Source organism: Callithrix jacchus, chromosome 7, assembly GCF_049354715.1.
Source record: "Callithrix jacchus isolate 240 chromosome 7, calJac240_pri, whole genome shotgun sequence".
In the NCBI taxonomy this organism is placed as follows: Eukaryota; Metazoa; Chordata; class Mammalia; order Primates; family Cebidae; genus Callithrix; species Callithrix jacchus.
In genome coordinates this window covers 65,336,597-65,479,129 of record NC_133508.1, presented here as the reverse complement: position 1 = coordinate 65,479,129, position 142,533 = coordinate 65,336,597, and the positions used below count along the sequence as shown (strand labels likewise).

Below are 142,533 nucleotides of genomic sequence, written 5' to 3'. Positions count from 1 at the left end.
CCTTTCCAGAACGTCCTCTCTACCAAGCATTACTCCTCTCAGGCACTGTGATAAGCACTTTATCCATGCACCAACACTTTGGCGTAGCTTCTAACATTGTCCCCATGTTACAGATGAAAATTAAGCCATATAGTAATCATTTCTATCAGAACTGGTCTCCCTCCTTAAAGGGAACAGGCCTGATTGATCCCAGCATCCAGGAGAGGGCTGGGGTCATAGCAGGTGCTCAAGAAATACTTTTTGGATAATAAAGATCCCAGAGGGAATTGGAGTGGAGGAACATGAGGTGTTCTGAGCTCTAGGCTCTGAGGCAATGCTCTTGGCTCTGTGTGTGGCTGGGCAAGAACCCCTCCCTCATCTCACCCTCTAACTGCAGTCATCCATCTATGCGCAAGGCTCCTACCCTTTCCCACAAAAAACAAAGCCAGAATTCCCAAGCTCACCCTCTTTGACATTTTCTCCACCCACTTAGTGGCTGTCCAGGTGCCTCTACCAACTACAGCAAGGCCACCCCAGGACTTTCCCACTCAACCACCAAAGGACTTATCAGAAAGATTTTTGCTGTGGTCACCTGCTGCCAAAACTCTCTCCCCTGTCCCAAACGGTCTGGTCCTCAGAGACTTTTCTAGTGCCAGCAGAGAGAAATTGGGACAGGAAGGAGGAGGGCTGCTTTATTGGAATTCTGGTCCTCTCCCTAACCCTCCAAGCCAAGTTTTTTCCTACCTTGGGACATTTGAACATTCTATTCCTTCCACTCGGAAGGATGGACTACTTCCTTAACCTAAGTGGTTTTTTAAATTTTTAAATTTTTATTTATTTATTTATTTTTGAGATGGACTCTCACGCTGTCGCCCAGTCTGGAGTGCAGTGGCAGGATCTTGGCTCACTGCAACATCCACCTTCCTGATTTAAGCAATTCTCTGTCTCGGCCTCCCAAGTAGCTTGGATTACAAGCACCCGCCACCATGCCTGGCTAATTTTTGTATTTTTAGTAGAGATGGGGTTTCACCATCTTGGCCAGGCTAGTCTCGAGCTCCTGACCTCATGATCCACATGCCTCGGCCTCCCAAAGTGCTGGGATTACAGGCATGAGCCATTGCACCTGGCCCTAAGCATTATTTATCCCTCAAGTTTCAGCTTAAATATCACTTGCTTTGTGAAACCTTCACTGATTCCCCACCCCACCTCCAACTAGCCCGGCTCTCTTTATCATCTGGTAGCATCATGTACCTCTTCTTTACATATTAACAGTTTCCCACGTATGTATTTGTATCATTGGATTTTTTGTGCATCACCTTCACATACAAAAGTCTTGTGTAAAACTAACCACTAAGTACTGCCCTCAATAACTGAGTTGACAAGATCATTAATACCCCAAACCACAGCATCACACAACATACCCAGGTAGCAAACCTGCACATGAACCCCTAGATCTACATAACAAATTGAAAAAGACTGGGCATGGTGGCGCACACCTGTAATCCCAACACTTTGGGAGGCTGAGGCAGGCAGATCACTTGAGCCTATGAATTTGAAACCAGCCTGGGCAACATGGCAAAACCCTGTCTCTACAAAAAAAATAAAATAAAATACAGAAATTAGCCGGGCATAGTGGTGTGTGCCCTAGTCCCAACTACTTGGGAGACTGAGGTGGGAGGATCATTTGAACCTCAAAAGTAGAGGCTGCAGTGAGCCAAGATCATGCCCCTGCACTACAGCCTGGGTGACAGCAAGACCCTGTCTCAAAAAAAAAAGTTGACAAAAAGAAAAATTTTTAAAAAGTTGAAAAAAACATTAAAAGATCTTGTGCATTTCTGTGCCCTCCTTAGTGCAGGCCCTGACACACAGGTGCTCACTTGATGAGTGGCTGAATAAAAAAGCTCAGTTCCAATTTTGGTTATTTTGCAATTTTTTTTTTCTTAAAGAAGTTCACAATCACGAAGTTGTGACGGAGGACTGGGAATGGTGGCTCACGCCTGTAATCCCAACACATTGGGAGGCCAAGGCAGGTGGATCACCTGATGTCAGGAGTTCAAGACCAGCCTGACCAACATGGTGAAACCCCATCTCTACCAAAAATACAAAAAAAAAAAAAAAAAAAAAAAAAGCTGGGCATGGTGGTGTATGCCTGTAATCCCAGCTACTTGGGAGGCTGAGGCAGGAGAATGGCTTGAACCTGGGAGGCGGAGGTTGCAGTGAGCCAAGATCACTCCACTGCACTCCAGCCTGGGCAACAAGATCGAAACTGCATTAAAAAAAAAAAAGAAGTTGTGAAAGATATGTAAATGACCAAGTACCTGAGTGAAATGATTGCTAAGAAAACATACATGCCAAGTGCAAGTGAATTGCCCCATTCAGGACATTGGAAGAACAAATGGAAATTCAAAGGCTTCTAAAGAGATTTCCACAATGACCTCTAAAATGAAGTGAAAACTTGGAAATGATCAATTCTTACATGGGTGTAAACATTCTAGTTTATGCAGCCTCTACCTTCCAGGATCAAATGATCCTCCCACCTAAGCCTCCCCAGCTGTTAGGACCACAGGCATGCACCACCACACCCAGCTAATTAAAAAAAAAAAAAAAATTTTTTTGTGATGGTTTCTTGCTCTGTCGCCCAGGTTGGAGTGCAGTGGGGTGCTCTTGGCTCACTGCAACCTCCGCCTCAGCCTCCAGAGTAGCTGGGATTACAGGCACCCAACACTACACCCAGCTAATTTTTTTGTATTGTTAGTAGAGACAGGGTTTCATTATCTTGGCAAGGCTGACCTTGAACTCCTGACCTTGTGATCCCCCCACCTCAGCCTCCCAAAATGCTGGGATTACAGGCATAAGCCACTGCACCCGGCCTTTAATTTCTTTTTTTGTAGAGATGGTGTCTCACTACATTGCCCAGGCTGGTCTCGAACTCCGGGGCTCAAGCCTCCCAAAGTGCTGGAATTATAGGTATGAGCCACTGCACCTGGCCTTCTAGTCTACTTACCTTTAAAAGGCAGTCTCATTTCTGTGGTCACAAATTCATTTAACAACCCCGTTGGCTACCATTTATGAAGAGCATGTTCTGTGGCAGACACTGAGCCAAATGCTTTGTGGATTATCTCATTTAATCCCCAAGCAGCCCTCACAGCATATAGGATTATTATTATTCTGTTTTGCAGAGGTCAGCTTACCTGCCCAAGCCAGAACCAAGATGCCAAGCCAGGTCTGCATGACTCCAAACCCCAGTCTTCTGACTACTAGACTGTGCTGCCTCCCAGCACAAAGACTAAGTCACCAGAAGAACATACTCCATCCGCCCCTGTTCAGCAGAGATTCCCCCAGGTGGAGGGCAATGATTTACTTGGAGCTTGGGAGATTCTTGAATTCATCCCCACTCTTGTGGGGGATCAGGGTAGACACAGTCCTCCATACCTGGGTTACAGAAGAGTTTGAGCTGTTTTTGGAGCTTGTCCATATCCTGACCTCAAGGTGGGAGAAATGAAGAGAAAAACGGATGGGAAATCCTGGGCCAACTCAGGGCATCAGAAGGCGTCAGCAGGAGAGAAACAGAAATCACTGAAGGAGTCAGAGCAGAAAGGAACTCCCTGGGGAAGCTATTAACAATTTAGTATGTGGGAATGTGGCTCCCACCTGCCAAAGAGACAGAGCTGCCTGATAGAAAATACAGCGGCTGCCTCCCAGTGAGCAGGCAGCTCCCCTGGGTTGCCTCTCAGTCTGGCTCCGTCAGAGGCTCCAGGAGAGGGGAGGATGGCAAGATAACCATAAAATAATGCAAAGGGCTTTTGACTTTCCGAAGGACTTCCAGGCCAGACACAGTAGCTCACGCCTGTAATCCCAGCCCTTTGGGAGGCTAAGACTGGCAGATCACTTGAGGTCAGTTTGAGACCAGCCTGGTCAACATGGTGAAACCCCGTCTCTACTAAAAATACAAAAAGTAGCCAGGCGTGGTAGTGGGTACCTATAATCCCAGCTACTCCAGAGGCTGAGGCAGGGTTATCACTAGAACCCAGGAGGCAGAGGTTGCAGTGAGCCAAGATAGCACCACTGCACTCCAGCCTGGGCAACAGAGCAAGACTCCATCTCAAAACAAAAATAAATAAATAAAGATTGATGACTTCATCTTGACATCAGCCTGATATATGGGGAGGTTAGGTTTCATTATCTTCATTTGATAGCCAGGAAGACAGACTTCTAGAGAGCCTGGTGGGATCCCCAAGGATACACAGCAAATTGGCAAAAGAAATAGGATTGGCACCATCCATCTAGTTGCTCAAGCTAGAAACCTGAGAATCATTCTTGATTCCTCTCTCTCTCTTTCCACCACTTCTAAGCAATCACCAGGTCCTGTCCATTCTTCCTTTATAATCTCTGAATCCTGACATTGTTCTTTATTCTTATTACCCATTTCCTCCTAGTCTGACACACCACCATTTTTTTTTTCTTGAGACAGAGTCTCACTCTGTTGCCTATCTCAGCTCACTGCAACCTCCGCCTCCCAAGTTCAAGTGATTCTCCTGCCTCAGCCTGCTGAGTAGCTGGGACTACAGGCGCATGCCACCCTGCTAATTTTTATATATTTGGTAGACACAGGGTTTCACTATGTTGGCCAGACTGGTCTCGATCCTGACCTCAGGATCCTGACCTCAGGTGATCCACCTGCCTTGGCCTCCCAAAATCTGGGATTATAGGCACAATTTCTCACTGAAACTACTAAAATAGCCTCTGAAAAGATCTCCCTACGCCCAGGCTTGCTGCCTTCGAGCAGTAACTTGGTTCCAGGGTGCTTCGCACCTCTCTCTACTTCACCGGCCCCTTGCACCACCTTACAGCGTTACATGCTGGGTTCCAACCAAAATAAACTCCTTGAGGTTCTCCAAACAACTTGTTTCTCTCACCTCCAGTTTCATCTAAATGGTTAAGATAAAGGCTTCGGCATTGGACTGCTTAGATTTGGAATCCCAGCTCACCCACTAAATTAGCTGCATGGCTTTGGGTGACTTATGTAACTTCTGTAGGTTTCCTAAACTGGGGACAACGAAAGTACCTACTTTATGGCACCTGGTGTATAGGCAGTGTTTAACAGGTGTTAGCTATTACTGTGATGATGGCAGCTATTGCTGTGATGATGGCTGCTCTGTTTGGAATTCTCTGCTGCATCCTCCCTGGCCCTTTGTCATCTAACCCACTCCAACACCTCCATCACTTCTCATCTGAGATGCCACTTCCTCCCCTGCTCCCCCAGATGAGTTTCCATCGCACAGAGTCTGTTCCCCTGGGGCGCACCTGTCTCCTGGAAGTACAGTCAAGTCCTGAGTCCCTTGAGGACCATCCCATCCAGGCATTTCTGGGGAGGCCTAGGTCAGGAGGACTAAGGAGAGGAGTTGAAGAGAGAGTGAAATAGTTTGGCTGTGTCCCCACCCAAACCTCATCTTGACTTGTAACTCCCATAATTTTCACATGTTGTGGGAGGGACCCAGTGGGAGATAATTGAATTATTGGGGTGGTTTCCCCCATACTGTTCTTGTGGTAGAGAATTAGTCTCATGAGATCAGTGGTTTGATAAGGGGAGAGCCCTTTCTTGCCTGCTGCCATGTAAGACCTGCCTTTCCCTTTCCACCATGATTGTGAGCCCTCCCCAGCCATGTGGAACTGTAAGTCCATTAAACCTCTTTTTCTTTATAATTTACCCAGTCTCAGGTATGTCTTTATCAGCAATGTGAAAATGGACCAATACAGGGAGGTGGTCCCAGGCAGGACAGAGAACTGGATTCTATGAGAAGGGGAGAATGGAGGAGTGGTGGGTTCTTTGAGTGAAGACTTTGGTGGGTGGTAAGAGTCTGGGAGAAGTCCTGCAACAAGTTGAAGGTCAAGGGAACATAGGCTGTCTCCCCTCTTTTGAATGGACACTGAGGCTTGAACAAAAGCCCTTCAGAGATTATTCTGATGGAACAAATGACACAGGCCTCTGCCCCATGTTTCCTGGACTGTGAAAACCTCAAGAGAGCAGAAAAACTGGCTCCTCCTCCCCAGTGACTGAGGATGGATTTTCCCACAACCCTGGTGGATGGGGTAGAGACAGAGTTTATTTGATTTTTTTAAAATTTGTTTTTGCATCTGAGTGTCATGGAGGAAATGGCTACACCTGTTAGAGGAATCATCATGAGTCCTATAATAGGCATCAACAAAAGACAGATGAAAATTATGCTTTTCAGAAGAAGGTTGGTGACTTGGAGGAACTGAAGATGCAAAATCTCCCTTCATTTCCATGTGCCTGGGATTGATGTCCTGTCCAGACACTTTCAGCTGTCTGCCCAACAGCAGTGTTTCCTCCTCATTCCCTGCAGCTGTACCCCACCCCCTCCACCCTATCAGGGGATAAGGGTTTTCCCTTGATTTGGGGAAAGGAAGCACCTTTTCTGCCTCAAGGAATGAACTGATCTAAATACATCATGGTAACCTGTGGTAAATTGCAAAGGGGTCACAATTCTTCATTCCTCTCTATGCCCATTGCAATGTGACTTTGCAGCCCCTCCCATACAAGTGGTTGAGACTATTTTCCCACCCCTTGGTCCTGAGCAAGTCTGTGAGTTGCTTTGTCCAAAGAATGAGACAGAAATGAGAGTTCCAGTTCAGAGCCTGCACCCCAAAAGGCCTTGTATTCTTCCACCCAGTCTCAGAACCCTATTGCTGCCATAGGAATAAGCCTGGGCCAGCCTGCTGGAGGATGAATACACTCAACCTAGCACCCCAATTAGAGCCAGCCAATACCAGACACTTTAGTAAGTAATGCCATCCTAGACCAGCCAACCCCCAGCCAACCCAACAGCTGGCCACAGACACAGGAGCAAGCCCAGCCAAGATCAGCCAGGACTACCCAGCTATCCATAGACTTGTAGCAACAATAAATGGGGGTTGTTTCCAACCACTAGATTTTGGAGTGATATGTTAAAGCAGGAGCCATCATAATACATACTTTCTACAGCACTGGCCGATCTAGGAGTAGATACATGACCAATGAGGCATAAAGAGAAATCTGCTGACAAACTTTTATTCCAGGACAAAAATCAAAGCTCCATTAGGAGAAAACTGTTTGCCCCTGCTCCTTGGGAGGCTGCTAAATGCCCGGAGCTGTAGCAGCTACCCTGCAAACATGAAGCAGTACGCATTAGGATGAAAAGCCAATAAGAATGGAGAGACGGAATGAGCCTGGCTCTTTGGCGATGGTGTTGAAGTCCAGGTACACCACCTCTGGACTGCCTGCTTCAAGACCTTTTCTTTAAGCCACTCCTAGTCATGTTTTTTGTCCCTTGCAGCTAAATGCATTCCTAAAGGATGTACCAGTGTGCATTCTTCTTGCACTAACATCCCAAGAAGAATTTCACAGGAATAAGTGGGCCTGGTATATTGGCATGAATATGTCCTTGTTTGGAGACTGGGAGGTGGAATTCTGCGATAGAACATACAGACTCTGGGTTTAAATACTGGGTGGGCCACAGGCAAGTGATGTGACATTGGATAATTATTTCCATTTTTCCAACCCTCCGTTTCATTACCTGTTAAGAGGCAATAATAATATCACTCACACCTGTAATCCCTGCACTTTGGGAAGCTGAGGCAGAAGAATTGCTTGAAGCCAAGAGTTTGAGACCAGCCTTGGTAACATATCAAGACCTCCATCTCTACAAAAAAAGAAAAATAGCCAGGCATGGTGGTGTGTACCTGAAGTCCCACTTACATGGAGACTGAGGTGGGAGGATAGCTTGAGGCCATGAGTCTGAGGTTGCAGTGAGCTACGATAGCACTGCATCAGCCTGGGCATCATCATCACATATGATGTATAGGGTTATGAAACAGCATGATGGTGGAAGTAAACATTCTTTGAAAAACTCGGCCTGGCTCCTGGTTTTTCTATCAAGCTGTTATCTTTCTCAGGCAAAAATCAGTTCTTCCCTTCCCTTTCTCTGCTTTTTCTTCTCTGCTTACCCTGGTTAGCTTCCTGCCCTATCCTAACCCTTTCCCACCAGACTGGAGTTCCCATTCCTTCCACTGGAATTCTAATACCCTCTCTCCTCCTCCTCTATCCTCAGCAATTACTGTCTGGAGCATCAAATCGGCCCATGCCTCCTCTACCCTCCGCAATTACTTCCCATTCCTTCCACTGTAATTCTAATACCCACTTGGTCCCTTCTCTCCTCCTCCTCTACCCTCAGCAATTACTGTGAGGAGCATCAAATCACCCCATGCCTCATTTGCATACTCTGATGCTGAAGGTATTGACAATTGTTTTCAGTTAACCTTGTCAGATCCAAGGTATTCTTCACTCTCCCCGCTTCTGGTCTCACCAAGCCTCTCTCCACAAAGCGTGGGCAGGGCCCTGAACCAGAGGCAGTAATCAGGGAGCCAGACTGAGTGCCAGTACTCTAGCGCTCAGTCATCTCTATCTCCCCTGCAAGGGCCTTAGGGCTCAGGGCACTGGCCTCCTGGTTGGACCCCCAAGCCAATCTGGCAGTGAGTCAGGGTGATGTGGTGGAAAAAACACAGCTTTAGGAGCTCTGGGATAAGTCTTTTATCACTAGAAACGTAGACTTGTGGAACTGGAAAGAAAATTAGGCATTTGGCAAGGTTCGGTGGCTCCTGCCTGTAATCTCAGCACTTTGGGAGGCTGAGACAAGTGGATCACTTGAGGTCAGGATTTCGAGACCAGCCTGGCCAACATGGTGAAACCCATCTCTACTAAAAATACAAAAAAGGCCAGGCGCGGTAGCTCACACCTATAATCCCAGCACTTTGGGAGGCTGTGTCGGGTAGATCACTAGGTCAAGAGACTGAGACCATCCTGGCCAACATAGCGAAACCCCGTCTCTACTAAAAATAAAAAAATTAGCTGGGTGTGGTGGCACATGCCTGTAATCTCAGCTACTCAGGAGGCTAGGCAGAAGAATCGCTTGAACCCGGGAGGCAGAAGTTGCAGTGAGCCGAGATCGTGCCACAGCACTCGAGCCTGGTGACAGAGCAAGACTCTGTCTCAAAAAAAAAAAAAAAATTAAATTAGCCAGGCATGGTGGCACACACCTATAGTCCCAGCTACTTGGGAGGCTGAGGCAGGAAAATCGCTTGAACCCAGGAGATGGAGGTTGCAGTGAGCCAAGACTGTGCCACTGCACTTCAGCCTGGGTGACAGAGCAAGATTCCACCTCAATAAATAAATAAATAAATAAATAAATAAATAAAAATTAGGCATCATCTAGTGCCACTCTTATTCAGTTTACAGAAAAAGATGCTGAAATTCAGAGTGGTGAAGGGACTCACAAAAGCCACTCAGCAAGTGAGCACCAGAGTCAACATTAGAACCCACATCTCCTGAGTCCTGTAATAGCTTCCCCCACATTGGACATGACCTTGAACAGCTGCATCTCCTTCCATGCCAGGCACTTTGTGAAGCACTGTATGTATATGATTTCACTTCATCCTTCAAACGCCACTTTCAGGGGGCAGGTATTAGGATCCTCAGTTTACAGAAGGGGGATTCCAAAGCTGAGAGCAGTTCAGGCTGCCCAATGTCACACCACACATGGAGGGGCTGGGACTCCAGATACCCTCCTGGCCAAGGCACAAAACCTCTTTTTGAAATGCACCCAGGACCTCAGTTTCCCCACCTGTGAAATGGAAGCATCGGAATCCATGGCCCTAAGGTCCATCCGTGAGGCGTTGAAAGGAATTTCAAGGAGAGGCTGGCTGTTTGCTAGTTGCCCGTATCAGTGGGAGAATTCTTCTGTTTTCCCTGTTTGCTTCAAAACAGTCGCCCCCAGGCTTATACTGAGAGGAGCCCAGGGAAGGTTCCATGGCAACCGCAGCCGCTGCAGAGAACCACATTCGCCTGACTTGGCCAGAATGGCAAACCAGCTGACCTGATGTCTGCCCTCCCTGAGGGGTCAGGACAGAGCTAGGAAGAGGCCTGAGACCCCAGGGCATCCAGAGAGGGGAGGAGGAGCCTACACTCTTCCCCTGTGATCAGGGAGACTGAAGGTTTGCAGCCCGAAGATAAGGCTCCGTGGTCAGTTCTGTGATATGTAAGGGTGAGACTCTGCAAATCCTTTACCCTCTCTGATCCTCCAGGATTGTTTTTCCTCACCTAGCACATAAAGTATGAACAAAATAAATAGGAGCAGTTCATCATTATTATTTTTCTCGCTTCGTTACCCAGGCTAGAATGCAGTGGTGTGATCATGGCTCACTGTAGCCTCAAACTCCTGAGCTCAAGTGATCCTATCACCTTAACCTCCTGAGTAGCTGGGACTACTGGTGTGCACCACCACACCTGTCTAATATTTATTTATTTATTTTTTAGTCGGAATTTTGCTCTTGTTACCCAGGCTGGAGTGCAATGGCGCCATCTTGGCTCACTGCAACCTCCGCCTCCTGGGTTCAAGCAATTCTCCTGCCTCAGCCTCCTGAGTAACTGGGATTACAGGCATGTACCAACACGTCTGGCTAATTTTTTTTTTTTTTTCCGTAGAGACAGGATTTCTCCATGTTGGTCAGGCTGGTCTTGAACGCCTGACCTCAAGTGATCCACCCACCTTGGCCTCTCAAAGTGCTGGGATTACAGGCCTGAGTCACCACGCCCAACTACCTGTCTAATTTTAAATTTCTTTGTAGGGATAGAGCCTCACTATGTTGCCCAGGCTTGTCTTGAACTACTGGCCTCAAGAAATCCTCCCACCTCAGCCTCCCATGTAGCTAGTACTACAGGCATGAGCCACTGTACCCAGGTGAGATTAACATTTAAATCAGTGCACTTTGAGTAATGCAGATTGCCTCCCATAATGTGGGTGGGCCTCATCCAATCAGTTGAAGGCCTGAATAGTATAAAAGATTGATTTCCCCTGAGCCAGAAGGAATTCTGCCTTCAGTCCTGAACTAACACACTGGCTCTTCCCTGGGCCTCCAGCCCTACAGATTTCGGACTTGCCAGCCTTCATAATCATATAAGCCACTTGCTTAAAATAAACCTTTACATATGTACACATCTTTTGGGTTCTGTTTCTCTGGAGAATCCTGACTCATAGGGCCTACTGTGTGCTTAATTCTGAAGACAGAACAGTACACACAACAGACAGGTCTATGGCCTTGCCAAGTTCACATTTCAGTACAGGGAGGGAGCAATAAATAAACACATCGTGAAACAGACTCTTAGGGATGTTTGTGAGTGTGCTGAAGGCACGACTTGGACTGACCTCAAGGCTGGTCGGGTAAAGGGTTAGGCAGGGCAGCTTTTAGGCAAAGACCAAGACTTTGGGGTCAGTTTCCTCTTTTGTAAAATAGAGCAAAGAATATCATTTCATTTGTCATAGAGAATATGCAGAATTAGCCCATTTATGTTTTTAAAAAAGTAGATGGCCGGGCAAGGTGGCTCACACCTGTAGTCCCAGCACTTTGGGAGGCCAATCATGAGGTCAAGAGATCGAGACCATCTTGGCCAATACGGTAAAACCCCGTCTCTACTAAAATTACAAAAAGATAAAAATGAGCCGGGCATGGTGGTGCGCACCTGTAATCCCAGCTATTCAGGAGGCTGAGGCAGGAGAAGCACTTGAACCCAGGAGCTAGAAGTTGCAGTGAGCTGAGATCGTGCCACTGCATTCCAGCCTGGTGACAGAGTGCTACTTTGTCTCAAAAAAAATTAATGTGTCTGACAGGTTGGGAAGAATTGTTCTCTTAACAGATGGCAGCAGCTTCCTCAGGGAGGAAACTGTCTCTCTTTAAGATAACACTTTGATAAACCATGGAGGTGGGAAGTACAAACCCAAACCCAAGGGCATTAGCTCTCAGAAACAGGTGGGTGAAAGAGATCACATTAGAAACAACAGAATCTAGGGTGGGGGATGGAAGGAAGGGAGAAAAGGAAGGAGGGCGGGGCTCCAGGCACCCAGACAGGGGACCTTCCTGGACACTGATGTCAACATTCAATTTTAGGCCGGGTGCGGTGGCTCATGCCTGTCAGCCCAGCACTTTGGGAGGCCAAGGCAGGTGGATCACCTGAGGTCAGGAGTTTGAGACCAGCCTGGTCAACATGATGAAACCCCATCTCTACTAAAAATACAAAAAATTAGCCAGGCGTGGTGGTGTGTAGCTGTAATCCCAGCTACTCAGGACGCTGAGGAAGGAGAATCGTTGAACCCGGGAGGTGGAGGCTGCAGTGAGCCAAGATTGCGCCACTGCACTCCAGCCTAGGCAACAGAGCAAGATTCTATGTCTCAAAAAAAAAAAAAATCAATTTTAGATCATTAGTCATTAGTACTCCTGCGATAGAAACCCACCTGTCAACCCTCTATATGTTAGGAATGTGTGTAAGATACACATAGCTTCTTATGAATGCAGATTTTTCTGGAAATGGAGGTAAGTTCCTAAATTCTAGGTCAAAGTTAACACCAGGCTGCGCTACCCTGGGTTACATATCCCAACTGTCAAAAGGATGCAGAGCAGAGACTACAATTTCAGCAGAGTTGAGAAGCAGGGGTCAGAGATAACCGGGCCCACGAAGGCCTCCTGGAAATATAAGTAAGAATTGAGGAGGGAATTGAAATTTCCACTGGGCACAGAAAGAAGGGTTCAAACCCATCTCTCTGGATCTTAAAACCTCCAGCTGACTTCTGGGTGACCAGAACACTAATGCATGAGAAAACAAAGTAGAGAAAGCTTGACACCAAAACGCCATCGGGGCTGTTTCTGGATGAGGGAACAACACGTGACTTTGTTTACTTTTAAAAATATCTTAGTGCATCTGTCTAAATCTTTTACAATAAACAGAAAAAAAAACAGCAAAGTTATTTTCATTTTGCAACATACATAAATAAATCCTTGCCGTCAATCCTGCGGAAGTGGCCAGGATGGCAGGCCATGCCTCACTAAGAGGGGATGAGAGAGAGCAGGAGAGAAGCAGGTTTGCTCCTCCATGGCATTTGGAAACGTGACTCATTTCACACTTCAAGCTGCCACGAAAATGAAGAGAGTGCCAAAGGAGATTTGCAAGTTGCCCATCTCTCTCTCTCTCCTACCCTCTCTCTCCCCCACACCCTTCTCTCTTTCCGTAGCAAGAGTAAGGGGAGCCCAGTGTGTCCCGTGCTTCTCTCCAGAGAGCTCACTCCAGGCCATGTGACTGCCAGACCCAGAGCTGCATCCCGTCCCGTCCCAGGTGCTCTCCAGTCCAGGAAAGCTAACAGGGCAGTGTCCACTCCCACCTTTCTCCCTCCAACACCATACCAAGCCTTAATCAGGATTCAGGTGGCTACAAGGCTCTCAGTCACCTTGCCCAGAGAGGGGGCTGCTATTCTTCACCTCATTCCCCAAGGCAATGCGAGCCACAGGCCAGCTCCAGGAGTGCCAGCTAATAAGCCTTGCTGACACCGTAGGTGAATCACAAAGAAAGTGTAGTGCACTCAAATTTAAAATCAGTGTCCTACAGGAAAACTCAAATGTTGACATCCAAAAGCCCCTCCGCGGAGCCCCTGCTGTCCCCGCAGCCTCCCAGCCTCGTGTCAGTGCAGGGCTCCCTGCTCACATCAAGCTCTTCTGTTCCTGCCCTTTCTTTCCTGAGCCCAAACTGCCCACCGCATTTCCTGGATCTTCCAGAGAGAGAAAACCAGAACAACATCTGCAACCAAAGACCAACAAACAACAACAAAAACAAATAACCGAACAGCCTTTCCTCCGGGAAACTCGCCTTTACCTCATGCTGCAAAGCAATTTCGCTCTTTTGCCCTCAGCTTCTCCCACCACATTCATTCTGGGACTTACATTGCATAACCAGAAGGTCAAGTAGGTATGTTGTCTAAAAATAGGCAGTTTTCCATCAGGATGGAATCTGGCTGAGTATAGAAAATGCAATGCTGCCAGGTTGCTTTTTTTTTTTTTTCAGTTGACTATACATAACAAAATCTACCATTTCAGGCAGCTTTTTAAAACAGGATTTTTGCCAGACGCAGTGGCTCACGCTTGTAATCCCAGCACTTTGGGAGGCTGAGCCAGGCAGATCACTGGCGGTCAGGAGTTCGAGACCAGCCGGGCCAACATGGTAAAAACCCATCTCTATAAAAATACAAAAATTAGCTGGGAGTGGTGGTGGGCACCTGTAATCCCAGCTACTGGGGAGGCTAAGGCAGGAGAATTGCTTGAATCTGGGAGGTGGAGGTTGCAGTGAGCCAAGATCGCACCAGTGTACTCTAGCCTGGGCGACAGAGACTTCGTCTGAAAATAAATAAATAAATAGAATAGGATTTTTCCCCATCCCTGCTACATTATGAATAAAAAAGGGAAATGGAGTCTAAGGAGAATATGAATGGCAGGGGGTGGTGTTGGGAAATCATTTTGCCAGGCAGGGGGCTCCAACTGCCCAGGAGGTGGCATGCACTTCTTGGTGCCCCCAAGTTACGGGTTCTGCCTGCCCGATGACAGCCCAGTTGGGTGTGACTAGCTGTGAGACTGTGAAATTGGGTTGAGGCCCTACTGGAAAGGCCTGAAATGCTACTTAATTGACTGTTTGCATCTTTCTTTCTTTTTTTTTTTTTTTGAGACGAGTGTCACTCTGCCTCCTAGGCTGGAGTGCAATAGCGCGATCTCAGCTCACTGCAACTTCCGCCTCCTGGGTTCAAGTGATTCTCCTGTCTCAGCCTCCCAAGTAGCTGGGATTACAGGTACCCACTAACACCCCCAGCTAATTTTTAGTACAGACGGGGTTTCACCATATTGGCCAGGCTGGTCTTGAAATCCTGACCTCCAGTGATCTGCCTGTCTCAGCCTCCCAAAGTGCTGGGATTACAGGCGTGAGCCACTGCACTTGGCAACTATGTGCATCTTTCTAATAATCCATGGGGACCCACTCAGGGTTCTTGAGCATAATCAGAGCTGCACTTTACTGAGATTCATCTGACATGAGGGTGAGAAGAGCAAGGGAAGAGTCCCAGCATGGGGAGATGCATTAGGAGAATGGCAAGGAACCAGCCAGGGTCCAGGTTCCAGCCATACAGGGTAGGGAGATAGAATGGAAACTCTCATATAAATACTACACCCTAGTCTGGGAGCGGTGGCTCACACCTGTAATCCCAGCACTTCGGGAAGTGGAGGCGGGTGGCTTGTTTGAGGCAGAGGTTGCAGTGAGCCGAGATCGTGCCACTGCACTCCAGACTGAGCAACAGAGGGAGACTCCATCTCAAAAAAAAAAAAAGAAGAAAATCTCGTTCTCTTACTCACAAACCTCCAGTGGGTCCTAACTGCCACGGGTTTGAGTACAAACTCATCCCGGAAGCACGCTCTGCACAATGTAGCCTAAACCTGCATCCCTGGCTGTCTCTCCCCCGGCTCCTTTGCACAAATTGTGAACCCCAACTCTACCCTCACCATTCTTTCTTACCTTTCTGCCTTCGCTCACCCAGTAATTCCCTCCTGAAACCTCCTTTATCTGCTGGTCAAATTACTTTCCATCATCAAGGTCCATGCAATCTCTTCCTTTAAGGAAGATTTTTTTAATGTCTTGAGGCCAGGCACGGTGGCTCACATCTGTTAATCCCAGCACTTTGGGAGGCCAAGGCAGAAAGATCACTGGAGGTCAGGAGTTCAAAACCAGCCTGCCCAACATGGTGAAACCCTGTCTCTACTAAAAATACAAACATTAGCCAGGCATTATGGTGCATGCCTGTAGTCCCAGCTATCCAAGAGGTTGAGGCATAAGAATCATTTGAACCTGGGAGGCAGAGTTTGCGGTGAGCCAAGATCGTGCCTCTGCACTCCAGCCTCAGTGGCAGAGTGAAACTGTGTCTCAAAAAAACAAAAAACAAAAACTCTGCCTTGATCATTTCCAAACTTACCCATAAGATAGTTAAGCTGCAGAACAAAGACACTATAAAATACATGGGCTTACACAGTCTTCTTTGATTCCTACCTGTTTTCTGACCCTAGCTCTCCAGGTTTCCCTTTGACTCAGCGAGCTGTTTGATAAACTCCCAATCTATTCCTTCGCTCCTTAACAGAATTGGTTTCTGTTGCTTGCAATCAATAACTGGAACTGATACCCCTGCCTCCCTCCTGGATTGCTATCATGTGAGTGCTGTCTACACAGGTGTTTTGTGAACAGTAAAACGCATCAGAAATGCGATTTGTCATTCCACTCTGTATTCCCCCCATTCCATCGCGTCCCGTCATCCAGCCACCTCCAACAGAAGAGAACCAGCAAAAACAACTTGCAATCACATTAGCCAAAGGGAATGAAGAGCCAGAAGAGCTAGCAGAGAGGCTCAAAATAGAACACTCATGTTACACTTGATAATTACCTCCCCAACTATGACTTTTGCAATTATATAAGCCCAAAGTTGTTTTTTTTTTTTGCATTGTAAATAGATAGCGAATAATCTCCAAAACCACTTACTGATGATTCCTGACTCCATTAACAGAAGTTTAAGTGCTTTGTTTAGATCCTCTGTTACTGAGCCACCAAGGGAGAGAAAGTGGTCATTTACCCCACTGCAGTTTCTTCTCTGGCCACACAGCCTTTTCTTTTCTTTTGTTTTTTATACAAAGTCTGACTGTCACAGGCTGGAGTGCAGTCGTGCCCTTATCACTCCCTGAAGCCTCCAACAACTCCCAGGTCCCTCCCAAGTAGCTGGGACCACAGGCATTCGTCACCACTCCCAGCTAATTTTTTATTTTTTGTAGAGATGGAGTCTCACTGTGTTGCCCAGGCTGGTCTTGAACTCCTGGGCTCAAGCAATCCTCCCACCCCAGCCTCTTAAAGTGTTGAGATTACAGGCATAAGCCACCATGCCTAGCCTCAAAAACTTGTTTGTTTGTTTTTTTGAGACGGAGTTTTGCTCCTGCTGCCCAGGCTGGAGTGCAATGTCATGATCTCGGCTCACTGCAACCTCCACCTCCTGGGTTCAAGCGATTCTCCTGCCTCAGCCTTCCAAGTACCTAGGATTACAGGCATGCGCCACCACACCCAGTTAATTTTTATATTTTTAATAGAGACGGGGTTTCACCATGTTGGCCAGGACGGAGATCTCTTGACCTCATGATCCGCGCACCTCGGCCTCCCAGAGTGCTGGGATTATAGGTGTGAGCCACCGCACCCGGCTTAAACACTTGTTGAATCAAAGAAGCTGGAAGCAAAAGAGTACATATGATATCACTCCATGTTTGTGAAGTTCTAGCAATTGGCAAAACAATCTATGGCGATAGAGGTCAGAAGAGTGGTTTTTTCCGGGATATTGACTAGGAGGAGGCATGAAGGAACTTTCCGGGGTGTTGGAAATGTCTTTATCTTGATTTGGGTAGTGGCACCTGGACGTGTGCAAAATGTGTAAAAATTCATCCAATGCTACACTTAAGATTTGTGTACTTTACTGTATGTAAATTATTTGGGAGGCCAAAACAGGAGGATTGATTGAGTCCAGGAGTTCATGACCAGCCTGGGCAACATAGAGAGATCCCATCTCTACAAAAAAATTAAAACTTACCCAGGCGTGATGGCATGCACCTGTAGTCCCAGCTACTCAGGAGGCTGAGATGGGAGGATTACTTGAGCCTGGGAGGTTGAGGCTACAGTGAGCTATGATCATGCCACTGTACTCCAGCCTGAGCAATAGAGCAAGATCCTGTCTCAAACAAAAAACAAATTTTTGAGTCTGAGTCCCAAGTCCTTGGCTTTTTTTTTTTTTGGTGGGGGGAGGAAGGCAGGAAGGGCGGGAAGAAGGACGGTAGGGAGGAAGGAAGGGATGAAGGAAGGAAGGAAGGGAGGAAGTGGGGAGGGAGGGAGGGAGGAAGGGAAGGGAAGGAAGGAAATCAAGCAATTAGAGAGACATTGCCGACCTGGATCTAGAGGTTTACAAGTTGATTTCTTTTTTTTTTGAGATAAGGAAAGAAAAAAAAAAATAAGTAAAGGAGAGGAAGAAAGAGGAAGAGAAAGAGGGAGAGTAAATGGAAATATTGCTTTATTTTGAAAAAAATTGGGTATTAATAATGGCCAATCAATGTTTCATTTAAACTTATGGGTAGGTGTGATGTGGTATTGACAAGAATGTATATTTTGTGTATTTGAAGTGGAGAGCTCTATAAATATTTATTAAGTTTACTTGTTCCGGATCTGAGTTCAAGTCCTTGATATCCTTATTAATTTTCTGTCTCATTGAATCTAAGTCTCGTATCTGGGTGTTAGGATTGTTAGCTCTTGTTGTTGCATTGATCCTTTTACCATTATATCTTTGTTGCTTTAAAATCTATTTTATCCGATACGAGAATTGCAACTCCTGCTTTTTATTTATTTATTATTTATTTTTGCTCTCCATTTGGTTGGTAAATCTTTCTCCATCCCTTTGTTTTGAGTCTTTGTGTATCCTTGCATTTGAAACAGGTCTGAATGTAACATGCCATTGGGTTTTGGCTGTGTCTTTTGATTGGGGGATTTAGTCAATTTAAATTTAGGGTTACTGCCATTTGATGTTGACTGGCTGTTTTATCCATTCGTTGGTGTAAATTCTTCTTTATGTTGGTGCTCTTTACTTTTTGGTGTATTTTTAGAAAGGCTAATACAGGTTGTTTCTTTCTGTGTGTAATGCTTCTTTCAGAAACTCTTATAAAGCAGGCCTGGTGGTAATAAAATCTCTGAGTTCTTGCTTGTTCATAAAAGATTTTATTTTTCCTTCAGTTGTGAAGCTTAGTTTGGCTGGATATAAAATTCTGGGCTGAAGGTTCTGTTCTTTGAGGATGTTGAATATTGGCCCCCACTCTCTTCTGGCTTGTAGAGTTTCTGCTGAGAGATCTGCTGTAAGTCTGTTAGGCTTGCCTTTGTGGGTAACCTTACCTCTCTCTCTGGCTGCCCTTAGTATTTTCTCCTTCATTTCAACCCTGGTGAATCTAACAATTATGTGCCTTGGGGTTGCTCTTCTTGAGGAATATCTTTGTGGTGTTCTCTGTATTACCTGGGGTTGAATATTGACCTGCTTTGCTAGTTTAGGAAAATTTTCCTGAATAATATCCTGAAGGGTATTTTCCAGCTTGGATTCATTCTCTCTGTCGCATTCAGGTACACCTATCAAACGTAAATTTGGTCTTTTCACATAGTCCCACATTTCTTGGAGACTTTGCTCATTCCTTTTTATCCTTTTTTCTCTAATCTTTTCTTCACGTTTTATTTCATTAAGTTGGACTTTGACCTCTGATATCCCTTATTCTGCTTGAACAATTCAAGTGTTTAAACCTGTGCATACTTCTCGGAGTTCCTGTATTATATTCTTCAGTTCCATTATTTCACTCATACTCTTCTCTAAGTTGTCTATTCTCAATAGGATTTCATCAAACTTTTTTTCAAAGTTCCTAATTTCTTTATGTTGGGCTACAACATGTTCTTTTAACTCACCAAAGTTTGTTATTATCCATTCCTTGAAGAGTGATTCTATCATTGGGATGCGCTCGTTCTCCATCAAGCCTTGTTCCATTGTTGATGTGGAGCTGTGATCATCTTTAGAGGGAGAGGCGTTCTGCCTTTGAGTATTCTCAGCTTTTTTATGCTGGTTTCTTCCCGTCATTGTAAATTTATCCTCCTGTCATCTTTGAAATTACCAACTTTCAGATTAGGCCTCTTGAGTGGACGTCCAGGTTGTTAGTTCCCAGGGCCAGAGCAGTGGCGTTAAAACTGATGGTGCTTTTCTGCCCAGGATTCTCCTGTCTGGCTTCCTTCTTGTGTCCGTAGTAGGTGACTCTGCTTTCCCGGGACTCCAAACCTCGGTCAGAAGGGGAACCAGTCCCGTTTACTCTGCGCCGAGCGCTGCCGCGCCGAGGTGCCGTCACGGCCGCTGCGCTGGGCTCTGGTGTCCTGCTGGGGACCCGTGCGGGTCCTCCGAACCTGTTTACTATGCTCCGAGAGCTGCCGTGCGGAGGTGCCAGTGGAACCGCTGCGCCAGCCACGAGTCGCGCTGGCCACCCGTGTGTTTCCTCCACTGGGGGATCTTCTGCTCCGTGAGCGACCAGAATTTGTCTGAAAGTGTGGCGTCCTCTAGTTCTCCGCGCCTTCCCTGAGAGCTGCAATCCTGGGATGTTAGCGATTGGCCATCTTGGATTGTTCCTCTTTTTTTTTTTTTTTTTTTTTGAGACAGAGTCTCACTCTGTAGCCCAGGCTGGAGTACAGTGGCATAATCTCAGCTAACTGTAGCCTCTGCCTCCTGAGTTCAAGCGATTCTCCTCGCTCAGCCTCCCGAGTAGCTGGGATTACAGGGCCTGCCACCATGCCCGGTTAATTTTTGTGTTTTTGTAGAGATGGGATTTCACCATGTTGGCCAGTATGGTCTCAAACTCCTGACCTTAGGTGATCTGCCTGCCTCAGCCTCCCAAAGCGCTGGGATAAACAGTTGTGAGCCATTGAGCCCAGCCATGGCTTTTTTAAAGAAAGGAAATCTTTCTCAGGCCCTTTATGCTTTGCATGTGAAATCTTCCTTGCTTATGTATGTGCCTTCTGTACTAGACTTGGAAGCTGAGATCCCATTGGATGGCAGCCTTTGCAGGATCCTCCACAAATTGGATGCTTGATAAACAGTTCCTTTATGAATTCACCAAAGAAGATCAGAACCACTGACCAGTTTTCTGTCTCCCTTTCAGTCCTTGGCATGATGCTGAGCACATCTTTTGAGGACTTATCACATGCCAGGCTCACAATAAGGCATCCTCATGAGCCCTGCACACACATGAGCTTCACAGGGAGTTCACAATGGCCCTGGGGTGCAGGTACAACTTTGTCCTCATTTCCCATATGAGGAAGCTGAGACTTCCCTCCGGTTGGCTGGCTAAGAAGTGACAGATTCAGGATGGGCACGATGGCTCACACCGGTAATCCCAGCACGTTGGGAGCCAAGGCGGGCAGATCACCTGAGGTCAGGAGTTTGAGACCAGCCTGGCCAACATGGTGAAACCCCATCTCTACAAAAATACAAAAATTAGCCTCCTGTGTGGTGGCACATGCCTGTAATCCCAGTTACTTAGGAGGCTGAGGCAGGAGAATCGCTTGAACCCAGGAGGCAGAGGTTGCAGTGAGCCGAGATTGCAACACCACACTCCAGCCAGGGCAACTAGGCAAGACCCTGTCTCAAAAAAAAAAAAAAAGTGACAGATTCAGACACTGATCCGTCTAAGGCAGAACCCAGACTGCTAGCCACTAACCAGCACCACCTCATGGTGAGGAAAGAAGCAAACCACGAGTGGTCCCAGTGTGCTTTGCAACAGCTCAGGAACTCCTCCCTGGGGCCCACATGTTATCACGCCCGCCTCCACAGGCAGGAAGGCTGAGGGTCAGAAACACTGAATGCCCTGTGCACACAACTAGCAAGTGCAAGACTGGAAACCAGAATCCCTCCCCACTGAAAGCCCATGTTCTTTGTGTCACACCCTCGGGGCACCTTCCCACAGGACAGTTTAACGGCATGGAAGGGCTAGAGCAGCCAATCTCTGTGCAAGCTGGGTGTTTACATTCCCCAGTCAGGAAGATGTCAGGGCTCAGGTGGCCTCCTTTAAAGCACAGTGCAGGGCAGGGCATGGTAACTCACAACTGTAATCCCAGCACTTTGGGAGGCCGAGGCCAGAGGATCACCTGAGGTCAGGAGTTCAAGACCAGCCTGGCCAGTGGTAAAACCCCATCTCTACTAAAAATACAAAAATTAGCCAGGTGTGATGGTGGATGCCTGTAATCCCAGCTACTTGGGAGACTAAGGCAGGAGAAATGCTTGAACCCGGGAGACGGAGGTTGCGGTGAACCAAGATTATGCCATTGCAATTCAACCTGGGAAACAAGAGTGAAGCTCTGTCTCAAAAATAAATAAATAAAAGAAATTCGAGATCGATCCAAGATGGCCGACCACTAACAGCTCAGGACTGTAGCTCCCAGTGAAAGCCCAGAGAACGAGACGACGCCACACTTTTAGAAAAATTTTTGTCACTCACCGATCAGCCGATTCCCAGTGGAGGAGCCCCATGGGTCGCCAGTGCGACTCTTGTGGCCGCCGCAGCGGTTTTGCCGTCTAGGCGCAGCAGCTCTTCATGCAGAGCCAACGGGACTGCTTCCCCTATTGACCGGAGTTTGGAGCTCCAGGAAGTCAGAGCCGCTTGTTGCGGACTCAAAAGGGAAGCCAGACCAGAGATTTCCGGGCAGAAGAGCACCATCAGTCTTATCGCTGCTATTTAGGCCGCCACAGTGGGTTGCTCGGATCCCAGCACTGGGAATCAATAAGTCGGACGTCGACTCAGAAAACTAATTAGAAAGGCGGTTCATCTACAATGAAGGGAAAAAAACAGCCTAAGAAGGCCGAGCATACCCAAAATCAGAACCCATCAGCAACGGAACAAGCCGTGATGGAAAAGGACTCATCAGCAACCGAACAAGCCCTGATGGAAAAGGACTCATCAGTAACGGAACAAGCCCCGATGGAAAAGGACTGTGTTCCATTATCTGAAGTAGGCTTTAAAAGGTGGATGATAAGAAACTTCTGGGAGTTAAAGGAACTTGTTCTAACCCAATGTAAAGAAACTAAGAACTTGGATAAAAGGTTCGATGAAATGTTGAAAAGAATAGACAATATAGAGAGGAATACAAATGAACTTATGGAGTTGAAAAATACAACACGAGAACTTAGTGAAATTTGTACAAGCTTAAACAGCCGAATGGATCAAGCAGAAGAAAGGGTATCAGAGGTCGAAGATCAACTTAATGAAACAAAACAACAAGACAAGAATAGAGAAAAAAGGATAAAAAGGAATGAGCAAAGTCTCCAAGAAATATGGGACTATGTGAAAAGACCTAATATACGCTTGATTGGTGTACCTGAATGTGACGGAGAGAATGAATTCAAGCTGGAAAATACTCTCCAGGACATTATCCAGGAAAATTTTCCTAATTTAGCAAAGCAGGACACTATTCAACCCCAGGCAATACAGAGAACACCACAAAGATATTCCTCAAGTAGACCAACCCCAAGGCACATAATCGTTAGATTCACCAAGATCGAAACGAAGGAGAAAATATTAAGGGCAGCCAGAGAGAAAGATCAAGTTACCCATAAAGGTAAGCCTATTAGGCTTACAGCAGATCTCTCAACGGAAACCCTACAAGCTAGAAGAGAGTGGGGGCCAATATTCAATATACTTAATCAACAGAACTTTCAGCCCAGAATATCATATCCTGCCAATTTAAGCTTTACATTTGAAGGAAAAATAAAATCTTTCAGGAACAAGCAAGTACTCAGAGATTTTATTACCACCAGGCCTGCTCTACAAGAACTTCTAAAAGAAGCATTATACACAGAAAGGAACAACCAGTATGACCCTTTCTAAAAATACACCAAAAAGTAAAGAGCATTAACATAAAGAAGAATTTTTATAAACGAAAGGACAAAATAGCCAGTTAATATCAAACGGCAGCAACCCTAAATTTAAATCGACCAAATCTCCCAATTAAAAGATACAGACAAAATCTAACGGTATATCCAAAGATATACATAGACTCAAAATAAAGGGTTGGAAAAAAAAAATGTACCAACCAAATGGAGAGCAAAAATAAATAAATAAAAAGCAGGAGTTGCAATTTTCACATTTGACAAAATAGATTTCAAAGCTACAAGGATACAAGGGTAAAAGGATTAATGTAATAATAAGAGATCTTAACACCCAGATACATAAGACCCATAATGAGATTTAGATTCAACGAGACAGAAAATTGATAACGATATCCGGGACTGGAACTAAGATCTAGAACAAATAAACTCAATAGAGCTCTCCATTTTAAACACACAAAATATATATTATCCACAAAATCTAACGATATATCTAAAGATATACAAAGACTCAAAGCAAGGGGATGGAAAAAAAACTCACCAACCAAATGAAGAGCAAAAATAAATAAATAAAAAGCAGGAGTTGCAATTCTCACACTTAATAAAATAGATTTCAAAGTTACAAGGATGTAAGGGTAAAAGGATTAATGCAACAATAAGAGATCTTAACACCCAGATACATAAGACACATAAAGAGATTTAGATTCAACGAGACAACAAATTGATAACGATATCCAGGACTTGAACTCAGAGCCAGAACAAATAAACACAATAGAGGTCTCCATTTTAAACACATAAAATATGCATTAACCACTTTAAACACTCAAAATATTGATCGGCCATTATTGAAACCCATTTTAGGAATGAAGTAATATTCCTTTTTCCCTCTTTTTCTTTTTTTTCCCTTCTTTAAAAATAAATAAATAAATAAATAAAAAATAAAGAAATTCAAACTAACTGAATGAGAGTGGAGATAAAACAGCATGAGACAGAGCCTGAGAAGTGTCATGTGCTGGCCAGATCACACAGTCATGGTTAAAGGGCTTGGATTTTATGTAAGAGAAATAAGAGGTAACTGAAGAATTTTGAGGCATGGTATGATCCTATCTGCATTTTTAAAGAGTCACTTTAGCTACTGAGGAGAGAATGGCCTACAGAGCAGGTAGCTGGGGATGAGGGAAGGGGGTGGGCATGGAGTGTCTTAGAGAGATTCAAAAGACAGTGAGGAGATGCGATGCTCAGGACTCGAGTCAAGAGTGACTTGCACAGGCCTCTGGCTTAAGCAGCGAGCTGGACAATGCAGCCATCCACCATGACAGGGGCCCTGGCCAGGGAAACAGTTTCTCTAGGGAAGATGAGAGTTTTCATATACTCGAGATGAAGATGCCATAAGAAACATCCAAGTTAAAAAAAGTCATGAATGTTGGATGCATGGACTGGAGCCCAGAGAGAAGGCTATGGAGAGAGCCCTGAGGACTGTTGACACCTAAATGGTAATTGCAACCACAAGGAAGAAGAATGAGACCACTCAGGAAGAGAGGTTAGAGTGAGAGGAGGCCAGGGCCCAGAACTGGACCTCTAATGGCTACAGAACGAAGGAACAGGACCTGGCAAATGAAACTGAGAAGAGAAGAGAGGCAGGTGACCAATTGAAGAGTACTGGCTTAGACAAGGAAGAAGGAGAATGTTTCAAGAAAGAAGCACCCTGGCCAGGGGCAGTGCTCATGCCTGTAATCCCAGAACTTTGGGAGGCTGAGGGGGGCAGATCACGAGGTCGGGAGTTCAAGACCAGTCTGGCCAACATAGTTAAACCCCATCTCTACTAAAAATACAAAAAATTAGCCAGGCATGGTGGTGTGCACCTGTAATCCCAGCTACTCGGGAGGCTGAGGCAGGAGAATCATGTGAACCCAGGGGGTGGAGGTTGCAGTGAGCTGAGGTCACACCATTGCACTCCCGCCTGGGCAACAGTACAAGATTCCATCTAAAAAAAAAAAAAAAAGGGAAAAAAGAAAGAAAGAAGCACCCTCTTAATTAAGTAAAAATGAGGATTGAAATGTTTCCAGTGGACTTAACATGGAAGCAATGGATGACATCAGTTGCTATAAAAATATAAGCAGGGCCAGGCACGGTGGATCACACCTGTAATCCCAGAACTTTCAGAGGCCGAGGAGATCTGAGGTAGGGAGCTCAAGACCAGCCTGGCCAACATGGTAAAATCTCGTCTCTACCAAAAATACAGAAATTAGCCAGGTGTGGTGATGCATGTCTGTAATCCCAGCTACTTAAGAGGCTGAGGCAGGAGAATCGCTTGAACCTGGGAGGCAGACCTTACGGTGAGCCAATATCGCGCCATGGTACTCCATCCAGGCTGGGCAACAAAGCGAGACTCCATCTCAAAATAAATAAATAACATAACATAACATAATACAAGCAATTTTTTTTTAAATCATCAGATCTCAACAGTTTTTTTTTTTTTTAATGGAGTCTTGCTCTGTTACGCAGGCCGGGGTGCAGTGGTGTGATCTTGGCTCACTGCAACCTCTGCCTCCTGAGTTTAAGTGATTCTACTGCCTTGGCCTCTCGAGTAGCTGGGATTACAACTCTTGCTTCAGCCCCTTCTGTATGGATTGCATTAGTTCATTTCATAAGAATGTTGTCCCTTCAATGGCCAGGCATGGTGATTCAAACCTGTAATCATAGTATTTTGGGAAGCCAAGGCAGGAGGATCACTTTGAGCTCACAATTCCCGACCAGCCTGGCAACATGATGAAACCCCATCTCTACAAAAAATACAAAAAATAGCCAGATGTGGTGGTGGGCGCCTGTAGTCTACTACTCAGGAGACTGAGGTGGGAGGATTGCTTGAGCCTGGGAGGCAGAGGTGGCAGTGAGCTGAGATCACGCCATTGCACTTTAACCTGGGTGATAGAGCCAAACCTTTTCTCAAAAAAAAAAAAAAAAAAAAAGACTGTTGTCCTTTCATGAAAAATGTGAGGTCAGGATCAGTGGCTCACGTCTATAATCCCAGTGCTTTGGGAGGCTGAGGCAGGTGAATTACTTGAGTTCAAAAGTTTGAGACCAGCCTAGCCAACATGGTGAAACCCCATCTCTACTAAAAATACAAAAATTAGTTGGGAATGGTGGCGTGTGCCTGTAATCCCAGCTACTCAGGAGGCTGAGGCTCAAGAATCACTTGAACCTGGGAGGCGGAGGTTGCAATGAGCCAAGATTGCACCACTGCACTCCAGCCTGGATGACAGAGAAACACTCCATCTCAATAAAAAGAAAAAAAAGAAGTGAGGTCTCTGCAGAACTTTTTATTTAATCTCCTACCAAACTCAGGATAACCCAGCCATCCTTGGCAATTCATCATTCCCCCAATTTCCCATGAGTCTGTTACCTCTACCCAGAATGTCCTCCAACTGGATAATTTATCTTTATTTTTAGGTCCAGTTCAAATGTCATCTCCTCTGTGAACTTTCCCCAAATGCCTCAAACTTAATCCTCCTTTCTCAGGGCTAAGGGCCAGATTAGCGCTTGACTTCCTATACAGCATTGATGACTCTGAGGGGCTGCAGTCTCCCTGGCCCAGCTGTGCCTCTTCTTACAAGCCCTTAATAAATTTATCAAAAATCACCTATCTCCACTCCCTCCCCAATTCAAAGTGGGACTCTGCCCAGACTGCGAGGCTCAGGCTGAGCAGCCATCTCAGAAAATACTTCTGTACTGACATCTCCTGGCAAGATGGGGTATGACAGCTCCTGATTCTGGCTCTTCTCAATTCTGGCGTCCTCAACTCTGTATTCCTTCATTCATTCGTTCTTTTGTTTCTTCTGTGCCAAACTCTGGTTATCTGGTGAGCCAGACAGACCCAGTTCCTGACCTCAGGGAATTTAGAATCTAGAGCAGAAGGCAGTCTTGGAACTGGAGTGTTATGGGAGCTATGATCCTGAATGTTTTGAGGTCACAGGAAATGGGGTGGCTTTGCCTATATCTAAAGCTGCCACCCCAGAGGCCATAACAGAGGTAGAGTCTGAGCAGGACATTGCCCTATTTTGGCAACCGGGGCTGTCACTTGGGAAGCGCATCTGTGACTTCCTCCATATCCACCCTCTACACATTCCCCTGTGATGTTTTTTGGGGGACCTTGTTGCCCGGCTGGGTGTGGTGGCGAGATTGTGTCACTGTAATCATGAGGTCAAGAGATCGAGACCATCCTGGTCAACATGGTGAAACCCCGTCTCTACTAAAAATACAAAAAATTAACTGGGCATGGTGGCGCGTGCCTGTAGCCCCAGCTACTAAGGAGGCTGAGGCAGGAGAATTGCCTGAACCCAGGAGGCGGAGGTTGTGGTGAGCAGAGATCGCGCCATTGCGCTCCAGTAACAAAAGTGAAACTCCGTCTCAAAAAAAAAAAAAGATGCACAATGAAAAGCCCCCACTCTTCTCTCAGCCACCTAGTGCCCCCCACCATAGGGCAAGCAATGGTATCAGTCTTCCCTGTACCCATCCAGATAGAACACATACATATACAGGCAAATGTACTCTCTCCCCATTCTTATTATACAGTGGTGGTATTTTATACACTCTGTGCTGTACTTTGGGTTTTTCCACTTAGCAATATATCTTAGAAAGCATTTTATATCAACACCTGGATTCCTATATTTTGTCCAGTTGTATAGTATCCATTGTATGAGTATTACATGATTTAAAATAATGTTACAGGGCCAGGGGTGGTGGCTCCTGACTATGACCCCAGCACTTTGGGAAGTCAAAGCAGGAAGATTACCTGAGGTCAGGAGTTTGATACCAACCTAGCCAACATGGTGAAACTCTCTCTCTATTAAAAATACCAAAATTAGCCTGGTGTGGTGGCACATGCCTATAATCCCAGCTACTCGGGTGGCTGAGGCAGGACAATCACTTGAACCCAGAAGGCAGAGGCTGCAGTGAGCCAAGACTGTGCCACTGAACTTCAGCCTGGGCAACAAACACAAAACTCTGTCTCAAATAATAATAATAATACAGCCCAGCAGGGTGGTTCACACCTGTAATCCCAGCATTTTGGGAGGCCAAGGTGGGCAGATCACTTGAGGTCAGGAGTTCAAGACCAACCTGGCCAACATGATGAAACCCTGTCTCTACTAAAAATACAAAGATTAGCCAGAGATGGCTAATCTTAAGCCTAGCTACTTGGGAGGCAGAGGCAGGAGAATTACTTGAACCCAGGAGACAAAGGTTGCAGTGATCCAAGATCACACCACTGCACTCCAGTCTGGGTGACAGAGTGAGACCTTGTCTCAAATTAAAAAAACGTTACATTGTGGGACTTGGATCAGTAGTAAAAGGAAAAATAAATAAATAAATAATGTTGGGCAAATGTGGTGGCTCACGCCTGTAATCCCAGCACTTTGGGAGGCTGAGGGGGGTGGATCATGAAGTCAGGAGTTCAAGACCAGCCTGGCCAAGATGGTGAAACCTCATCTCTACTAAAAATACAAAAATTACCTGGGCATGGTGGGGGGTGCCTGTAATCCCAGCTACTTGGGAGGCTGAGGCAGAGAATTGCTTGAACCCAGGAGGCGGAGGTTGCAATGAGCCAAGATCACCCCACTGCACTCCAGCCTGGGTGACAGAGTGAGACTCTGTCTCAAAAAAAAAATAGAAATAAAAATAAATAAATAACGTTACACTGATGAGGCAAACAGAAAATAAGTAGGGAACTGAATTTTAAACTAATAGGAAATCAGAGTCTGAAACTGAAGCAAAAAAAAATTGGGAAAATAATAATAATAAAATGGGTGAGGCACAATGGCTCATGCCTGTAATCCCAGCACTTTGGGAGGCTGAGGTGGGCGGATCACGAAATTAGGAGATCAAGACCATCTTGGCCAGCATGGTGAAACTCTTGTCTCTACTAAAAATACAAAAATTACCTCGGCGTGGTGGCGTGTGCCTGTAATCCCAGCTACTCAGGAGAATCACTTGAACGTAGGAGGCAGAGGTGGCAGTGAGCCCAGATCACGCCACTGCACTCGAGCCTGGCGACAGAGTGAAACTCTTGTCTCAAAAAAGGAAAGGTCAGGCACAGTGGCTCACGCCTGTCATCCCTGCACTTTGGAAGGCCAAGGTGGGCAAATCACGAGGTCAGGAGTTCGAGACCACCCTGATTCTACTAAAAATACAAAAAATTAGCAAGGCGTGATGGCACACGCCTGTAACCCCAGCTACTGGGGAGGCTGACTCGGGAGAATCACTTGAACGCGGGAGGCAGAAGTTGCAGTGAGCCGAAATCGTGCCACTGCCCTCCAGTCTGGACAACAGAGTGAGACTCCCCCTCAAAAAAAAAAAAAAACTAAAAACTAAACAAAAAATAAGAAGAAGAAGCTAACAGGGGAGATCTGGCTGTAGATAAGGTGATAAGGCGATCAGGAAAGGAAGCTCACAGTCAGGAAATTATATTGAAGCTGAGTCCCAAAAAAGGAAATCTACCAGGGGAAAATGAGGAGGAAGAACGTCCAAGCAAAACAAGGTTTGCCAAGGCAGAAATAAGTGTGGCATCCTGAGGGGGCTGAACTGTGGCTGGAGCTGGTGTTCACGAAGGAAGTACAGAGCTGGGTGACAAGAAGCATTGCTGTCCAGGCTAAAGACCAAAGGCATGATTCTAAGCGTAACAGGAAGCCCCTGGAAGATTCAAGAGAGAAATGGACATGCTCTGGTGTATATTTGTGAAAAAAAAAAAATTCACTTAGGCAGTTACGTGGAGTGCAGAGGAAAGGCCAAGAGTGCAGGGTGGCAGGCCAGGTGTAGTGGCTCACACCTCTAATCCCAGCACTTTGGGAGGCCGAGACAGGCGGATAACTTGAGGTCAGGAGTTCCAGACCAGCCTGACCAACATGGTGAAGCCCCATCTCTACTAAAAATACAAAAACTTAGCTGGGCATGGTGGCGGGTGCCTGTAATCTCAGCTACTCAGGAGGCTGAGGCAAGAGAATTACTTGCACCCAGGAGGCGGAGGTTGCAGTGAGCTGACATTGTGCCACTGCACACCAGCCTGGGGGATAGAGGAGACTCCATCTAAAAAAAAAAAAAGACTGAAAGGAGGCAGATGAGGAGGGAGGCTGATCTCACAGCATGGGTAGGGTGACAGCAATGGGGATGAAGAAACACTGGCAATGTGGGGACTTATTTTGGAAGTGGAGCTCACAGCCCAGGTCCCTCACTTCCCGAACAGGCCAAGCCTAATGACTTGCTTGCCACAGGTCACAGAGCACTGTAGTGGTGGATCCAGGCCTAGAACCAGTGTTTCTGACTCCCACATCAGTGTTCTCTCACTCTAGTGAAATCGAAGGAGTTGGAATTTGAGTGGAAACTGTAATCTTGAAATTCTGTTAATCAATAATTACTGATATATTGCATCTTTTTAACTCATTGGGCAGCTTTCTGTCGGCTTTCTTGACTCCCCACCTCAGGGTAGAAAGAGACAGATCTGGGGCTGGGCGTGGTGGCTCACATCTGTAATCCCAGCACTTTGGGAGGCAGAGCGGCCAAATCACCTGAGGTCAGAAGTTCAAGACCAGCCTGGCCAACATGGTGAAACCCACCTCTACTAAAATACAAAAAATTAGCTGGGCACAGTGGTAGACACCTGTAATCCCAGCTACTCAGGAGGCTGAAGCAGGAGAATCGCTTGAACCGGGAGGCAGTGGTCTCTGTGACCTGAGATCATGCCACTGTACTGCAGCCTGGGTGACACAGTAAGACTATAGCTCAAATAAAAGAAAAATGTTAGGCTCGGGTTTTTGGGCTTGAGATGTTGGCAATATCCAATGAGAGCCTAGGTTGACAGTTGAATATACGAGTTCAGGAGACAGCTCTGGGCTGTCTATATTTTGGAGTGGTTGTCACAGGGGTGATACTGAAGCCCCAGGACTGGATGAAATCTAGAGAGTGTAGACAGAGGGTCAAGGACTAAGCCCTGACATCGAGGATAAAAAACTGAGGAGGAACCAGGCCAAGGAGACTCAACAGGAACAACCAATGAAATAGGAGGAAAATCAACAGGCATGCTGTGCTAGAGTCCAAGGGAAGAAAGAAGAAACGCATTAACAGGGCCAGGCGGGGTGACTCAGGCCTGCCATCCCAGCACTTTGGGAGGTGGAGGTGGGCAGATCACCTGAGGTCAGGAGTTTGAGAGCAGCCTGACCAACATGGAGAAACCTGTCTCTACTAAAAATACAAAATTAGCCAGGTGTGGTGGTGCATGCCTGTCATCCCACCTACTGGGGAGGCTGAGGCAGAAGAATCACTTGAACCGGTGAGGAGGAGGATGCAGTAAGCCAAGATCATGCCACTCCACTCCAGCCTGGGAAACAAGAGTGAAACGCCATCTCAAAAAAAACAAAAAGAAAGAAAGAAAGAAAAAGAAAAGAAAAGCATCAACAATGTCACAGGTTGCTTACAGAGTAGAGATGAAGACCGAGTATTGGCATGTGGAAGAGTGGCCTTGCCAGGAGCAGCTCTGCTGGATTGAAGAAGATAGCCTGATTTGGAGTGGGTAAGAGAAAATGGAAGAACAGAAACAGAGCCAGTGAGTAACAGCTTCCTCTCTGGGGTTTTGCTGCAAAGAGGAAGAGAGAAATGGGCAGTAATAACTGGTGGAAGAAACAGGAGAAACAGGCAAGCATGGTGGTTCATGTCTCAACACTTGGGGAAGTGGAGGTGGGATTATTAGAGCCCAGGAGTTCGAGAGCAGCCTGATCTTGAATATACAGAGATCCTGTCTGTACAAAAAAAAATAAGCCTGGTGTGGTGGTACATGCCTGTGGTCCCAGCTACTCAGGAGGCTGAGGTGTGAGGATTGCCTGAGTCCAGGAAGTGGAGGCTACAGTGAGTCATGATTGTACCACTGCACTCCAGTCTGGGCAACAGAGCAAGACTGTCTCAAAAAAGAAAAAAAAAAAAATAGAAAGGAGAAACAACAGCATGTTTGTATGTTGATGGAAATGATCCATTAGAGGTAAAATTATAATGTGGGAGAGAGGGAGATTTGATGAAGCCATCTTTTATAGTTTTGTTGAGACAGGGTCTTACTCTGTCTCCCAGGCTGGAGTGCAGTAGCACGAACATGGTTCACTGTAGCCTTGACCTCCCAGGCTAAAGCAATCCTTCTGCCTCAGCTTCTAGAGTAGCTGGGACTACAGGCATGTACCATCACACCGGGCTTATTTTTTTAATTTTTTGTAGGGATAAGGTCTCATTATGTTGCCCAGACTGGTCTTGAACTCCTAGGCTGAAGTGATCTTTCCACCTCGGCCTCCCAAAATGCTGGGATTGCAGGTGTGCACCACGAAACTCGACCAAACCATCTTCTTGAGTTGCTGAGAGACTGAGCTTTGATGCACAAATGGAGCGATTTGTTCTGGACAGAAACATGCATAGTCCAAGGACATTGGTTCTCAAAGTCTAGGGAGAACTTCTTAAAGCACAGATGCAGGATTTCTGATTCAGGAGTTGGGGGCCTGTAACTTGCATTTCTGACAAGTTCTCCAACAGTGCTGACGCTGCTGGCCAAGACCAGGCTTGACGAAATACTGATCCGTAACAGGTGGGAAGGCGGTATCTGTGAGGGGCGTAGATGTAATGGAGGCGATGATGTTTTGTTATGATTACTTCAATTTTCCTGTCTAGTTGAACTGAAAGTAAAGATGGGAGAGGAGGTGTTGGAGATCTGAGGAAAGGGAGAAAGTATGAAATGGTTCTCTTGAGAGTTGAATGAATCAATGGGGGAAAGCTGATTTTCCTCCTGAGGCTTATGAATTAAAAATGAGACACCGGTTGAATGATTTTCTGCAGCCACTCTAAACCACACAGGTGTAGGTGGGTGGAGAATTGGCTGTAAATGGGGTTGTGGTTGTCAATTAAATTTGACGAAGCAAGAGAAAGGGGCCAGGCAGTTGATGGTGAATACCAAGTAGGAAAGGGGATTATGGTGAACCATGGAATTGAAGCTAGGTAAAGAGAGATACACGAGGGATGGTGAGGGAGAGCAAAATGCACTTTTCTTCAAAGTGAGTGCTATCTTCTCAAAGCCTTACGCAACATGCTTCCATCTCTCACCTCTGCACTTGTGTTAGCTGGCTCTTCCCTCCAGCCTCATACCCATGTTTCTTTATAGCACTCATCACCATCTGACAAATGTTTATTTCTCCACCAGAATTAAAGTTCATTGAAAGCAGGAAGTTTTTGTTACCTGCTGTGGCCTCGGTGCTCTCCTCCACACTGTCCGCCTTATCCAATCCTGGTCAGCTTACTTTTCATGTATCCAGAACACATCCCGTAGGTCCGCATCAAAATGCTTTGATCTGGAATAACATCCATCTAAAAACTGTGTGCCTGGCCGGGCGCGGTTGCTCACGCCTGTAATCCCAGCACTTTGGGAGGCTAAGGTGGGTGGATCACAAGGTCAAGAGATCGAGACCATTCTGATCAACATGGTGAAACCCCGTCTCTACTGAAAATACAAAAAATTAGCTGGGCATGGTGGCGCATGCCTGTAATCCCAGCTACTCAGGAGGCTGAGGCAGGAGAATTGCCTCAACCCAGGAGGCAGAGGTTGTGGTGAGCCGAGATCGCGCCATTGCACTCCAGCCTGGGTAACAAGAGTGAAACTGTCTCAAAAAAAAAAAAACAAAAAAAAAAAAAACTGTGTGCCTAATTTGTCAAGCTGAGCGGCTTCAAGAAAGCAGAAATCTGGAAAACTTTGGGTTCCAATGCTAAAGAGCAAGATAAAAAGGATGGGCTTCTGCCAAGCTGCAATTGATGTCTGAGACCCAGGTCCTTGGGGCACCCCTCACCTCAGGATCCCAGAAGGCTGGCCATTTGAGGTTGTCATAGAGGCTCTGGGTCCTTCTTTAGCAGACCAGAAAACTTATGGAATCATGACTTGAGAAGGGTAGGGGAAACCCTGAAGATGGTTTGGTTTTATTTCTTTTCTTTTCTTTTTTGAGATGAAGTCTCACTCTGCTGCCAAGGCTGGAGTGCAGTGGTGCAATTTCGGCTCACTGCAATTTCTACCTCCTGGGTTCAGGCGATTCTCCTGCCTCAGCCCCCAAAGTAGCTGGGGTTACAGGCACCCACCACCACGCCCAGCTAATTTTTTTATTTTTAGTAGAGACGGGGTTTCACCATGTTGGCCAGGCTGGTCTCAAACTTCTGTCCTTCTGATGTGCCTGCCTCGGCCTCCCAGAGTGCTGGGACTACAGGCATGAGCCACTGCACCCAGCCAGTATTATTTCATTTTTTAAAAATTGTGTAGACATGTGTATATCTAGAAACACAAACATTTTACATATACTAATTTTACTTTTTGAGATAGGGTCTTACTCTGTCACCCAGGCTGGAGTGCAGTGGCCAGGCTGGTCTTGAACTCCTAACCTCAAGTAATCCGCCAGCCTTGGCCTCCCAAAGTGCTGGGATTACAAGTGTGAGCCACTGTGCTCAGCCCATATACTGATTTTATATGTCATAAAGCAAGTGGTTTTTAAAAAGGTTTATAAGGATAGATAATGAACTGTTATACCAAGGTGGACACAATTTTTATTCTGCATGTGTAACTGTCTGAACTGTGTTTTTGGTTTCTTTTAAATTAGAAAAGCACTATTGGGGCCAGGCACAGTGGCTCACACCTATAATCCTAGCATTTTGGGAGGCAGAAGGGGCCAGATCACCTAAGGTCAGGAGTTTGAGACCAGACTGACCCACATGGTGAAACACTTGTCTCTACTAAAATTACAAAAATTGGCCAGGCATGGTGGTGGGCTCCTGTAATCCCAGCTGCTTGGGAGGCTGAGGCAGAATTGCTTGAACCCTAGGAGGCAGAAGTCACAGTGGGCCAAGATCATGCCACTGCCCTCCAGCCTGGGCGACAGAGTGAGACTCTGTCTCAAAAGAAAAAAAAAAAAAAAAGCACTACTAACATCAATTTAAATCCCTGTAAAACTCATACCATTAAGTGGCTTCAGAGGCAATTTCCTTTTTCGGATGAGAAAATTCGTGCACAGAGCAATTAACTGACATGACCAATATCACACAGCTCGTGAAGAATGTCGCAGACAGTCTATGAGAGAGAGCCCGGCTGTGGAGGAGGATGAAGAGGCCAAGGGCTCATGAGGTTTCTGTTAAGATAAAGAAAAGCTAGGAAGAAAACGACAATATAGAGGGCCAGTTTTCTGGGTAGCTCTGCTCTTACAGAGCTCACCAAACTGTAAGATGGCCTATTTATTAAACAGGATTCTGAGAAAACAAGAATCTTCATTTATTTCTCTTTTCCCCAGTGCTCAACAATAGCAGCGACAGGAGCTCACAAAATACAGGTTGACTAACACATGGAAACAACGGATGAGTACACTCACATGGACAGAGCAACAAAACTGGAAGTTTCCTCAGGGAGCTGTCCTTCAGAGGCACCTCAACTTATTTGAGTACATGAACGGCCTCCACAGCCCGCAGCTGGGCTAACAACTTTCCAACCTTTACCCAGCCTCATGTTTGAGCATTATTGAAGAGGCTGAGGAAAGCAATAAGCCACACATGACACAAATGTCATCTTTGCCCGGTTAGCAGGGTGGTGTGAACCCTGTGTATGTGAGGGCACACCTGCGCAGGTGAGACCGGGCGCCTCCGCGCAGGCGCAAAGGCAATGGCGGACGCCATGTTGAGCCGCGGCTCTTCCAGGTGGCACAGCGGCTGTCAGAAGGAAAGCGTTCAAAAACCAGGCTGCAACGGGGTGGGGAAGCATGGAGGGATTCTGATGATAGCTGGGTAGAGGCCGGCCTTCCTCCGTCCTCGCGCGGAGCGGCGCCGTCCAGCCGCCAAGCCCGGCCCCCGCAGGAGGAGCTCCAGAGCCTGTTCCGGAAACCCAGAGCTAAGGGCCCTAAAGGGCGTGGGACCTTCTGCAATTCCCTCCACCCGCTAAAGACGGCTGGCTTACACCACAGCATGTCAGCTGTAATTTGTCACGTGCAAACCCAGCAGCTGTAATTAAACATCATAGTTCCAAAGGCTTCTCAGCAGTAAGGAGGTGCACCAGCTGCCCAGAAACCACTGGCGATGAGCAATGCTCATGACAAAGTGGCATTGCTTCCCAAGGCAGAAAAAATTGATTGCAAGTGGACTTATCAGATCTGAATCCTAAGGACACCTTTAATTCCACTCATTTTCAGAATATTCATGACAGGTAGGCCACAAAACAAGTCACCTTACAAATAGAGGCCAAAATTTTTGTTCTTCATTATGCTATAACGTTACCACTTGGTAACATTCAAGGGCTACGTTAGCTCCATAATGAAGAACAAAATATTTATTTATGACACGGAATTTCATTCTTGTCGTCCAGGCTGGCGTGCAATGGCGCGATCTTGGCTCACTGCAACCTCCGCCTCCTGGATTCAAGCAGTTCTCCTGCTTCAGCCTCCCGAGCAGCTAGGATTACAGACGTGCGCTACTGAGCCCAGCTAATTTTTGTATTATTAGTAGAGCCGGCGTTTGACCATGTCGGCCAGGCTGGTCTGGAATTCTCGACCTCAGGTGATCCACCCACCTCAGCCTCTCAAAGTGCTGGGATTACAGGTGTGAGCCACTGCGCCCAGCGGAAAACTTTATTACAAGACTCTTTACTTTCTCACAGAGAAAGCTCCGAATGTCTAAAATAGCTTGGGAGGTGGAACCAGGACTTCAAACATTCTAGATAGGACTTCTAACATTTTGGGTCTCTACTTACAAGGCTAAACATAGACATTGTGGAAGGATGCAAACCAGTGAGCACTGAGCCTAGGCGAAGTATTGTCAAGTGGAAGCCCTCTTTGGAATTCCAGAGGATTCATTCACATGTAGCATTTTGAAAGGTGAGGAAAAAAATGAAGTGGTTAAGTGTTTTGTTTTGTTTTGTTTTTGAGACGGAGTTTCGCTCGTTACGCAGGCTGGAGTGCAATGGCGCGATCTCGGTTCACCGCAACCTCCGCCTCCTGGGTTCAGGCAATTCTCCTGCCTCAGCCTCCTGAGTAGCTGGGATTACAGGCACGCGCCACCGTGCTCAGCTAATTTTTTTTGTATTTTTAGTAGAGACGGGGTTTCACCAGGTTGACCAAGATGGTCTCAATCTTTTGATCTCGTGATCCACCCGCCTAGGCCTCCCAAAGTGCTGGGATTACAGGCTTGAGCCACCGCGCCCGGCCGGTTAAGTGTTTTGATTAGTCTAAATAATTCTGCATTTACACTGGCAATAAATCCCAGTTTAATAATCCATTGTAATTTCAAGAATTGCCTTTAAAAAGAAACTCGATAGTACTCTGGTTTCTCTTCAGATCGCATAAATCTTTCACCTTTTACTAAAGATTTCCGTGGAGAGGAACAATTCTGAGTCTTTATCCCATTTTTTGAGACCTTGTTTCGGCAAGGCCACAAAAAAATATATATAAATAAAAATACCCGATAATTTTAAAACATTCTCCAATTAAAAAGAACCAGAATTCCTTGGAAAAAAATGGAACTGGGGCAGGGAAAATACAAGATTCCCCTGGAACATCATACAACACCAGAAAGACAGACACTGGAAAATTTTTCTTTTTTGAGACAGGGCCTTGCTGTTACTCAGGCTGGAGTGCAGTTACGTGATCACAGCTCACTGGTCTTGACCTCCCCTGATCAAAGCATCCTCCCACCTCAGCCTCCCCAGTAGATGGGACTATAGGTACATATCACCCCACCCGGCTATTTTTTTTAAGAGATCAGGTCTCAAGTATGTTGCACAGGCTGGTCTCAAATTCCTGGGTTCAAGGGATCCTCCCACCTCAGCTTCCTAAAATGCTGGGGTTACAGGTGTGAACCACAAAGCCAGACCACCAAAAATACTGACATATCAAGAAAACACAGGAGCCAATTTTAAGGAGCTCCTAATGACCAAAGCTGCGACAATTTGAGCAAAAAAGTAAATCCATACTGATATAACTAAATAAATACAGAGAAGGGACACCTTCTTACAAAGAGTTCTAATTAATACAGTATAGAAGGAATAATCATGAAGTAACATCTGGCAAATGCCACAGGAATACTTGTTGCAGGCAATAACAATCCATAGCTGCCCAAAGTTAGTGAGTCAATGAATGATGGTTTCAGCTAGGCACCTTTGGCTCACACCTGTTAATCCTAGCTCTTTGGGAGGCTGAGGCAGGACAGTTTGAGACCAGCCTGAAAAACATAGCAAGACCTCATTCTTATTTAAAAATAAAATAAGCCAAGCATGGAGGCACATGTCTGCAGTCCCAGATACCGGGGAGGATTGCTTGAGGCTGGGAGGTTGAGGCTGCAGTGAGTGATGATGATGCCACTGCACTCCAGACTGGGCAACAGAGCAAGATCGTCTCAAAAAAAAAAAAAAAAAAAGTTTTCAAGTATATCCAATTCCGTAAGTTACACATTAAGTACAAAGGAGGAAATTAACAAGTCTACAGTGGAGAAATCTGGCAGCACTGTAACCAAGTGACCAACGTTAACATGACCAGTATAAAGTCATGTCACAATTATATATTCTGATAAAATTCACTAAAAAGTCACGGTGCTTTTGTGGCATTCTTGTCAAAGAATAACCTCAATCTAATAGTGAGGAATGATCACATAAATCCAACTGGAAGGGCCTTTTACAAAATAACTGGCCAGTAGCTAGGCGCAGTGACTCATGCTTGTAATCCCAGCACTTTAGGAGGCCAAGGAGGGTGGATCACCTGAGGTTGGGAGTTCGAAACCAGCCTGAACACGGAGAGACACCCCCCCCCCATCGCTACTAAAATAATACAAAATTAGTTGGATGTGGTGGCACATGCCTGTAATCCCAACTACTTGGGAGACTGAGGCAGGAGAACTGCTTGAACTTGGGAAGTGGAGGTTGCGGTGAGCCAAGATCACGCCATTGCAATCCAGCCTGGACAATATCAAAACTGTCAAAAAAGTAACTGGCCAGTACTCCAATAGTGTCAAAAAACGAAGATTGAAAAACTGTCACAGGCTAGAGGAGACTAAAGACAATTAAATGCAATGTAGGGGGCACAGTGGCTCATGCCTATAATCCTAGCACTTTGGGAGGCCGAGGTGGGCGGATCACCTGAGGTCCGGAGTTCAAGACCAGCCTGACCAACATAGAGAAACCCCCATTATCTACTAAAAATACAAAATGAGGTGGCGTATGCCTGTGATTCCAGTTGCTCGGGAGGCTGAGGCAAGAGAACTGCTTGAACCTGGGAGGCGGAGGTTGTGGTGAGCCAAATCATGCCATTGTACTCCAGCCTGGGCAACAAGAGCAAAAAACTCCATCTAAAAAAAAAACCAAAAAACGTAATATAGGATCCTGGATTGGATGTCAAACCTGAAGAAAAGATACAGTGTAAAAACTGGCATAGCTCAAGGTCTGTAGATTAGTTAATAGTAGTGCTAGTCTTGATAATTTTACCATGGTTATACAAGATGTTGACATTTGGAAAAAGCTGAGTTAAGGGTATGAGAACTCCATACTGTGTTTGCTAAGTCCAAAATTTCAGGAAGTTTAAAATAATGGAACACACTAAGAAAAGATAACCAAATCAAATACAGCTAAAATTAAATTGAGGGAAAGTGAAATTTATTCAGGACAGTCTTACTGTGTTACCATCTCAGCTCATTGTGATCTCTGCCTCCCGGCAATTCTCCTGCCTCAGCCTCCTTGGCAAATTCCTTGACAAATTTGCCAAGGATTTTGAGTAGCTGGGATTACAGGTGTGCACTATCACACCCGGCTAATTTTTGTATATTTAGTAAAGATGGGGGTTCACCAGGTTGGCCAAGTTGGTCTCTGGTGTAAATTACAGGTGTAAGCCACTGCGCCCAGCCTGAAATTTATGTTTTTATACTGAAGGCCAGAGCTGGGCACAGTGGCTCATGCTTGTAATCCCAGCACTTTGGGAGGCCAAGGCAGGCAGATCACTTGAGGTCAGGAGTCCAGACCAGCTTGGCCAACATGGTGAAACCCTGTCTGTATTAAAAATACAGGCAAAGTTGTCTTTAATAAAAGAAAACTAGTTCAGCTGCATTTTGGGGTCCTTAGTAAAGAACAGTCTAATTTTTTATGCTACAGGAAAAGCCAATGTGGTTTTTCTAAAATATGCAAATCCAAAATCCTGAACCCCTCAGGGAAGGCTAAGTGTGCAATCTTATTAGGGGCTCCAAATTCCTTTCAGTCAGTAGACTGAAACAGCACTTTCTATGTGTACTATGAAACACTGGAAACTAATATGGTGCTAACATTTCAAATTGCAAAAAGTCATCTCGAATAATCTCATATCCAACTTGAAATACAACGCAGAAAAATCTAGTTTAAAAAAAAAATTGTTTCTGAACTTGCTTTCCTCTGGATATATTCCCTTTTCTTTTTTTTTTGAGATGGAGTTTTGCTGTTACCCAGACTGGAGTACAATGGCACAATCTCGGCTCACCACAACCTCCACCTGCTGGGTTCAAGCAATTCTCCTGCCTCAGCCTCCTGAGTAGCTGGGACTACAGGCACGCACCACCATGCCCTGCTAGTTTTTTTTTTTTTTTTGTATTTTTAGTAGCGACAGGGTTTCACCTTGTTGACCAGGATGGTCTCGATCTCTTGACCTCATGATCCACCCGCCTCGGCCTCCCAAAGTGCTGGGATTATAGGCGCGAGCCACTGCACCCGGCCTTATATTTTCACCTTTTCAAGGTGAAATAATAAACAAGCCCTGGAGAGTCCTCTAGAAGTCACAGAAGTTTGGGCTAAAAGTGGAAACGAGTGCCATACATATTACTAGGAAATCCAGCACCTTCCTACTGAAAACAACAAAAGGAACTCCCCAAAATTTGGTGTAAATGTGCTTCAAAAAGAATGGCAGCCAGAAATATTTAGGAATATTGAACTGTGCCTCTAATAGGCCAAGAAAAGCTTTTGATTGTGAATATCTGTAATGGTGCTATTGACTGGGCACAGCGGCTCACAGCTGTGATCCCAGCACTTTAGGAGGCCAAGGTGGGCAGATCACCCGAGGTTGGGAGTTTGAGACCAGCCCGGCCAACATGGTGAAACCCGTCTCTACTAAAAACACAAAAATGATCCAGGCATGGTGGCATGTGCCTGTAATCCCAGCTAATCAGGAGGCTGAAGCAAGAGAATCACTTGAACCCAGGAGGTGAAGGTTGCAGTTAAGCCGAGATCACCCCACTGCCCTCCAGCCAGGGAGACAGAACGAGACTCGATCTCAAAAAAAAAAAAGTGTTATTCAGAAACCAGCATTTAATCATTTTATTGGCACTCTTGACTTTACTATACTGGGCTGTGTAGAACTAAGTAATTCTGAGGGCACATCTCTGTCCAACAGTATTAAAACCATTTCCATAACCCTTAGTATAAACATTAGATGTTTTTACATATGCAACTCTCTAAAATGGGAACTTTTTTTTTGAGACAGGGTCTTGCTCTGTCACCAGGCTGGAGTGTTGTGGTGTGATCTCAGCTCACTGCAACCTCCACCACCCAGGTTTAAGCGATTCTCCTGCCTCAGCTTCCCAAGTAGCTAGGATCACAGGCGCCCACCACTATGCCTGGCTAATTTTTGTGAAGACAGGGTTTCATCATATTGGCCAGGTTGGCCTCGAACTCCTGACCTCAGGTAATCTGCTTGCCTCAGTCTCACAAAGTGCTGGCACTATAGGTCTGAGCCACTGTGCCCAGTCTAAAATGGGAACATCTTAAGAGCTAAAAATCTTTAAAGATAGAGAAGCCTTTAAAACTGCTGAAAAGAAGAAATGCTATTACGGTTAAGGTTCCCAAAGAGACCCAAGCCCAAAGAAATTTTATTGTAAAACGTAATTTTTTTTATTCCTGCATCCATGTGGAATACTGTCTAAAACCTTATTTCAGCCAGGCACAGTGGCACGTGCCTATAGTCCCAGCTATTCGGGAGGCTGAGGCTGGAGGATCTCTTGAGGCCAGGAGTTCTGGGCTGTAGTGCACTATGCCAAAGAGTGTCCGCACTAAGTTTGGCATCAATATGGTGACCTCCCGGGAGCAGGGGATCACCAGATTGCCTAAGGAGGGGTAAACCGGCCCAGGTCAGAAACGGAGCAGGTCAAAACTCCCGTACTGATCAGTAGTGGGATCGTGCCTGTGAACAGCCACTGCAATCCAGCCTGGGCGACATAGCGAGACCCCCATCTCTGTATTTTTTAAATAAATAAATAAAAAAAAATAAAACCTTATTTCAGATTAAACACTTATTCCTGGGCTCTACTTCCTCTGCATCTAAGATAGCTGGCCACATTCCATGTAGTTAAGCATAGTGCCTAATAGTCTTAATATTTGTTGAACAAATGATTTAGCAATGACTCTACATTCTCTGTGAAGTATCCAGAAATAAAGCATTATGAATATTGGCCCACCTTCTTTTGCAGAGGTCATGGTTAACTAGCCCTGGGTACAAAGCAAGCCTGAAGTGTTTAATCTTAGCACAAACTCTCTGAAATCAGAGTTCTAAGAGTCTCACCTCTTGTAACTCCTTATACTCCACATATTTCACAAAATACAACAGACTCAAATAATACTAAATGGTCCTAGAAGTGATGCTCAACAGGATCTCACGTTTATTGAGAAGTGATTAATGGTAAAAAGAAAGGCAATGCCCTTTCCTCATTGGCTGAACAAGAAACTTAAGAAACATTCACTACACGTTTTACAATATTTTTCTCTTCCAAAATGCATTTCTGTAAACAAGTTTTTTACCACTGTTCTTAGCTTTGAAATCAAATTAATCCTGACTTAATCAGTATAATGTACAAGAACAGAACATTTCTTAGGACTCCTAGTACTTTGAGTAACAAAGGGTCAGAGAAAATGAACCACCCTTAAAGACACAACCTTGGGTAACACTGTTAAATTCTCCTAGACAAAAATTCTTCATAAAAATGTTCTTCCAGTTCGGAAGGGTAAAATCAAACTCCCACTTTCTGGGGTGGATGCCCAAAACCTTCACAACTCAAGTGTTCTCCAAGTGCAAATGTCAAAATGGGAGGAGGAAAGGGTTTAAAAATTAGAGAAAACTGTATGCACTTACGGACTTAAAAATCCGAAAAACATAGTAAAAAGACAAAAAAACAAAGCATTATGCTCTGAAATCACAACCAAAGCCAAAATAAAAGGGACATTTTTCACCTAAACTACCTAGAGGGATTTTTTGTTTAGTTTTTTCTTTTTCTTTTTTTTTTCATTTTCCAGTTAAGTCCTATGTCTTTTGTGAAATTCCAATACTTAAACTGCAAGTCTGCAATCGTCTCTGAAGTCAGTGAAATTAAGAAAAAAGTCCTAATTCTCATGAAGGTCATTTTTTCCTCTTAGGATATGCAGATGCAACCGTTGCTGCAGTCTGTGTAGAACTGCCTTTTATTTCCCACGACCTTGACGTTCCTACAGAGGTAAGAAGAAAGTTGAAATGGGTTAGTCAAAAATTAACATGATTGCTTATGAATTTTAAAACTTCGCAGAATAACTCAAGAGAAATTTAATTATTTAGAATTACCAGAAAATTATTTGAAGTAGAACATTCGCCACAAAGAAAAACTGACTTTTACTTTCTTCTGAACCAAAATAGTAACATTCAAACATCCTAATGCAAAATTACTTTTGACTTGAAAATTAATTGCTTGCTTTCCTATTACACTGTTTAAATTAATACTTTGTCGTCAGTCCCCCCAAAAATATGGGCCTAATGGAAGTAACCCAAGCACACATGACTGGTCGGATAAAGGGAAGCAACATACATACATAGAACACTAGAAGACTATTAAGAGTCAGACTGACCTAAATTCAAATCCCAAACTAGTTCCAAGGACTTGGACATACTCATAAGCCTTCAACTTCCTTTTCTGTAAAGTGAAGATAAATATCTCACAAGGTTAAGGAAAATTAATGAGCTGACATATAGAAAGCCCTTAGTCCACATATGGGAAGAAAAAAAAACACCCCACATATCTGGCCTCTTTCCCTAGGGAGACGAATTTCAAAATCTGACAATACTTATGTTTTCCCTGAAATAAATCCCAATGCTTTTTTGTTTTCTTTTCTGAGAAAGAGTTTCACTCTTGTTGCCCAGGCTGGAGTGCAATGGCAAGATCTTGGCTCACTGCAAACTCCACCTCCAGGGTTCAAGCAATTCTCCTGCCTCAGCCTCCTGAGTAGCTGGGATTAAAGGTGACTGCCACCATGCCTGGCTAATTTTTGTCTTTTTAGTAGAGATGGGGTTTCACCATGTTGGCCAGGTTGGTCTCGAACTCCTGACCTCAAGCAATCCACCCACCTCGGCCTCCTAAATTGCTAGGATTACAGACGTGAGCCACACTCATTTTCTTAAGAATCACTATTTGAGTCTTTCAGAAATTTATCCTAAATTCTTCCATTTCACACATACCTGTACAGAATTCTTTAATTCTACACTTTCTTTTTTTTTTTTTGAGACGGAGTTTCACTTGTTACCCAGGCTGGAGTGCAATGGCACGATCTCAGCTCACCGCAACCTCCGCCTCCTGGGTTCAGGCAATTCTCCTGCCTCAGCCTCCTGAGTAGCTGGGATTATAGGCACGCGCCACCATGCCCAGCTAATTTTTTGTATATTTAGTAGAGACGGGGTTTCACCATGTTGACCAGGATGGTCTCGATCTCTTGACCTCGTGATCCACCCGCCTTGGCCTCTCGAAATGGCTTTATTATTCTTTAAGCCAGAAATTTTTGTCTCCTCTCCTTCTGTCCTTCAAGGTACAGTTCAAAATCCCTTCCTTCTTTGAAACATCCATAACCGCTACCACTTTTAATGTCTTTCCCTTAACTCTACATCCACACTCAAACTAAATTCAATCTTGTTTCATGTAATAGTAGTCCCAACTAGATCAAAAAGCAGAAATCAAAGAACAGGTCTTCAACCAACTTTACTCAAAAACTGCTTACAAGTTTAGCAGTAGATAACAGGCTAAGATTGACTTCTACATAAAATTCTGCATATTATCTCTTAATGTAACCCCAGAAATGCAAACAATAAATTATTTGTCCCGAATTGTAACACGGAATTAGAAATGATCTGCTCTAACGGATGTGCTTTTTCCTAAGGAACATGTTTATTATATTTAAGTTAGTCGATGTGCTTACTAGCATTTAGAAGTCAAGAGTATTATTCAGCCCACGCACAAAATTTAAAAAGTAAAATTCAGAACAGCATCATGTAATTATACTTACTACAGCACTGTTTAAATACCAAATCTGTTCCTCTTTATAATGTGCAATTTTAAGTCTCACGAATACCTACGTTCAATATTGCTTCAAAAGTCAAACTTTCTGAATTTTAACTATAAAGCAATACCAAGACAGTCAGGAGTGTTGGCTCACACCTGTGATCCCAACACTTTCGGAGGCCATGGCAGATAGACTGCTTGAATCCAGGAGTTCAAGACCAGCCTGGCCAACATATGGAGACCCTGTCTCTACCAAAAAAAAAAAAAAAAAATTTTTTTTTATTAGCCAAGCATGGTGGTGGCATGTGTCTGTGGTCCCAGCTACTTGAGAGGCTGAGGTGAAAGGATGGCTTAAGCCTAGGAGTTCAAGGCTGTAGTGAGTGCTGATCACACCACTGTACTCCAGCCTGGGTGACAAAGTGAGACCCTCATCTTTAAAAAAAAACAAAAAAAAAGGTGGGTACCTGTGGCTCACGCCTGTAATCCCAGCACTTTGGAAGTCCAAAGTGGGCAGATCACAAGGTCAGGAAGGAGATCAAGACCATCCTGGCCAACATGGTGAAACCCCATCTCTACTAAAGTACAAAAACTTAGCTGGGCGTGGAGGTGTGCACCTATAGTCCCAGTTACTCAGAAAGCTGAGGGAGGGGAACTGCTTGAACCCGGGAGACAGAGATTGAAATGAGCTGAGATTGTGCCACTGCACTTCAGCCTGGTGACAGAGCGAGACTCGGTCTCAAAAAAAAAAAGAGAGAGAGAGAGAGAGAGAGAGAGAGAGAAAGAAAAGTATAGATTAGAGTGGGACTCTGGGGCACAGTAGAATCCTTCTTGAAGGGCCTTCCTCCCATTGGCCATATCTGTGACTTGAGTATTAAATAATATTAATGATAAGTATGCAACTTCATCAGAGAACACAAACCAAAAAGAAAACAAAAATTAATGATAAGTAAACACCTATTACAGTATACTTGAATCAAGCAAGAATTATCAATCAATGCTAGAATTAAAGGGAGAAAGTTTGGTGAGAAACAAGTTATTTACATAGTGTCAAATTATTTTCCCACATATTAAAAAAAAAAAACATTAAAGTGGAGAACCTGGTGGACAACACCTTACACAAAGTGACCAAAGTTAACACTATCAGTAATGTACCTCCTAGTATGATGCACTAAGGATACAACCTCACTTGAAACCAGTGAAGCCTGACTTAACAGGGCTGGGCACAGTAGCTCACTTCCTGAAATCCCAGCATTTTGGGAAGCAGAAGCTGGCGGACAGCTTGAGCACAGGAGTTCAGGAGTTCAGGACCAGCCTGGGCAACATGGCAAAACCCGTGTCTTACAAATACAAAAAACTTTAAAAACTCAGCTGGGTGTGGTGGCATGCACCTGTAGTCCCAGCAACCTGGGAAATGACTTGAGCCTGAGACAGGAGAGGCAGCAGTGAGCTGTGATCATGTCACTGCACTATGGCCTAGGCAACAGAATGAGACCCTGTCTCAAAACAACAAAACACTTAGGAGACGTAAACCATGGTCTCCAAATGTTCATGGACTAGAACCCAGACCACAAAAAGAAACGCTATCAAGGACATTAAGACAACTGATAAAGTCTGAATAAGATCTGTGTGTAAAAATATTGTGTCAATTATATTTCCTGATTTTGATAAATGCACTGTGGTTATGTAACTGCATGTCTTTGTTCTGGGAACTACACAGCAGAATACCTAAGAGAAAAGACATGATGTCTAGACCTTAACTCTCAATGGCTCAGGAAAACACTGTATATACACATTTTCAAAAACATTCAAATGATAAAGCAAATGTGACAAAATGTGGAAGAGTAAATCTGAAATTATTCCAAGGTCTGGCATGGTAGCTCACATCTGCTGCTCACACTTTGGGAAGCTGAGGCAGGGAAGTGCTTGAGGCCAGGAGTTCAAGACCAGCCTTCAGCAACATAGTGAGATCCCGTCTCTACAAAAAAAAAAATTTTAACTTAGCTGGGTGTGGTGGTGCATGCCTGAAATCCTAGCTACTTGGGAGGCTGAGGTGGGAGAAAAGCTTGAACCCAGGAATTGGAGGTTACAGTGAGCTATATGATGCCACCACTATATCCCAGCCTGGCAACCGGGGTAACAGAGAACCTGTCTCTCAAAAAAAATTTCTTTAATGTATTTCAAAACATAAAATAGAGGGGAAGGGAAGAAATGTATTTATTATTCCTTCCACAAAAAAATTGGGTGCACTAAGTTATGTTTAACATTTAATAAAATTTTAATAGGTCAGGTGCAGTGGCTCATGCCTGTATCTCAGCACTTTATGAAGCCGAGGCAGACAGATCACTTGAGGCCAGCATTCAAAACCTGTCTGGGCAACATGGCAAAACCCAATCTCTACAAAGAAATATAAAAATCAGCCGGTGTGCTGGCACACACCTATAGTCCCAGCTACCGGGGAGGCTGAGTCAGGAAGTTGTAGTGAGCCGAGATTGCACCACTGCACTCCAACCTACATGACAGATGAAGATAAATTTAAATCAGGCACAGAGGGCTTGTACCTTGTTCAGTCCCAGCTACTCAGGATGCTGAACCAAAAGGATCATCGGAGTCCAGGAATTTGAGTCTGTAATGAGCTATGATCACAGCTGTGAATAGCCACTGCACTTCAGCTTGAAAACCTCATCTTAAAAAAAAAAAACAAAAACAGAAGGCCAGGCAAAGTGCTGGGATTACAGGCATGAGCCACCATGCCTGGTCTCTATAAAATATTTCCATACAATGTTTCATGTTCTTGAGATCTGCTGCACAACACTGTTTACAGTTAATACTGTAGGCCCAGTGCAGTGGTTCAGCACTTTGCAGGGCTGAGGCAGACAGATCATGAGGTCAAGAGATTGAGATCATCCTAGCCAACATGGTGAAACCCCATCTCTACTAAGAATACAAAAATTAACCAGGCGTGGTGGCGCATGCCTATCATCCTAGCTATTCAGGAGGCTTAAGGCAGAATGGCTTGAACCTGGGAGGTGGAAGTTGCAGTGAGCCGAGATGGTACCACTGCATTCCAGCCTGTCCTCTTTCCCTAGGGAGATAGATTTCGAAATCTGACAATACTTACGTTTTCCCTAAAATAAACCCCAATGTGTTTTTGTTTTCTTTTCTGAGACGGAGTTTCACTCTTGTTGCCCAGGCTGGAGTGCAATGGCAAGATCTCGGCTCACTGCAACCTCCACCTTCCGGGTTCAAGCAATTCTCACCTCAGTCTCCCAAGTAGCTGGGAATATAGTCACCTGCCAGCAGACCCAGATAATTTTTTGTTTTTAGTAGAGATGGGGTCACCTTGTTGGCCAAGGTGGTCTCAAACCCCTGACCTGAGGTGATCGACCCGCCTCGGCCTCCCAGAGTGCTGGGATTACAGGCGTGAGGCACTGCCCCCAGCCTTTTTTTGTTTTTTGAGACAGAGTCTCACTCTGCCACCTTAGCCCCTCCTCACTTTAAATCTATGATTATAAAATAGAAAACCTGGCCGGGTGCCGTGGCTCATGCCTGTAATCCCAGCACTTTGGGAGGCCGAGGCAGGCGTATCACGAGGTCAAGAGATCGAGACAATCCTGGCCAACATGGTGAAACCCCATCTCTACTAAAAATACAAAAAAAATTAGCTGGGCATAGTGACATCCACCTGCAGTCCCAGCTTCCCCAGGAGGCTGAGGCAGAATTGCTTGAACCAGGGAGGCAGAGGATGCGTTGCAGTGAGCCAAGATGGAGCCACCGCACTCCAGCTTGGCACCTGGTGACAGAGTAAGGCTCTGTCTTAAAAAAAAAAAAAAAAAAAAGAAAAAGAAAACTTGGCCAGGTGCAGTGGCTCATGCCTGTAATTCCAGCACTTTGGGAGGCCGAGGCGGGTGAATCACTTGAGGTCAGTAGTTCAAAACAGGCCTGGCCAATACTGTGAAATCCCATCTCTACTAAAAATGTGAAAATTAGCTAAGTGTGGTGGTGCACGTTTTTAGTCCCAGCTATTTGGGAGGCTGAGGCAGAAGAATAGCTTAAACCAGGGAGAAGGCTGCAGTGAGCTGGGATCGCGCCACTGCATTCCAGCCTGGTCAATAGAGCTAAACTCTAGTCTCAAAAATAAAATAGAAAAGTCGGTCTCTGGAGGAAACAAACGAAAAGCCATAAGGTAGCAATGTTAAGTCTGTACATATACAATCTCTTCATATAATACATATAATAAATCTATTTGGCTTTCCTCTACTTAAGCTTAATATCCTTTTCTACTTACTACTGCACTCTTCTACCACCATCCCTCCCACTTCCCTCCACTTTTCTCTCATCCCTCTCCCTTCACTTTTAAGTGGGCCATAAAACACTGCTGAGGCACATTCATATTTACTTAGATATAATTTTATTAACATTAAAATCTGTTCATGCCTCCCACAAAATTAAATCTATATAGGTCTGAACTAGTTTTTCCTATGCCCCCATGAACCCTGAAAGAAACCCAAAACCTATATTATCAGTAACCCAACTGGTAATATAGAATGCTTAGAGGACTTGCCTCCAAAGATGCTCATTCAGTAGGCAAGGGAGGACAAGAATCGCAATGTAAAGACTTTCAGAGGGTACTTTTTGTACTAACTGAAAAACTTCTCTTCAATCTTTTGTTTTTTTTTTTTTTTGAGACGAAGTCTCACTCTGTCACCAGGCTGGAATGCAGTGGCGTGATCTCGGCTCAAGATCTCCGCCTCCCCTGTTGAAGCAATTCTCCTGCCTCAGCCTCCAAGGTAGTTGAGACTACAGGTGCACACCACCACCATCTCCAGCTAATTTTTGTATTTTTAGTAGAGACAGGATTTCACCATGTTGACCAGGATGGTCTCCATCTCTTGACCTCGTTATCCACCGGCCTCAGCCTCCCAAAGTGCTGGGATTACAGGCATGGGCCACCACACCCAGCCTAATCATTTCTAATCCTATAAGAATACCTACTGAGTGGTTAGGATTGGCCACACAAAAAAAAGAAAAAGAAAAAGAAAATAAATAAAAGAAATAAGCTTACCTATTATTAAGTCTTATTAATAATATTATTAGGGCTTACTAAGTCTGTAAGTAGAAGGTAGGTTATCAATATATTTTTTAAACTTTCCAGGTGACTCACGTTGTTTTCAATCAGTTGCCATTTTTCTGAATCTATACATTGAAATTCTCATGTCCAGGTCCACCACATTCCTCTCCTCACCACTGTGCAGGCCCACCAACCCTAGCTAAATTAACTTTTGCCATAACTATGAATTAGCCATGAAATTGTCTGGGCTCTAATTCTAGCTCTGCCACTAAAGTGAGGTAACCCTGCAGTTCATGTATAAAATGACAGTGGGGTAGACTTAAAAAGGTCCCACTTATAACCTGTCGGTATGCATTATCCAGAACCGTTTGCACTCTTCCTTATTCCTGCTGCCTGTAATTAGCAGCAACTTTTACAAGCTTCACTGAACAGTCATGGAGATCATGTAGAGTAGTTCCAATTCACTCCATTTTGAAACTTGTGATGGGAAAATTAAAACTGACTGCTTAAAATATTTATGTCTCAACTAATTATGTTCTCTTCATACGTCCACAAAGGTGACTGGCTACAGGCATTAGCAGATACTGAAATACAGTTGGCAAATTATATATATATATACACATATATATATATATATATATATATACACACATATATATACACACACACATATATATACACACACACACATATATATACACACATATATATATATATATATTTTAGAGACAGGGTCTCTGTTGCCCACACTAGGGTGCAGTGGTACAATCCTAGTTCACTACAGCCTCAACTTCCTGGGCTCAGGCCATCCTTCCACCTCAGCCTCCCAAATTGCTGGGACCACAAGTGCATGCCACCACACCCAGCTAATTTCTTTTTATTATTTTTTGCCCATTTTAGTCTCCAACTCCTAGGCTCAAGTGACCCTAAGTGGTTGATAGGTATAAACTACCACGTCCAGCCAGTTAGCAATTTTAAGTAATACATATGAAGATATAGCAAGGCCTAAAAACAGAAAGAGCCTTGTAGCAAAACAAATTCCAATTCTACTTCCTAGGTAGTGGTCTAGTTTTTCCTTATTGAATCTCAGGTCTCTACAAGATGAAGATAATCTTCACTATTTTACAGGATTATTACAAGAGAGTGAGGATATATGACAAGTGCCTAATACATACATATCCAGCAAATGCCTAAATGCAGGTAATTATTATCTTTTAAAATGGCTTCGTGTAGTACACAAAGTGATACAGGCAAAATTTGAATTCTGACATACACAGTAGGCAGACTACTGAACATCTCATAAGAACCACCAGCAATTGGCCGGGTGTGGTGGCTCACGTCTGTAATCCCAGCACTTTGGGAGGCCTAGGCGGGTGGATCATGAGGTCAAGAGATCGAGACCATCCTAGCCAACATCGTGAAACCCCCATCTCTACTAATAAATACAAAAATTAGCTGGGCATGGTGGCGCACGCCTGTAGTCCCAGCTACTCGGGAGGCTGAGACAGGAGAATTGCTTGAACCCAAGAGGCGGAGGTCGCAATGAGCCAAGATCACGACACTGCACTCCAGCCTGGCAAAAGATTAAAAAAAAAAAAAAAAAACCACCACCAGAAATTGCAGTATCAACTGCAAATGAGTTGGAAAGTAAAACAACTGCTGCACCTGTCCCTTCTCGCTCTATATCCGACAATTCACATAGGGGATTGGCCATTTTCTTCATCTTTCTGTCCTTTCCTACCCATGCTTTCAGATCCAATTCAAATTAACTCTTCCATAAAAATGTCCTGTTTAACTAGCTCTGTCTTACTATTCTACACTTGCTCTCACACTGTCAGTACTTTAATATACGCTAACCCTAGAATGTTTCATTTGATATATCATAATTCCTTGATCTCTTTCCCAATGGCTAACTGGAGTTAAATCAGTTCAACAAGGGGCTATTTGTTTATTCAGCAATGGATGAAAAGCATTAGGGCACTATTTATTGGGCGCGTTGGAACTAGAATTTGGTCCAGGAGGTGGCAGCAGCATGCAAATCTAAACTGTAACCTGCTTTGTGTATGAGAAAGAAGTGATGATCTGAGCTGCCACTTTTTCCTCGCTTATGTGAAGACTTACAGGATTTCAATGATGAATATAGAAAAGCAGGAAGAGAACATCTTTGTTTGCCCTAATTCAAGGTCTTCTCCTCTACATAAAACTCCTAAGGAACTACACAAACAGTCCTTCATCATGCTGTCCCTTAAAGAAAGGCAGGCAATGGCTGAGTATGATAGCTCATGCCTGTAATCCCAACACTTTAAGAGGCTAAGGCAGGAGGATCACAAGGTCAAGAGATGGAGACCATCCTGGCCAACACGGTTGAAACCCTGTCTCTACTAAAAATACAAAAGTTGGCCGGGCATGGTGGCTCATGCCTGTAATCCCAGTACTTCAGGAGGCCAAGGTGGGCAAATCATGAGGTCAGGAGTTCGGGACCAGCCTGGCCAGCACAGTGAAACCCCAACTCTACTAAAAAAAAAAAAAAAAATTAGCTGTGTGTGTTGGCGTGTGCCTGTAGTCCCAACTACTCGGGAGGCTGAGGCAAAAGAATCACTTGAACCCGGGAGGCAGAGGCTGCAGTGAGTCGAGATGTTGCCACTACACTCCAGCCTGATGACAACAGAGCAAAAACAAAAAAAGGGAGCAGGCAAACCCAATGCTGTAACCCTTCCCTATCTCCCTCTTGGGTAAGTCTTCCTCATCCCGCCACACCTGAGCCCAGACTAAATAACCCAAAACCTTTAGAAGAGTTGCTGAATCCTCATACTTCTCCCATCTCAAAACAGATCTCTCTACCTCATCTTTCATGCATCATTCCCATTTTTAAAAACTCTTTGTCATCTACAGTGTTTCAAATTATGCTTCGTAGGGGAGATGCTTGCTTCCGGGATCTTCTGGGAGAAAAGAAGCTGAACATGTAAAAATCAGTCCTTCATGAGGTTCCAAGAAAAGTTTCGTTTGGATGGAAAAAATTCCAATGCTAAAAGTTTTAAAACCGTTATGGAAGCAATCTTTACTTCTGGCAGGTAAGCAGAATGGCTTATACTTGACTGATTCTTGGTTTAAACTTTTCAAGACATACTAAATGATTCTAGCATTGCCAACTAGCCCTCGTCCCCCACATGTTTAAGCATGGAAAAACAGTAGTCCTCTCTGGATCAATTTTTAGCCACATCAAAATCAGAATGCTGCCATTCTTCATATTCAACTCTGTATTACAGACTTTTTTTTTTTTTTTTTTTTTTTAGACAGAGCCTTGCTCTGTCACCCAGGCTGGAGTGCAGTGAGTGGTGCAATCTCAGCTCACTTTAACTTCTGCCTTCTGGGTTCAAGCCATTCTCCTGCCTTAGGCTCCTGAGTAGCTGGGACTACAGGCACGAGCCACCATGCCCAGCTAATCTTTTGTATTTTTAGCAGAGATGTGGTTTCACCTTGTTAGCCAGGATGGTCTCAATCTCCTGACCTCGTGATCCCCGCTACCTCAGCCTCCCAAAGTGCTGGGATTACAGGTATGAGTCACCACATCTGGCCTTCAGACCTTTTTATATAGTCTAATTTACCAAAACAGCCCATACTAGGCAAACAAAAGAGCTTTATAATACCTCTTTAAGGCTTGCAACAGAATTTGAAAGATACTGACTATGCAAGTGCAGAGGTCAGAAAGATAAAAAACAACAAATGCAGAGTCTCTTGAATGAAGTATGGAGTTCAAAACCTTCAAGTCTCTAACAGCAAAGCAGCTTTTTATTCAAGACATCATTGGCATTTGCAGTCAGCTGTTACCTCTCTGCAGCCTGAGTACGTGTACTCTACCCTACTGCTTTAATTGCCATACAGGCTGTGTATTCCCTATCTAAAATGCCTGGGATAAGAAATGTTCTGGATTTCAGATTTTTTCAGATTTTTTAAATATTTGTAGATACATACTGGTTGAGCATCCCTAATCTGAAAATCCAAAATACAAGATGCTCCAATGGGCATTACCTTTCGTGTCCTGTCGACACTCAATTTCAGATTTTGGGGAATTGCAGATTTTCAAATTAGGAATACACAACCTGGAATAGTCCCTTCCTTGTTCTCTTTTTAAAACTCAAGACTATCTTTCTCAATCTTTCACTTGCTACCTCTTTATCCTTCAAGTTTTGTTCTTTGATTTTTTCCTTAGTCCTTTTCTCTCACTCTCCAGAACCATAATGTAGAATTATAACACCAGCTCTATTTTGTTATCTCATGTGCCTTTGCAAAGTTATTTACTATTTTCTGTGTTTTAATGTCTTTATCAGTAAAACCGACATAGTTATACTACCTCTACCTCACCAGCATACAAGAATAAACATATATATTTAAGACAACTGTATGCTAGACACCGTACAAAGCATTCAGTAACTGTTAGCCATTCTTATTACCAGAATTTTTGAAAAGTCAAACTCTTCCATGCCTTTACCTATTCTGAGGGTTGAAAATTCAAATTCCTGGCCAGGCGTGGTGACTCACGCCTGTAATCCAAGCACTTTGGAGGCAAAGGTGGGCGGATCACCTGAGGTCAGGAGTTCAAGACCAGCCTGACCAACATGGTGAAACCCTGTCTAAAAAAAAAAAAAATTCAAATTCCTATCAACAGTCTCTCTGAGCTCCAGATTCCCAACTGCCTACTATCACCTTGCTGTTCCACAGGTACTGAAACTATTTTCAAAAGCCAATACATCTCCAAAACCTAACCCTAAACTGCTGCTCCTATCATCTTTAATTTTTAAAAACTAGTCAGCAAATATGTCTACCACATTCTTCAAATCCAATCTCCCATTCCCATTGTCCTGGTTCAGGCCCCCATCATCCCCAGAGTAGCGTAAAAGGACCTCATTTAGTCTCTGGGCCATCTCCCACCTACCTACCTTTTTTTTTCTGAGACAGAGTCTCACTCTGTCACCCAGGTGGAGTGCAGTGTTGCAATCTCGGCTCACTGTTACCTCTGCCTCCCAGGTTCAAGTGATTCTCATGCCTTGGCCTCCTGAGTAGCTGGGACTACAGGCACACACCACCACTCTCAGCTAATTTTTTCTATTTTTAGTAGAGACGGTGTTTCACCCTGTTCGCAAAGCTGGTATTGCACTCCTGACCTCAAAAGACCTGCCAACCTGGGCCTCTCATGTAGAGGCATGAGCCACCACACCAGACCTAATAGATGTTTTGATAAGTTTCTTATCTAAGTCTCCATTTTTCTATCTATAAATACAGGCTATTGCCTCCCAGGTTGGCATGGGGATTAAAGTAAGGCTATGAAAATTCCTAGCAATGGTGCCTAACAACGTCAGTGCTCAGTGTTTCATCCCTCCTAACTTCCAAACTATTATTCCCTAATTAACTATCCTCCCTTACAATCAAACTAAAAGAATAAAATCCTGAAACCCTTCATAAACTTGCCCAATCAACCTCTCTAGCATTATCATTTACCATTCTATACCACATGAAACTTCTCATCATTCTGAAAACATACTGTAAGCATTCCCAAGAAATGTTTTTGAACATGCTCTTATTAGAATGTCATTTTTTTTGGAGACAGAGTCTCTGTCACCCAAACTGAAGTGCAGTGGTACTGTCATGGCTCATTGCAGCCGTGATGTGCCAGCTCAATCAAACCTCCTGGGTAACTAAGACTACAGGTGTGGCTGGGCGCGGTGGCTCACGCCTGTAACCCCAGCACTTTGGGAGGCCGAGGTGGGTAGATCATGAGGTCAAGAGATTGAGACCATCCTGGTCAACATGGTGAAACCCCGTCTCTACTAAAAATACAAAAAAATTAGCTGGGCACAGTGGCTCGTGCCTGTAGTCCCAGCTACGCAGGAGGCTGAGGCAGAAGAATTGCCTGAACCCAGGAGGCGGAGGCAGCAGTGAGCTGAGATCGCGCCATTGCACTCCAGCCTGGGTAACAAGAGAGAAACTCCATCTCAAAAAAAAAAGACTACCGGTATGCCTTACCATACCTGGTTGATTTTTTTTTTTCGGTAGAGACAGGGTCTCAAACTCCTGGGTTCAAGTGATTCTCTTGCTGTGACCTTCCAAAGTGCTAGGATCACAGACATGACCCACTGCACCTAACCATTTCTCTACTTTCTTATCTGGCAAATTTCATAGATCATGGAGTAATCCAGGAGCTTTGGGGTTAGAGACTCAGTGGCTCTCCAGGTATAAGTTCCAACAAACGTGAAACATGTTTTGAGCAACTTCTTTGCTAAACTGAATAGTTTTTCAAATACTAAAATATTTCCTCAAAAAAAGTCACCCAGGCTGAGATGCAGTGGTAAGATGAGAGTTCACTGCAGCTTTCACTTCCTGAACTCAAACAATCCTCCTGCCTCAGCCTCCTGAGTAGCTGGGACTACGGTTATGTGCCACGAAGCCTGGTTAATTTTTAAAATTTTTTTGTAGAGATGAGGTCTTGCTATGCTGCCCAGGCTGGTCTCAAACTCCTGAGCTCAGGCAATCTTCCCACCTCAACCTCCCAAAGTGTTGGATTACAGGTGTGAGCCACTGTGCAGGACAAATTTTTCTGTTACTGAAAGAAAATATAAGAGCTACAGTCAGCCGGGTGCAGTGGCTCACACCTGTAATCCCAGCTCTTTAGGAGGCTGAGGCGGGCAGATCACCTGAGGTCAGGAGCTCGAGACCAGCCTGATCAATATAGTGAGGTGAAACTCTGTCTTTTAAAAAAAAAAAAAAAAAAAAGCTAGTCATGACACACAAATTTAATCTGCATCAATATTTTCTCCATCACAATGCAGTCTAGACCATCAGCAAAACTTAAGCACTGATTTGTATACAGCATTTGTCAATTTCCATGATGGAACTGGGCCCAGCATGGTGGCTCACACCTGTAATCCCACCACTTTGGGAGGCCAAGGCGGATGGATCACAAAATCAGGAGTTTGAAACCAGCCTGGTCAATATGGTGAAGCCCTGTCTCTACTAAAAATACAAAATTAGCTGGGCATGGTGGCAGGTGCCTGCAGTCCCAGCTACCAGTGAGGCTGAGGCAGAAGAATTGCTTCAACCCGGGAGATGGAGGCTGCAGTGAGCTAAGAACAATTCCATCTCAAAAAAAAAAAAAAAAACACTGATTTCAGATTACCAATGAGTTATCAGTATACAACAGCATATTAAATATTGATACAACAGATGTAAATAACCTCAAGAGTAATTAATTTGAATATTACCTTCTAATACAATGGTAATTACAATGTAATTTAATCTACAGAAGGATATTCTTGAAAGCTAAACAGCTGGCTCCAATTAGCCGGCTCCAACACATCACTGGAGAGACTTGTGTTCAAGACCAACTCCAACACTTACTAGCTATGAGACTTTGGATAAATAACCTCTTTAAGCCTCTTCCTTTATCTCAAATATGAGAATTATAGTGTTAGATAGATAGCTAAACTTCTGTGTGTACTATGTGTCAAGCACTGTGCTTATATTCCATTATTACTTATTTGGCATGGTTCCAATGTTATTGCCTCCATAAATTCTTAATTTTGTTGTCCTCCTAAAATCCTCTGCTTCTAAGGCAAATATGGTACTTTGTTTCTCTGTTCCATTCCAGCAATTAACACAAATGTTTATTAAAAGATAGATACAGAGGGCATGGTTCAGAGTTCCAAAGTTAGTATCATCTATTCTCTTCTAGTCCTCCTTTAAGGAGGCTACAGAAAGAGGCATTTTATCTATTCACAAAGCAAGGAAGGTGATGAGTAACACAAATAAAATTTCCTTAACCCTTTTGGCAGAAAGACAAGTATATTTATCTGCAAGACAAAAATAGACATAGATGGCCTTAGGATTTCACAAAATTGTTCAAGCTTGCTATCCTGGTTTAAAAGAGAATGCCCACTCACTAGGTCTAAAGAGGCAATAAAACAGTGGTGGGGTGGTAAAATGCTAAACGAGAGCCAACAGTATCACGTGGTTATTTGCTTCCTAAAGGTTTAATATATTTAGCTCAAGTGAGGATGTTTGCCTCTTTTACATCACAGAAAGTTGCACTATGTTTTTCTGAGACACAGCCAGGCTGGACTGCAGTGGTAAAATATCTGCTCACTGCAACCTCCACCTCCTGGGTTCAAGAGATTCTCCTGCCTCAGCCTCTCCAGTAGCTGGGATTACAGGCACCCACCACAACACCCAGTTAATTTTGTGTTTTCAATAGAGACAATGGGGTTTCACCATGTTGGCCAAGCTGGTCTCAAACTCCTGACCGCAAGTGATCTGCCTGCCTCAGTCTCTCAAAGTAGTGGGACTACAGGTACGAGCCACTGCACCCAGCCAAAACTTGCATTTTTAAATGTTGAAAATAGAGCCCAAGTAATCACTTCAAAAACAAAAAAGACTGAATGCCCAAATTAAAGGGTTAGGAGGAGAAAGATGGCTGTAAGGCAAATAAACATCCTTATAAAGAGAAGCTTTCTGTGCGTGTGCACCAACATGAAAAGAAAACCTGGATAAAAACAAGGCCAAGCAGGGTGGCTCACACTTATAGGGCAGGAGAATCACTTGAACTCAAGAGTTTGAGACTGCCTGGATAAGGCAGGTGGATCACAAGGTCAGGAGTTTGAGAGCAGCCTGGCCAATATGGTGAAACCCCATCTCTACCAAAAATACAAAACTTAGCCAGATGTGGTGGCAGGTGCCTGTTGTCCCAGCTACTGGGAAGGTTGAGGCATGAGAATCGCTTGAACCAAGGAGGTGGAGTTTGCAGTGAACAGAGATCGCACCAATGCCATCCGGCCTGGGTGGTAAAACTGAAAGTCTGTCTCAAAAAAAAAAAAAAAAAAAAACAAAATTCAGCAGCACAAAAGGGCATACAGTGAAAAGTCAAAAAATCCTATTGGTCCCATTTAATACCAATGACTTTAAGACTAAAACTTAGCCGGGCACAGTGGCTCACCCCTGTAATCCCAGCACTTTGGGAGGCCAAGGTAGGCGGATCACCTGAGGTCGGGAGTTCAAGACCAACCTGACCAATATGGAGAAACCCCATCTCTACTAAAAATACAACATTAGTGGGGCATGGTGGAGCATGCCTGCAACCCCAGCTAACTCAAAAGGTTGAGGCAGGAGAATCGCTTGAACCCGGGAGGCAGAGGTTGCAATGAGCCAAGATCGTGCCACTGCACTCCAGCCTGGGCAACTAAAGCGAAACTCTGTCTCAAAGTAAGAGAAACTAAAACTCAAACTGTTGCCACCACAATCACATTTTCTCTGTATCTCCACCCTCCTCACCCTTTATTTGTTCTACAGTTATTCAGAAAAACCATTTACCCAAGTACACAATTTTTCTATTTTATTAATTTTTGTCTCCCTTGAGTCTAACAAGATGCTGGACTTTAAAAGGATTAGTTCTTTGTCCTCTCTACTTAACTACTTCCATTATTTTTACTTGTAGTTAAAGGGTTAGAAACAAGACAAAAATTAAGCCACTTGTTTTATGACATTTCTTAAAAAAAAAAAAAAATCCACTCATTCACAAGTTAACTCTTCTTTCTTCCAGACTATTCAAAATTTGAGTCAAAGAAAGGTGGCCAGGTACAGTGGCTTGCACCTGTAATACCAGCACTTTGGGAGGCCAAGGTGGGGCGATCCCTCGAGGTCAAGAGTTCCAGACCAGCATGACCAACATGGTAAAACCCCATCTCTACTAAAAATACAAAAATTAGCTAGGTGTGGTGGCACGTGCCGGTAGTCCCAACTACTTGGGAAGCTGAGGCACAAAAATCGCTTGAACCTGGGAAGGTGAAGGTTGCAGTGAGCCAAGATCATACCACTGCACTCCAGCCTGGGAGACAGAGCAAGACCCTGTCTCAATTTAAAAAAAAAAAGAAAGAGGCCGGGCGCGGTGGTTCACGCCTATAATCCCAGCACTTTGGGAGGCCGAGGCGGGTGGATCACGAGGTCAAGAGATCAAGACCATCCTGGTCAACAAGGTGAAACCCCATCTCTACTAAAAATACAAAAATTAGCTGGGCATGGTGGTACGCGCCTGTAGTCCCAGCTACTCGGGAGGCTGAGGCAGGAGAATTGCCTGAACCCAGGAGGCAGAGGTTGCAGTGAGCCGAGATTTTGCCATTGCACTCCAGCCTGGGTAACAAGAGGGAAACTCGTCTCAAAAAACAAAAACAAAAACCGTTGCCTTCTTCTAGTTAACAGCTGCACAATGATTCCCTTCTCAACAAACTTTTCAGGAAACATGATAAAGATTTATGTAGCGATATATGTAAAACTTAGCCAAGACCAAAAAGCGTATACCCGCCCTTTAGTAGAATTTCTGAGTTTGTGGTAAAATACTAATTTTAAAAAAGCATGTACCTTTGACACACCTAACTACTAAAGGACAAATGTAAATATTTATACAAAAGGATGTTCAGTATAGTGTTATTTTAGTTGGAAAAAATATATTAAAATATAGATTGTTGACATATTCAACTATTAGGGATTGGTAAATTAAAATAAGTCTGACAATACTATGAAGCCAACAAAAGCGATGTCACAGAATACGTAACTGGGGAAAGGTTCTAAATAAATGCAGAAAGGTTACACGATAGCATCTGTAGTATACAGCAAAGTAAAAGGTCTACTTTGCTGTATACTACAGATGTTATCGTGTAACCTTTGCTGTTTGGGGAAAAAAAAGTAAACCACGCCTATCAAACGTCACTAAAATTTGCTCTAAGTTTCAAGCCTGACAGATCCAATGCTTGAAGGTTCTATGTTACTAAATTAGATCACGCAAAACAAGTCAGTAATAATACTTGGCAAAAATGGCTGTGACTCTGCTTAAATGTGTTCTGCCAAGATACTGCATGGAACTTTAGAACAGCTGTGACATCATCTTCAGGATGAAGTTTAAATACTTCCCTACTTCTTTATGGGGTTGCCACACATTTGGCATGAAAACTTTTGCAATCTCGTAAATACTACAAGGCTACACACACAAATATCTCACCTAAGGGAGTCAACGCGTCAATGAGCTATAAGCCCCATTCTCATAAAATCTGCTTGTTCTTTAAAGCCTAATAAAGACTGTAAGAACAGTTTACAGTCAGTTATGTAAAGATATCAAGTAAAACAGTAACCAACCAAGGAGTAAGGGAGCATTAACTGAAATGATAACTGGGCTTAGAAGCAATCACAGGTATTGTCCTGAAATCCCAGTGGTTCTTAACGAGAATAAACTAAAAAGTAATCTGACACAAGAATAACAAGCTTATTTTCTTTTTTCTTTCTACTTCAATTTTCTGTGGAATAATTAAAGCTTTTCTTTTATTTGGTGTTTGTTCACAAGTTGAGAACTAGGATACTCACTTACCAAGAATCTTTACGGAACCTTTTTTTGTTTTTTTGAGACGGAGTTTTGCTCTTGTTGCCCAGACTGGAGTGCAATGGCACAATCTCGGCTCACTGCAACCTCTGCTTCCTGGGTTCAACCAATTCTGCCTCAGCCTCCCAAGTAGCTGGGATTACAGGCACATGCCACCACACCCAGCTAATTTTTGTCTTTTTTAGTAGAAACAGGGTTTCACCATGTTGGCCAGGCTGGTCTAGAACTTCTCACCTCAGGTGATCCACTCTCCTCGGCCTCCCAAAGTGCTGGGATTACAATTGTGAGCCACCGTGCCCAGCCTTTTTTTTTTTTTGCACTCCAGTCTGGGCTCTTGTTGCCCAGGCCAGAGTGCAATGGCCCGATCTTGGCTCACCGCAACCTCCACCTCCTGCGTTCAAGCGATTCTCCTGCCTCAGTCTCTCAAGTAGCTGAGATTACAGGAATGCACCATGCCCAGCTAATTTTATATTTTTAGTAGAGATGGGTTTTCACCATGGTGGCCAGGCTGCTCTAGAACTTCTCACCTCAGGTAATCCACCCTCCTCTGACTCCCAAAGTGCTGGGATTACAAGCATGAGCCACCATGCCCAGCCCTTTTTTTTTTTTGCACTCCAGCCTGGGCTCTTGTTGCCCAGGCCGGAGTGCAATGGCCCGATCTTGGCTCACCGCAACCTCCGCCTCCTGCGTTCAAATGATTCTCCTGCCTCAGCCTCCCACGTAGCTGGGATTATAGGCACGTACCACCACAACCCGCTAATTTTTTATTTTTAGTAGAGACAGGGTTTCTCTATGTTGGTCAGGCTGGTCTCAAACTCCTGACCTTAGGTGATCTGCCAGTCTCGGCCTCCCAAAGTACTGGGATTACAGGCGTGAGCCACTGTGCCTAGCCTACGAGTCTATCTAAACAAGTATGCTGTGCATTAAATTCATCATTTTCTTCCTGCTTTTAATCACAAGATGTAAGACGGAATTTCATAAGAAAGAAGATTAATAAGATAACACATTTTAAGTGGCTAAACCAAGCACCTAGGTGCCCCTCACGTGTTTGTAAATCTGCTATGCCACTAAAAGATCATGGCCTTCTTGTCCCTCTAGAAACAGAAACCTGATGACCTCTTTAGAGCCCTTCATATGTCTAGCAAAAAGCATCAACAAATTATTTTTTTATACAAGATACTGTAAATTTTATTTATTTTTTATTTTATAAAAGATGGAGTTTCACCATGTTGGTTAGGCTGGTCTTGAACTCCCGACCTCAGGTGATCTGCCCGCCATGGCCTCCAAAGTGCTTGGATTACAGGCGTGAGCCACCAAGTCCAGCCTCAATTTTATTTATTTTTGAGACAGAGTCTCGTCCTGTGGCCCTACTGGGGTGCAGTGATGCAATCATGGCTTACTACAGCCTCAAACTCCTGGGCTCAAACGATCCTCCTTTCTCAGCCTTCGAGTAGCTAGGACAATAGGTGTGCGTCACAATGCCCAGCTTGTTTTTTTTGAAATGGGTCTCACTACATTGCCCAGGCTGGTCTTAAAACTCCTGGGCCCAAGCAATACTCCTGCCTCAGCCTCCAAAAGTGTTGGGATTACAGGTGTTAGTCACCAAATCAGGCCAAAAGATGGCAGTAGATTTTTAAAAACTATTCAACTGTGGGGAAGGGAGGAGTTTAAAGGACTATCAAAAAGGAAAACTTTAGTAGTCAACTTTTTAATAATCTGGCTCTCCATTCCCAATGCTTTTAGTTTCAATGACAAGTGTAACTGCACTTCTTATTAATCTGTACACACTGGAAGGTAAAATAGCAACTAACCCTACTTTAACAACTACGCAGCTTCAAGATTTCACCAGAGCCCTTTATCTACTGCTCAAAGAATTAAGTTCTCACAGAGCAGTGTAACAATGTCTCAGATCCTAGACCACGTATTAGATCCCTATGAATTCCTAACAAATTTAAGGAAAACATAAGCTTTTTAGGATTTATATTTGAGACTAATCAGCTCAAGATTCTTTCAACCATTAATATATAGATCTTCAAAGAAAAAAATGCTCTCCTTGTCCATAATCTTTTCACCTACTTCCTACATTTAACAATGTCTAGGCCAGCCATGGTGGCTCACACCTGTAATCCCAGCACTTTGGGACGCAGGAGCAGATCACTTGAGCTCAGGAGTTCAAGTCCAGCCTGGGAAATATGGCAAAAACCAGCTCTACAAAAAATACTAAAAACTAGCCGAGCATGGTGGTGGCACGTGCCTGTGATCCCAGCTACTCAGGAGGCTGAGGTGGGAGGATCACTTGAACACAGAAGGTAGAGAGGCTTGAGTGGGCCAAAATCATGCCAGTGCACTCCAGCCTGGGCAAGAGTGAGACCTGCCCAAAATAAAGTCTAAATCCCAGACAATACATGATCTTCTGCTCCAACCAGTTTTATCATCCTCTTACAATTCTAAAGTTTACATTTACTCAATACTCACAGAGCAAGCACTACCAACTTTCAAGTTCAACTCTAGTTTGAATCCATTCCCCATCATTCTGCCCAAGATTCCCACTTGTTACAAAGGAATCAGAAGTGACTCTTCAAGAATGAAACAAAATGATAAAGGCAAGAAATCAGTTTCTTCTGATTGTTTCCCGATTTCTATAACATTAACTTTTCTACTGTGAAAAGGGTATTGAAAAAAGTAAGCCAACTAACACAAATAAATAAAAAGTTCTTAAGAAACACTCTTTATACCACCCATTGTCACAGGGAAGACAGAAGTGATTTCAGGAGTTGGTGACGACACTGACTCTTGAAAATAATCACAAAACCCCAGCTAGGCCAAGTTAATCCAATATAGAACATTTCTTTTTCTCTCTGCTCAATCTTCTGCTTTAATTTCTATGGTTCTATCACTTCCATTACCCCTCTGCATCTGACTCATTCCTCACCTCTTTCTGCATGATATAACCTTTATTTCCCTGTACTGTTTCTGCTTTCCTTTCAAAGTCCATATTTCTGTCCTCTACTAATGTTCTCACATTCCTACACAACAGGGTTCAAGTATTAAAATCAATTATGTGGCCGGGCGCGGTGGCTCACACCTGTAATCCTAGCACTTTGGGAGGCCAAGGTGGGTGGATCACCTGAGGTCAGGAGTTCAAGACCAGCCTGGCCATCACGGTGAAACCCCACCTTAAAAAAAAAAAAACCCGGTGGCTCACACCTGTAATCCCAGCACTTTGGGAGGCCGAGGCAGGTGGATCACAAGGTCAAGAGATCAAGACCATCCTGGTCAACATGGTGAAACCCCATCTCTACTAAAAAAAATACAAAAAATTAGCTGGGCATGGTGGCACGTGCCTGTAGTCCCAGCTACTCAGGAGGCTGAGGGAGGAGAATTGCCTGAACCCAGGAGGCGGAGGTTGTGGTGAGCCAAGATCGCACCATTGCACTCCAACCTGGGTAACAAGAGCGAAACTCCGTCTCAAAAAAAAAAAAAATACATATATATATATGCATATATATATATATATATATATTATTGAACTCTTAGGTGATACTGTGTTCATTTACCGAATTTTTATTAACAGTTCACTATTTAATACCTCTTCTGTTCTCTCTAGTTGCTCCTTTCCTGAAAGTCTTAATAATAATAAGTGAGTTACCTTTTTAACACTTTCTTCTTCCTCTTGGCGTTTCTCATAGTGTGAGAAGTCATCAAAAATGGAAGTGGTGTGCTTGTAGCTGGCTATAATTTTCAACACCTGCTTAGCTTTTTCCAGAGGCACTTCCTGAGTGTCCCTAGAGTTGGTCACTGGTTTATTCTCGTTGTTCTCTAGGCGAATATGTCGCAGTTGGCTATTGGGAACGTCCTTCACAAAAATCCACCTGACATCAAAACGACCCTTCCATTTGTCCTGGGACCACACACCTGCACACGTGTTGTAGTCCACAGCAGATTTCATTTCTGCAACGCCACAGAAGTGTCCACTGCCGTTGACACTGAAAAGTAAGTAAACGGGGCCTTTCCCGTTCATGGAACGATAAGCAGCATCCAGTCTCTTGTTACCATGCTCTGTGCTGCACCAAATATTATACTTAATGGAACGGTGGATATCGTCCTCAGAGTAGCTCTTAATGATGAAAACCCGGCCATGTTTCAGATTCCAGTCAAAATCTTTGGGGTTATAGTTATTAATGGACCGAAGCTTCTCCAACACTGGGTGCGGTTCTGAAGGAGCAGATCCAGAACCAGCCTGAGACTGTCCTACTCCATTACCATCCACCCCATTATGACCGAACCCACTGCCACGGTTCCGAGGTGCTACCCAGCGGGTTGGCTGAGCTGCCTGTTGCTGGACTGAAAGCTGGGCAGGCTGTGGTGGAGGTGGAGGCAATGGCTGTGTCTGTTGCCCTACTGATGCCTGAGCCACTGGTGGGCTATTGTTAGCCTGCTGACCTACAGGCTGAGGCGACCCCTGGGTTGGCTGACCTATATTCTGAACCAAAGCCTGTGAGGGGGCTTTTGCAACAGGACCCTTGTTATCCCAAGTTCCAATATCCATGTTATGCTTTATCGGAGGTGGCGGAAGACTTGACCCTGCAATGCCATTCTTGGTCTTCAGTTTAGGTTGCTGTTTTGCAGGCTTGCTAGCAATATCAGCCCAGGATGCCGGTTTTGGAGGAGCAATGGTGGCTGGAGGCAAACTATTAGAAGCCACAATGTTACTAGTAATGGACCCGCTACCAACAGCAGAACCTACAACTTTTGGAACATTGCTTGCAACTTCTGTGCTACCCAACTTCAGTGCTGCCATCCCTTGGTCTATAGTATTCATGCCTGGAGCCTTATTGAGGGTCTCATTGGCAAAAGCTGACTGTCCATCAATCATGGCTCCACCCAAGGAGCTAGGTGCATAAGCATAATTGCTACTGTATCCAGAGCTCTGAGTAGACTGTCCCTGAGAACTACTGTTTCCCCATGCTGAGAAGTCAATCCCACTGGGAAAGAAATTAAAACCGTGCTGACCAAGAAATGGAGTGCTACCTAGGGCTCCTGGTTGCCCAAACATTGCGTCTGGTAGGAAGTGGGGCTCTCCGTTGCTCAGCTGTCCATAAGAAGTTAAGTAGGGCATGGCTGTGTCACCCCCAGTAGACCAAGCTGCTTCACCCAATGAATAGGAGAAGCCAATGGAGGGACTGTAGTAACTGGGTAAGTAGGAATCTGACATGGCAGTATATGCATTATTCTGTGGAAGAAAAAAAAGGCAAATCAAAACACAAAAATTAACATCAAGCTATTTCCTCCCCCAACCTAGTCATGCAACTCAAATATACTATAAAAAGGAGGCAGGGCAGGCACAGTGGCTCACACCTGTAATCCCTGCACTTTGGGAGGCCAAGGCAGGTGGATCACCTCAAGTCAGGAGTTCAAGACAGGCCTGACCAACATGATGAAACCCCATCTCTACTAAAAATACAAAAAATTAGCCAGGCATGGTGGTAGGTGCCTGTAATCCCAGCTACTTGGGAGGCCTGAGGCAGGAGAATCACTCGAACCCGGGAGGCAGAGATTGCAGTGAGCTGAGATTGTGCCACTAAACTCCAACCTGGGCAACAAGAGAGAAACTCCGTCTCAAAAAAAAAAAAAAAAAAAAGAGGAGTGTGCAGCACATTCAAATGATTTCCTATAAACACACAGGCATTTTTTTTACAGCGTAAGAAATTTTGGTAAATAACTGAAACATTTAAAGTTAAGCAGATACAGTGATTATAGGCCTTAACTTTAGCACTAAACCTAGGAGAAAACGTAGCATTTCACGAATTATTTTAAGTCCTGAGTGTTGAGATGATCCTTTTATCAAAACCAATGATTTTTATATTTTAAGAGTATGAATTTTGGCAGAATGAAGGAGGGTCCAAAAGAGTTTCCTACCCGAACCAGACAATAAATCAAAGAATAACAAAACAAAAAGAAATGGAAATTTCAAGTTCTAGCCCAATGTCTGTGCAGCCATTCCTCAATCATAAACTAAAAAGCAAGGTTCACTACCAGTTTATACTGCTAGCCTCTTGGCAAACTATCTGGGAATATCAACAGATGCCACTACTCAGTTATAATCTGAAAAGGAAATGCACAGTAGTTTCCAGAGGATTTAAAATGAGAAAAATGGCTGGGCACAATGGTTCCTGCCTGTAATCCCAGAACTTTGGGAGACAAAGGGGGTGGATGACTTGGGGTCAGGAGTTCGAGATCAGCCTGGACAACATGACAAAACCCAGTCTCTACTAAAAATACAAAAAATTAGCTGGTATGGTGGCACACATCTGTAGTTCCAGCTACTCAGGAGGCTGAGGCAGGAGAATACCCTGAATCCAGGAGGCAGAGGTTCCAGTGAGCCCAGATGGCACTACTGCACTCCAGCCTGGGCAACACAACCAGACTGTCTCAAAAAAAATAAATAAATAAACACAGGCTGGGCACGGCAGCTCACACTTCTAATCCCAGCACTTTGGGAGGCTGAGGTGGGCAGATCACTTGAGGCCAGGAGTTTGAGGCAGTGTGGTCAACATGGCAAAACCATCTCTACTAAAAATACAAAAATTGGCCAGGCATGGTGACATGTGCCTGTAATCCCAGCTACTCGGGAGGCTGAGGCAGGAGAATCGCTTGAACCAGGGAGTTGAAGGCTGCGTGAGTCAAGATCGCATCACTGCACTCCAGCCTGGCAAAAGAGCAAGACTCCATCTTGGAGGGGAAAAAGAAAAAAAAAAAAAAGTTCAGCCTATAATCAATGTATTAAACTTGAAGTATTATACCAATCTAGGGTAATGAAAAGTTGGCTAAAAAGTAGATGACTTACTCTAGACAATAAACTAGATTCTCAGGTTACCCTTCCTCATCTATACATCTAAGATTTATATTACCCAAGTTTTTTTTTTAAATGAAGACATAAGCTTTGGCTTACCTGAGAAAGAAAAATCAAATGCACTTAATAACACAGGTTAGGCCAAAATACAGCTGAATGTCTACACCTGAACTGGCAGGCTCCCACATGCCCAAGCTCAAAAATCTGAATTACACAATGTTTTACAAGAAGTACCTAGAATTATGCTTCTAAATGCTCCCACTTTCCCTGTTTTAATGATTATGTAAGCAAACTACTTCAATAGCAGGAACCTATTAATAGTTCATTCCTCTACTTCCTTCCCTACTTTTCCTGATTAACTGGTTGTGTTTTGTGAAAACTTTTTTTCCAATCACTTGCTCAAGTGGTTTCTATATTTTCAATGTTGAAAATTTTACATGGGGAATCTACAAGTTTTATGTAACAATCAGATCCACATATGGGCATGCAATTAGGACTACCAACCGTATTTCATACAGCATATGTTCAGAACTCACATAAATGTCCCATAAACTTCTTGATCTTTTAGGGCATTTTGCAAGATATACTGCCAATTTTCCTTTTGTCTATTAATCTGGGGAGTTTTATTAGTTACAACTATGGAACTATGTCTTTGGGATCAGAGATAATACAAAACAACTGCTGAATCAAGTTTCTACATGCACAGGTCATGTTAGTATTTTAAGCCACATGCAACTTTACACTAAAAGATTACACTGCAAAAACTTCCAACGTTATTGATCTTCATCTGTGCTAAACAGTATTTTAACTTTCACTCCACTTTATAAATCCTGTCCTTCCCTTCAGTGAGAATCCAGAGGTATAAAGTTAGTTTCTACAGATGTAGGTGCAACTCAAATCAAGTTTCCCGAGTCCCCCAGGCATGGTGGCTCAAGCCTGTAATCCCAACACTTCTGGGAGGCCGAGGAGGGTGGACTGCTTGAGCTCAGGAATTCAAGACTAGACTGGGCAACATAATGAAACCCCTATATCTGTACAAAAAATTAGCCAAATATGGCTGTCCCAGCTACGTGGGAGGCTGAGGTGGGCAGATCACCTGGTAGGCAGAGGTTGCAGTGAGCCAAGATCATACCACTACACTCCAGCCTGGGTGACAGAGTGACATTATGTCTCTAAAAAAAAAACCCAATTTCCTAAGAATGGGAGGAAAAAAAAAAAACAATTTCCTAACTCCAAAATAGTTCTGATAATCTAAGAACTGATAAACTAGAGAAAAAGAGAGCCAGTCTTGCAGCACTGAATAAAGCTCAGGTGACTACATTTTACAGACCAAGTTCTTATTCTGTCACCAAGGCTGGAGTACAGTGGCTTTTCACAGGTATGATCATAGCTCGCTGCAGCTTCAAACTCCTGGGCTCAAGAGATCTTCCCACCTTTAGGTGATTTTATATTAGAACTTTCCCTATCACATATTTATCCATAATTTTCTGGGGTGAAAATTCAGGATATTTAACACCGGCAAGAATTCTTAAATTCTGCACTGCTACATTCTTGGTAAGGAGGAGGACAATTATTTCTGCACATGTTACTGCTGGTAAAGTGTTACCAGTTATTATGTTCTCAGTACAATATGTTTGCTGACATTACAGAGACAGGAACCTTAATAGCCTAGGACATTTGCAATAACTGTTTTATAATACATTAATAGGTATTAAGGAAGTGAACCCTCAGAACATGGGATTTCCTGACACAGGGCAGAGAAAGAATATAGATATTAAGAAAGTGAATCTGGCCGGGTGTGGTGGCTCATGACTGTAATCCCAGCATTTTGGGAGGCCAAGGCAGGCAGATCACGAGGTCAGGAGTTCAAGACCAGCCTGGCCAACATGGTGAAACCCTGTCGCTACTAAAAATACAAAAATCAGCCGGGCATGGTGGCACATGCCTGTAATCCCAGCTACTCTGGAGGCTGAGGCAGAAGAATCGCTTGAACCCAGGAGGCAAAGGTTGCAGTGAGCCAAAACTGCACCGCTGCACTCCAGCCTGGACGACAGAGCAAGACATTAAAAAAAAAAAAAAAAAAAAAAAAAAAAAAAAAAGGTGCATCTGAGGCCTGCTGTGGTGGCTCACACCTGTAATCCCAGCACTCTGGGAGGCTGAGGCGGGAGAATCACCTGAGGTCAAGATGGAGTCCAAGACCAGCCTGGCCAACATGAAACCCCATCTCCACTAAAAAAATAGAAAAACTAGCTGGGTGCGGTGGTACACACCGCTAATTGCAGCTACTCCGGAGGTTGAGACAGGAGATAACCCGGTTCACTGAGGTTGCAGTGGGCCGAGACTGCGCCACTACCTGGGCGACGGAGCGAGAGACTGTCTCGAAAACAAAAAAGAAAGTAAATCCTCAGGAAATGGGATACAATGGTAAAAGGCAGCGAAAGATATACTACACCCCTCGATCAGATACGTAAATAGTGAATTACTCACCGGCCTTGCCTGTGGACTCAAGTATGGTTCAAAATCATCATCATTTAATCCATCCTTTTGATGTACAGATCCATTTTGTACTAAAGAAAAAAAATTCAAATTAAGAGTGTCCCAATCCTACAATCTTCCTCCCAAATTAGTTCGTCTTTCTCTGCCTTTTCTCTGCTAACCAGAGAAAAACCTTACTAGTGAACAGAACATATAAGATTGAACTTCAAAAGTTAACAGATGAGAGTGAATGCTGAAGCAATAGTCGCCAGTGAAAATGTCCCCCTCCACCCAGAGCAAGCTGATCTAAAAAGGTCATTTTACTGGCTCCTCTTGATTTCCATTCCCTCCTGCTTCCCCTCCCCCATCACATGAGCGTACTTCCAGAGAGTGATCCACGAGGATGAAAAACAAAGGCCTTCTAAGACCTACAGGAAACTAAGGACCTGGAGCGTTTCAAAACCCAATCCACCCCCACCCTTAATGAATTACTCCTTGTTAGCGAAAAAGCTGTACGCCAGCTGCAAGAACACACCGAATGGGTCAAAGACTTAAGTGTGCGGCACCTGCGAACTAAGCGGCTTCCGAAAGGTCCCCCGCCCGGGGCGCTTCCCGGAGACCCCGCCCCCACCGCCCCGCGTCCCCCTGCCGGCCCAGGGCCACTGGCGGAGCGGCGCTTACCTTTGTTTCCTTGACCTTTTGGTCTCTGCAGGGGAAGGAAACGTCGCCGAGCAGCAAGTTGTCCAAAGGAGAAATAGAAAAGGAAGAACAAATTAAGGCAGGGCTCGAAGAGGGAATAAAGGAGCAGGCCCGAGGAAAGGCGTCAGGAATGGTGGTGAGGAAGAGGCTGTAAACGGGAGGCGGGGGAAAGCGCCAAGCCCGCGGGACCGGGGAGAAAACGCGGCGGAGGCGCCAGCGGCAACGCGAGGAACCCAGGGCTCTAAGGAAGGGGAAGGAAACAAGGAAGGAAAATGAGGCCCGCTGAGAGAAGGGAACGCGGCGCTGCCCGGGCTGTGGGCTCCGAGGCCCAGGGAGAAGCGGGAAGAGCAGGTTGAGAGCGAGGCGCCGGGCGCGGCCGGCCTGAGAGGCCCGAAACTCGGCCCCCGAGAGGCGCCGCCTCAGCTCGGCCTGCCCGGGGGCGGCGGGCCCGGGCCTAGTCGGGCTCCTTCTCTTCCCACACAATGGCCGAGGCATGCGGGCCGGGCCTGTACCTGCTCCAAAAGGCTGCTGGCCGACATGGCTCTCGGATCCTTGCGGGCAGCGAAGGCGGCGAACTCTTCTCAGCGCGGCGGCGGCGGCAAATGAGCCCCGGCTGCGGGAGCAGGCGGCGGCTTTTGTCCCTGACACTCGGGGGCCTCGGCGGGCGCAGCGGAGACACAGCGCGCGGCTCAGGCTCCGGCTCCGACTCGGCGACGCTCTAGCCCAAGAGCTCAACGCCCGTCTCTATGCTTTCACGCGCGCGCCCGCCCCTCACAGCCGAAAGCAGATAGTCGAACAGCGGAGGCGGAGGGCGCGCGCGGCGCGAGCGCTGACTCTTAACATTCACTCACCCACGCGGAAGGGGCCCGGCGCGAAGCACCTCGGGAAGGGAAAGGCCGGCCGCGGCGCCCTCTGGCGGACTGGAGGAGCGGAAGCTGCACGCACGGCCTCCCCGCCCCCACCGCCCCAGGATTAAGGCCTAGGGGGTTGGGGGCGATCAGGATCGAACAGGAGGTTTTGACTCACACCTGGAAAGAGTAGCTTTGGCTTCCGAAAACTACAAAAGCCGGTTTCTCAGTGAGGGAGGGGCCTCCGGAGCCCGCGAGACCTTAAAAGGAACCTGCCACCCAGCTGCAAGTGCTACCCTACCCCCATCTGGGAGGTAACCCGATCCCGGGGCTGGGGAGGGGGAAATCTCACAGCCCCCAGGGAAACTTCATGGGGGCCCTGTCCGGGAGTGGCCCGCCCCGCCCCCTGCAAGGGGCTTGGTCATCTTCCTCTGTTAGCCGACTACAAAAAGAGTACCCAAACACTCCCCGAAAGAATCCGGTTGTCCGCAAAAGAGATTCGCCCCTTAGCATTGCAGGAAGGAGAATCTACAATTTCTTTTCGAGGAAATCGCTGGCCTCCAAGATAATCTGTTAAACTGTGGACTTTATTTCCAAGAAAAATACACCTCACGCATCTACACAAAACTTTCAAGGAGTCCAGAGAACGTATGAATCCGAAGGACCTCAAGAGGGAAGAAAGGAAATTAACATTATTGAAATACCTGCTGTGGGCCAGGCTTTGTTGTTAGGTATTTTCAAACACATTAAAGTCTTTAGACAACTTCAAAATCGTTATCAGTTTTTCGATTTTATACGACTGGAAAAACAGAAAGGTTAGGTAATGTGCCCAAATTTACGAAGCTGTTAAATAGCCAGGTGTATCTGACACTAAGAGAAACATAATGGTATCTCTCTAACCCCACGAGAGAAACCCTGTATTCGGGAACCAGAATCTAGGGGAGATCCAAAGGATGGGCAAAAGCATTTCAATGAGAAAGCCAACTCATACAGGAATATTTGATACTAGGAAAGCCATCTAATAGCTTTTGTTACTGCAAGTACGTCGCGGTAAACAGGCAACTAATGCACTAATTGTCAACCTCATGCTGTCCACACGCTGGATACAGGAGGCTTGGGTGAACTCAGTAGTAAAATAACATGGCATCTTGTGTTTAACATCATAACTTTGCTCAAAATGCTCAAAACATTTTTTTCCCTGCCCATAATCACATTTATGGTAGGAACGAAAAAGATCAGTTACCAAAGGTGAAGGACTTTTAATGGATACAGTAAAATGTCAAATCTCAGAACATAGAATCCAAGGAAATAGAAGAAACCTATGCCGGGCGCGGTGGCTCACACCTGTAATCCCAGCACTTTGGGAGGCCAAGGCGGGTGGGTCACGAGGTCAAGAGATCGAGACCATCCTGGTCAACATGGTGAAACCCCATCTCTACTAAAAATACAAAAAATTAGCTGGGCATGGTGGCGCGTGCCTGTAATCCCAGCTACTCAGGAGGCTGAGGCAGGAGAATTGCCTGAACCCAGAAGGGGGAAGCTGCGGTGAGCCGAGATCGCGCCATTGCACTCCAGCCTGGGTAACAAGAGCGAAACTCTGTCTCAAAAAAGAAAAAAAAAAGAAACCTAGTAATTACTTCTTTTTAAAGATAATCAGCCAGGCGGGGCCGGTGGCTCACGCCTATAATCCCAGCACTTTTGGAGGCCGAGGCGGGTGGATCACGAGGTCAAGAGATCAAGACCATCCTGGTCAACAAGTGAAACCCCGTCTCTACTAAAAATACAAAAATTAGCTGGGCATGGTGGTGTGCGCCCGTGAGTCCCAGCAACTCAGGAGGCTGAGGTAGGAGAATTGCTTGAACCCAGAAGGCGGAGGTTGCGGTGAGCTGAGATCATGCCATTGCACTCCAGTCTGGGTAACAACAGCGAAACTCTGTCTCAAGAAAATAAAATAAAGATAATCAGCCACAGCTGGGCCGGTGGTTTCATGCCTGTAATCCCAGCACTTTGGGAGGCCAAGGCGGGTGGATCAGGAGGTCAGGAGATCAAGACCATCCTAGCCAACATGGTGAAACCCTGTCTCTACTAAAAACAAAAATCAGTCAGGCATGGTGTCGTGCGCCCGTAGTCCCAGCTACTCAGGAGGCTGAGGCAGGACAATCACTTGAACACAGGAGGTGGTAGTTGCAGTGAGCCAAGATTACACCACTGCGTTCCAGCCTGGGGAAAAGAGCAAGACTCCACCTCAAAAAAAAAAGATAATCAGCCACTTAGCCACATGGCCCAGATTTATGTATAAACTGTAAGCAGTTGCCTATACTTACCCTTGGAACCAGCATGACATTGTAAAAACAGCATTAAACAAGAAGTCACGTGCTGGAAGACAAAGGGTCTAAATACTGGTTTCCCCACCCAGATGTACAATATTGGGTAAATGACTAAACCTTTCTCAGATTCCCTCATTTGATAAAGGGGATGATGATACCAACCCAACAGGTTTGTTGTCAAAATAAAGTTGGGGGAAAAAAAGGGGGCTGGGTGCAGTGGTTCACGCCTGTAATCCCAGCACTTTGGGAGGCCAAGGTGGGCAGATCACCTGAGATCAGGAGTTCGAGACCAGCCTGACCAACATGGTGAAACCCCATCTCTACTAAAAATACAAAAATTAGCTGAGCGTGGTGGCAGGCATCTGTAATTCCAGCTATTTGGGAGGCTGAGGCAGGAGAATCGCTTGAATGCGGGAGCCGGAGCTTGCAGTGAGCAGAGATCACACCATTGCACTCCAGCCTGGGTGACAGAGCAAGACTCCATCTCAAAAAAATAAATTAAGTAAGTAAATTTAAATTTTTTTTAAAAAGCCGACATTAAAGCATGTGTGGCAAGGAGTAAGTTCATTTCCTATAATCCCATTAAGCGATGTAAGTAAAAATTCCTTCCTTCCAATAATATCTTTATGGTGCCAGGAGTTTTGATTAGTTCCTTTGGGATGACTTTCTGTTTGCCAAGGGTTTCCAGTTAAAATGCAAATTATCCTTGGGAAAATGGTAATCTCCAAACCTGGGTTAGTTTACCATGATGGCTTTTAACAGGCCCCTGATGAAACAGAACCCAGAAGACTGATGTATTTAATCACTGCAAAGAGAAAGGGACAATGGGAATATGTGGTGTCATTTTACGGTTTGGAGAAAATAATACTCAACTGGAAATGTTTAGGTTCTAGTTTCAGCTCTGCCACTAGGTAAATGAAGCATTCAATCTCTCAACAAATATTTATTGAGGGCCAGGCAGTGTGCTGGGGAGAAAGTTCATTTCTCCTTGAAGCAGACTAGTCAGAGAAACTGAGACTATGCCAATAGTTATTCAAATAGTTGTTCAATTACACTTGTAGAAAGTGCAATGAGGAAGTAGAGAGAGGCATAACCTCCTGAGAGGAGTCAAGGAAGATTTCCCTGAGGAGACGAGATTCAACTAAAACATGAAGGATGAGAAGGAACTGGCCAGGCAAGGAGAGAAGGGAAACAAAAGAACACCACGTTCAAGGGCCCTGAGCAAGGAAAAAACTTGGCACTGGTGAGGAGCTAAAGGAGGCCAGCATGATGGTGCACTGTAAGAGAAAAGATGGCAGTAGATAATACTGGGTAACTGGGCAGAAAGGAGGAAAATAAGGACTTTAGTAGTTTTTTTTTTTTTTTTTTTTGAGACGGAGTTTTGCTTGTTGCCCAAGCTAGAGTGCAATGGCACGATCTCAGCACACCATGACCTCCACCTCCCAGGTTCAAGCGATTCTCCTGCCTCAACCTCCCAAGTGGCTGGGATTACGGGCAGTGCCACCACGCCTGGCTAATTTTGTATTTTTAGCAGAGACAGGGTTTCTCCACGTTGGTCAGGCTGGTCTGAAACTCCCAACCTCACATGATCCACCTGCCTTGGCCTCCCAAAGTGCTGGGATTACAGGCGTGAGCCACTGCGCCTGGCGGGAATTTAATTGTTTGATACAAACAATAATGAGCTATTAACAATAAAGAATTATCTGTGCACGGTGGCTCATGCTTGTAATTTCAACATTTTGGGAGGCCAAGGCAGGCAGATCTTTTGAGGTCAGGAGTTTAAGACCAGCCTGGTCAACATGGTAAAACCCTGTCTCTACTAAAAATACAAGAACTAGCTGGTTGTGGTGATGTGTGCCTGTAGTCTCAGCTACTCATAAGGCTGAGGCAGGAGAATCGCTTGAACCTGGGAGGCAGAGGTTGCAGTGAGCTGCACTCCAGCCTGAGGAACACAGCGAGACTCCATCTCAAATAATAATAATAATAAAGGGTTAATAGGAGCATAGCAGGGTCTAGTTTACATTTCAAGAAGTTTACTCTGGTTGCAGTGCGGGAAGTAGATTTAAGAAGAGAGTAGACCAGGGGCAGTGGCTCACGCCTGTAATCCCAGCACTTTGGGAGGCCGAGGCGGGTGGATCATAAGGTCAGGAGTTCCAGACCAGCCTGGCCAATATGGTGAAACCCCATCTCTACTAATAATACAAAAATTAGCCAGGCGTGGTGGCAGCCACCTGTAGTCCCAGCTACTCAGGAGGCTGAGGCAGGAGAAATGCTTGAAACTGGGAGGCAGAGGTTGCAGTGAGCAGAGATGGTGCCACTGCACTCCAGCCTGGCAACAGAGTGAGACTCCATCTAAAAAGAAAAAAAAAAAAAAGAAGAAGAGGCCAATCGTGGTGGCTCACGCCTGTAATCCTAACACTTTGGGAGGCCGAGGTGGGTGGATCACCTGAGGTCAGGAGTTCAAAACCAGCCTGGCCATCATGGTGAAACCCCATCTTTAAAAAAAAAAGAAGAAGAAGAGAGTAATTTAGGAGTTAGAAGAGTATTGCAGTAAATTCAGGCCAAAATAATAATAATGATAATAATAGTGGCAGGCTCTAATGTAGTGGCAGTAAAGACAGGGAGAAGTGAACAAAGTTGTGTTGAGGTGCAGTGGATCACACCCCTCATCCCAACATTGGGAGGCCAAGGTGTGAGGATCATTTGAAGCCAGTAGTTCAAGACCAGTCTGGGCAATATAGGGAGCCTTCTGTCTGTAGAAAAAGTAAGTAAATAGGCCAGGGCCAGGCCCAGTGGCTCATGCCTGTAATCCCAGCACTTTGGGAGGCCAAAGTGGGTGGATCACCAGGTTGGGAGTTCAAGGCCAGCCTGACCAACATGGTGAAACATCCATCTCTACTAAAAATACAAAAATTAGCTTGGCATGGTGGCACACACCTGTAGTCCCAGCTACTCGGGAGGCTAAAGCAGGAAAATCACTTGACCCTGGGAGGTGCCTGTTGTAGTGAGCCGAGATTGTGCCACTGCACTCCAGCCTGGCAACAGAGCCAGACTCCATCTGACCAGAAAGAAAAAAAAGAAGTAAATAAAAGAAGTGGACTAAATTGAGAAGTTGCAGTCTTGGTGGTTGATTGGATTGGGAGGGAGGACCCTAAAGGAGAAGTTGGTTTTAAGATGATAACTGGTTTGATTTGAGCATTTGGGCAGGGGAGATATGGGTTTTCTGGTGTGGGGAATGCTGGAGGAGATTTGTTGGCGAGAAGGGAGTCATAAATTGATCTTTGGACATGCTGGGAGAACATGAAAGATCAGATGGAAATGTTCTGTAGAGACCAGGCATGGTGGCTCATGCTTGTAATCCCAGCACTTTGGGAGGCCAAGGTGGGAGGGTCACTTGAGCCTAGGAGTTCAACACCAGCCTGGATAATATAGCAAGACTCTGTCCCTACAAAAAAATGTTTAAATAAGATGAAAAATTAGCCAGGTGTGGTGGCACACACCTGTGGTCTCGACTACTCAGGAGGCCAAGATTGGAGAATCGCTTGAGCCCAGGAGGTCAAGGCTGCAGTGAGCTATGGTCATGCTACTGCACTCCAGTCTGAGCAACAGAGAGACCCTATTTCAGAAACCAACAAAGAAATGTACGGTAGCCAGTTAAACGGTTTAGGGCTCCGAGAGAAAACAAGGCTGGGAATCCAAATCTTACAGGCTTTAGTATACAGATGTTAAAATCAAAGGAGTCTTTGAGATTTCCTCAGAAGAAAGGGAGAAGAGTAAGACCCGGCACCAAACCAGAGCGATAGAAGGGAAACTAGGAGTAAATGATTTCCTCAATCAGAGTCTCTTTCCAAGACTGTAAAATAAGGAAGATGGACCAAAATAACTTCTGAGTTCCAAAAATAACCTCTTCTATTTCTACCATTTTAGGCCGCTGGTGGAAACCAAAGAGATCCTTCTGGATATATGAGGGCCGTGGCAGGGGGTGGAAGGAGAGAGAAAATAAATAGGAAGGGGAAAGGGAAAATTTTACGTACTCTTAGGCCAAGCGCAGTGGCTCGCGCCTGTAATCCCTGCACTTTGGGAGGAGGAGGCAGGTGGATCACCTGAGGTCAGGAGTTCAAGACCAGCCTGGCCAACATGGTTGAAACCCTATCTCTACTAAAAATACAAAAAATTAGCTGGGCATGGTGGCAGGTGCCTATAATCTCAGCTACTCAGGAGACTGAGGCATGAGAATCGCTTGAAACCAGGAGGCGGAAACTGCAGTGAGCTGAGGTCACACCATTGCACTCCAGCCTGGCCAACAAAAGCAAAACTCCATCTCAAAACTAACTAACTAAATAAATAAATAAATAAATTTTATATTCTCTTCAGAATTTTGCCATGGGCTGGACTGGGTCCTAGAATTCTAATCACAAACTTTCCAGCCTTCCAAAGTTCTTTCTCTGGAACAATACACTTCATTGCTCAAGTCATTTCATTAATGCATCAGGGATAGAAAAGACCTCTGATGAGAAATACTTGTGTATCTCACACAACTGACAGTGCAAAAACAATTATAAATTTCTACTGGTTCCCTGTGGTATACACAGTGTAGGAAGCTTATCACTGTCTAGCCCTGTGTATTTCTCAAGCACTGATTGCCAGGCAACTCCACTCACACTGAACTTTTTAAAAAATTTATTATTGGCCAATCACGGTGGCTCACGCCTGTAATCCCAGCACTTTGGGAGGCAGAGGCAGTTGGATCACGAGGTCAGGAGTTCAAGACCAGCCTGACCAACATGGTGAAAACCCATCTCTACTAAAAATACAAAAATTAGCTGGTCATGGTGGTGCATGCCCGTAATCCCAGCTACTCAGGAAGCTGAGGCAGGAGAATTGCTTGAACCAGGACCCGGGAAGTGGAGGTTACAGTGAGCCAAGATCATGCCATTGCATTCCAGCCTAAGCCACGGAGCAAGACTCCGTTTCAAAAATATATATATGGCAGGGTGCAGTGGCTCACGCCTGTAATCCCAGCACTTTGGGAGGCCAAGGTGGGCGGATCACCTGAGGTCAGGAGTTGGAAACCAGCCTGGCCAACCTGGAGAAACCCCATCTCTATTTAAAAAAAAATAAATATATATATATATGAAATTTAGTGATTTTATTTCTTGGCTTTTTTTTTTTGAGATGGAGTTTCACTTTTGTTACCCAGGCTGGAGTGCAATGGTGCAATCTCGGCTCACCGAAACCTCAGCCTCCTGGGTTCAAGCAATTCTCCTGCCTCAGCCTCTTGAGTAGCTGGGACTACAGGTGCATGCCACCATGCCCAGCTAATTTTTGTATTTTTAGTAGAGACAGGGTTTCACCTTGTTGACCAGGATGGTCTCGATTCCTTGACCTCGTGATCCACCCGCCTCGGCCTCCCAAAGTGCTGGGATTATAGGCGTGAGCCACCGCGCCCGGCCTACTTCTTGGCTTTTTGAGACAGGATCTTTCTCTGTTGCTCAAGCTGGAGTGCAATAACATGATATCAGCTCACTGTAGCTTGACCTCCTGGGCTCAAGTGATCCTCCCATTGCAGCCTCCTGAGCAGCTGGGACCACAGGCACGCATCACTATCCCTGGCCAATTTTTTAATTTTTGTAGAGACAGGGTCTCTAGGTTGCCCAGGCTGGTCTCAAATTCCTGTCCTCAAGCAATTCTCCTGCCTTAGCTTTCCAAAGTGTTGGGATTACAGGCATGAGCCACCACACTCTGAACTTTAAAAAAAAAGTTTTTCGCTGAGCGCAGTGGCTCACGCCTATAATCCCAGCACTTTGGGAGGCCGAGGCGGGTGGATCATGAGGTCAAGAGATCGAGACCATCCTGGTCAACAAGGTGAAACCCTGTCTCTACTAAAAATACAAAAATTAGCTGGGCATGGTGGTGCACGCCAGCTACTCGGGAGGCTGAGGGAGGAGAATTGCTTGAACCCAGAAGGCGGAAGTTGCAATGAGCCGAGATCGTGCCATTGCACTCCAGTCTGGGTAACAAAGCAAGACTCCATCTCAAATAAACAAACTAGTCACCTAGTTTACATATTGCCCCTCCAATAAATCTACAACTGCTTAAATGACAAAGAGGCCTGGTGTGGTGGCTCACGTCTGTAATCCCAGAACTTTGAGAGGCCAAGGCGGGTGGATTACCTAAGGTTAGGAATTCGAGACCAGCCTGGCCAACATGGTGAAACCTTGTCTCTACTGAAAATACAAAAATTAGCCGGGTATAGTGGTGAGTGCCTGTAATCCCAGCTACTCAGGAGGCTGAGATAGGAGAATTGCTTGAACCCAGAAGGTGGAGGTAGCAATGAACTGAGATCACACCACTGCACTCCACCCTGGGCAGCAGAGTGAGACTCCATCTCAAAAAAAAGGGGGGAGGGGCCTAGGGTAGTAGCTCATGCCTGTAATCCAAGCACTTTGGAGGCCAAGGCAGGCGGATCACCTGAGGTGGGGAGTTCAAGACCACCCTGACCAACATGGTAAAACCCATCTTAAAAAAAAAAGGAAGGCCAGGCACGGTGGCTCAAGCCTGTAATCCCAGCACTTTGGGAGGCTGACGCAGGTGGATCATGAGGTCAAGAGATCGAGACCATCCTGGTCAACATGGTGAAACCCGTCTCTATTAAAAATACAAAAAATGAGCTGGGCATGGTGGCGTGTGCCTGTAATCCCAGCTACTCAGGAGGCTGAGGCAGGAGAATTGCCTGAACCCAGGAGGCGGAGGTTGCAGTGAGCCGACATTGCGCCATTGCACTCCAGCCTGGGTAGCAAGAGTGAAACTCCATCTCAAAAAAAAATTTAAAAATTATAAATAAATAAATAAAACAGAGTGGGGGGAAGGGACAGGGCTGGGCACGGTGACTCACACTTGTAATCCCAGCAATTTGGGAGGCCGAGGCGGGTGGATCACGAGGTCAAGAGATCGAGACCATCCTGGTCAACATGGTGAAACCCTGTCTCTACTAAAAATACAAAAATTAGCTGGGCATGGTGGCGCGTGCCTGTAATCCCAGCTGCTCAGGAGGCTGAGGCAGGAGAATTGCCTGAGCCCAGGAGGTGGAAGTTGCGGTGAGCCGAGATCGTGCCGTTGCACTCCAGCCTGGGTAACAACAGCAAAACGACTCAAAAAAAAAAAAAAAAAAAAGGACAATGAACATTTTTTTTTTGAGGCAGAGTTTTACTCTTGTTACCCAGGCTGGAGTGCAATGGCACGATCTCGGCTCACTGCAACCTCCGCCTCCCGAGTTCCAGCGATTGTCCTGACTCAGCCTTCTGAAGACCTGGGACTACAGGCATGTGCCACTACACCGGCTAATTTTTGTATTTTTAGTAGAGGCGGGTTTCACTATGTTGGCCAGGCGGGTCTCAAACTCCTGACCTCAGGTGATCCGCCCTCCTCAGCCTCCCAAAGTGCTGGGATTACAGGCGTGAGCCACCGTGCCCAGCCAAAGAACATTTATTATTATTATTATTTTGAGATGGAGTTTTGCTCTGTCACCCAGGGTGGAGTGTAATGGTAGGATCTCGGCTCACTGCAACCTCTGCCTCCTGGACTCAAGCAGTTCTCCTGCCTCAGCCTCTCCAGTAGCTTGGATTATAGGTACCTGCTACCATGCCTAGCTAATTTTTTGTATTTTTAGTAGAGACAGGGTTTCACCATGTTAGCCAGGCTGGTCTTGAACTTCTGACCTCAGGTAATCTGCCCACTTCGGCCTCCCAAAGTGCTGGGATTATAGGCGTGCGCCACCTCGCCCGGCCAATATTTTTTATTATAAATCTTTGTAACCCAATCCTTAGTAAATGTTTGAATTAATTTGTTATCTCATTCATTTTCAAAATTCTCCCTATTAAGGTCAATCTCCATTTTATAGATGAAAACCTGTTGGGGCCAATAATTGTGCTAAGAGGTTAAATGTGCAGTTTAACTAGCTTAATGGGATGTTGAAAGTACCGTGGAAACTGAAATCATTAGGTAAACTGATGATTGGCTTTTTAATGTGCAGTTGTTTTATAAATCTCTGAACGGAGGTATGAAAAGAGCAATGTGAGAACTAGACTAAAGAAAGAAAGGACCTGGAACTGGGCCAGGTGGCCTGAAGCCACTAGGAATTCACAGCTGTGCATATTCAAGGGACACTGTTAGAGACATATAGGGCAGAAAAGAATGTGAACCAAGAAAGAACCACCATTAAAAGATCCTTGAAGATTCAACTGAGAAAAAGATTCAACTGGAAGTCTAGAGGTCAGAGTAGAAATTCTCACTTGTTCTCCAAGAAGTGAGAAAGGTAATGACAATTTAATGAGTGAGGCTTTTTTTGTTTGTTTTTGAGACAGTCTCAATCTGTCACCCAGGTTGGAGTGCAGTGGCACAATCTTGGCTTGCTGCAACTTCCACCTCCCAGGTTCAAGCAATTCTCTGTCTCAGTCCCCCACGTAGCTGGGATTATGGGTGCACGCCACTATGCTCAGCTAATTTTTGTATTCTGAGTAGAGACGGAGTTTCACCATGTTGGCTGGGCTGGTCTTGAACTCCTGACCTCAAGTGATCCACCTGCCTTGGGCTGATCTCAAAGTGCTGAGATTACAGGCCTGAGCCACCAGGTCAGACATGTAAGGAGTTTTTCATAAAGCTACACTAATTAAATTAAGAGAACTTTTTTCTTTTTTTTTTTTTGTTTGTTTTTAGACAGTCTCACTCTGTCGTCCAGGCTGGAGTGCAATGGTGTGATCTCAGCTCACTGAAACCTCCATACCTCCCTGCCAGGGTTCAAGTGATTCTTTTGCCTCAGCCTCCTGAGTAGCTAGGATTACAGGTGCCTGCCACCTCACCCAGCTAATTTTTTATTTTTAGTAGCGACGAGGTTTCACCATCTTGGCCAGGCTGGTCTTGAACTTCTGACCTCGTGATCCACCCGCCTTAGCCTCTCTTTTCTTTTCTTCTTCTTCTTTTTCTTTTTTTGTTTTCTTTGTTGTTGTTTTTTTTTTTTTTCAAAACAAATTCTTGCTCTGTCGCCCAGGCTGGAGTGCAGTGGTGCAATCTCGGTTCACTGCAACCTCCACCTCCCAGGTTCAAGTGATTCTCATGCCTCAGCCTCCCGAGTAGCTGGTACTACAGGCACATGCCACCATGCCCAGCTAATTATTTTGGTATTATTTAGTAGAGATGTGGTTTCACTATGTTGGCCAAGCTGGTCTTGAACCCCTGACCTCGTGATCCACCTGCCTTGGGCTCCCAAAGTGTTGGGATTACAGGCGTAAGCCACCACGCCCAGCCATGATAACTTTTCTTTATCCTAAGATTATTTATTTCTTATCTTCTTAATGTCAACATATCCTTTCTTTTCTTTTTTTTTTTTTTTTGAGACGGAGTTTCGCTCTTGTTACCCAGGCTGGAGTGCAACGGCGCGATCTTGGCTCGCCACAACCTCCGCCTCGTGGGTTCAGGCAATTCTCCTGCCTCAGCCTCCTGAGTAGCTGGGATTACAGGTACGCGCCACCATGCCCAGCTAATTTTTTGTATTTTTAGTAGAGACGGGGTTTCACCATGTTGACCAGGATGGTCTCGATCTGTTGACCTCGTGATCCACCCGCCTCGGCCTCCCAAAGTGCTGGGATTACAGGCTTGAGCCACCGTGCCCGGCCTCCTTTCTTTTCAAATGATGGCAATGTTGCAAGATGAAATGAGACAAAAAAGAAAAAAAAGAAAATCATATGATGGACTGGGCATAGTGACTAACTCCGTAATCCCAAAACTTTGGGAGGTGGAAGCGAGTGGATCCCTCGAGCTCAGGAGTTTGAGATCAGCCTGGGCAACATGGTGAAGCCCCGTCTCTACAATAAATACAAAAAAAAAAAAAAAAAATTAGCCAGGCATGATGCCACCTGCCTGTTGTCTCAGCTACTTAGGAGGCGAAGGTGAAAGAATCACCTGAGCCCAGAAGGTCGAGGCTGCAGTGAGTCAAAATTGTGCCAGTGTACTCCAGCCTGGGCAAATTGGAGTGAGGCCCTGTCTCAAAAAAGAAAAAGAAAAAGAAAATGACAATGAGAGTTGGCAATAAAAAGAAACTCGTTATTTCACAAAATATAATGTTGGAAAGCTCATATTGGTCTCCAAGAAGTGTTTTGTTTATTTTATTTTTATTTATTTATTTTGAGATGGAGTTTCACTCTTGTTATCCAAGCTGGAGTGCAACAGCGTGATCTCGGCTCACTGCAACCTCTGCCTCCCGGGTTCAAGTGATTCTCCTGCGTCAGCCTCCCCAGTAGCTGGGATTACAGGCATGTGCCACCACACCTGGCTAATTTTGTATTTTTATTTTTTTTTTGAGATGGAGTTTCGCTCTTGTTACCCAGGCTGGAGTGCAATGGCGCAATCTCAGCTCACCGCAACCTCCGTTTCTGGGTTCAGGCAATTCTCCTGCCTCAGCCTCCTGAGTAGCTGGGATTACAGGCACGTGCCACCATGCCCGGCTAATTTTTTGTATTTTTAGTAGAGACAGGGTTTCACCATGTTGACCAGGATGGTCTCGATCTCTTGACCTCATGATCCACCTGCCTCGGCCTCCCAAAGTGCTGGGATTACAGGCGTGAGCCACCACTCCCGGCCCTAATATTGTATTTTTAATAGAGACAGGGGTCTTCCACATTGGTCAGGCTGGCCTCAAACTCCCAACCTCAGATGATCCACCTGTCCTGGCCTCCCAAAGTGCTGGGATTACAGGCGAGAGCCACGGCATACGGCCATTTTGTTTTATTGATACATGAGTTCTATAAGTCTGAGTATCACTGTACTAGGGAACAGCATACCATTGCAGTCTAAGATAGTTGACTTGAGAGAAAGATGAAGCGCAAACAAGATTTCTGTAAATAGTGCCAAGGAGCCTCTGGAAGACTGGGTAATTTTAGCTGAGTGTGGTGGCATGTATCTGTAGTCTCAACACCTGGGAGGCTGAGATGGGAGGATGACTTGAGCCCAAGAGTTCAAGGTTGCAGTGAGGTATGCACTCTAGCTTGGGCAACAAAGAGACCCTGGCTCTAAAAAAAAAAAAAAAAAAAATTAGGCCAGGCGCAACGGCTCACACCTGTAATCCTAGCACTTTGGGAAGCCGAGGCGAGCAGATCAGATCACCAGGTCCAGAGATCAAGACTATCCTGGCCAACATGGTGAAACCCTGTCTCTACTAAAAATACAAAAATTAGCTGGGTATGTTGGCGTGCGCCTGTAGTCCCAGCTACTCCAAAGGCTGAGGCAGGAGAATCACTTGAACCTGGGAGGTGGAGGTTGCAGTGAGCCAAGATCACACCACTGTACTCCAGCCTGGTTACAGAGTAAGACTCTGTCTCAAAAAAAATTTTTTTTAATCTGTGCTAAGAAAATATAGTAACACTGGCCAGGTATGGTGGCTCACACCTGTAATCCCAGCACTTTGGAAAGCCAAAGTGAGAGGACAGGAATTTGAGACCAGCCTGGGCAACATAGTGAAACCCCATTTGTACAAAAAAAAAAAAAGGACTAAACATATTCCCAAATAAAATACTGCAATTATACGATAATTCATTGAAGGATTTCTTTTAGGTATTAAGCTTCTCTAGTACATTTAAAGACTGTTTAGCCAGCCATGTTGGCTCACACCTGTAATCCTAGCACTTCGGGAGGCCAATGTGGGTGAATCCCTATAGGCCAGGAGTTCGAGACCAGCCTGGCCAACATGACAAAACCCCATCTCTACTAAAAATATGAAAAATTAGCTCAGTGTGGTGGTATGCTCCTGTAATCCCAGCTACTCAGGAGGCTGAGGCAAGAGAATCGCTTGAACCCGGAAGGGACTGGTTGCAGTGAGCCAAGATCACACCACTGCACTTCAGCCTGCACAACACAGTTAGACTCTGTCTCACAGTAAAAAAAAAAAGACGATATTCCTTTGTGATAGTATTACTTACCCCATTTTACAATGAGGAAACTAACATAGTCATACTACTATAAACAATACATCCATTTGAAGTATTGTATACTAATCACATTTATTAAAGAGTCTTGGCAGGGCACAGTGGCTCATGCCTGTAATCCCAGCACTCTGGGAAGCCAAGGCAGGTGGATCACCTGAGATCAGGTGATCTGGGGAGGTGGAGTTTGCAGTGAGCCGAGATCATGCCACTGCACTCCAGCCTGGGCAACAGAGTGAGACTCCATCTCAGAAAAAAAAAAAAAACAAACCAAAAAACCATCACTATGCAAGCACATCGCAAAAGGGCTTCAATTCAGGTGACCAATGGTGTCAGCAAGGCTCTTGTGGTTAGTGAAGACTGCAGTCTATGAACATATGCTCAGGTTTGGTCCTGGGGGGGGCATTCCTTTTCTTGGGAAGAGATGATCATCTCAAGAGTTGAAGAGTTACTGCCATGGCAGGAAGGCAAAGTTACCGACATGGCAGAATTTGGGAACTAAATCACGGTTCCCAAAAGAGCTAGAGAGAAAGGATGAAGTAGGAGTGGTGAAGTAGGATGAAGCTAGAGAGAAAGGATGAAGTAGGATAGGGGAGTCTAAGGTAAGTAGAACCTTCTTCTAGAGGAAGTCAAATTGCCTAACTCAGGCTAAGAAAGGGGTTCCAGGATTTGGGAAGGAAATCTGGAAAGGGCTCAAATAGGGCTACCTAATAACAGAAATTCTAGGAACAAAGATTCCAGATTTTTTTTTTTTTTGATGGAGTTTTGCTCTTGTTGCCCGGGCTGGAGTGTGATGGTGCCATCTCGGCTCACTGTAACCTCCGCCTCCCAGGTTCAAGTGATTCTCCTGACTCAGCCTCCCGAGTAGCTGGGATTACAGGCATGTGCCACCACACCCGGCTCATTTTGTATTTTTGGTAGAGACAGGGTTTCTCCATGTTGGTCAGGCTGGTCTTGAACTCCTGACCTCAGATGATTCACTTGCCTTGGCCACCCAAAGGGCTGGGACTACAAGTGTGAGCCACTGTGCCCAGCCAAGAGTCCAAATCTAATATAACTACACCCTCGAGGTCCTTGACAACTTTGGTTGTTATGGCAGTGCATTTCAGACTACACAAAAATTTCCCAAGGAGGAACAATCCTGGAGTAAAGGGATCTGCTGCACCTCCAGGAAAGTGATCAATTAGACTGGGAAAATTGTCTGAAAATGCAGGAGCTAGGCTAGTGTATGACTTTATGTCTCAGAGAGGACTAGTTCCTCAAGAGTATTGCCCAAGGTGAATCACAACCTCATGCGTATTTTCTTCTTTTTGGGACAGTCTCACCCCGTCACCAGGCGCCAGGCTGGAGTGCAGTGGCACGATCTTGGCTCACTGCAACCTCCACCTCCTGGGTTCAAGCAATTCTCCTGCCTCAGCCTCCCGAGTAGCTGGGACTACAGATGTGTGCCACCACACCCAGCTAATTTTTGTATTTTTAGTAGAGACGGGGTTTCACCATGTTGGCCAGATGGTCTCGATCTCTTGACCTCGTGATCCGCCCACCTCGGCCTTCCCAAAATGCTGAGATTACAGGTGTGAGCCACCACACCTGGCCATGCCTATTTTCAGAATTCAACGCTTCCTTTGTCCTTTCCACCTCTTTGATAATACTAAAACCTGGATGGTATAACTCAACTACTAATTCCACATTTCATGCTTGACTTTTACTATTTTTATAATCAATACTCTCCACCATGGTCTTACTTTTAATGTCTTTCATGAAATGGGATAAAATGCTACCATTAATGGGTGTCAGAACCATTTGAACTGAATATTAATTTTCCAGATGTTTGAATTAACACTGGTCCTCTTTAATATGGACAGAGGTGTAAAAGAACCTTCATATGAAGTGGCTTTGAATCTTGAATTTCACGTTTATTGTCCATTTATTACTTCAGAATGACTGGTTTTGTTTTGTATTTAGGAGTGGAGAGAGCTTGGAAATTGCGAAAGGGAAGAGAACAAGGCGGGGACCAAACAGGGACATGGCCAAGACAAGACAGTTGTATAGTTGATTCTCAGGCCTTTGTGGAAACCATATGGCAGGTCTGGCCATTTACCCTTTGCCAGGTAGACTCCAATCCTACACTGGATTCAGCACTGGGTCCCATCTGACGGAAACCTGGAGAAGCCCATGCATGAATCAGCTTTCTCCAGTGGCGAGACTGCCCGTGTTGCTGACTCTGCCTTGCTCTGCAAGCAGAAGCAGCAAGAAACTGAAGACTTTTTCTCTAGAATAATAAGCCAAATTACTTGAAAATGAAGTAGTACAATAAACCTAGCCAAAAGTGGTCTCTCTTAAATCAGCTTAGGTATATGCCTTCTTCAGGAAGATCTCCCTTATTTGCTGACCCCACATCTATACCCCTAAGTGGGGTTAGGCACTTCATGCTTTGTTCTATCAGCTCCTAGCCAATAGCCCTATCACAGCACTCACCCCAATATGATCTGTTTCATACCTCAGTAGAGGAGAGTTGCTTAACTGTTTGTGCTTTGGCAGTCTGCTGAAACCTATGAACCAATTCTTAAATAATATTTTTCAATGCATAAAGTAAAATATATAGGATTACAAAGGAAACCAATTATAATGAAATGTGTAGTTTTGTTTTTTTGAGCTGGGGATCTTGCTCTGTTGCCTAGTGGGGAGTACAGTGGCAGTCATAGCTCACTACAGCCTTGAACTCCTAGGCCCAAGCAAAATCCTCCTGCCTCAGCATTCTGAATAACTGTGTCTACAAGTGCGACCCACAACACTTGACTAATTTTTACATTTTTTTGTAGAGATGGGGGGCTTGCTCTGTTGACCAGGCTAATCTTGAACTCCTGGCCTCCAGCAAGTCTGCTTTAGCCTCCAGAAGTGCTGGGATTCTAGGTGTAAGCCACTGTGCCTGGCTGAAATATGTGTTTCTTAACTCCAGACATCTGGAGTATAAATTCCTTGAGTGCAAGGACTATGTCTTCATCTCTCTACTGTCAGTGCCTAGCACAAAGCCTGGCACAGAGATGGTTCTTAAAAATGTTTATTCAATGCATGAATAGAAAGATAAATGGCTACTACCAAGTCAGCCTAAGGAATGATTCATTGCAACTGCTTATGCACATACCAATGGCTTGCATATGTCTCACCCCATCTAGGATCATCTAGACCAGGGCTGTAAGGGAACTCATATTCAACAACAGGTATCATAATATCTAACAATAATGACAGGCTATTGGAAGACCAGGAAAACAACAAAGCTCATGTATTTCACCAGCTGGAAAATTCATCTAGTAAACAGGCTGTTTGAGGAAATCTCTTGACTCTGGAAGCATGATGCACACACTACCTTAAAACCCTACTAAGAACTCTTATGGAGGAAAGAAGGGAACCTGAGCTAGCATGTTGGTATTTGTGAGGGCTCTTCTGTCCTGAATTGGTCCTCTCATCTCTGGGAAAGAGAAAAGTATCCCTAATGGGATGAGATGTGCCTTCCTACATTCAAGTAGATTCAGTCTTAGACGGCAATTTTGCTTTTATGTGCCAACAGAAAACCTAAACAAGCAGGAAATAAAAGCTACCTCCCTCACTAAAGATATATTAAGGGCCAAATATCTGTTTTAAATTCATTGCTAAGTCTATCAGATCTTTTGAAAAGAAAAATAAAACCCCAGACAATTCAAAAATTGAAATTGACAACTGTATGGAGTTCACAAATCTCATTCTTAAGAGTGATCTTCAGGCGGGGCGTGGTGGCTCACGCCTGTAATTCCAGCACTTTGGGAGGTCACAGTGGGCAGATCACTTGAGGCCAGTTCACTTGGCCAACTTGGTGAAACCCCATCTCTACTAAAAATACAAAAATTAGCCGGTCGTGGTGGCAGCCGCCTGTAATCTCAGCTACTCAGGAGGCTGAGGCAGAATTGCTTGAACTGGGGAGGCGGAGGCTGCAGTAAGCCTAGATCACATCATTGCACTCCAGCCTGGGTGGCAGAGTGAGACTGTCTCAAAAAAAAAAAAAAGTGACCTTCCCATGCTACAGGGTTTCTCTGGCTACATATAGCCATCTGAGGGATGGAGAATGCAACTTTTACTTGCTTGATGGAGTTTCCAATAGTTGTTGGAAGAAACATGGCTTCTGGTAGGTGCCTTCTTTAAAAAAAGAAAGAAAGAAAGAAAAACTACAGGTCAAAGTTTTGTTTTTAATAAAAAAATTCCTCCCACTCCTGAGGTGTGTGCTTTCTTTTTTGACCTATTTCTCCTTAAATTTGTCTGTAGTTTCCCTATATTCCTATATTTTTCCTAGTGCAGTAAACAATGCAATCAAAAAAATAAAAACCAGGGTCCACTCTTGCCTCAGACACTGAAGAGGGTCAAAGAGAAGGAATCACAGCACAGAAAATGGCCCAGCTCTAAATATACAAACAACATTAAAAACAAAACAAAAAATACCTCCCCGCAACATTATTATTGACATTCCTGCTACATTTCCTATAATATAAGGTTGCAGATGAAGCTTCTTTTCCAGGGCATCCAGCTCACTCAGGAGACATCTAGTCGGTGCCTCAGGAAAGCCTAGGGGTGTTGAATCCTCTGCCAAGCCTAAAGCTTTTTATGATCTCAACATCTCACAGAAACATCTGTGGTATAAATGAATCTAAAGGGGATGAAGGCAAGCAGGGACCTATCGCTGCTCTCCAAATCAGCCAAAAAGCTGAAGAGCGTGGGTTCCAGGAGACAGATGCCAGTAAGAGTTGAGGGATGGAGGGCAGAACAAGAGGAAGCACCAAATGAGTGGCTGCTTTTGGTTCCAAAGCTAAAAAATGGCCCCACAAAAAATGGCAGCTGGTGTGATTGAGGAACTCCCTGTTCCTAGTCATGCAATGAAAATGATGGCCTTGGAGCCCCATCCCTATGACAGCCACAGTCCAAGAACCAGAGCAATTTATATCACATTGCAGTTTCAATGAATGAACTGATCCTAGTTTAGTTTAGGAGGGTTAAATGCTTTGACAAAGTATAGAACAAGGTAAGCTATTACCTTGAACTCCAAAGCACAATTACAGCATCCATGACTTTCTCTCTTTTTTTTTTTTTTGAGACGGAGTTTGCTTTTGTTGCCCAGGCTGGAGTGCAATGGTGCAATCTTGGCTCACTGCAACCCCCACCTCCCAGGTTCAAGCAATTCTCCTGCCTCAGAACTCCCAAGTAGCTGGGATTACAGGTACCACTGCCATGCCTGGCTAATTTTTTTTTTCTTCTAAATTTCAGTAGAAACAGGGTTTCACCATGTTGACCAGGTTGGTCTCCAACTCCTGACCTCAGGTGATTTGCCTGCCTTGAACTCCCAAAGTGCTGGGATTACAGGCATGAGCCACTACAACCGGCCCTGGCTTTCCATTTCTGCAAAGCCACAGGCCACTGCTGCCACTTGCTCTTTGAAGATGCACCTTCCACTTATTACCAGCCTCTTCTCAAAATGGCACTCATGGCACTAACTCTTGGAGATCTCCAGAGGTATCAGTTGCACCTCTGGAAGTCAGATGATTTCCCTGCCCCATATTTGCCGAAGCACTTCCCTTTTATTTACTTATTTATTTTCGGGGGCGGAGTTTCACTCTTGTTGCCCTGGGTGGAGTGCAGTGGTGTGATCTCAGCTCACTGCAACCTCTACCTTCCCAGGTTCAAGCAATTCTCCTGCCTCAGCCTCCCGAGTAGCTGGGATTACAGGTGCCCACCACCACACCCGGCTAATTATTTTTGTGTTTTTAGCAGAGACGGGGTTTCATTATGTTGGCCAGGCTGGTCTCAAACTCCTGACCTTGTGATCCACCCTCCTCGGCCTCCCAAAGTGCTGGGATTACAGCCGTGAGCTACCACACCTGGCCAATACTTCCCTCTTTAAGCTAGTGCTGGCATGCCACCTTCCCCTCAAAACAGAGTCAACTTCCTTTTGTTTCAGAGTTTTGTACTGGTCACCGTAGGCCCTTTTCAGGATACAAAATAAAGTGCCCTTCTGCATCCACATGCAAATGGGTTGCCTTCCAGTGTCAGATCTGTGTTCCAGAGTTTGGTCAATGTATCTTTACAAGAATAAAACCACATGCCTACACAGATAGATGAGCCTGGAAATGGCTTTCTGGACAGGGTTACTTGATATCTTGACACTTTCCCTAAAAGAAATTACTTTCTTGGTGTAAGATGATTAGGACATTGAATTACCTATTCTCAACTTCTGAAAGGGCAGCTTGTTTTGTCCAGTTTTCAATGAGGGAGTGGGAGGAACCCAACATTTTCAGTTACAACAATAAGATTTTGTTTTTTTTTTTTAAAAAAGGGTCCTATGTGGAAATGAGTGGGACAATGATAAAAATAAACAAATAATTAAAATTCCAAATCAAAACATAACTCCTGGCCCTGAGATCCCCAGTTAATCCTCTAAGACCACAATCTCCACGTTGTGAACTTGATGCTGGTGTTCTTCCATCTCAGCCACAACTTTCTCCTCAGTCCTCAGCTCTGTCTCCAAGATGACTGCTTTGCCCTCAGTATCTTCAGCCTCTGGGTCTGGGGCCGGGTCAATCTCAATGATGGTCTGCCCATCCTCTGAGGTGCTTTCAACAGCCTGAATTGCTGAGGTTAGGCCGGACTCCATGGCCACCAATTCCACAGGGCTCACCATGGTGGTCATGTTGCCCAGTGTACTCCCATCCTGCATGGCAGTAGAGCTCAACAGCGCCAAGCTAGATGAGGGGTGGATGGTCACTGTGTCTGGTGAGCTGCTCTTGGCAGAGGAGACCACTGTGGCATAGCGGAAGAGCTGAGGGCCAGAAGGCAATGTGTGGACAGTCACAGGACTGGAGCCCTGGCTGAGGGTGGCCACTGGAATATTGCCCATGGAAAATGACTGACCCACTGGGGTGATAGTGATGGGTGAGATGACTGTGAATTGAGGCTGCTGGACAGGAGGAGAAGGGCTCAAGACAGTGGTGGAGGCTGGCCGCTGAAGCCGGGGCCTTTTTGGAGGCTTCGGAGTGCTCACAGGCATCAGTACCACATTTTGAACCGTCTGAGATTTCAGCCTGTGATCCTGGGCTTGCTTCTTCTGCTCCTCCAACTGGCGTTCCAAGTCTATGGAAAAAATGAAAAGACATTGTGTGGAGGAAAGTAAAATCTTGGGATTATTAAACTGAGAGTCAGGCTGGTGTCTCTGTCTGGTTTTGTTACTAAGTAACCTCAGGCAAGTGGTGATATTGTTTTCTTTCTTGTGTTTTTTGGGGGGCAGGGTCTTGCTATTGCCTGGGCTGTAGGGTAGTGGCTATTCACAGGTGCTATCATTGTGCAATATAGCTTGAACTTCTGGCCTCAAGTGATCCACCCACCTCACCTTCCCAAAGTGTTGGGATTATAGTCATAAGCCAGTGCACCCAGGCTGCAGAGTCCTTTGGAACTGTCATGGACCTTCAAAGGAGCTACAATGGCCATTCCAAAAACAGTGATTTTCAAACTATCCTTACAGCTGCATTGGCTGGAAAACTCCTTTGCTGGTGACTCAAATAGCCACAGTTTACCATTGTTGCCCAGGAAGGTCTACAGAAGGTTATAGAGGAAGTTCCTAAAAATTACAGAACTGAAAGAGGTCTTAGAGTTCAAATAAATTCATTTTAACAGAGATCCAGAGAGGGAAAATGAATAAACTAAGGTTATAAAGGTTGGACCAGGACAAAAATCTTCTAACGGCCAACTTCATTGCTTTTGTATTATAAATATGCCTATCACTATCCCTCTCCCAAGGGTCCAGTCCAACCTAGGTGACCACTGGTGAGTCAGGTTCTACAACGGAATCTCTCTATTACTTAGTACCTCATAAGCACTGAAGAAAGAATCAGTTACACTTGTAGAACACTTTGTTCCCTATGTGTGATACTGTGACATAATAAGAAATACATATTTAGTCTCTGCCCCTGGATTCTGGCACACAGCTCCTAAAACACATGGATCGCCAGAGTGGTAACTGTCTTTGTATCTTAATAAGATGACTGGTATCTAAGAAGCCCTAGATGGATTCATTTGGGGGCTGGTCACCAGAAAGATCCAGGCATAATTAAAGGACTAGGACTTTCAGCCTTACCCTACAACCTCCCCAAGGAGTGGAGAGGGGCTACAGGTTGATTACCAATGGCCAATAAGGTAATCAATCATACCTATGTAATGAAGCCTCCATAAAACCCCAAAAGGACAGGGTTCACAAAGCCTCAGATTGTTGGAGGTTCCTGAGAGTGACGTGCCTAGAGAGTGCATGGAAGTTCCACTCTCCTTCCCACCTTGTCCCACGCATCTCTTCCATCTGGTTATTCATCTGTATCCTCTGTAATAACCTCCATAATAAACCCAATAAACATCAAGTGTTTCTCTGAGTTCTGTGAGTCACCTTAGCAAATTAATCAAATACAAGAAGGTGATTATGGGAACCCCAATTTATAGCCAGTTGGTCAGAAGCACAGGTCATTTGCAGTTTGCCTTCAACAATTAATAGGAAAAAAAAAAAGCCCAGGTCACATCCTGGGGCTGAATGGGAGGCAGTCTTGTGGGACTGAGCCTTACCTGTGGAATGTGATGCTATATCCAGGTGGACAGTATCAGAACTGAACTGAATTATATGATACCAAGTCAGTGTCCACTGTAGACTTGATTGCTAGGTGTATGCAGAAAAACCCCTATACATCTGATTACAGAAGTGTTCTGTGCTGTATTGAGTGTATGAGTGTAGAAAAAACATTTTGGTTTTTCCAATGACTCATACTATAAAACATCAAGAGCGGCCAGGCACGGTGCCTCATGCCTGTAATCCCAGCACTTCGGGAGGCGGAGGCAGGCAGATTACCTGAGGTCGGGAGTTTGACACTAGCCTGACCAACATGGAGAAACCCCGTCTCTACTAAAAATATAAAAAATTAGCCAGGCGTGGTAGCGCATCCCTGTAATCCCAGCTACTCGGGAGCCTGAGGCAGGGAGAATCGCTTGAACCCGGGAGGCAGAGGTTGTGGTAAGCCGAGATCACGCCATTGCACTCCAGCTTGGGCAACAAGAGAGAAACTCCGTCTCAAAAAAATAAAAAATAAAAATAAAACACCAAGAGCAGGCAGGGCGTGGTGGCTCACGTCTGTAATCCAAGCACTTTGGAGGCCAAGGCGGGTGAATCACCTGAGGTTGGGAGTTCAAGACCAGCCTGACCAACATGGTGAAACCCCGTCTTTAAAAAAAAAAAAAACACCAAGAGCAAGTCAGTTCCTTGTTTGGAATAAAAGGAGTAAGTAGGGATCATGAACACTTTCAAAATTCATAAAATACTGCCTTTTCAGGAAAAAAAAAGGCTGCATTTTCCCCATCTTCAGTAGTAATGAAAAAACTATACACTGAAACAAGGTACCAATTAAACCTATAATTTAAAAAAATTTAAATCAAAAAACATAAATACAAACATCCAATGTGACACAAACTGGCAAAACCTTGTTGGGAATTTGACAATGGGATATAAAAATCCATTTTAAAAAATTACCAATAGTATTTTAACTTCAAGCTTAGTCTTGGGAAGTAGTTTAGAAGAACTTTTTTTTTTTTTGAGAGACGGAGTCTTACTCTGTTGCCCAGTGGCACAATCTCAGCTCACTGCAACCTCCACCTCCCAGATTCAAGCAATTCTCCTGCCTCAGCCTCCTGAGTAGCCAGGATTACAGGTACCACCACAAGGCCAGCTAATTTTTTTTTTTTTTTCAAAATGGAGTTTCACTCTTGTTCTCCAGGCTGAAGTGCAGCGGCATAATCTTGGCTCACTGCAACCTCCACCTCCTGGGTTCAAGTGATTTTCCTGTCTCAGCCTCCTGAGTAACTGGGATTACGAGTGCATGCCACCCAAGCCTGGCTAACTTTTTGTATTTTTAGTAGAGACAGGCTGATTTTGAACTCCCAACCTCAAGTGATCTGCCTGCCTCGGCTCCCAAAGTACTAGGCTAACAGGCGTGAGTCACCGTGCCTTGCCAAAAAGAACAGTTTTTTTTTTTTTTTTTTTTTAGACAGTCTTGCTGTGTCACCCAGGCTGGAGTGTAGTGGTGTGATCTCAGCTCACTGCAACCTCTGCCCCCTGGGCTCAAGTGATTCTCCTGCCTCTGCCTCCCAAGTAGCTGAGATTACAGGAACCCGCAACCATGCACGGCTAATTTTGTATTTTTAGTAGAGATGGGGCTACCACATCTAGCCCAAAAAGAACATTTTTTAAAAGGCCACTCACATTCTGAGAGAATGGAGGTTTAAAAAAAAAAAAAAGGCCAGGTAAGATGGCTCATGCCTATAATCCCAGCACTTTGCGGGGCCAAGGCAGGCGGATCATGAGGTCAAAAGATCAAGACTATCCTGGCCAACATGGTGAAAACCTGTCTCCACTAAAAAATACAAAAATTAGCCGGGTGTGGTAGCATACACCTGTAGTCCCAGCTACTCAGGAGGCTGAGGCAGGAGAGTTGCTTCAACCCAGGAAGCAGAGATTGCAGTAACCCAAGATCATACCAATGCACTGCAGCCTGAAGACAGAGTGAAAAAAAAAATTAAAAATAAATACATAAATATAAGGAAAAAAGAAAGGCAGGCATGGTGGCTCATGCCTGTAATCCCAGAACTTTGGGAGGCTAAAACGAGAAAATCACTTTAGTCCAGGAGTTCTGATATTAGCCTGGGCAACACAGCAAGAGCTATCTCTACCAAAAACACAAAGGAAAAGGAAAAGAAAGAAAAAGAAGGACATGAAAAACAAAAGGTTATGATCAGACAAATTCACTACAATAAAATAACCTACTAAAGAAAATTTAAATGTCATCCCTAGAAGAACGTCCAGGTAAAATACTGAGTAGCAACTTGAAAAATATTAATAGGGCTGGCGGAGTGGCTCACTATTAATCCCAGAATTTTGGAGGCTGAGATGGGTGAATAACTTGAGCCCAGGAGTTTGAGACCAGCCTGGGCAATGTGGTAAAACCCTGTCTCTACCAAAAATCAAAAACAGCTGCGCATGATGGCACAAGCCTGTAGTCCCAGCTATTCAGGAGGCTGAGGTAGGAGGGTCACATGAACTTGGGGAAGGTCAAAGTTGCAATGAGCCATGACTGTGCCACTGCATTCCAGCCTCAGTGACAGAGTGAGACTCTGTCTCAAAAACAAAAAAAAAAAAAGAGAGAAAAGAAAAATATTAATATGTCATGGTGAAAAAAAACAAAAACAGACCAGGCACGGTGGCTCACACCTGTAATCCTAGCACTTTGGGAGGCTGAGGTGGGTGGATCACCTGAGGTCAGGAGTACAAGACCAGCCTGGCCATCATGGTGAAACCCCATCTTTTAAAAAAATAAATAAATAAAAAATAAAAAGCAAAAACAAAATGAGTTTATATAGACTATGATTAAAACCATCTGAAAAAAATAATACACGCGAGGGATCAAAAGCCTATATTTCTAACAAAAAACATTTTTTCTGATGATTTAAAAATTTTTTTCTTTTTTTTTTGAGACAGAGTCTTGCTCTGTTGCTAGGTTGGAATGTAGTGGCGCCATCTCAGCTCACTGACACCTCTGCTTCCTGGGTTCAAGCGATTCTCCTGCCTTAGCCTCCTGAGTAGCTGGGACTACAGGAGTGCACCATCATGCCTGGCTAATTTTTGTATTTTTAATAGAGACAGGGTTTCACCATGTTGGCCAGGACGGTCTTGATCTCCTGACCTCGTGACCCAACTCAGCCTCCCAAAATGCTGGGATTACAGGAGTGAGTCACCTTGCCTGGCTGGTTAAAGTTTTAAGGTGACAGAAAGCACTGCATTAGGAGTAAGACGACAGAGTTCTACTCTGGGATTTTCTGTCAAGTAGTGATGTGGCCTCAGGGCCACATTTATCCTCTCTGTGCCTCTTCTGACTCACCTGTAAAACAGAGATAATAGCCATCCCAGAATCTTTAGGAGGATCAAAACTCAATAAACTGAGTTTAAAACATAATCTGGGAAAAAACAAAACAAAACATATCTGTATATAAGAATAAAGGTAAACTGGGCACAGTGGCTCACGCCTATAATCCCAGCACTTTGGGAGGCTAAGGTGGGTAGATCATGAGGTCAAGAGATCAAGACCATCCTGGTCAACATGGTGAAACCCCGTCTCCACTAAGAATACAAAAATTAGCTGGGCATGGTGGTGCGCACCTATAGTCCCAGCTACTCGGGAGGCTGAGGCAGGAGAATTGCTTGAACCCAGAAGGCGGAGGTTGCAGTGAGCTGAGATCATGCCATTGCACTCCAGTCTGGGTAACAACAGTGAAACTCTGTCTCAAAAACAAAACAAAACCCTGTCTCTACTAAAAATATAAAAATTAGCTGGGCGTGGTGGCACATGTCTGTAATCCCAGCTACTGAGGAGGCAGAGGAAGGAGAATCACGTGAACCCAGGAGGTAGAGGTTGCAGTGAGCCGAGTTTAAGCCATTGTACTCCAGCCTGGGCAACAAGAGTGAAACTGCATCTCAGATAGATAGATAGATAGATAGATAGATAGATAGATAGATAGATAAATGTAAAACAATCTAAATTGTCCTTCTCTTACCAAATGATCTTTCTTTCCTTTTGGCTTTACAACGGACTATAATATATTCTATATTATTCAAAGGTTGTTAATCCACAACTCTGACTTGTTTTGCATCTTTCACCTGCCTTACCTCTGCAAAAGCTTCTCTTGAGTCTAAGTGAAAACTCCCCTGGCCGGGCACGGTGGCTCAAGCCTGTAATCCCAGCACTTTGGGAGGCCAAGGTGGGTGGATCACAAGGTCAAGAGATCGAGACCATCCTGGTCAACATGGTGAAACCCCATCTCTACTGAAAATACAAGAAAAATTAGCTGGGCACGGTGGTGCGTGCCTGTAATCCCAGCTACTCAGGAGGTTGAGGCAGGAGAATTGCCTGAACCCAGGAGGCAGAGGTTGCAGTGAGCTGAGATTGCGCCATTGCACTCCAGCCTGGGTAACAAGAGCGAAACTCGGTCTCAAAAAAAAGAAAAGAAAAGAAAAGAAAACTCCCCTTGTTCTTCTAGAATATCCACTACATGCCTCTGTCACAAAACTTACTACTTTTTGCATTTATTTGATTCTATGTCTGCTTTCCCTTAAGTTCCTTAAAGACCCCTGAAAAGACTGAAGTTGTCTTATTCAACTTTATATTTCTAAAACCTAGTTTGGAGACTAGTATAAAGTACTCGATAAAAAGTCAAATTAACCATATGCTCAAAATTGCTGATTACCACAAATAATGGAGAAAGTGCTAAATTTATATCTACCAAAAGAAGCAGTATCAATAATGTCAAAAAGGCAAAAACCAATTTGTGTCTTCTGCTACCAATATTACAAGATTAATGGAGCAATCTAACAGACATCATAATCCTCCACAAGACACAGGAGGAGGGGAGGATTATGATGTTAGCTTCCCTCTTTTTTTCCTTTGTGCCTCTTTTTTCTCATCAATTCACCTCACCTGGGGTTGTTTTTATTTTAAAAAGCAAAATTTGATACTATGAGAATTAAAGAAAAAAAAGAGTTACCCCAATAGAAGTCAACAAGGAAATGTCAAGACTCAAGAATATTAACATATCACAAAAGAAGAGAGATAAGTTATACATACCTGTCAGAGTATAGAGAAACTGTTCTTCTCCCTGCTCTACTTGGTTCCTTCTGTTGTCTAAAACCTTCTTGACTGTGTCCATTAGACCAAATGTGTGTGCTACATTGTTGAGAACAGCAGCATCTATGTAAAACAAAAGACATGCCTGTCCAGTTAAAACAGAAATGTTCCACCACTCTCCATTGTGCTGTTTATAAATATGAAACAACCATAAAATTCTGGGACTCCCTTAATTGCATTTTAATACATTTTAACAAAGATGCATTATATGCATTATGAATTCTAATTTAATTGTTCTATTTTTTGTTTAAGTCTTTCCATATAAATAAATACAAAGATCAGGCTGGGCATGGTGGCTCACGCCTATAATCCCAAGACTTTGGGAAGTCAAAACAGGAGGATCACTTGAAGCCAGGAGTTCCAGACCTGGGCAACATAGTGAGACCCCTCTCTCTACTTACATAAATTAGAAATTTTTTTTTTGAGACGGAGTTTCGCTCTTGTTACCCAGGCTGGAGTGCAATGGTGCAATCTCGGCTCACCGCAACCTCCGCCTCCTGGGTTCAGGCAATTCTCCTGCCTCAGACTTCTGAGTAGCTGGGATTACAGGCACGCGCCACCATGCCCAGCTAATTTTTTGTATTTTTAGTAGAGACAGGGTTTCACCATGTTGACCAGGATGGTCTTGATCTCTTGACCTCGTGATCCACCCACCTCGGCCTCCCAAAGGGCTGGGATTACAGGCTTGAGCCAGCCATCATCAAATTTGAAAAATTTTTAAGGCCAGGAGCTGTGGCTTACATTTGTAATCCCAGCACTTTGGGAGGCCGAGGTAGGTGGATCACTTGAAGACAGGAGTTCAAGACAAGTCTGGCCAACATGCTGAAACCCAGTCTCTACCAAAAATACAAAAATTAGGCCAGGTATGGTGGCTCATACCTGTAATCCCTGCACTTTGTGAGGCCAAGGTGGGTGGGTCAGCTGACCAACATGAGGTTTGAGACCAGCCTGACCAACATGAAGAAACCCCATCTCTACCAAAAATACAAAATTAGCCAGGTGTGGTGGCACATGCCTGTAACTCCAGCTACTCCGGAGACTGAGGCAGCAGGAGAATCCTTTGAACCAAGGAGGCGGAGGTTGCAGTGAGCCAAGAGCACACCACTGCACTCCAGCCTGGGCAACAAGAGCAAAACTCCCTCTCATAAAAAGAAAAAAAATACAAAAAATACCAGCCTGGGAGACAGAGACAGACTCCATCTCAAAAAATATATATACATTTTTAATATTTTGCATCTACTTATAAGTTCTGACTTCGAGGTTTTGAAAACATGGTCCCTATACTAGATAGAGCTAAGTTTCATCTCAGTTTTGTTTTTTCCTATCTGTGCAACTTTGGGTAAGGCATTTTACTCCTCACTTTTCTCATCTAAAATGAATGGGATTAGTAATACTTACTCTGCAAAGTAGATATGAAGATTAGAAATATATTTTAAGTGTCAAACATGGGAATTGGCATGCAAGATCATTATTTTCTTTTTTTGAGAAGGAGTCTCACTCTGTTGCCCAGGCTGGAATGCAGTGGTGTGATCTTGACTCACTGCAACCTCCACCTCCCAGGTTCTACTGCCTCAACCTCTCAAGTAGCTGGGATTACAGGTGCATGCCACTATGCCCGACTAATTCTTGTATCTTTAGTAGAGACAGGGTTTCACCATGTTGGCCAGACTGGTCTTGAACTTCTGACCTTAGGTGATCCGCCTGCCTTGGCCTTCCAAAGTGCTATGATTACAGGCATGAGCCAATGCACCCAGACCTATGTTTTTTTTAGATGGAGTCTCCCTCTGTTGCCAGGCTGAAGTGTAATGCAATCTCCGCTCACTGCAACCTCTGCCTCCCGGGTTCAAGCGATTCCTCTGTCTCAGCTTCCCAAGTAGCTGGGATTACAGGCGCCCACCACCATACCTAGCTAATTTTTTGTATTTTAGTAGAGATGGGGTTTCACCTTGTTGGCCAGGATGGTCTTGATCTCCTTAACTCATGATCGCCTGCCTGAGCCTCCCAAAGTGCTGGGGTTAGAGGTATGAGTGACCATGCTCAACTGACCCTAAGATTATTAATAATTATCTCTGTTCATTTCTATATAAAACTTCTGAAACTGTCAGCCAGGTGTGGTGGCTCACACCTGTAATCCCAGCACTTTAAGAGGCTGATGCAGGCAGATCTCTTTAGCACAGGAGTTTGAGACCAGCTTGGGCAATATGGCAAAACCCTGTCTCTACAAAAACTACAAAAGTTAGCCAGGTGTGATGGTATGTGCCTGGAGTCTCAGCTACTTGGGAGGCTGAGGCAGGAGGATCGATTGAGCCCAGGAGGTTGAGGCTGCAGTGAGCTGTGACCACTACATTCTAGCCTGGATGAGAGAGCAAGACCCTCTCCAAAAAAAAAAAAAAGTCAGTATTTGCGTTCATTGCTTCCTTAACTTGGACAACTTCACTACATTCCCTTCCATGATCACCTCACTTGATCCCATGGTTTTAAATAACATACATATGCTGAGTACTCCCACACATACATCTCCAGTCCTGACCTCTTTCCTGTATTCCACATTCATACTTCTGTCTAGATGAGTGACATTATCTATTCAATGGTCTCATAGTCATCTCAATTTAAGCGGTAAAACACTAATTTTGATTTCCTCTATAAACCTTTTCCTTCCCTAGTGACCTTCATCTCAGTAAATGGCATCACCACCACGTGAGCTCAGGCCAAAAATGTGTGTCATCTGATATCTTTCTTTTTTTTTTTTTTTGAGACAGAGTCTTGCTCTGTCACGAGGCGCCAGGCTGGAGGGCAGTGGCGCAATCTCAGCTCACTGCAACCTCTGCCTCCCGGGTTCAAGCAATTCTCCTGCCTCAGCCTCCCGGGTAGCTGGGATTACAGGCGTGCGCCACCACGCCCAGCTAATTTTTTGTGTGTTTTTAGTAGAGATGGGATTTCACCATGTTGGCCAGGATGGTCTCAATCTCTTGACCTCATGATCTGCCCACCTCGGCCTCCCAAAGTGCTGGGATTACAGGCTTGAGCCACCACGCCCAGCCTCATCTGATATCTTTCTCTTTTACCCTGCATCCAATCCATCAGCAGGACTTGGCGGTTCCACATTCAAAATATATTCTAAATCTAATCACTTCTTCTTAAGTCTACTGTCTCTGCTAAAAAATACAAAATTAGCCAGGCATGGTAGCAGGTGCCTGTAATCCCAGCCACTAGGGAGGCTGAGACAGGAGAACTACTTGAACCCGGGAGGCGGAGGTGGCAGTGAGCTGAAATCGCATCATTGCACTCCAGCCTGGGTGACAAGAGCGAAACTCTGTCTCAAAAAAAAAAAAAAAAATCTGGGCCAGGCATGGTGGCTCAAGCCTGTAATCCCAGCACTTTGCATGGCAAAGGCAGGAGGATCACTTCAACCCTAAGAGTTCAAGACAGCCTAGATAACATAGTGAGACCCTGTCATTACAAAAAAATTTTAAAAATCAGCCAGGCATGATGGTGCACACCTCTAGTCCCAGTTACTCAGGAGGTTGAGATAGAAGGATTGTTGAGCCCAGGAGGTTGAAGCTGCAGTAAGCTGTGATCATGCCATTGTACCCCAGCCTTGGTGACAGACACCCTGTCTCAAAATAAATAAATTAATAAAAGAAAAGAAAAATAAGAATCTGTCACTTTATTCCCTGCTCAAAATCACTATGATGGCTTATCTAAACTGTCCCCTCTGTGTACCTTCAACCTTATCATATAACACTGTTGCCAATTTTTTTTTTTTTTTTTTTTTTGAGACAAAGTCTTGCCCTGTCACCCAGGCTGGAATGCAATGGCGCCATCTCGGCTCACTGGAAACCTCCACCTTCCAGGTTTCAGCGATTCTCCTGCCTCAGCCACCTGAGTAGCTGGGATTACAGGTGTGCACCACCACATCCAGCTAATTTTTTGTATCTTCATTAGAGACGGGGTTTCACCATGTTGGCCAAGTTGGTCTCGAACTCCTGACCTCATGATCCACCCACCTTGGCCTCCCAAAGTGCTGGGATTACAGGTGTGAGCCACTGTGCCCGGCTGCATTGGTGTTTCTATAATTCTTTGGACCCACCTGGCTCACTGCCACTTCGAGATCTTTGTTCTCTCTTCCTGGAATATTCTTTCTCCCAGCTTGTCACATAACTAGCTATTTCAATTCAGGTCTCTGCTCAAATGTCACCTCCTTAGAGAGATCTTCTTTGACCACCACTAAAATAGCATTGCTTTTTTTTTTTGTGAGATGCAATCTTGCTGTCGCACAGGCTGGAGTGCACTGGCACAATCTCAGCTCACTGCAACCTCTACCACCCAGATTCAAGCAGTTCTCCTGCCTTAGCCTCCCGAGTAGGTAGAACTGCAGGCGCATGCCACCATGCCTGGCTAATTTTTGTATTTTTTTCTAGTAGAGACAAGGTTTCACCATGTTAGCCAGGCTGGGCTTGAATTCCTGACCTTGTGACCTGCCCACCTTCACCTCCCAAAGTGCTGGGATTATAGGCATGAACCATCGCGCCCGGTCATTTTCTATATTATTTGTGGTTTTTTGGTTTGTACTCCAAGCATAAGTCATTTTAAATGTTTAAAAAGATTCTGCTGTCAGCTGGGCGCGGTGGCTTACATCTATAATCCCAGCACTCTGGGAGGCCCAACGGGGCATATCACCTGAGGTTGGGAGTTTGACACCAGTCTGACCAACACGAAGAAACCCAGTCCCTACTAAAAATACAAAATTAGCTGGGCAAAATTAGGTGGCATATGCCTGTAATCCCAGCTACTTGAAAGGCTGAGACAGGAGAATTACTTAAACGCAGGAGGTTGAGGTTGCAGTGAGCCGAGATCGCACCATTGCACTCTACCCTAGGCAATAAGAGAGAATCTCTCTCAAGAAATAAATAAATATTCTGCAGTCAAGGTTGTTTAAGTGTATGATACATAAGTTATAGGTTATAAAGAAGTAACAAGAAATGACTAACAAGAATTCACTAAACATACAAGGTCTCATCATAACCCCACTTCTTTTTTGTTGTTTTGTTTTTTGAGACGGAGCCTTACTCTGTCGCCCAGGCTAGAGTGCAATGGCATGTTCTCAGCTCACTGCAACCTCTACCTCCTGGATTCAAGCAATTCTCCCGCCTCAGCCTCCTGAGTAGCTGGGATTACAGGTACCCGCCATCATGCCTGCTACTTTTTGTATTTTTGTAGACAGGGTTTCACCATGTTGGCCAGACTGGTCTTCAACTCCTGATCTCAGGTGATCCACCGTCCTCAGCCTCCCAAAGTGCTGGGATTACAGGCGTGAGCCATGGTGCCCGGCCCATAACCCCATTTCTATCAGATTAGAACATCCTTTCACAACTGTACAGCAGCACCCTGAAAGTATTCAGAAACAGATATAAGTGAACATATAAATTCACAAAGCCTTAAATTAATAGGATATGAGAATAATCTAAAAGCAAGTGGATTTCTCCAATTTTCAGACTCTCTCTTTCTCTATACATACACATAGCATACATACACACATAATGAGTGTAAAGAGAGAGAGTCTGAAAATACATATATCAGCTGGGCATGGTGGCTTATACCTGTAATCCCAGCACTTTCGAAGGCTGAGGCGGGTGGCTCACCTAAGGTCAGAGTTGAGACCAGTCTGGCCAACATGGTGAAACCCCATCTCTATTAAAAATACTTGTTTCCTATGATCTGTGAAATTTAAAAAAATAATAATAATGCAAAAAAACTAGCCAGGCATGGGGGCATGCACCTGTAATCCCAGCTACTTGGGGGTCTGAGGCAGTAGAATTGCTTGAACTCAGGAGACGGAGGTTGCAGTGAGCTGACATCACACCACTACAATCCAGCCTGGGCAACTGAGTGAAACTGTCTCACTAAAAAAAAAAAAAAAAAAGAGAGAGAGAAAAAAAATACATACATCAAGAGAAAGAGAGAGAGAGAGAATGCTTTCTGTCACCTTTTTTTTTTTTTTTTTTTTTGAGATGCAGTCTTGCTCTGTCACCCAGACTGGAGTGTAATGGTGAGATCTTGGCTCACTGCAACCTCTGCCTCCTGTGGTGATTTTTGTGCCTCAAACCTCTCAAGTAGCTTGGATTACAAACATGCACCACACCCGGCTAATTTTTTTTTTTGTATTTTTGATAGAGACAGGGTTTTACTCAGTTGGCCAGGCTGGTCTTGAACTCCTAACCTCAAATAATCCACCCATCTCAGCCTCCTAATGTACTGGAATTACAGGTATGAGCTACTGCCCATGGTCTGTTTTTTTTTTTTTTTTTGGAGACAGGGTCTTGCTCTGTCACCCAGGCTGGAGTACAGTGGTATGATCATAGCTCCCTGAAGTACTGAACTGCCGGGTTCAAGTGATTCTCTCAAGCCTTAATCTCCCAAGTAACTGGGACTATAGGCACCCACTACCAAGCACACCCTGCTAAATTTAAAAAAGTTTTCTGTAGCCCCAGCACGGTGGCTCATGCCTGTAATCCCAGCACTTTGGGAGGCTGAGATGCGTGGATCACCTGAGGTGAGAAGTTCAAGACCAGCTTGGCCAACATGGTGAAACCCCCAGCTCTACTAAAAATACAAAAATTAGCTGGGCATGATGGCAGGTGCCTGTAATCCCAGTTACTTGGGAAGGTGAGGTAGAGAAAATTGTTTAAAACTGAGGAGGTGGAGGTTGCAGTGAGCTGAGATCATGCCACTGCACACCAGCCTAGGCGACAGAGCAAGACTCCATCTCAAAAAAAAAAGTTAGGCCGGGTGCGGTGGCTCATGCCTATAATCCCAGCAATTTGGGAGGCCAAGGTGGGTGTATCGTGAGGTCAAGAGATTGAGACCATCCTGGTCAACATGGTAAAACCCCGTCTCTACTAAAAATACAAAAAATTAGCTGGGCGTGGTGGCGTGCACCTGTAGTCCCAGCTACTTGGGAGGCTGAGGCAGGAGAATTGCTTGAACCCAGGAGGCGGAGGTTGCAGTGAGCCGGGATCGCGCCATTGCACTCCAGCCTGGGTAACAAGAGCGAACTCCATCTCAGAAAAAAAGTTTTTTGTACAGATAGCATCTCAGTATATTGCCCAGACTACTGGCACCATTTATAAAGGCAAAAATTACCTGTGGAAAAGCATGGCCAGATCTGAGTTCAAAACCTAGTTATGAACCTTGGACAAGTGACTTAACTTACATGAGCTTTAGTTTCCTTATACGTAAAACTAAGATAATAATAGCTATACATCAGGGTTTTGCAAGGCTTATAGGACCTGCCTACGAAGGTGAGTATTCAATACATGACTACTAATATTAGGAGTAGTGTACTTACCTGTGACCTGAAAAGGAGCCTGGATGAGCCGCTGCTGAACTCCCCTGAGTAGCTCCTCTATTTCCTTCTGTATATTGCAGACAACCTCTTCCATCAGCCCTACATCAGCTATTCCTTTCCAGAACATCAAAGTGTCCTCTGTCAAAAGGATAAGACGGGGGTAAACAAGAGATGCTATATAGATATTTAGGCAAATCTCTACAATATTAAATTCAAAATTATTTAATTCAAAAGGATTTATTGTTGGGCCATTCCTGAAAAAAGGGAAGAAGCTTTGGAATACAAGACGCTTCCCTGAGTTGGCACCTAATCATTTAGCCCCTTCAGCAGCATAGGGGCTTGGAATAATTGCCTCACTTTATCATAGTTTTCGCTACAAAGAATAGTTACCTTCCTCCAATAAAGATATTAATTAAATTAACTATTAAACATGATAGTACTAAATAAACATGAAATATTTAACATTAAATATTATTTAATTTTAATTTAATTTAAAAACAAGACATTTAGGCCGGGCGCGGTGGCTCACGCCTGTAATCCCAGCATTTTGGGAGGCTAATGCGGGTCAATCACCTGAGGTCGGGAGTTCGAAGACCAGCCTGGCCAACATGGTGAAACCTTGTCTCTACTAGAAATACAAAAAATTAGCTGGGCATGGTGGCGCATGGCTGTAATCCCAGCTACTCGGGAGGCTAAGGCAGGAGAATCACTTGAACCCAGGAGGCAGTGGTTGTGGTAAGCTGAGATTGCACCACTGCACTCCAGCCTAGACAACAAGAGCGAAACGCCATCTCAAAAAAAAAAGAGAAATATTTAATATCCTAAAAGTTAAATAATAAAGGTATTAAATTAAATTAAATATTAATTAAGATGTACTCCCTAGCCCTATACTTAAGAAAACAAAACAGTTGGATAGGTGGGGCTATAAGCTCTCTGAGGGTGGTGGCTATGTTTTTTCATGTACATACCTAGCATCTTACAACAGTGCCAACTAAAAATAGGCAATAATAAATACTTATTAAATGAATTAATAAATGTAGGGTGATGTGAAGCTTCTTCTGGTCCCCTCTAAGTGAATCATCATTAATCGCCATGCTCTACAAAACTTGCCACCTATTTTTTCCTTCTAACATCTCAAAGCTTAGTTTATCTAAGAGGGTGCCAAAGTTGGAGGCAGTCTAATTGGATGAAAAGCATAGACTACATAGTCAAACAGCTAAATTCAGCTTAACAAATGTTGGTTCTAACTGATCTTAGGCAAGTTGCTAAACCTCACTGAATCCTGATTTGTGTGTAAAATGTGACTATACAAGGCTATTGCATGGATTAAAGTAGGATGTTTGTAGCTATTGTTAGTATTTACATGCATGAGAAAATCCAGCAAAAGTAATTAAGAGGTCTTCCGTATCCATAATCATAATGGTGATAAGGGTCACAAGACCCTGCAAGATATTTGAGCCCTAAAGAAAAATACCTGAAATTTCCTCTGAGTCTTTCTTTACACCCTCCTCTGTGGCCATGGTGACAGCAGCAGTGAGAGCTGAGTTCCATTCCAGCCCTGCCTCTTCCATGCTCTCTTCTGAGATGGCAATCTGTGTGATGCTACCTAAAAGCAATCCAGTAGAGGTGAGAACAGTGAATTTAATGAAAAAGTTATAGCGATTCTATATCTCATACTCAACATCTACAGAGACCTTGTTATTTTAACATTCTAGCCTCTTGGCCACAGGTCCCTATTTTAAAAACTAGACTCTTAGGTAAGCCAGGATGAATATTGAATTCTGTAAAGAAAACCTGCCTTGCCAAAAAAAAAAAAAAAAAAGGTTTCTTACTTTGAATAGAAAGTGAAAAATAATTTATCAAATCACAAAAGAGCAATGTGTTTCCTGAGTAGATATGTTTTTCAAAGAGATTGAAGGTAGGCATTACTACTAGGCTGCCTGCCCCAGACTTACTACTCAGGGTAAAAAAAGCTTGAAATAGATTTTTTTTTTTTTTTTTTTTTTTGAGAGGGAGTTTCACTCTTATTACCCAGACTGGAGTGCAATGGCGTGATCTGGCTCACTGCAACCTCCGCCTCCTGGGTTCAGGCAATTCTCCTGCCTCAGCCTCCTGAGTAGCTGGGATTACAGGCACACGCCACCATGCCCAGCTGATTTTTGTATTTTTAGTAGAGACGGGGTTTCACCATGTTGACCAGGATGGTCTCGATCTCTTGACCTCGTGATCCACCCACCTTGGCCTCCCAAAGTGCTGGGATTACAAGCGTGAGCCACCGCGCCGGCCAGCTTGAAATAATTTAAGAGAAAGATATAATGCTTTGCCAAGAGCTCTATTACAAACAAGTTTGAGACTAAGCATCTAACTTAATTATTAGCCTATACAAAGAAAATAAAAGAAAGAGAGACCATAAAAATCAGATAAGAGATTCATGGTCTTTGGGAGGCCGATGGGGGCAGATCATGAGGTCAGGAGTTCGAGACCAGCCTGGCCAACATAGTGAAACCCCGTCTCTACTAAAAATTAAAAAAAAATTAGCTGGGCGTGGTGGCACGCATCTGTAGTCCCAGCTACTCAGGAGGCTGAGGCAGAAGAATCACCTGAACCCAGGAGGAGGAGGTTGCAATGAGCCAAGATCTCACCACTGCATCTAGCCTGGATGACAGAACGAGATTCCATCTCAAAAAAAAAAAAAAAAAAAAAAAAAGAGGCCGGGCATGGTGGCTCAAGCCTGTAATCCCAGCACTTTGGGAGGCCGAGGCGGGTGGATCACGAGGTCAAGAGATCGAGACCATCCTGGTCAACATGGTGAAACCCCGTCTCTACTAAAAATTACAAAAAATTAGCTGGGCATGGTGGCGCGTGCCTGTAATCCCAGCTACTCAGGAGGCTGAGGCAGGAGAATTGCCTGAACCCAGGGGGCGGAGGTTGCGGTGAGCCGAGATTGCGCCATTGCACTCCAGCCTGGATAACAAGAGCGAAACTCTGTCTCAAAAAAAAAAAAAAAAAAAAAAAAGAAAGAGAGATTCATGGTCAGGCGCAGTGGCTTATGCCTGTAATCCCAGCACTCTGAGAGGCCCAGGCAGGTGGATCACAAGGTCAAGAGATCGAGATCACCTTGGCCAAAACAGGTGAAACCCTGTCTCTACTAAAAATACAACATTAGCTGGGGGTGGTGACGTGTGCCTGTAGTCCCAACTACATGTATAGCAGATTCAGAGGGGAAAAAATACCCTTTGCTATTACTTGTATATGAAGATTTTGACTGGGCACGGTAGCTCATGACTAAAATCCTAGCACTTTGGGAGGCTAAGGTGGGCAGATCACTTGAGTCCAGAAGTTTGAGACCGGCCTGGACAACATGGCAAAACCGAGTTTCTACAAAAATTAGCTGGATATGGTGGTGCACATCTATAGTTATAGCTACTCGGGAGGCTGAGATGGGAGGATTGCCTGAGCCCAGGGGCTTAAGGCTACAGTAAACTGTGATTGTGTCACTATACTCCAGCCTGGGTGACAGAGTGAGACCTTGTCTAAAAAAAAAAAAAAAGCTTTTAAACAAGGAGAATCGAGAAAAACCAAATAGATGCAAACAGCAATACAGGTAAATATGAACTCTACACACTGTAGGATATCAATAATCAAGTAAAAGATAATCAAGTAAAGGAGTTTTGGCCAAATAAAAAGGAAGTACATTTGTCCCTCAGTATACATGGGGGATTGATTCCTGGATCACCTGCATATCTAACCAAGTCTGCACATGCTGAAGTCCTGAAGTCAAAAAGTAAAAGTCAACCCTTCATAGTCCCAAGATTTGCATCCTGCAAATATTGTATTTTTCAATCCACGACTGGCTGAAAAAGGAGCCATGTATATAAGTGGACCCCCGCAGATCAAATCCATATTGTTCAACGGCCAACTGTAAATAGCATTTCACAGTATTTTTCACTTTTCAAGTGAAAGAATCAAGTGTCCAAATATTCAAACTGCCAGATATTTTATACTTTCCTGAAACGGATTTAGGTTTCAAGGGATTTGGCTTCTGCTCAGCCACTGGTTATGCACAGAATATTGGAACTGACCAAAAGATCTTTATTTTTTTGAGAGAGGATTTCGCTCCTGTCACCTAGGTTGGAGTGCAGTGACATAATCACAGCTCACTGTATAAGTGATCTTCCCATCTCAGTCTCCCTAGTATTTGGGACCACAGGTGATTTTTATTTTTTTCAGAGATGGATTTTTGCCATAATGTCCAGGCTAGTGTTGAACTTCTGGGCTCAAGCAGTCCTCCAGCCTTGACTTCCCCAAGTGCTAAGATTAGAGGTATGAGCCACCATGCCCAGCCATTAAGAGGTCATGTTTCCAGCACCATAAGACATGGTGGAAAAAAAAAAAAAAGAGGCCAGGCATGGTGGCTCACGCCTGTAATCTCAGCACTTTGGGAGGCTGAGGTGGGTGGATCACCTGAGGTTAGGAGTTTGAGACCAGCCTGTCCAACATGGTGAAACCCCATCCCTACTAAAAATACAAAAAATTAGTAATTTCAGCTACTCGGGAGGCTGAGGCAGGTGAACTGATTGAACCTGGGAGGTGGAGATTGCAGTGAACCAAAATCCTGCCATTGCACTCCAGCCTGGGTGACAGAGTGAAACTATGTCTAAAACAAACAAAAAAAGGCCAGGTGCAGTGGCTCATGCCTGTAATCCCAGCACTTTGGGAGGACAAGGTGGGTGGATCTCAAGGTGAGGAGTTTAACAATAGCCTGGCCAGTGTGGTGAAACCCCATCTCTACTAAAAATACAAAAATTTGCCGGGCGTGGTGGCAGGTACTTGAGAGGCTGAGGCAGGAGAATCACTTGAACCCCGGAGGCGGGGGTTGCAGTGAGCTGAGACAGTGCCATTGCAATTTAGCCTGGATGATAGAGCGAGACTCCATCTCAAAAAAAAGGGTCAATTTAAAAGCACAGTATACGTCCCTAACCTTTTAGATCCTTTAGCATTCTTGTGACTTTTCTGAGGCATATTTTTAATTCTTATGATAGTAGTTGAGATATATTTTATGCAATTATATCAAGCTGGATTAACTGAATCTTTAATAATAATCTTACAGTTACATCTTCCCTGGATGGTAAGGAGCCCTAGTCCCAAACTCAACAATACTGAAGTTAACTATGTGCTCATCCTATTTCATCTATGGGAGGGCTCAACTTGGTAATCTGGAGCCCTTCCTAGCAGAGAACTCTGATCCTTAGAGTGGGGTGTCCAGAGTCTAGTCCAGCCAATGATAACATTATCTTTGATGCGCCTCAGTTTAATGGTTGAAGACCACTCATCAGGGTCAGGCATGGTGGCTCACGCCTGTAATCCCAGTACTTTGGAAGACCGAGGTGGGTGGATTATGAGGTTGGGAGTTCGAGACCAGCCTGGCCAATATGGTGAAATCCCATCTCTACTAAAAATACAAAAATTGGGCCGGGCACGGTGGCTCAAGCCTGTAATCCCAGCACTTTGGGAGGCCGAGGCTGGTGGATCATGAGGTCAAGAGATCGAGACCATCCGGGTCAACAAGGTGAAACCCCGTCTCTACTAAAAATATAAAAAATTAGCTGGGCATGGTGGCGTGTGCTTGTAGTCCCAGCTACTCAGGAGGCTGAGGCAGGAGAATTGCCTGAACCCAGGAGGCGGAGGTTGCGGTGAGCCGAGATCACACCATTGCACTCCAGTCTGGGTAACAAGAGCGAAACCGTCTCGAAAAGAAAAAAAAAAATACAAAAATTATCAGGGTGTGGTGGTGGGCACCTGTAATCCCAGCTAGTAGGGAGGCTGAGGCAGGAGAATAGCTTGAACCCAGGAGGTGGAGTTTGCAGTGAGCCAAGATCGTGCCACTGCCCTGTACTGTACTGCACTCCAGCCTGGATGACAGAGTGAGACTCCCAACTCAAAAAAAAAAAAAAGAAAAGAAAACCACTAATCATTCTAATCTTCAAATCTACCTTCTTGTGTTGACTACTAGCAAAGCAAAGAATTTTACTTTACTACTAGTAAAGCACAAGTCTGGGATTATAGGCGCGTGCCACCACACCTGGATAATTTTTTGTATTTTTAGTAGAGATGGGGTTTCACTGTGTTAGCCAGGATGGTCTCTATCTCTATCTCTTGACCTCCTGATCTACACGCCTCAGCTTCCCAAAGTGTTGGGATTACAGGCATGAGCCACTGAGCCTTGGCCTAATTTTTGTCTTTTTAGTAGAGATAGTGTTTCATCATGTTGGCCAGCCTAGTCTCAAACTCCTGACCTCAGGTGATCCACCCACCTCACCCTCCCAAAGTACTGAGATTACAGGCACAAGCCACCATGCCCAGCTGCAAAGCTTTTTCGTTTTTTTTGTTTTGTTTTTTTTTTGAGAGGAAGTCTCCCTCTGTCACCCAGGCTGAAGTGCTGTGGCATGATCTCGGCTCACTGCAACCTCCGCCTCCCAGGTTCAAGCAATTCTCTACCTCAGCTTCCTGAGTATCTGTGATTACAGGCACCTGCCACCATGCCTGGCTAATTTTTGCTTTTTTTTTTTTTGAGATGGAGTTTTGCTCATTACCCAGGCTGGAGTGCAATGGCGCAATCTCGGCTCATCGCAACCTCCGCCTCCTGGGTTCAGGCAATTCTCCTGCCTCAGCCTCCCGAGTAGCTGGGATTACAGGCATGCGCCACCATGCCCAGCCTATTTTTGTATTTTTAGTAGAGATGGGGTTTCACCATGTTGGCCAGGCTGATCTTGAACTCTTGACCTCATGATCCACTCGCCTTGGCCTTCCAAAGTGCTGGGATTACAGGTGTGAGCCAATGGGCCCAACCTGCAAAGCATTTTTCAAATCAGCCTAATTCAACCTTAATATGCCAAGTGATAGCAAAGTGAAACTCTTATATAAGTATTATAACTCTACTGAACTACCTTTTTTTCTTTTTCTTTTTTTTTTTTTTGAGACAGAGCTTTGCTTTTGTTGCCTAGGCTGGAGTGCAATGGCACAAGTTCAACTCAATGCAACCTCCACTTCCTGGGTTCAATCAATTCTCCTGCCTCAGCCACCTGAGTAGTATCTGGAATTATAGGCATGCACCACCACATCCAGCTAATTTTGTATTTTTTTTAGTAGAGACAGGGTTTCTCCATGTTGGTCAGTCTGGTCTCGAACTCCCAACCTTAGGTGATCCGCCCACCTCGAACTCCCAAAGTGCTGGGATTACAGGTGTAAGCCACCGTGCCTGGCTGAACTACCTTTCTATGCATTGTAAGAAAAAAACAAAGAAGGAGGTCTGGCCAATAGGTATCATTTGGAAGAAAACAAAGCATGTTTCCAAGGCATGGAATTCCATCCAAGATTACCATACTTTCAACAAGATACATCAACGTTCATGAGAACTGAAATTAAGAATATCCAAGGGAAAGACTGAGCCCAGTGGCTCACACCTATAATCCCAGCACTTTAGGAGGCCAAGGCAGGAAGATCACAAGGTCAGGAGTTCAAGACAAGCGTGACCAACATGGTAAAACCCTGTCCCTACTAAAAATACAAAAATTAGCTGGGCATGGTAGCAGGCACCTGTAATCCCAGCTACTCAGAAGACTGAAGCAGGAGAACTACTTGAGCCCAGGAGATGGAGGTTGTAGTCAGCAAAGACTGTGCCACTGCACTCCAGCCTGGGAAACAAAGCGAGACTTCATCTCAAAAAAAAAAAAAAAACCATAAAAAAACAAAAAAGAGAAAGAATATACAAGGGAGAAATAAGGGGGAAGTTCTGCTGAAAAACACAGTGGGTTTTCAGGTGGTTTCCTACCCCCTACCATCAGCCGAAGTGGGTGTCTGCACCACACTTGTTTGCTGTCCTGGCACTGGAGCTCTTGCACTGCTGATCAGAAGATCAAATTTGGTGCTTCTGCAGGTATTGGAGCAAACTTTGTCATGTTGGTAAAAATCAATCTGTCCGGAGTCCATCATTTTCCTGTGCAAAGGGAGATAAGAAGTACCAGTTCAGCCTATACTTCATGTAGTGGGAACCAGGCCTCAGGGAAAAATAGGAACATTGCTGAGTTTACTGTATAGATTAGTGAAACCCAATAGTGTTAGAAGTTATTAGGTTGCAAAAATTCTAAGTGGGGCTTTAAATTTTCATTGGTCCTGCCCATCATTTAGCAGTATTTCTCTTCCCTCCCTAGTTTATTCATTATGGGTATTCGCTTCTATTTCCAGTTATCACTAGGTTTCAGGTATATCCTCCTGACAATAGCTAAGTTTCTCTATAGAATCTCACTGAATCAATCCCAGCACAACTGAGAAATGCTACAGAGAAATTAGAATTTTGATAAGCTTCTGATGAATCAGTATTCCTAGACCAGCAAGATCTGTTGTGACTTTCACAGACATAAAGCTTCAGTCTTTTAAAAAACTCTACTAGGATGCTGATTCAGAGCATCTAGAGAAAAAAAAAAAAAAAAACTCTCCTAGGAATACAGAAAAAAGTTGACTATACTAAATCCATTCTGGAAAATGCCCTTATAATTGGATCCATAAAATGTTAATTTAGGTCATGAGCAAAACAATGGGGTATTTTAATTATAGTAAATTCTATGTTATAATGTCACTTGGCTTTCACTAAAAATTTTTTAGAATTCTAACTCTTTTTTACATTTGGTGCAAATTGGCATATGCTTGCCTTTCTGGCTAAATTAAACTCTCCAAGAACAACAAAACTCAAAGTTAAAAGTATTCCTCAGCCAGGCGTAGTGACTCATGCCTGTAATCCCAGCACTTTGGGAGGTCAAGGCAGGAGGATCACTGGAACTTAGGAGTTTGAGACCAGTGTGGGCAACATGGTAAAACCCCATTTCTATAAAGAATACAAAAATTAGCTGGGCATGGTGGCTTATGCCTCTAGTCTCAGCTAATTGGGAGGCTAAGGCTGAAGAATTGCTTGAGCCTGGAAAACTGACGTTGCAGTAAGCCAAGATAGTGCCACCGCACTCCAGCCTGGGAGTCAGAGTTAGACCCGGTCTCAAAAATAAGTAAATAAACAATAAAAATAAAAATAAAGTATTCCCAATTTCAATGGACTAATTTCTGCATACAAATCATCTGAAAAAAATGTTTAAAAATAATGTTTCATTGGAAGCATAGGAATAAAATAATTTTAAAATTTTCCAAATAAAAACAAAAAGAATACCAATAATGTCTGTGTGTCTCTGACTATAAAAACTATGTGAAAGGCCTGATGCAATGGCTCACACCTGTAATCCCAGCACTTTGGGAGGCTGAGGAAGGCAGATCACCTGAGGTTGGGAGTTCAAGACCAGCCTGACCAACATGAAGAAATCCTGTCTCTGTTAAAAACACAAAATTAGCCAGGTGTGGTGGCACATGTCTGTAGTCCAGCTACTCGGGAGGCTGAGGCAGGAAAATGGCTTGAACCTGGGAGTGGAGATTTCGGTGAGCTGAGATCTCACCACTGCACTCCAGCAGGAAACTCTATCTCAAAAAAAAAAAAAGAAAAAAAGTGAAGAAAATATTTCGCATTTTCAGCTGGGCATAGTGGCACACACCTGTAGTCCAAGCTATTCCAGAGGACTGCTTGAGCTCAGGAGTTTGAGGCTGCAGTGGGCAATAAGCCATGATAATGCCACTGCACTACAGCCTGAGTGACAAAACATGAGCTTTTTTTTTTTTTCTCCTTTTGTTTTGAGATGGAGATTAGCTCTTGTTGCCCAGGCTGGAGTGCAATGGCTCGATCTTAGCTTACACAACCTCTGCCTCCCGGGTTCAAGCAATTCTCCTGCCTCAGCCTCCCGAGTTAGCTGAGATTACAGCCACATGCCACCACACCTGGCTAATTTTGTATTTTTAGTAGAGATGGGGTTTCTACAGGTTGGTCAGGCTGGTCTCAAACTCCTGACTTCAGGTGACTGGCCCACCTCAGCCTCCCAAATTGCTGGGATTACAAGTGTGAGGCACCACGCCTGGTAACTTTTTTTTTAATAGAGATGGAGTTTCACCATGTTGGCCAGGCCGATCTCGAACTCCTGACCTCAAGTGATTCACCCACCTCGGCCTCCCAAAGTGCTGGGATCACAGGCATGAGTCACCATGCCAGCCAATTTTGGCGCGATGTCAACTCACTGCAACCTCTGTTCAAGCAATTCTCCTGCCTCAGCCTCCCAAGTAGCTGGGATTACAGGGCATGCACTACCATGCCCGGCTAATTTTGTATTTTTAGTAGAGACGGGGTTTTTCCACGTTGGTCAGGCTGGTCTCGAACTCCCGACCTCAGGTGATGTGCCTGCCTCGGCCTCCCAAATTGCTGGGATTACAGGCATGAGCCACCGCGCCTGGTCTGTAATAAACATCTTTATGCTTGAATCTCTACAGCATTATGGATTTTTCTTGAAAGAGATTCCTTAAAAATAACTATTTTTAATTTATTTTTTATTTCTTCTTTAAATTTTATTCCTTTTTTTCCCCTCCTAAAAAGAATTAAATAGCCAGGCAAGGTGGCTCATCCCTGCAATCCCAGTACTTTCGGAGGCCAAGGTGAGTGAATCAGGAGTTCAACGCCAGCGTGGCCAACATGGTGAAACCCTGTCTCTACTAAAAATACAAAAATTGGCCAGGTGTGGTAGCATGCACCTGTAATCCCAGCTACTTGTGAGACTGAGGCAGGAGAATTGCTTGAATCCGGGAGGCGGAGGTTGCAGTGAGCCAAGATTGCACTACTGCACTCCAGCCTGGGTACACAGCTAGACTCTGTTTCAAAACAAAACAAAATAATCTTTCTTTTCTCCCAGGATTTTTTTTTTCTTTTTTCTTTTTTTTTTTAAGATGGGGTTTCACCATGATGGCCAGGCTGGTCTTGAACTCCTGACCTCAGGTGATCGACCCACCTCAGCCTCCCAAAGTGCTAGAATTACAGGCATGAGCCACCATGCCCAGCCCTCTCCCAGGATTTAAGTTGATTTAATCAACTTTAAGTTGATTAAAGTCAAATAATGCATGGATTGCTCAAGCCACTTCTTTGAACAGAATAAAAATGTCAACCTAAAGAGAAAAACCCAGATTCTACCATGATTAAGTACACCAAAGTTTGTTGAAAGGTATGTGCTTGACAGTAGAGCTTACCTGAGCATGATCCCACCCAGACGAATAGCTCTCTTCCAGTCCTTCAGAGTGGACTTGCCAGCCAAATGAACAAAATGCTTAGGACTGATCAACTGATCATTGAACTAAAAGGAAAAAGAAAATTCCAAAACAGTCTAATGTCAACTTGGGCAGGCCAAGAGGGGAAATAATAAAATGATAACCCTACATTGTTTATATAAAAAATACCTAGATGACATCCTAAGCCTTGCATTATCCAACCTCCTGTACTATTGTGTTAGAGAAGATGATCCTTCTCTGAGCACAGTCTCCATTCCTGGTACAAAGCCACAGAATACATGTGGAGGATCATAGATAAATATATTAATAACTATCTAAAATCCATTTATGCATAAAATCAGGTGGTTGGGTCTAGTGAGGCAAACAAAGGCTGTTCAAATAAACTGAAGTAATCTATCCAGCCTCAATGAAGACAGAATGAGCAATTATATATATATATGTATATTGTTCTTTTTTTTTTTTTGAGACAGAGTCTCACTGTCACCCAGCTGGAGTGCAGTGGTATGATCTCGGTTTACTACAACCTCTGCCTCCCAGATTCAAGCAACTCTCTGCCTCAGCCTCCCAAGTAGCTGGGATTATAGGTGCCCGCCACCACGCCTGGTTAATTTTTTTGTATTTTTAGTAGAGACAGAGTTTCACTATCTTGGCCAGGCTAGTCTGGTCTTGAACTCCTAACCTCATGATCCACCCATCTCGGCCTCCCAAAGTGCTCAGATTACAGGCATGAGCCACTGCGCCCGGTCTGCAATTATATTTTTATCAATTCTTTTTTTGGCTAGTCAATCTAATAATTCTTTTCTTTTCTTTTTATCAAGACAGAGTCTCACTCTGTCACCCAGACTGGAGTGCAACAGCGCAACCTCAGCTCACTGCAACCTCCATCTCCTGGGTTCAAGCAATTCTCACATCTCAGCCTCTAGAGTAGCTGGGACTACAGGCACCTGAGACCATGACTGGCTAAATTTTGTATTTTTAGTAGAGATGGAGTTTCACCATGTTACCCAGGCTGGTCTTGAACTCTTGACCTAAGGTGATCCACCCACCGCAGCCTCCCTAAGTGCTGGGATTACCAGCATGAGCCACCTCACCTGGCCAATTTTTTTTTTTTTAAGATGCAACATTTTCCAGCCCAGGCAACACATGAAAACCCTATTTCTACAAAAAATTAGCCAGGCACAGTGGTGCACACCTGTGGTCCCAGCTACACAGGAGGCTGAGGTGGGAGAATCACCTGAACCCAGGAGGTTGAGGCTGCAGTGACCCAAGATCATGTCACTGCACTCCAACCTGGGCAACATACAAAGTCACTGTCTTAGAGAGAGAGAGAGAGAGAACAATGTCTCAATATGTTGCCCAGGTTGGTCCTGAACTTCTGGGCTCAAGTGATCTTCCCACCACCTTGGTCACCTAAAGTGTTAGGATTATAGGCATGAACCACCACACCTAACCCAAAGTTCTTATTTTTTCTATTTTGACATATTAGAACAATAGCCACACACACACACACACACATACACACACACACAAACCCTGATATAGTAGAAGAGAAAAAGGATGCACTGAAATCACACCCTTTAATAACAAGAAGTCTCAAAATTGCCTTCAGCATGGAGAAGATGATTACCTTGACGCACTTCACGTTTATTCCCGGACACACAAACTTCTTCCAGAGGAGGATGGCTTTGCTCTCCCCACAAGTTATGGGGTAAGCAATTTCCATATCCTCATTTGCTTCTATAGCGCCTGCATCTGAAAACAGAAAAAAAAATATTGGTTATTTATCCAACAACTCTTCCCCAAAGCTTAAATTCAAAATCTCTAATCTCCTGGTTCCTCTGAGGGACTAACACTTCAAAATCTTGCTGATATTGTTTAAGAATCCTCCGAAAGGCCGGGCACGGTGGCTCACGCCTGTAATCCCAGCACTTTGGGAGGCCAAGGTGGGTGGATCACGAGGTCAAGAGATTGAGACCATCCTGGTCAACAAGGTGAAACCCCATCTCTACTAAAAATACAAAAATTTTAGGCATGGTGGCATGTGCCTGTAGTCCCAGCTACTCAGGAGGCTGAGGCAGGAGAATTGCTTAAACCCAGAAGGCGGAGGTTGCGGTGAGCTGAGATCGTGCCAATTGCACTCCAGTCTGGGTAACAACAGGGAAACTCTGTCTCAAAAAAAAAAAAGAATCCTCTGGAAGAAGTTTCGCTGAACAGCTATCTCTTCCCAAGCTCCCATAGTATGCCAGACACTGTACTATATACTTTTATATACTTAATCTTGTTTAGTTCTTAGAACAATCCTGTGAGGCAGTGATTGTTTCCTAGGTGTGTATGTGTATTTTTTTTTGTTTGTTTATTTTATTTTTTGTGAGATGGAGTCTCACCCTATCACCCTGGCTGGAGTGCAGTGGCATGATCTCGGTTCACTGCAACCTCCGCTTCTAGGTTTCAAGCAATTCTCCTGGCTTGCCCTTCCAAGTAGCTGAGATTACAGCCATATACCACACATCACCAGGCCTGGCTAACTTTTGTATTTTTGGTGGAGACAGGGTTTCACCATATTGGTCAGGCTGTACTCAAACTCCTGACCTCAAGTGATCTACCCACCCCAGCCTCCCAAAGTGCTGGGATTACAGGCATGAGTCACCACGACCAATATAGGTGTTTTTCAAATTAATTAATTTATTTATTGTTTCCTAAGTGTTCAATATAAGTATATGGGCCTCCAAAAGGCTAACTGACTTTCCCAAGGACATACTAAGAGGTGAGGAACAGGGATTTAAACTCAGGTTTGTTAAATTTCAAAGTTTCTTTTTTTCTTTTTTTAAATTTTTAAAATTTTATTAAATTTCAAAGTTTCTTTCCAGTTTTCTTCTAGTCAATACCTCATCAGTCATCATGAACAACGTCTTTAATGACAGGGATCAACTTTGAGGCTCTAATTTCTAAGTGGGATTTTTTTTTTTTTTTTTTGAGATGGAGTCTTGCTCGGTAACCCAGGCTGGAGTGCAGTGGCGCGATCTCAGTTCACTGCAACTTCCACCTCCCGGTCCTGGTTCAAGCAATTCTCCTACCTTAGCGTCCCAAGTAGCTGGGATTACAGGTGCGAGCCACCAGGCCTGCTAATTTTTGTATTTTTAGTAGAGACAGGGTTTCACCATGTTGGCCGGGCGGGTCTTGAACTCCTGACCTCGTGATCCGCCTGCCTCAGCCTCCCAAAGTGCTGGGATTACAGGCGTGAGCCACCGCACTCGGCCTCTATGTGGGATTTTTATAGATAAAAAGTCTTTTCAGTTACCCTTCCAAACTGATGTTAACCAACCAATTGACAACCCTAGCATCTTAGTGAGTGGTTTCTCACTAAGTGAGTACCACCATCAAATTGAGGGCTGTAGTACTGGTAAGGGCACACTAGGATGGGAAAAAAAAATAAGGCACAGATGGCAAGAAAACTTGACCAAGGAAGCTAAGGTCAAAGGTATTAGAATAACAACAACAACAAAAAACCTTACCAATCCCTTCTTCAATTTTGTGTATGGTGTGCGTTTCTACTGCTACAACTGCCGTGTTGTTCTCCGACCCGGCTTCATATATCCTGTTGTAAAAGTGTCCATCGATAAACAAACTACATAAATCATGAAAAAATTAATATTCACAGCATGGGGTTAAGGAATTTGTTTTAATCTATCTCAAAAGAAATAAAATAAATACACTTTATAACACTGACTTGTTTCCCACTGTATTTAAACTCCAAACTTCCCAGGATTGCTTAGCAGCTTCTACCATGGAAATCAATCAACAACTCTCCTAATCTCAAAAGAAAGCAATTCTTGCTACCTATTTATTTACACCACCACTTACTACTGTATTACACCTGATTTTTCCCTCCATAAATTTATTTTTTAAATGTCAGTAGTGGAACAATCCATGCTTTTTACTTGCAAAGTGTGAACATAAAGCTACCACATTTCTCTAGGACATTTACAAAGAGTTACTTTCACTTTGAGAAGAAACAATAAAAATAAATGTCCACTCCTTTCATAAATTTAAATGGGCCAGGCATAGTGGCTCACACCTGTAATCCCAGCACTTTGGGAGGTCATGGTGGGAGGATCACCTAAGGTCAGGAGTTCAACACTAGCTTGGCCAACATGGCAAAACCCCATCTCTACTAAAAATGCAAAAAATTAGCTGGGTGTGGTGGTGGGTGCCTATAATCTCAGCTACTCGGGAGGCTGAGGCAGGAGAATCAACTGAACCCAGGAGACAGAGGTTGCTGTGAACTGAGATTACGCCGCTGAACTCCAGCCTAGGCAAGAAGAGCAAAACTCTGTCTCATAAAAAAAAAAAAGAAAAAAAAAAAAAAAAACTTTAAATGCTCATGACATAGTATTGCTTCAAGTACACAATTCATATTATAGAATTATCCTGAGAAGACTAAAAACCAATACCAGCAGATAGTTTGAGACAGGAAGAACCAGACTGACTAAAAAGCTGATGTCCCTTGTTGGAAAATGTGTATTTTACTGGGGGTAGGGGAGGGGGCGTAGTTATTTTTTTTAGTATCTTTTTTTTTTTTTTTTTTGAGACAAGAGTCTTGTTCTGTTGCCCAGGCTGAAGTGCAGTGGCACGATCTTGGCTCACTGCAACCTCTGACTCCTAGGGTCAAGGCATTCCCCTGCTTCAGTCTCCCAAGTAGCTGGGACTACATACATGTGCCACCACTCCCGGCTAATTTTTGTATTTTTAGTACAGACAAGGTTTCACAATGTTGGCTAGGCTGGTCTTGAACCTCTGACCTCAGGTGATCCAACCGCCTCAGCCTCCCAAAGTGCTAGGATTACATGCGTGAGCCACTGCGCCCAGCTCATTTTAGCATCTTTTAAGGTACCAAGCTATTGACATAAGCAAAGCCTAGTGGAAGAAAAGTAAGAGAGAAACTACATCCAAAGTAACTAGGAGTGACTAGAGGCACCACTTAGAGGTTATATAATGCAGATTGCTTCAAGATGTCTCTACATTTATGGGCTCAGATAACGTAACTTGATACATCAACATCCTTTAACTTCTATAATAAACCTATGTGCTAATGATTGCATCTTGTTACTTGAAAGCACTGCCTGAATAATCTTTTTTGTATCAATGACTATCTACCTCCACAGTTACACCTCTAGCACAGACCTCCCTTCTGAATTTCACACCCAGACATAGCCAACTGCTAAATGAATAAATACATTTGGAAGTCCCAGAGGACTTTGTCGAATTCATTAAGTCTAAAATAACCACTAAATTCTCTTCCTTTTCCCACCCATCCTCAAATTACTCTTCTTCCTATACTCTCCATCCCTGTTAATGGCACCACCCAGCACACTGTAGGCAGAAATCTAGGAATTACACTAGATTTGTTTTTTTCCTTCTTCTCAACTTCGTATAGTCAGTCACCAAATCCTGCTGGATGCATCACTTTAACACTATCCATCCTTCCTGTCTCTATCTCTACTGCTACTTGCCTTAATTCGGGCCTCATTATTTCTAGACTAGTATCCTTGCATCTAATTAATCTTCTACATTCTGACCAGATTGATTATGTGATTTCCTCTTTAAAATCCCTCAAACACCCTCTCTCCTTGAAAAGCCTGTAATCTCCCAAAGTGCTGGGATTACATGCTTGAGCCACTGCGCCCAGCCTTTTAACATCTGTCTTTTTTTTTGAGACGGAGTTTCACTCTCGTTACCCAGGCTGGAGTGCAATGGCGCGATCTTGGCTCACCACAACCTCCGCCTCCTGGGTTCAAGCAATTCTTCTGCCTCAGCCTCCCAAGTAGCTGGGACTACAGGCGCGCGCCACCATGCCCAGCTAATTTTGTTGTTGTATTTTTAGTAGAGATGGGGTTTCACCATGTTGACCAGGATGGTCTCGATCTCTTGACCTCGTGATCCACCCGCCTCGGCCTCCCAAAGTGCTGGCGTGAGCCACCGTGCCCAGCCTACTATCTGTCTTTTAATAAGTAGCATCTAGGATGCTTTTCTGTCCCTCCCAATCCCTTCATTATAATCACTGACTTCCTCCTTTGTGACCCAGATGTACTTTGGGTTTTGTCCTAACACCTAACACTGCTAATAAATGCTTGCTTGTTTATCTGTCTGTCTCCCCTTGACCACAGGCTAAGAGTTCCCCAACAGCACAGATTATGTCTTACTCATTTATTCAATTTTGTATGCCCATTATTGACTGGAACATGGCAAAGCACCCAATAAATGGCTATTCAGGGAATGAGAATTGTGATAAACAAGAGAAACACTGCTTCAAATAAGATTGTTAAACTCATCCTAAACTGACCATTATGTGAAAAATCTCTTAAAAGAATATATTCTTGGCCAGACACAGTGGCTCACACCTGTAATCCCAGCACTTTGGGAGGCTAAGGCAGGTGGATCACGAGGTCAGGTGTTCAAGACCAGTCTGACCAACATGGTGAAACCCTGTCTCTACTAAAGATACAAAAATTAGCTGATATGGGTGGCATGCGCCTGTAATCCCAGCTATTCTGGAGGCTAGGCAGGAAAATCACTTGAACCTGGGAGGCAGAGGTTACCATAAGGCTAGTTGAGCCACTGCACTGCAGCCTGGGTGATAGAGCAAGACTCCATCGCAGAAAAAAAAAATACATTCTCATGTATGAATAATGTCACTACACTCTAACCTGGGCAATACAGTGAGATTGTTTTAAAAAACAAATGAAAAGAAGGACTCGGTCGGGCGCAGTGGCTCACGCCTATCATCGCAGCACTTTGGGAAGCCGAGATGGGGCCGATCACGAGGTCAGAAGTTTAAGTCCAGCCTGGCATACATGGTGAAACCCCATCTCTACCAAAAATACAAAAAAAAAAAAAAATAGCTGGGCATGGTGGTGCGCGCCTGTAATCCCAGTTACTCGGGTGGCTGATGCAGGAGAATCGCTTGAACCCGGGAAGGCAGAGGTTGCAGTGAGCCAAGGTCGTGCCATTGCACTCCAGCCTGGGCAATAAGAGCGGGACTCTGTCTTAAAAAAAAAAGGACTCCTTTTAAATTTTATCTTTTTCCAACACCTTCATAATACATTGTATTGTAGTAGGTACTAGACTCAGCTTGATAATTTGCCCTGCCCTCCATAAGGGTTCAGAGAATTTATGGCATGAATACTTTTGTCATTGCCTTAGCTACACTGTCTTTTGGTAAACACATAAGGAAGCCCTGTAAATAGTACAGATAAATAAGATCAGTCAACCTGGGCAATAAAGCAAGACCCTTGTCTCTACAAAAAATAGAAAAATCAGCCAGGCGCAGTGGCATGTGCCTATATTTCCAGCTATTCTGGAGGCTAAAACAGGAGGATCTTTTGAGCCCAGGAATTTGAGGTTGCAGTAAGCTATGATCGCACCACTACCACTGCATTCCAGCCTGGGTGACAGAGTAAGACTCTGTCGCAACAAAAATAATAATAAAAAAATAAGATGAGGGAGTCATGTAACTTACCCTCAAGGAGCTCAAGGTGAAGAGAAGCAGATACAAGGAAACAAGTAACTGCTGTAATAAGTATTAAAATGACAAATACCAGCACATAATACAGTATGAAACAATACAGATGAAAACTGAGCCAGCTATGATTGATGTTAAATGTTCCACTGTGCTAGGCAACCGTAAAGTTTTATTTTCCCCACCCTTGAAACTTCCCAAAATATTTCAGAATATCTAAATCTCTGGCCACTTACCCTTGTTGCACAGGCTGTAACTGCAAGATCACTTGAGTTTTAGTGTCTTCAGGGTTCTCCCCTTCATTTCCTTCAGTGGGTACTACAACCACATCCCCCACTGGGACACTCACTTCTGCATTAGCCATCTTTCACATGAAGTCAGATAGCTGGGGCAGCTGTCAGGAACGAGAAGCATCAGTAACTTAACCTGGTTTGAAAAGATGTTAACCATATGAAAGGAATGCCAAAATATCGACTACCAATTTTAAGAGCAATCTCAAGATTATGGGCCTCTGAAAAGGATGAGAAGTGTGAGAAGGGGCTAACACAGGTTCTAATCCTTCTAGAAACGCCTCAATAGTCACTTAGTACGTGTGACTCATCCTGTGGTGTTCTGCAGCAAGCTCTACCAGCTCCTGAAAACCAATTGTGCATACATACCTGTTTTCAACTCTGAGTTTAGTTGACAGCTTAAAATCAGCAATGCTGGGCGTAAACAGACCAGAAATTGACAAACACTACAAATCAGAGTATTCCGTTTTTCTGGAGAGCTGTTTGGAGCACACTACCAGTTCCACACCAAACAGTTAACTCTTGAAAATTAGGAATCACATCTACTTTCTGTGCAACCAGCCATTTCACCTCAAGTTCTCTCTCCTTTTAAATACTTAGCAAGTATCTGTGGAGGGAGTATCTGAACTGAGCTGCATGGGAAGGGGAAGATGACTTATATCCCGTAGTTGTTTAATAAATGCTGAATTCATTTGTATGAAACCTAGGACTTTTTTTTTTTTTTTTGAGACAGAATCTCACTCTGTCACCCAGACTGGAGTACCTCTCTTCTAATATTTACACATTATGTCCTGTATTGTAGTTAATTGAACAGATATTTATCTCCCTAATTGCACTGCACTTTCCTTGAGGACAGGTGCTGCAACTTGCCAAAAGTCTTTGTGTCCAGACTGGGCAACATAGTGAGACCTCATTTCTAAAAAAAAAAAAAAAAATTAACTGGGTGTGGTGGCACACACCTATAGTCCCAGCTACTCAGGAAGCTGAGGAGGAAGGACTGTTTGAGGCTGGGAGATCAAGGCTGGAGACCCTGTCTCAAAAAAAAAAAACTTTGCCCCTCTTACAGCCTTGCTCATCTTAGGCAATGATATACACTGATTCAATCAATTTTTGCTTGTATATGACCTATAGTTAAAATTCCTCATATCTGACTTTTATTTCTGCCCTTTATGATTCTCACATTGAAACTTTTTTTCCTGAATTCTATATCCTCTACATCCAACAGCCTCTACTATGTCTTGTAGGCACATTAAACTAAACTCATGTTTCCACTCAAATGTTTCTACATTTCCTATCTCAGTAAATGGTGCTACACTCCACACATTTTTGCAAGCCAGAGAATAACAAGGCTTTTTTTTTTTTTTTTTTTTTTTTGAGACTGAGTTTTGCTCTATCGCCCAGGCTGGAAGTGCAGTAGTATGATCTTGGCTCACTGTAACTTCCACCTCTCAGATTCAAGTGATTCTCCTGCCTCAAGCTCCTGAGTAGCTGGGATTGCAAGTGCCCGCCACCATGTATAGCCTGTTTCTGTGTTTGTTTGTTTGTTTGTTGAGATGGAGTCTTGCTCTGTCACCCAGGCTGGAGTACAGTGGCATGCAATCTCAGCTCACCGAGAACCTCTGCCTCTCGGGTTCAAGCGATTCTCCTGCCTCAGCCTCCCAAGTAGCTGGAACTAAAGGCATGTGCCACCACATCTGGCAAATTATTGTATTTTTAGTAGAGCCTGGTCAGGCTGGTCTCGATCTTTTGATCTCGTGATCCACCTGCCTCAGCCTCCCAAAGTGCTGGGATTACAGGTATGAGCCTGTAATCAATTTTTGTATTTTTTTTTTTTTTTTTAGTAGAGACAGGGTTTCCCCAGGTTAGCCAGGATGGTCTCCATCTCCTGACCTCGTGATTCGCCCACCTCGGCCTCCCAAAGTGCTGGGATTACAGGCGTGAGCCACCATGCCTGGCCAATTTTATTTTTTAGAGATAGGGTCTCACCGTGTTTCCCAGGCTGGCCTCAAACTCCTGGGCTCAAGTGATAGCTTGCCTCGGCCTCCTGAGTAGGTAGGACTACGGGAGCATGCCATCATGCTTATCTCTAAAGTTATTTTTGACTCCTCTCATCTCTTTCTAAATCCAAATCAACCACCAAATTCTATCCTTTCTACCACCTATATATCTCTTTTAATCATTCTCCTATTCTCTATCTGTGCTATTGCCACCATATTGTGAGCCACCATACTCTGTTACTTGGATTTTTGCAGCTGCTTATCACTATCCTAATCTGTGGTCTTGCTCTCTTCCAGTTCACTCTCCACAGAACAACCAAAGTGATCATATTAAAAGCCAAGGCCATTTCCCCACTCAAAAAATCCTTCAGTGAGCCAGGCTTGGTGGTCACACTTGTAATCCCAGAATTTTGGGAGGCCAAGATGGGAAGATCACTTAAGGCCAGGAGTTCAAGACCAACCCGGCCAATATAGCAAGATCCTGTCTCTAAAAACATTTAAAAGTTGGCAGAGTGCAGTGGCATGGACCTGTAATCCCTGCTACTCACAAAGCTGAGGTGGGAGGATTGCTCAAGCTCAGGAATTCAAAGATGCAGTGAACGATGATCACATCACTGCCCTCCAGCCTGAGCAACAGGGTAAGACCCTAGGTCCCCACAAAAAAAAATCCTTTAGTGGATTCCTGTTGCTGTTAGATATGGTTAAAATGTGCAAATACCTTGTCTTATGAAAACCTCCAAATATGTTCCCTGTCCACCCTGTTAGCCTTATTTCTCACATTGTGAGCTCCTGTCACTGAATTTTTTCAATTTCTCAAAACATGCCATATTTTCTCACCTGAGCCTTCACACTTATTTTCTCTACCTGCAATTATCTTTCCCTTCCTTTTTGGCTACTCCCTGCTAACCATTTTGTGATTTACTTGAAATATCACTTCCTTGGGGAGGCCTTCTGTGAATTCCTTCACTAGGTTTGAGTTTGTGTGTTTTTTTTTTTTTTTTTTTTTTTAATAAGACAGTGTTTCACCATGTTGGCCAGGCTGGTCTTGAACTCCTGGTCTCAGGTGGTCCGCCCGCCTCAGCCTCCCTCCCAAAGTGCTGAGATTACAGGCATGAGCCACCACGCCCAGCTGAGTTTGTGTTCTTGATCTCTCAGTACCTGCAGTACCCCCGTCACAACTATCATCTCACTTTGACTGGAGTCTGTACATCTTGGGAAAGCAAGGATTGCTTTTTTTTTTTTTTTAAGATGGAGTTTTGCTCTTGTTGCCCAGGCTGGAGTGCAATGGCACAATCTCAGCTCACCACAACCTCTGCCTCCCAGATTCAAGTGATTCTCCTGCCTCAGCCTCCCCAGTAGCTGGGATCACAGGCATGAGCCACCATGCATGCCTGGATAATTTTTGTATTTTTGGTAGAGACAGGGTTTCTCTATGTTGGTCACACTGGTCTAGAACTCCTGACCTCAGGCGATCCACCTGCCTCGGCCTCCCACAGTGCTGGGATTACAGGCATGAGCCACTGTACCCAGCCAAGTATTGCGTTTTTTTTTTGTTTTTTTGTTTTTTTTTGAGACAAAGTCTCCCTCTGTCACCCAGGAAGGAGTGTAGTGGCACAATCTCAGCTCACTGCAACCTTAGCCTCCTGGGTTCAAGCAATCCTCCTACCGCAGACTCCCGAGTACCTGGAATTACAGGCATGCACTCACTACCACGCCCAGCTAATTTTTAGTAGAGATGGAGTTTCACCATATTGGCCAGGCTGGCCTCAAACTCCTGACCTTGTGATCCGCCTGCCTCAGCCTTCCAAAATGATGAAATAACAGGCCTAAGTCACTGCGTCTGGCTCTTTTTTTCTTTTGAGTAGTCTAACTCTGTTGGCAGGCTGGAGTACAGTGGTGCGATCTTGGCTCACTGAAACCTCCACCTCCCAGGTTTAGGCAATTCTCCTACCACAGCCTCCTGAGTAGCTGGGACTATAGGCACGAGCCACTATGCCCGGCTAATTTTTGTAATTTTTTTTTTGGAGGGGGACGGAGTTTCGCTCTTGTTACCCAGGCTGGAGTGCAATGGCGCGATCTCGGCTCACTGCGACCTCCGCCTCCCAGGTTCAAGCAACTCTCCTGCCTCAGCCTCCCGAGTAGCTGGGACTATAGGTGCACGCCACCATGCCCAGCTAATTTTTGTATTTTTAGCAGAGACGGGGTTTCACCTTGTTGACCAGGATGGTCTCAATTTCTTGACTTCGTGATCCACCCGCCTCGGCCTCCCAAAGTGCTGGGATTATAGGCGTGAGCCACTGCGCCCGGCCTGTAATTTTTTTTTTTTTGAGACAGTCTCACTCTATTGCCCAAGCTGGAGTGCAATGGCACAATCTCGGCTCACTGCAACCTTTGCCTCGCGGGTTCAAGCCATTCTCCTGATTCAGCCTCCTGAGTAGCTGGAATTACAGGCTTGCACAACCACACTGGGCTAATTTTGTATTTTTAGTAGATGTGGTTTCACCACGTTGGCCAAGCTGGTCTCAAACCCCTGACCTCATGACCCGCCCACCTCAGCCTCCCAAAGTACTGGGATTAGACATGAACCACTGCACCCGGCCTGGTCTCCATCTCTTGACCTCATGATCTGTCTGCCTTAGCCTCCCAAAGTGCTGGGATTACAGGCGTGAGCCACCATGCCTGACCAGGATTGCTTTTCTTATTCAGCAACTCCTCCATGGCTAGCACAGTGCCCAGAACAAGTGTGTAATAAATGGTTTTCAAATATCAGACTTACATTTTATCTACAAAACCACTTATCTGAAACTTTGCAAACAAATCTGAACACACAGCAGGTATGCAATACATTTTTGTCCAATTTAGAGACTCATCTTACCCTAAAGGACTTCTAGAACTTTCTTATTATTTTATATTTATTTATTTTTATTTTTACTTTTTTTGAGACAGTTTCGCTGTTGTTACCCAGACTGGAGTGCAATGGCATGATCTCGGCTCACTGCAACCTCCAACTCCTGGGTTCAAGCAATTCTCCTGCCTCAGCCTCCCAAGTAGCTGGGATTACAGGCGCACACCACCATGCCCAGCTAATTTTTGTATTTTTAGTAGAGACAGGGTTTCAGCATGTTGACCAGGATGGTCTTGATCTCTTGACCTTGTGATACACCCGCCTCAGCCTCCCAAAGTGCTAGGATTAGAGGCATAAGGCACCGTGCCGGCCGTATATTTATTTATTTAAAGATAGAGACGGGATCTCAGTATGCTACCCAGGCTAGTCTTTAACTTCTGGCTTCCAGTTATCATCCCGCATCGGACTCCCAAAGTGTTGTGATTACAAGTGTGAGCCATCATGCCTGACCACTTCTAGAACTTTCTACCTTCCTATTTGGGGATATATAAATTTGCCTAGGCAGCTAGGCTAAGCTATATAGCTTATGGCTCATCATTACAGCCAGTTCAACAAATATTTTATTGAGTCTACCTCACAACAGGCAGTTAGCTTCCTTGGATATGAGGAGCAACAATAACTGCTCTTAAGGAACTACAGAAGGAAGAAATACATGACACTATTAGATATTGCAGAGAAAAAGTAACTGCAAGATATTATAGTACACAACATAAACTTCTGCTACTTGAAGACCTAAAACTAGAAAAGGGGACAGGCACAGTGGCTCATGCCTGTAATTCCTGCACTTTGGGAGACCAAGGCAGACAGATCACTTGAGGTCAGGAGTTTGAGACCACCCTGGCCAACATGGTAAAACATCATTTCTACTAAAAATATAAAAATTAGCAGGAAATGATGGTGGGTGCATGTAATCCCAGCTACTCAGGAAGCTGAGGCAGGAGAATTCATTGAACCCAGGAGGAAGAGGTTGCAGTGAGTCAAGATCTCACCACTGCACTCCAGCCTGGGTGACAGAGAGAAACTCAGTTGCAAAAAAAAAAAAGGCTCGCATGGTGGCTCATGCCTGTGATCCCAGAACTTCGGGAGGCCAAGACAGGCAGATCACGAGATCAAGAGAAAGAGACCATCCTGGCTAACATGGTGAAACCCCATCTCTACTAAAAATACAAAAATTAGCTGGGTATATTGGCACACACCTGTAGTCCCAGCTACTCAGGAGACTGAAGCAGGAGAACGGCTTGAACCCGGGAGGCAGAGGTTGAAGTGAGCCATCACACAACTGCACTCCGACCTGGCAACAGAGCAAGACTCCATCTCAAAAAAAAGGCCAGGTGCAGTGGCTCACGCCTGTAATCCCAGCACTTTGGGAGGCCAAGGCGGGCACGTGACAAGGTAAGGAGTTCGAGACCAGCCTGGCCAAGATGGTGAAACCCCATCTCTACTAAAAATACAAAAATTAGCCAGGTGTGTTAGTGCACAGCTGTAGACAGAGAAAGACTGTCTCAAAATAAAATAAAATAAAGGCCAGGCGCAGTGGCTCACGCCTGTAATTCCAGCACTTTGGGACGCTGAGGCGGGTAGATCATGAGGTCAGGAGTTCAAGACATGGCGAAACCCCGTCTCTACTAAAAATACAAAAATTAGCGGGGTGTGGTAACAGGCACCTGTGACCCCAGCTACTGGGGAGGCTGAGTCAGAGAACTGCTTAAACCCAGGAGGCAGAGGTTGCAATGAGCCAAGATCACGCCACTGCACTCCAGCCTGGGCAACAGAGTAAGATTCCATCTCAAAAATAAAATAAAATAAAACTAGAAAAGATAACCAATGGACTGATTCAGCTGGCTATCAGCAATAGAACTAAAACAAAACACTTGAGTCTAGAAAAGGCCAAAAAGAAATATGATGAGGCATTCAAATGCCATCTAATCCTAGAATAAATGAACCAATAAGCATCTTTAAAATTTGAACCATAAAATATAGGCTGAATTAAAATAATCACTAGGTGTGGTGGCTCACCCCTGTAATCCTAGCACTTTGGGAGGCCAAGGTGGGTGGATCACCTGAGGTCAGGAGTTCAAAACCAGCCTGGCCAACATGGTGAAACCCCATCTTATAAAAAATAAAAAAATAAATAATAATAATCAGCTAGCTGGGCAGTGGCTCACACCTGTAATCCCAGCACTTTTGGAGGCCAAGGTGGGCGGATGACCTGAGGTTAGGAGTTCGACATTAGCTTGACCAACATGGAGAAACCCTATTAGCAGGCATGGTGGTGCATGCCTGTAATCCCAGCTACTACTCAGGAGGCTGAGGCAGAAGAATCATTTGAACCTGGGAGGCAGAGGTTGCGGTGAGCCAAGATTGCGCCATTATATTCCAGCCAGGGCAATAAGAGCAAAACTTCATCTCCCAAAAATAGTAATAGTCAGCTAAGCTTTATTGAGATAATACTCACTGTTAAGCACCATGCCACATAACACATTTAATTTAAAAGATGTAATACTGGCTGGGCACGGTGGCTCAAGCCTGTAATCCCAGCACTTTGGGAGGCCGAGGCAGGTGGATCATGAAGTCAAGAGATTGAGACCATCCTGGTCAACGTGGTGAAACCGTCTCTACTAAAAATACAAAACATTAGCTGGGCATGGTGGCGCATGCCTGTAATCCCAGCTACTCAGGAGGCTGAGGCAGGAGAATTGCCTGAACCCAGGAGGCGGAGGTTGCAATGAGCTGAGATCGCGCCATTGCACTCCAGCCTGGGTAACAAGAGTGAAACTCTGTCTCAAAAAAAAAAAAAAAAAAAGATGTAATACTTTATACTTTAGCAGGTAGCTAAACTTATAGAATTCATTGCTCAAAAACTGTGCTTTAAATTTTCAAAAATTACAGATTAAGCATCCCTTCTCTGAAATGCTTGATACCAGGAGTGCCTTGAATTTCAGATTTTTTAAAAATTTTGGCATATTTACATATATATAATGTGATATCCTGGAGATGGGCCCAAGTCTAAACACAAAATTCCAAAATTGAATTATGTTTCATATATACCTTACATAGATTTTTTTTTTTTTTTTTTTTTTTGAGACAGAGTCCCCCTCTGTCACCCAGGCTGGAGTTCAGTGGCCTGATCTCGGCTCACTACAACCTCCGACTCCCAGATTCAAACAATTCTCTGCCTCAACCTCCTGCGTAACTGGGGTTACAGGTGCCCGCCACCATGCACAGATAATTTTTTTGTATCTTATAGCATAGATGGGGTTTCACCATCTTGGCCAGGCTGGTCTTGAACTCCCGACCTTGTGATCCACCCACTTTGGCCTCCCAAAGTACTGGGATTACAGGCATGAGCCACTGCACCCAGTTGCCTGATGGTAATTTTATACAATATTTTTAATAATATTGTGCATGAGGCTGGGCACAGTGGCTCACACCTGTAATCCCAGCAATTTGGGAGGCCAAGGCAGGCAAATCACCTGAGGTCAAGAGTTGGAGACCAGCCTAACCAACATGGAGAAACCCCATCTCTACTAAAAATACAAAATGAGTCGGGCGTAGTGGCACATGCCTTTAATACCAGCTATTTTGGAGGCTGAGGCAGGAGAACTGCTTGAACCTGGAAGGTGGAGATTTTGGTGAGCTGAGATCTCACCATTGCACTCCAGCCTGGGCAACAAAAACGAAACTCAGTCTCAAATAATAATAAAAAAAATTTTGTGCATGAAAGAGTCTGCATTAACTACTAATCTGTGGGATTTTTCACTTATGCCATCATGTTGGCTCAAAAAGTTTCAGATTTTGGAGATTTGGGGTTTCAGATTTTCAGATTAGGGATACTCAACCTGTAATACTTCAGGCAAAATAATGGATTATTAAATGGATAAAGAACAGATTTAGAAGAATGCTAATTTCAACTTTCGACCCTAAGGAAAGTCCCCTCTACAACATTCTGAATAGGTGGTTGACTAACTTCTTCATTAATATCTTCCTCAACAGGAACTCATACTTTACTCTTTAGCCACACCATACCTTAGTACCCAAGAGGAATGTTTTGGCTGCTTCTCTAGCCTTCTGAGAACTTATCAGAGAGGAGAATTATAATCATCCACAATACATCTTTAATGTCAGTCTAAGTCACGGGTCTGATTCAACACAACAATTCTGACTTTCTGTAGAGAAGCAAGTTTGGGTTGAGTATCACTTATTACCCTAAATACCATATTCCTTGCAAGTAACCCAAAACCAGCTCTACAGACTACACTGCCTGAATGCAAGGTCATCTCTGAGCTAAGTGTAAATGGAAAAGTAGCTCGTTTATAGCAACAAAAACACCTGAGGCAAAATGAGTGAGTTGATCCTTTGAGTATTTCATGGAAGGGGCTTTATTTATTTATTTAGAGACGGAGTTTCACTCGTTACCCAGGCTGGAGTGCAATGGCGCGATCTCAGCTCACCGCAACCTCCATCTCCTGGGTTCAGACAATTCTCCTGCCTCAGCCTCCTGAGTCGCTGGGATTACAGGCATATGCCACCATGCCAGCTAATTTTTTATATTTTTAGTAGAGACAGGGTTTCACCATGTTGACCAGGATGGTCTCGATCTCTTGACCTCATGATCCACCTGGCTCGGCCTCCCAAGTGCTGGGATTACAGGCTTGAGCCATCGCGCCCAGCCCTGGAAGGGGCTTTAAAGTATTCATTGTGAAATCATACAACTCTCTGGAATTTTTTTTTTAAATTTATTTAAACTTGCTTTTATTTATTTATTTATTTTTGAGACAGTCTCATTCTGTCACCCAGGCTGAAGTGCAGTGACGCCATCTCGGCTCACTGCAACTTCTGCCTCCTTAGTTCAAGCGATTCTTGTGCCTCAGCCTCCCAAGTAGCTGGGATTACAGGTGCCCACCACCATGCCCCGCTAATATTTTGTATTTCTAGTAGAGATGGGATTTCACCGTGTTGGCCAGGCTTGAGCTGGGATTACAGGCTTGAGCCACCGCACCTGGCCTAATTTATTTCTCTGTAGATGTGAGGTCTTGCTATGTGGCCTAGCCTGGTGTCCAACTCCTGGGTTCAAGCAGTCCTCTCACCTCGGGTTTTTAAAGTGTTGAGATTAAAGACCTGAACCACTGTGCCTAGCCTGTAGTTATTTTCAAAGACAAAAAAGACACCTTGAAACTAAGCAGATTACTTGTGACCCACTCAGAAATTAAATGAAGAAAATTCATTTTTGAGTGCCCTGAAAATCCAATGTCTAAAATGTGGTAAGATGCTATGTTTGAATAAAAACAAAATGTCATGAATGCAGGGAGGGACACTGGAAGTCGTAATTAAACAGAAACAATATTGGCCAGGTGCCATGGCTCACACCTGTAATCTCAGCACTTTGGGAGGCTGAGGTGGGCAGATCACAAGGTAAACAGATTGAGACCATTTTGGCCAACACGGTGAAAGCCTGTCTCTACTAAAAATACAAAAATCATCCAGGTGCATTGGCTCACACCTGTAATCCTAGCACACTTTAAGAGGTTAAGATGGGTGGATCACTTAAGATGAGGAGTTCGAGACCAGTCTGAGCAATATGGAGAAACCCCATCTCTACCAAAAATACAATATTAGCCAGGTGTGGTGGCACATGCCTGTAGTCCCAGCTACTAGGGAGGCTGCAGCAGAACGGCTTGAACCTGGGAGTGAGGTGAGATTGCACTACTGCACTCCAGCCTGGCAACAAAGCAAGACTCCATCTCAAAACAAAAAAAAGAATAATACTGGCACTTTCTGGAGGCTAAAAAATAAAAATGAATAATGAGATATCCTGAAATTTTCTAACTCCAAAATATTTATTTCATTTTTTTTTGAGACATTTCGCTCTTGTTGCCTAGGCTGGAGTGCAATGGCACAGTCTCAGTTCACTGCAACTTCCGCCTCCCGGGTTCAAGCGATTCTCCTGCCTCAGCCTCCTAAGTAACTGGGATTACATGCGTCTGCCACCATGCTAAGCTACCGCGATTGGCCCAAAATATTTTATTCCACACTCCAACTTTTGTAGACTGTATAGTTTTTGGTTTTTTTGGTGAGACATAAGTCTTACTCTGCCACCCAGACTGGAGAATACTGGCACACTCTCAGCTCACTGCAACCTCAACTTCCAGGGCTCAAGCGATTCTCCCACCTTAGCCCTACTTGAGTAGCTGGGACCAACGGCAACTCCACCACACCTGACTAATTTTTGTTATTTTTTGTAGAGATGGGGTTTGACCATGTTGCCCAAGCTGGTCTAGAACTCGAGCTGAAGAAAGGCCGAGGAGGCCACTCACAGCACCCGCCCGAAAACAAACAAAATTAGGCAGGCTAGGTGCCATGGGCCTGTAGTGCCAGCTACTCAGGAGGCTGAGGTGAGAGAATCAAGTTTGCATTGAGCAGAAATCACACCACTCGCCGCACTCTCACCTGGGTGACAAAGGGAAACTCTTTTCCCAAAAAGAAAAATAAATAAAAAATAAATTTCCACTTTACGGTTTTGTTTAAAATAAGGGGGAAAAATCTAAGATAAAACTTTATTACTTCTCATGTATTCAGTGAGCGATCCAGAGTGCAAGATGTAATGAAGCCAACAAGGAAATTACACAAAAACATTGAGTCAAGTATTCAGAGGTGAAGTTCTAAATCACAGACTGATGATTACTATGTAAATGTTTGAGGGAGCGATGGGATGAGTTCTTAGGAGTCATCCCGCTACAGTCCAGTGGACTTTGGCTTAGGGCAAGACCAAAATACGGCTCCCTCCAATAAACCCAATGAAGCTGAGTAGAAGCTACCTATTCAGTGTGTTTGCTGAAGTAAATAGGAACCCCCGCCTCAAAAAAAAAAAAAATCATCTTTTAAGATACTAAATATACATCCTTGATTTAAGGCTCTCAAATTAGAAGACAATGCAACCATTGAATGAAAAGTTTTCCCAAATGCACTTTGGTAACTAGTAGCAGAGGCAAGGGGGAAGAAGAGAATCCCTCAAAACTAGAATTACATCTGACAGTCTCTTCCTAAAACCGGTCTTGATTCGCCTGAACAGACACCAATCAAGGCCCCATCTATGTCTACTAGGAAATGGTTTTGAGACTTCTCTCATCTTGAAGAGAATTTAGGGTTGTGCTTGCTCTGCTGTCTAGGTCAAGGTTTTGCTCACTTGTCTGGTGGATCATCCTTCAAGTCCCTCGGGTTGAGATTCTGCCTTCATCTATCCTGCCCCTCAATTAGGTAACACCTGGTCATTTCAGAAGGCGGGAACACTCTAAGCGTCTTCCCTCAACGATTTATACTACTCTCAAAAAGATAGGTTTCTCCATCCCCTGACCTAGCAGGTTACTCTGTTCTCTACTTAGACATCAGGAGGGACTCCAAGCTCTTCCATCCCCTCAGGTTTGGACCCCTGCTCTTTCATACTTCAGGAGGCTCTAGATCTTCCTACCACACGCTCATCTGTAGGGAGACCTGGGCCTGCTCACTTCCCCTTGGAGCTCCTCTTCCTTCCCTGCTTTTGGAAAAGAACCTGCCTTTTTTACCCCTTGTTCTGAATGGCCGAGGCCTCTACCGCGCCCCTCGGAAGAAGCTGGACTCTGCTTTCCTCAGAAGAACCCACTCCGTACTCTTTGCTCCCCGGCCAAACCTCCCAGAGGGTGTCCTCCCAGGCGGGCATTCGGGCTTCCCTCACCTATCGTTCCCCTCCCACCGGGCGGGACCCAGGCCTCTAACCAGCTCCTCATCCAAGGGCCCGGTGCTCCCCGGACCCCGCCTTTGGAGATACCCCAGGCTCCCTGGACCCCTCGTTGGGGTCTTGGGCGCTCGGGCCTCTCAGTCCGGAGTCACTCCGGCCCCTCCCCGCCCCTCAGCCGAGTACTTCCGGGCCCCTCGGTCCGGGGGCGCCGGTCCCCCCAGGTGCTGGGCTCGCCAGTTCCCGCCGCCCTGGCCTGGGGCCCGAGCCCCGGCCGCACGGCCGGCTGCGCTGGGGGCGGCCCGGCTGCTCGGGCGGACCCAGCGGCAGCGTCCCCCCACCCCCCCGCGGCGCCGCGACGTCCGCTCGCTCCCCGGCGGCGGCGGCGGCACGCACAGGGCGTGGGGAGGCGCCCGCGGAGGCAGCAGCCCCCCGCCCCCTGCGCGCCCGCCCGCCCTCGCCGGCCGCCGCGCGGCCCCCGCGTCCGCCCCCCCGCCCCCACCCCACCCCGCGCCCGCGCCCGCGCGCCCACCCCTCCCCCTCCTCACCGTCTCCGTCGGGCGGGCGGGCGGCGAGCGGCCAGGGCGGGCGGGCGACGGAGCATGCGCAGAGGCCGCCACGGCAGCTACCGCCACCGCCGCCGCCAGGCCGGGCTTCAACACTTCCGGCCGCCGCCGCTGGCGAGCTGGCGCCTTAAAGGGGACGCGTCCCTATTGCCGGCTCCACCGAGGATTAACCTTAGCCAAGGGATTTGGGCCTTTACCTGAGCAGGATTTTTCCACCCTTGAAAATCAGTGTTGGAAAGGTCGCTAGAGACCCTAATAACTCTCCTTCCCGCATTCATAGATGAGGAAAATAACGCCTAAATGAAAGAATCACCTCATCCACAATCGAGGGCCAAGCTAGCTTTCTCCACTCCTCTGGAGGACTCTACGCCTTTTACTTCCCTAAATCCTGTTTTACGAAGTTTACATCTTATCAGACCCTTCAAGTTACAATCCAGCTATCAATTTGCAATCGGAAGATTTGCATAGATCAGTAACTGGTCTTGAGTCCTTGAGCAAGGCATAAGCATTATCTGACCCATGCCTGTTTGCCAAGCTTTTTCTGCTTGTGACTTGCTAGGTTCAAGTCTTGACTCCCTTGCTGGAAATGTAAGCGACTCTGGAGGAATTTCCTGACAACTCTAAGCTTCTGTTTCCCGTAAGGCATAATGTAAGTGCTGAAAAAAAAAAGGTGATACCTGCATGAAAAGTGCTTCGGAGAGTTCCTGGGGTCAGTAATAGTAATTAACACGTATTAAGACCTTTCTTTTTTCTTTTTTTTGAGAGGGAGTATCGCTCTGTTGCCAGGCTGGAATGCAATGGCGCTATCTCGTCTCACTACAACCTCTGCCTCCCGGGTTTAAGCAATTCTCTGACCTCAGCCTCCCAAGTAGCTGGGATTACAGGCGTGTGCCACCCACCATGCCCAGCCAATTTTTTTTTCAGTAGAGACGGAGTTTCACCATGTTGGCCAAAATGGTCTCGATCTCCTGACCTCGTGATCCGCCCGTCTCGGCCTCTCGAAGTGCTGGGATTACAGGCGAGCCACTGCGTCCAGCTTTATTAAGACCTTTCTATGGTCGGATGTGGCTCACTTGAGGCCATGACCAGGGGTGGTAACAGGCCGTAATCCTAGCTACTTGGGAGGCTGAGCCAGGAGAATCACTTCTACCCAGGAGATGGAGGTTGCAGTGAGCAGAGATCAGGCCACTGCACTCCAGCCTAGGCAAGAATGAGACTCCAACTCAAGAAACAAACAAACAAACAAGACCTTTCTATGGCCTAAGGCTTGGTGAAGACGCTTTTGTTTTGTGTAACCCTCACAGCAACCCTACTAAGTAGTTTTTTTCTTTTCTTGTCTTTACTTTTCTCTTTTTTTTTTTTTTTGAGACAGAGTTTCGCTCTTGTTACCCAGACTGGAGTGCAATGGCACGATCTCGGCTCACCACAACCTCCACCTTCTGGATTCAAGCAATTCTCCTGCCTCAGCCTCCTGAGAAGCTGGGACTACAGGCGCACACCACCATGCCCAGCCAATTTTTGTACTTTTAGTAGAGACGGGGTTTCACCTTGTTGACCAGGATAGTCTCGATCTCTTGACCTCGTGATCCACACGCCTGGGCCTCCCAAAGTGCTGGGATCATAGGCGTGAGCCACTGCGTCCAGCCTCTTTTTTCTCTTTTTTAACAGGGTCTCACTTGATCTCCCAGGCTGAGTACAGGGGCAGGATCTCTGCTCACTGCAACCCTGGCCTCCTGTGCTCAAGCAATACACTCCTGCCTCAGCCTCCTGAATACCTGGGACCACAAGGAGGAGCTACCATACCTGGCTAATTTGTGTATTTTTAGTAGAGATGGGGTATCTCCATGTTGCCCACACTGGTCTCAAGCAATCCTCCTGCCTTGGCCTC

General features: G+C 44.8%; 2 protein-coding genes and 2 non-coding genes across 7 annotated transcripts; 1 reads left to right on the top strand and 3 right to left on the bottom strand.

The window, feature by feature from the left end:
• Nucleotides 1-37,706: 37,706 nt before the first annotated feature.
• On the top strand, nucleotides 37,707-37,822 carry LOC118143308 (U5 spliceosomal RNA). Its single transcript, XR_004727536.3, has one exon. It is a non-coding gene; the product is annotated as a U5 spliceosomal RNA (small nuclear RNA).
• Nucleotides 37,823-43,026: 5,204 nt separating this feature from the next.
• YTHDF2 (YTH N6-methyladenosine RNA binding protein F2) lies at nucleotides 43,027-72,911 on the bottom strand. The gene is made up of 5 exons (XM_002750521.7): nucleotides 72,704-72,911; nucleotides 72,174-72,198; nucleotides 71,505-71,584; nucleotides 65,814-67,397; nucleotides 43,027-43,869 (listed from the first exon to the last, which is right to left on the bottom strand). The coding sequence occupies exons 1-5, from the start codon at nucleotides 72,728-72,730 to the stop codon at nucleotides 43,846-43,848; spliced, it is 1,740 nt and encodes a 579-aa protein (XP_002750567.1). The 5' UTR covers nucleotides 72,731-72,911; the 3' UTR covers nucleotides 43,027-43,845.
• A 17,472-nt stretch (nucleotides 72,912-90,383) lies between these two features.
• Nucleotides 90,384-140,736, bottom strand: GMEB1 (glucocorticoid modulatory element binding protein 1). 4 transcript variants are annotated; one of them, XM_035308405.3, is made up of 10 exons: nucleotides 140,628-140,736; nucleotides 127,416-127,573; nucleotides 123,176-123,288; nucleotides 121,291-121,415; nucleotides 119,625-119,728; nucleotides 116,303-116,460; nucleotides 109,939-110,070; nucleotides 108,465-108,602; nucleotides 101,057-101,179; nucleotides 90,384-94,487 (listed from the first exon to the last, which is right to left on the bottom strand). In XM_035308405.3, the coding sequence occupies exons 2-10, from the start codon at nucleotides 127,541-127,543 to the stop codon at nucleotides 93,787-93,789; spliced, it is 1,722 nt and encodes a 573-aa protein (XP_035164296.1). In that variant the 5' UTR covers nucleotides 127,544-127,573; nucleotides 140,628-140,736; the 3' UTR covers nucleotides 90,384-93,786. The 4 variants fall into 4 exon arrangements, with proteins under 4 accessions (XP_035164296.1, XP_035164297.1, XP_002750566.1 ...); XM_035308406.3 differs by having other exon boundaries at nucleotides 123,176-123,258; XM_002750520.7 differs by lacking the exon at nucleotides 140,628-140,736 and adding an exon at nucleotides 140,080-140,237.
• LOC118143479 (small Cajal body-specific RNA 24) lies at nucleotides 123,568-123,695 on the bottom strand. The gene has a single exon (XR_004727691.1).
• Nucleotides 140,737-142,533: the final 1,797 nt, after the last annotated feature.

Excerpts from the sequence above, each read along its gene's own strand:
- YTHDF2 (XM_002750521.7), bottom strand. The coding sequence starts at position 72,730 with ATGTCGGCCAGCAGCCTTTTGGAGCAG. Across the intron at positions 67,398-71,504 it reads TGAGTCCACAGGCAAGGCCG|AATAATGCATATACTGCCAT; the intron begins GTGAGTAATTCA and ends TTTCTTCCACAG. Across the intron at positions 43,870-65,813 it reads AAGAAGAAAGTGTTAAAAAG|GAACGTCAAGGTCGTGGGAA; the intron begins GTAACTCACTTA and ends TTACCTCTGTAG.
- GMEB1 (XM_035308405.3), bottom strand. The coding sequence starts at position 127,543 with ATGGCTAATGCAGAAGTGAGTGTCCCAGTGGGGGATGTGGTTGTAGTA. Across the intron at positions 108,603-109,938 it reads AGACTCAGAGGAAATTTCAG|AGGACACTTTGATGTTCTGG; the intron begins GTATTTTTCTTT and ends TCCTTTTGACAG. Across the intron at positions 94,488-101,056 it reads GTTTCTCTATACTCTGACAG|ACTTGGAACGCCAGTTGGAG; the intron begins GTATGTATAACT and ends TTTTTTCCATAG.